This window comes from Triplophysa dalaica, chromosome 15 (assembly GCF_015846415.1).
Source record: "Triplophysa dalaica isolate WHDGS20190420 chromosome 15, ASM1584641v1, whole genome shotgun sequence".
Lineage (NCBI taxonomy): Eukaryota > Metazoa > Chordata > Actinopteri > Cypriniformes > Nemacheilidae > Triplophysa > Triplophysa dalaica.
In genome coordinates, this window is record NC_079556.1 from 8,858,692 (window position 1) to 8,981,743 (window position 123,052).

The following is a 123,052-nucleotide window of genomic DNA, read 5'->3' on the forward strand; positions in this document are numbered from 1 at the left end:
CACACTCAACAACACACAGATCTAAACAAGTGTGTGTGACCAGAAAAGTAAAAATACAGTAAATATGGGTAGTTTGCAAATATGCCGAACATGTGTGTTACATAGCAAACATTTAGAAAAAATACTGTTTAAGGAGAAGTTTACTTCAAAATGTGCCACCATTGACTCCCCATAGTAGGAATAAAAATTACTATGGAAAATGAATGGAGGCAAATTTTGAAGTCAACTATAATTTTTTATTCTATATTATTAATATAACTAATTATATTATAAAATATCATAAGAAAGAATTATCTTCATTGTAAAAAAAATCTAATTTTTTGCTGTCACACCATTATGCCTGCATTAGTAATGACTGAGGATCTTTATCAAATGCTGAGATAAAAAACAATCGAAAGAAATTGTCTGTTTAGCCTTCAGACGTATGTATGAATTATACATATTACTGCAGCAGGGGTAGGCCAACCAGCCAAATTGTGACTTAAGCCATACTCTCAATTATTTTTAGGTTAAATCCATTGATCTTCACCATTTTAGTAATCGCATCTGAATATATCGAAACACAGCTCTTATATCTTCTTCAAAAGCTTCTATGACATTTCTGTTTTTCTCCTACACTAAAACAAGTACATTGACAGTTCACACTGGCCCCAAGCACTCCTAGAGCAACCTGGTATTAAGTGTCTTTCCCTAAGGTACAATGGCATTAGGGGGAGTCCGTAACTTATCAGGACATTGATCACATCCTCAGGGTTTTAGCTACCAGCCTCGATCCCCTACATGTGTTTGAGATTTTCACTGGTTCAGGTGAACTCCGGTATAGTGAAAGGTCACACTCTCTAGACACTGCGTTTCCTTTTCTGATAGACAATATCTGATATTATTGGCTTCTGTGAGTTGTCACCAGCTGGAGGAATGTGTCAAGTTATCTCCCACATGGATAACAGTGGATCTGGAGAGGGTCAGCTTAGCCTGCAGTTACAAGCACCTCTTACAGTGCTGATACAGACACTGTCTGCCAATGTGTCTCGCATATCAATGAATGTGAATATGTGATTGGAATCTAATCTTATATCCATCCAATTAAATCCTTTGTCATTCTCAGCTAAGGTTTGCCTTTAACAGTGATTTTATAATTACTAAATGTAATGCTTGTCTTCTAAAAGGATTTAAGCAGTCAAAATAAATGTTCAGGGAAGGAAATAAAAAAACGTTGTTTTAGAATGATAGAATTGTAGTCAAACTAAAAATTTTATGATGCTTATCAATTTTGTTTTAGCTCAAAACCATATTCACACCATAAACTAATTTTATGTTAAAATAAAGTTTTAATTTGATTTAATCACTTTAAGAATATCCACATAAAAGGAACATTTTATTTTGAAAGCCATGTTAATTAGATTATATATGTATATGTATTAATTATATTTTTTTCTAAACTGTTTTTCATAAAATCTGCAAGGCACCGTTTATGACAGAGCGTCGAATGAAGCTAAATCAAAACATACATATATTCATTTAATTAAGGATGTAACTGCCCAAAATCTCAAACCCTGTCAAATCACATCATCCTAACATTGTTGTCACGTTGTCACAGCGTTTCACATATGCGAACCCATGCCGATGACTCCCAGCGTTCATGCGGACGTATATCATTGGCCCTGATCTCTGTCCATCATCTCAAACCCCGATTCGTTAAGTTAAGTGCTAGCCCCGCCTCCAAGGAACTCCGTTCTGATTAGCAAACCCTCGCTCACAGTCCGGCCCATTTACGCGCAGGCAGCCAATGATCTTCGGGTGGGTCGGGCACTTTCGGAGGATTCAGAGCAGGCGTGCACGGGTGGCAGTCTAGAGCGTGAACGCGAGTTCAGTACAGTGAACAGGACCCGACGAGTCCACATCGAGCGACTCTAGCGAAGGGAGAATAAGAAAGAGACTGAAGGGTTTGTGTTTCTTCCTCTCCTCGCTAAATCAACAGCTCCTTAAATCAGCCGTTATATCCGGAGAGGGTCGCCGCAGAGTGGAGGGGGCACGAGGGATTTGATCTGCACCGTTATTTTTTCTTTTGTGTTTTCTTTTTTTTCTTTTTCTCGTGGAAGGATTGTGAGGGTTTGCTTGTAAAGATGATGGTCGGGGAGATGGAGGTGAAGGAGAGACCGAGGCCGAGTCCCGACTATCTCATGCAGTTACTGAACGAGAAGAAGCTCATGACGAGTTTACCGAACCTGTGCGGCATCTTCACACACCTGGAAAGACTCCTGGACGAAGGTACTTGTGTGTTTCAACCTAAACCAAGAGTGTAACTTATGTGTTTGGGAACCATGCGTGTGGCGTTTCACAACTTTGTAAACTCTCAGTAACTCACATAACTGATTTAAGTTGGTCTTTAACTGTAAACGTCTTTTCGAAGGGTTTATTTGCAATAAATATACAGTCAGTGTAAGTTACATTTGTTAAAGTTTTTCTTCACCTAATGTGTCTTGGTCGCTAGCGCCGTTAGCAGTCTGCTAAACACCAACAACTTTTTTAAACCATCATATATGCTCGAATTCACCGTTTTATCGACACATTTTGTCGAAACAACTTTGAACAGACTCTGTTTTAATTTGTTTGAATAAACTGATATACAAACGAGCCGTTATGTGTAGTTTGAACGGTTTTGTAACTTTTTTGCGTTTGTGTGTGACGTTAGCAGGACCGAGTAACGTTAGCCGCACGCGCAAAAACTTAAAACTTGTATTTTTACTGTGAGCTTTTACACAAATGTCTATTTATTCATGTAATAAAACGTCGTATTTTTTATATGAATTACTGAACACAATGATATTTATCTGAACAATAAGCTGTTTGTTGGCAGATAAAGATTTTTGAGGCTTTTCCAGGGAAAAAGGGATTAGACAGACAAGAGGGGCAAAATGAAAACGGGCTCGCGGGAAAGCGTGAGGTTTGGTGGCGGGGTTCTCTCCCGTTACAGCGAGTGTATATCTGGTTCTTTTGTGCCAGGAGCCTGTGTAGTTTACTGTAAGAATTTGCCTGATCTGGGTGGGTTTAAATTCCTGCACACACGGTATTTGACTGTGCTACGGTTTCGTCAACCGCAAAAATAACCTAAAGTGTTGCGAGCACGCGGCTGTGTTTGTCCTGTAACAAAGAGAGACGAGCGGACACAAAATCTGCAGCAAAATAGTGCCTTTGTTTGCGTTGTTATTCTCTCGGCGTGTTGCAAAATCGCCCTGTGCGTCACCAGATAAACCAGTTAGGTTTGACTGATGACATCTCTACATACCAACACAGGCACAAATGGCACAATTTGGATTTTTTAGCATTGGTCTAGCCAACTCGCATGCTTGTTTATTTAAAAGGGATTAGAAACTTATGGGTCAAAATGACTATAATATTCGTATATTTCAAGTTCGTTTATGTTAAAGGGACACTTCACCACCCAAAAATGACTCTCTCCTGCTGAACAAGGAAGATGTTTAGAAGAAAATTATTCGTTTTAAGTTCTAGGACATCATTGACTTCCATAGTAGGAGCATTTGAAATGGTAGTCAAAGGTGCTCCAGAACTGTATGCTTTCCTAAATGCTTAAAGAAACAATTCTACTTTGGTAGTTTATGATGTCCAGAACTGAAAACTTTTGCTTTTTCCAAATATCTTTGTGTTCATTAGAACATGGATGTTTATGCAGGTTTCGAGGGCGAGTAAATGGTGACAGATTTTTTTTTACCATAAGGATAGTGAGCATCAGTTTTGTCAATCCATTTTGTCTATACCTGTTTGACGAGTTTTTGCAGTTTCGTCACTACATCCATGAATGGCCTGTTTTGATTAGAAGTCGTCGTCTTGGTCCCTTGGTAAATGGTTCAGTGAGAGATTTCTCATGAAGCTGTCTACTTTGACACCAAACAGTGAGGTCTTAGTTTGTCTTGGAGTAATACAGCTGACATGTGTTGTTTGATTCCCCTCTGTTTACCTGCACTTTGTTCCTCTTTCGCTGTAATCTGTTCTCCTCAATCCACTCAAAAATTAGCCGAGTTCAAAGACCTGAGGACGCCATGCTTCATTTTTACTCTTGATATTTTTAAAATCGTAAACGGATTTAAGATAGGTCTGAATCTCTGCTGTGCTCAGCTGAATTTGCATACTGACATGACTATGCAAATGCACAGTTCAGGATAATGTGGGCCAGTTGTGTATTTGTAATGGCAAATACTCTGACGTTATGCTTGGATGGGGTAAATTTGTCCGCTATCTTTTCTGACCTCTGCTTTGCAAGATCTGCTGTATTGAGAATTGGTCGACCAATATGGGGGTTTAAATGGCCGTAATGATTAGTGACAGAATTGCTAAAGATAAATGAAAACTGATAATGTACACTATCTATTGACAATGCGGTTTGTACAATTTGGAATCCATACTTGAGTAAATTATAATTTCTGTTCATTTCTGCTAGTTGTACACAGGTTTTTACCCATTGGTTTTGTAAAAAAACGCTCTCCATCCATGCTACCATAGCTGTGGGTATTGCACTGATTTGAGATCACTCTTCTACTTTTAGATCTGTGCTGTCACAGGTTAATAAGGGCAAGGTATGTTACAGGCCAACTGTAAAGTTCCACCGTGTTGTGTTGCTGTTTTAGGCAGAGATTGGAAAGTTAACACTGATTTTATTATCTTGGGTGATTTGTTAATCATTCGGTGTTTTGTTAATATTTCCAGTCATTCAATATGTAAATAAGCCCAAGACTTAGCTGATGCTTTGAGGTTCATGCATACACTTCTGTTGTGTGAAAAGTGTGTGGGGGGTTTGAACACTCTGTCAATTGGCTCCTTTTAAGAGTTCTTGTAACAGCTGCACAAATGCTCATAACTTCAATGGATCGTGTGTATTTGCAGCTGTTGTCATGGCAAACGAAAACCAACACCCTCAGCGTCACCCAACTTGATCCCCCCCGAAAGACAACTGCTCTCTCTCTCAATGTGCTGTTTTTGTGAGAGTGTGTGTGTCAGGCCGAGGAGAGAGCGACAGGTTTGCTGTGTGCCTGTGATCTTCAGAGGTGACCCTGCGGGTGTTTCGAGAGCTGTCTTTGATAAGTCAGTGGCAGCTGAGTCCAGTGCTGGAGCTTAAGGCAGGCAGATTCAGAAATGGACACAGGAATGGAGAGAAGTCAAGGTTAAAGATCTTGATTTCTCATTGTCACAGGATTGTGATTTATTGGGACATGATTTTGTTGTGTGGACCGTTTATATAATGTTTTACTTTATTACGTTTTTTTTTATCTTGAGTAGCTTTTTTCTCTTTACATTTATAAAGTATTATTTTAACTGTCCTTTTATTTTTCAATTAACTTGATACTGTACAGCTGGCCTATTGCAAAATAAACACACTAGGTTTGTTGCAGTATTGACCAGCAGACTGAATATTACCTGCTTGTTAAGTTTGAAGTTCACTGCTACTAGGTCTAAGCGCTTTATCAGGTACCAATGTGGAAAACAAACCATACTAATCTGCACTTGGTGTACTGTAAAAGTACTGAAAAGTCATGATTCTCACATTTATAACAACAAAATGTCTGATGACCAATAAAATATTGGTGTTAAGGATGCCATGAACCTGCAGACTAAAATGTACACCTCGTAAATGAATGGTGCTCTATTAAGATGGTAGTCTCCGTTAAAAACGCTCGGAGGACCTCATATTGGTGTTCCTTACATCACGACATAACAAGCGGTTACTTTTGTTTTAGCGCCAATTGTGAAAGATCTCTGCTTCAAATACGGTGGTTCAGAATCTACAGTCACTCCGCTAACTTCTGTTGTGATAAAAGTCTAGCAGTTTTCTCAGTGTTTGGGGTTGGTGTGAGGTTGGACCTAACCGCATCTAGTTTAATTACTTAGCTATATCCATTAGCTCAGGTACCTGGCTCGAGCCAGGATTCATTCTAGTGTGTGCAGAGATAATTTTATTCCCTCTATCTTTGTTTCTCTCTCTTTTTCTGTGTCCTGCTGGTCGGTGATAAATTGGATAGCAGGAAGAGGTTGACAGGGTTAGCACAGGGAATGGAGAAGTCTCGCTCATTTTCTCTCTCCGTATCCCTCTGGTGGCGTTATGGGGTGTGTGTGCGCATACTGACCCTTGGTTCGACCCTCGTGTGGCCCCTGATAAAGTCATGTCAGTATGCGTCACGGCTGTGCCCTGTTATCAGTGGTTGTCTCTCCCTCGAGCGCAGGGGTTCCTTATCAGACACTACCCTGCCAGCTCTGCTGTCCGCCTGATGCCACACAGACACTAAAACACGCCCTCCAACAACTTTTCCTCTCAAAGTGAAGGTTTTTTTTAAGTGGCTGCTAGGTTAATGAAACGGTTGCGACGTTTGTTCGTTCAGCATGGATGCACACTTTTTGTTAGGCCAGGTCAAAACAGCCGCTGTAGCTGGGAGTGCGATAGATGTAAGCTGATGCAATGTTTCAGAATAAGTCACGACTCCCCAAACACCATGACACACACTCACAGGCTCCCTGGAGGAGAACAGCGAGCCTTTCATGGGCCAGCTCACACAGGAAGAGGCTGATTCAGTGTTTTTGGAAGGGGTGGAGTGCTTTTCATATGTAACGAAATACAGCCTCTCAACAAAAAGCAAAGCATATCCAGAAGTTATGCTTTTATGGAGTGTGTGTGTGTGTGTGTGTGCGTGTGCGTGTGCGTGTGCGTGCGTGTGTACTTTGCTGTGTTTTAGTGTGGTAGGGAGAATCTGTCCAGGAACAAGCTAGTGTTTATCCTCTCTCTCTCTTTAGAGAGGGGGAAGGGCCTCACCCTTCACATTCCACAGCTGCCTGAAATATCTCCACACCCCTTCACACTCCTGTTTTTGTGCAGTTTTTTTTCTCCCTCTGTTTTCGCCATCAGCAGCCTGGAGACGCTGTGTGTTTCTTTGTTTCTATTTAACCGATTTCTTGATGTTTAGTAAAGCCTTACATTCCTCTCTCTAATTGAGTAACAGAGGCATTGTTTGGCTAAATCAGACAGCGGTATTCCTCCATGTGCTCATCAACACATTCATTAAGTGCTTGAATCCTGCTAATGTTTGTTATATCTCTTTAAATGCTGTAATTGGTTGTAATTATGATTATTCTTGTTTTTTTATTCTGGCTGGAAAATGGTTCTTGAATTGATCTGTGTAGACAGTGGTCTCTGCCGGAGGTGGTTTGGATTGACTGTCTCACCCTGTGATTTCAACGTTTGATTCGCCGATCTCAGCAGCAAGTGTAAAACCTGCAGCGTTGAACTTCGTTGTAAAAATGTGCGTTTCCAAACCAAACGTGTTTTTTTTTTCCTGTACGTTTTGAGCGTTAGTTAATAGAGGGCCAATCAGAGCGTACAGCTCGACAGGCCACATGGGAGCACACAGATGTCATTGTGTGATAAGTAGGTTATCTGTATCTGTCTTTTACCAACAGTAAGTGATAGCAGACTCATTCCATTCTGACGGTGTTATTCGTTTATAACACCTAGTTCCTGTTTCATCATAGTTCTCTCTTTCTTGTTAAAAACAGGAATGCATTTCATTTCTCTTCCTGTGAGCGGTCATTCAAACAGGATACAGTCTTGTACGCAGTCTATGTTTTCTTGTTAATTGTTTGACTTTACATATGTGTCAGCTCAATCTTTTTTGTGGTTAATTTTGCTTCAACTCTAACTCCAGGCCTACACGTAAACAAATTTTTGACTATAATTATTGTTGGCTCTTAGACAAATGAGAGAGCATTTGACATTTTGTAAGATAAAAGTGTCTGCTCCTGTTGAATAAATGTTACATGTAAATGTCAATTTTAAGTAGTTTTAATTGTAAAAATGTTTAGAGACCCCCTCTGTTCTGTTTCCGTCTGGCTCTTGGGTGCAAGTCCCTCATTCCTCTGAATTTGCATAAACAGTACCCTTTTGAATTTCAGAAAATATATTCAGGATGTTCAGGAATGAGACGGACATTCTGGAACAAGCCATTTATTGTTTGGAGCACAGCTGTTAAAAAGTATGAATTGTGTGTCAAGTAAACAAAGACTAAATAGACACTGAAGCCTTATGCTCACCTGTTGTAATTTTAACAGTCCGCTGCAGTGTGCTGTAAGTGTGTGTGTGAGAGAGAAAGAGCAAGGTTTTTGTTCTGCTTTGAACGTTTTATCGGTTTTCATCAATTCTGCTGTCACACCGCTCATAGCTTTGTTTGCTAGCTTTTTGTTAATCTGTTGCATTTGTGCTCGATTAGCTCTTAAATGTGTCAAAAACAAAAGAGCATTATGGGAGAGGAAGAGCGCTGGCTTTGTGGGAAGGGTTAGTTGTGTGTTAGTCAGGTCAGCAGCACAGCTCTGAACTGATTGATTGTGCGCACGGAGAGAGAGATGGCAGTGTCAAACTGAACGCGGTGGTGGAGAATGGGAGACCAAGAAAGACAGATAGTATGTGTTGTTATTGAGGTCAGCCAGCGTGCAGGGGGGTAGGTGGGGTGTCTGTGTGGTTTCACAGGGTGCCTGTGCTCGGACAATGAAGCATTATGTGCTAGTACACGCACACATGACATCATTGCCCTGGCAAACAGGACGTGAACCTCTGTTGGAGTTTCCTGAATGAGCCCTTTTTACACCACCAGTGTAAGCAACGAGCCAGCTGCTAATTGTATGAGGGTTTGTGTACACGCACACAATTTATAAGCCTTTAGCAAACCTCCAAACAAAACATTAATGGAGGCAGTAAATGCATTTATGGCTGATGTTTAGATAAGCGCGAATGGCAGTCGATTCGGTGTGCACACGTGATGGATAAGCCAGAAACATGCTCTACACAACTATCTAGATTGTCATGGTTGTTGTTCGTGTGCTGTCATGTTATTCATATTGAACATTCTTGCGTTACTGTGCTCCTGACAGTTTTGTCTTTAAGGGCACAATAGTGACCTCCAGATGTATGTATGCAGCTAGCTACAGTTGAAACAGTTTAATAAATTTTAATAAAATTGCTCTGCAGGTTTATCTTAACTGATAATTCACACAGATGGTTGTTGATTTAATTACCTTTGTTGTTACATTTTTCCCACAGCCTTATCAGAACAGACCTAGGACCCACATGTTAAACCACTTGCCCTCTGTTCTCCACTCCCATCTATGCACCAGAAAGCTGCATCATCTTTATTTTACTAAAGACTGTTGGTCGCATTTAAAATCTGTTGCCCTGTCGGTTTGCATTAGTCAAGAGTCACATGCACACGCTGGTTTTGCATGTTACACTTTTCTCCCCCTCCATCTTTTTGTTCTTGTCCTCAGGACAGTCGCTTGAAAGCTTGCAGCAGACAGAACTTATTGTGGCAGCTACTGAGTCACAACACTAACTCAGTGTTTCCTCATAGTGTTCCCTTTTTTGTCTGTGTGGACCTCTCTTAATATTACTCTTGTCCATCTAACAATGGAGAGATACAGTCAGCTTCCACCCCCCCGGTCTTACACACACACACCACATAGTAATGGTGTAAATATTTGTTTTTATTTTGATTGCCGTAGGCAGACAAATTTAAATTGCTGAACCTCCTGACAGTGCGGCGCTCTCATTGGCTTTTGGAAGCAAAGCTTCATTACAGAATGCAAACGAACAAGTTTTTAAGATCTCCGGATCTGCACATCTCCAGATCTGCATGACTGGAAAGTTGTGTGATGAATCGAGGTTTCACCTGGTGACATGGGCACAAGATAACAAAACGTTGCTTGTTTTTCAACTGCCATTCTGGAAAAAACACTTCCCTACTCATGTATGTCAGATAAGTTATTTATAAATTTCATAGGTGCACATAGTTTATGACTTGCTTGTTATAACTTATTGTTTGTTATAAGATTGTAGTGTGACATGTTTGCTTGTAGGCAGGTTATGTCTTAAGTTGGTTGCATCATCATTTGGCTGTACTGTGGAAAGAGCGAGGATTGCAGTTCCCCCTGCAGATCTTGGCTCTCGTGTGAGAACTATCACTATATCTCACTCTTTAATTTGTGTTTCTGTATAAAACTGGATTACAGTATCTTCATTGAAAAAAAAGTGGGATACGGTCTCCATCCTGTCGCACAGGGACACGCTCTGGCTTGCCTGGGAAGTTTCTGTTTGTTGTGGTGCCGTTACCCAGAGTTCTTTGCTGCCATTACTACTCCGGTGAAGGACGGCACTTTGTGTCGTCTGCCATCCTGTGTCCCCAGGCCTCTCTTATGAGATCAGTTATATAGTGAAACTAGCACCTTGAGATCACACATTCTCTCTCTCGTTCTCTCTCACCCTCTCGAGCGCTAGTGTAAATGGTCCTTGTCATTGGCTGCCCTCATTTCCTGCTAATTAAAAGCCGAGGAATGCAGTCCTGCCACTCCATCTCTCAAGCTGATAGAAACCAGAAAAAAGAAGACATGATAAAAAGTGGAAGAATGCAGATACACAGGCAGGTGGTTTCCTCTAGCAGTAACCTTTGATGACCACATCAGTGACTAAAGAGGGTTCACTTAACCACAGTTCTGTTGTTTTCTCACTGATAGTGTCGTTTATTTGTCATAGCATCAACTTATGTAGCGGTTTAAAACTGTTTTTAATAAATGACATTTTAAATAGAAAGGGGAAGACTTCTATCCTGTTTTTGTGCGTGTCGTTTTCCTTTGTAATTCTAAACAATTCCATGTCATCATGACTTGGGAGGATGGAGGAAGGGGATGATTGGTTATCTGCTCTTAGCACATTTACTGTCAGCTTCCTTCCTTCCTGGCTTCAGTTCTTCCTGTCATTGTTAAGCGTGTTCACTTCATTTATGATTGTGTATTTGTGACCAAGACATGTGAGAGCGTTCCTTGGGAATTAATAGATAACTAGAAACTGAAATGACTTGTACCCTGTCTGATGCTACTCATCTTGAACTCAGTGCGACAAGTTTATGCTGAAGTCACACAGTGTGGTTCTGGGCATAGCAGGAAGTCTGAGCACATAGTGGATGGTCTGTTAAAACATAGATGGCTTTTCCTTTCTGCACCAGTTTAACATCCTCCGTTAACATCCTGTTATTCCTTCATTCCACATCCTGCTGAAGCTCCTTTTAATGTGTGCACACATATGGATTTCATTCTAATAGACTTATGGCATGTCAAGTGAATTATCTTTACATTTGTTTGTATTACAGTTTATCTTATCCCTCTACTACAATCCATTTATTACAGAAACAACTATGGTGTATGTGTGAGAGGGAGGTTTCTCTGTTGATGTGTCTGGTTCAGTCAGTGTTGTTGCATTGCATGGTTCAACAGTAAAGAAGGCTTTGGGCCGTTGTGAGTTTTAGGCCAGTTAACAGAACATACTTATTGGGTTGGTGCCGTGTTATCACTAAATCTTGTTTGTTGATATGTTTAAATATGTGTTCAAATTTGTACCTTGTACTGAACATCTGTTATTGTTGATTCGGCTGATTTAATTGTGTCTTGCCTTGTTAAATGTTACATTGTAGCTTTGTGACTTCGATTTTTTGGTTTGTAATAACACCTGAAGTTTAAGTGCATTTTTTTTTCTAATGCCAAACCAAAACACCTCAAAACAAGCTTCAATTAAAATTCCTGCCAATTGGTGGTAACTACAAAAAATATTTTTTTAAATATTATGAAGTTTTTATTATATCATATAATACCATTATTGCAACTACTTTTTTCTTTGTATCTTTAACTACATGCTCATATATTTAGCTCATACTTTAATTATTAAACGCATCAAATAACAAGTTTAAAGCGATAATTACTCAACATCAAGTTGTTCCAAACCTTTGTAAATGTCTTTGTTCTGTTGAACACAAAAATATTTAGACCATTGACTACCAGAGTAGAAAAAATGTACATGTTTATCAAAGGTGGGCCAGATGTGTTTGTTTTTCTAAATTCTTCAAAGTATAATCTTTTATGTATGGTACTAATATGGTATCATTGGTCAATGATACCATATTAGAAATTTCAGTTGGTAACATTCTTCATAATATCTCTCTTTGGGTTTAACCAAACAAATACATTTATAATGGAATAACTTGAGGGTGAGTAAATGATGACAGAATTTACATTTTTGGGTGAAGGATCCCTTTAATCGCACAACACTGGTCAAGTTAAAGCTTAAAAGACCCAAAGATCTGAATACCTGTTACCAGCCTCTCCAGAAGACGGCGTGTTCTAGATTAAAGCATTCGTGAATAGTTGTGTTTCTACATAAATTGGATACTAGCCTAATTTACAGGATGTGGTTAGACCTGGCCATTTAAACCACTGCAGTGACTGTATTGTGTCTTCGTCCTCAATGATAACCCAAACCCACCCCTCCCCAACAGCTCTACTCTATAACCCGGCGCCATATCATCAAGTGTGACAAGCCTCACTGCTAAATTTAGCTCTTCATAATGGCTCTGCGGAAACCCGGACTGCAGCAGGACAATCTGGGAATGTGCAGGGGGATGAAGGAGAGATCAGAGTATGTGTTTGGTTAGGGATCAGGTTCATTCCCAGTACTGATGTTAGACTTCTAATCTTTTAATCCTCAGTGTTTCCGATATCATATATCCCGGCCTACAATAACAGGTGTTTGGTTTATCTCTGTGTCAGACATGACTGAGTTAACTTTCATAACCTGTTGGTAGTTTGTCTAAGTGGTGCTCTGTGTGAATATCCTCCACCCCGGAATGCCGTTTTTGCCGCTTCCTTGCTGACTGATGGTGCTGAAGATTCTAATACACTTGATGCATTTCCTCCTGACTGGTGAAGCTTTTGTGGCAGACGCTCTGCAAACTGTCTGTTTTCACTACGATCTCTGGCCTAAACTCAAATGTTCTTGTTTCCTCAGTGTGTCCCTGGGGCTTATCTGTTTGTGTGCGACAGAGAGTTTTGTACTGTGTCTCCTTTTTAACTTACTCTTCAATGAATGTGTTTGTGTGTCCATGTTACTTGCCAGTCTCTTTTGTCCAGTAAACATGTGGTGTACATTAAAAGGAGTTACATTCATGCTGCTTTCTCACCTATAGGAGGAAAGTTAAGTTCCTATTTGGTATACTAAATACTGGATGGATTACTGAATGATTTCAAGTTTAGTTTATTCTAGCTGTGTTTTATCTTAATATTCTTTCACGTATGCTTATGGAACGCTGCACTACTACTGCAACTACTAAATATTTCCAGCAAATAATGTTGCTTCAATGAAAAAGATAATTTAAGCTGAACTGCAAGGTTGCAATTAAATGTGATGGGCTGTTCCAGCACAATAAAACTGATTTTTTTTTGTTTAAATTGTTTAAAATGGGACAAATGCGCAATGTATCTGTAATGTCAGACAAGGGATGGGGCGATTAATCGTGCGATTCTTATGCTCCGTTTCTCAATGACTTGCGATTAAATCCCTCTACAACTAAATGGCGCTCTTGCGTAGAAACTCCAAATATGGGCCGTAGAAGTACGATTTACACGCATGAACTGCGTCTGAATTTGCTACCTTGTTCACTTATTCACTATTCCCTATATAGCTAATGCTAAATAGTCCACTATATCGGGAAGTGAATGAAAAGGAGTGAATAATTCGGACAATGACGTAATATATCCTGCGTCTGACAGTACTGTCGCGGACATTAGTCATAACGATTATATTACACCTGTGTGGCTTTTATGGATTGTTTTCTAAAATGGTAAAGTTCATTGTTACATTATTTGTCACGTTTATTATATTAGTTTTTAATAAAGAGATCTTGCTTTTTCAAATGTATTTTATAAACTACTCAATCTCCTACTGATCAAAGAGCTGTAGTTCACGGAAGAGCTGTGTATAAAACACAGAATCGAAGCCTTTGCGATTTCAGAATCGCCCAGGCATGTGTGAATTGCCACACATATCGTCCCCTCCCTACGTCAGACTTGGCTTTGAATGATTCTGAATCAGACTTAGACTTGTGAGTTGTCACTTTGATTTGGTCAATAGCACTAAATAAAACTTTAATTCAAAAACCAGAATTCTTAAAAAATAACTTCACAAAACATGAGACTTGATGAACCACAGGTGTCTTTCAGCAGATAGCATTGTTGTGGTTGGGTATCTAGTAACTCATTATCTTTGACTCGGTGCAAGGCAGCACCAGTGATGTGAACTGTGAATTAAGAGAGACAGAGTTGTCTTTGTTTGATGCTGTTGACTTTCTCACCTCTCAGAAACAAAATTCTCCTATTCTCTCCTGACAGGGGACTGAGGCGCTGCCCAAAATAATGAATTTTTATTTAGAAATGTTTTCTTTTAGCTCTGATATTTACAGAAGGCAGTCTGTGTAATTTGTGAATGTGTTTTTTTGGGAAGTTTCTTAGTCATTTCAAGAAAAGCAGTACGTTAAATACAAAATCAGTTACCCTGAGACCAGTCAGTGCCACTATTTGAACGTTAGTCATGCATTACTAGATTTTCTTTTGAGGTAAAATGTTTTTAATCTCACCTCTTGGGGACAGAGGTTTTGTGTTATGTGCCTATTCAGAGTCTGAATAGTGTTTTAACTTAATGATGTTTTGCCTTAATGGATGTTTACGGTTAAATTCCCTAAGTGTTCTGTGAAGCTGTTTTGAGTTTTCTTGTCACAAATACAAGGAAATTTCACAATCTCTTTCCTGCATGTTGTACCCTGCGTAAACAAGCTCCCATCACCTGATTTTGACAAGCTGTTGCATCTCTTTTAAAGTCTGCAGAAAATCTCTTTGCAAGAAGCGCATTAATGCTGCTAGGAAATATTCTCCCAGGCAAAACATGAAATATAGTGCTGAACTCACAAAATTCATGCACATAGCAAACATTTCAGAAAAGAGTTTTACCTGCTGGTCGTCAGCAGCAAAATACCCTGAAGTTGGTTTCGGAGGCAGACAATTTTACATTTTAGGAGAAGGTGTGGACATTTGATAAGACTGAGAAATGTACTCGCTCAACAAGAACCATAATTCAAAAGTACCCCTCCTTTCTCTGTTTGGAAGTTTTAAGAGTAGCATTGAATTGTCTGTTGAGGGGTCGAATACAGCAGCGAATGCATTAAACCGAAATCTTGAGGCTGCAGAAGCTAGCCGTGCTTTATGGTAGCTAAAGTGCATTGCTTCAAAGTGGAAAAACTTGTACATCAGCAGGCTTTCATATCAAGCACCTCTCTTTTATTTTAATCTTTAAGAGCTTTGAGCGCTCTCCATCCTTTTGTATAGCATCTACTACAGTATTGGTGAGAACCATTTCTTTAGACTGTTGCTTTTGGCTCCTTCATTCTCCTCCTCCATTTTTTCCTTTTAAATGGGATAAAATGTTAGAAGGCTCTTTGTAACCCTGTATGATATGGCTGTAGTCTTGTATGCTACGGCTTTTGTGTTTAAAAAGGCTGATGCTGAACTGTGTCAACCATTATTCTTCAGCGCTGGAATGCAGGGATCTGATTGGTCGATTGACTGCGCTGTTTATGTGCTATGCCCGATTGCAAGTAATTTCTGCCCCCTTTCATTCCAGATTAAAGTTATTACTGTAGATCTCTGTTTATTACCTCCTAGCAGCTAACTAGTTTGCAGACAGATGGGTGCTGATGTTTGCTAAAATGCTGAAAGCAGCAGGTTTTGCAGTGTTTTGTGTGTGTGTGTGTACGTTTCCCGGCCACTGTAACCCTTTCATTCTAATACCATATTCAAACCAGCATTCCAAGGACAGGTACCTCTGCACACCACTGATAGCATTTATAAATCAAAACGTTTTATGTATGGTTTTAGCTCATCTAGACTGCGGCGGTAAATGCTGCTTATATATTTGCAGACCGGGATGTTTTTTTGACAGTAGGGTGATGGCAGTGAATGTTCTGGAAAGTGATGGAGGATGTTCAAACAGCCTCTGATTCAGGGTCTCAAGGTATTTATCCTTGTTTACCTGCTCGTCGGCTTTGAAGATGGTTTTGCTTCTTAAAATGGGCTCTGTCCGTCTTGCTTGCCAATATTGTACATTGTGTTACATCAGCAACAGTAAAAACCCATTTCCATCTGCCTCCTGTTTCCTCTCACCACTTGTTACTCTGTTTGTATGGGGTGTGACATCAGGTATAGTTCATTTTTTTTCACAAAGCAACTTTTGCTGCATGACTGTTTTCCCTTAACAGATTAATGGCTTAAAGGTATTGTTCACCTAAAAAAAAAGAATTGTCAGTTATTTCCTCACCCCCAGATTGTTTTGCTAAACATAAAGCAAGATATTAGCTGCACGATTCTGGATAAATTGAGAATCACGATTAATTTGTTTCAAATAGATTTTTTTTTACGATTCTAAATGACGACTACAAGTAATACAATATTTACTTAAGTTTCTGACAATAAATAGTTTATATAGGTATGTAATATTTAGCACTTTACTTGAAGATTATTACATATTTCATGGTTACCCTGCCTTCGGTAACTATAATGAGATTTTTTTTTACAACAATTACCACAGGTAAACCTAAAGTGTAAGATTTCTGTAAAGTTTTTATTTAAATGCAAAAGTTTAATTTTCAAAAACGTATTGATACATTGAAAAAACTTATATATTAAATATTTCTACAGTAAAACAAATTCATAAGGTGACACTTGCTGTTAAATCTCTTTATCAATAAGATTAATCAATTTGCCTGTCATATACAGACTTGAAGGGATCTTTAAAGAAACACACAACTGATAAACATACCAGCACAATATTATCACATGTAAACCGTTAAAATAACCTGAAAACATGAAATGCTGGGCAACGTTATGAAAAAGTCTAATGTCATGATCCTGCCTCATCTTGTCGTGCTTTTCTAGTCTTGTGGTATGATCATGAAAGCCCCACGTATTATGTGTGGAAGCACATGGTCATTATTTGTTATGATGGCCATGTCCTCTGCTGTCTCATCTCTTGACCCCGCTCCCTCATTTCCTCATCTTGCTTCCCGCCAGTGTTTCATTCTCCACACCGGCCTAGTGTAATCATCCCTTGTTTGTTTGGCTATTTAATGCCCCTGTGTTTTCTTTCCTGTTCAATTCCTTATATGCATCTCATGTCCTTGTTTCCTGATCCTTGTTCCTGGCGTAATTTTCTAATGTCCTTGCCTTGTTTTGTCCCTTTGTGGGAAGTGGTCGGTGATCGGGTTCTGTCCTCACCAGCCATGACAGCTTAGTTTCTGTGTTCAGTGTAAATACAGTGATAAGTGCCACACACGCTTATGACTTGTTTTGTGATCTTTTAATGATTAATCGTGCAGCTCTAGAAGATCTTTGCAAGAATTACAGTGACCACACATATCTCTTCCCCCATTGACTCCCATAGTATTATTTTATGGCAGTAAATGGAAGAGGAGAACTGTTTACTGACATTCTTCCAAATATCTTCTTTTATAACAGTAGAAAGGAATTTAGGTTTTGGAAGAAACTGAGGGTGAGTAAAGGACCACAGAATTTTCATTTTTGGTTGAACAAAACCTTGCATTCTTATGTACTTACTAATGTATGTCTGACCTGTCATAGAAATTTATCAGGCCATACAATAACTTTTTACCAGTGTTGGATCTGCCTTAATCTTTGTTGTTTATCAGTTGGTTGTTTACTTTAGGATGTTATTTTGCTTTGTCTTTGACTACAAAACATTCAAGCTCCCAAGTTTAAATTGCACAGACAATTGTGTAAACTCTCTTGTGGTATATGTAGATGTTGCACTTCCAATTTTTTTTATTCTAATATTGTTTCTTGCATACCGCAATCCGGAAGCACATTTTTGTCCTTAAGAACTGAAACATCCTCATTAGCATTTACCCATCACACTGACCACAGATAAATAAGAACGCACAGAACTAGTAAGCACACAAAACCTGACACGGGAGTGATTTTGTCCTCATTCCTGCCTCACTTCTTAGTTGAGTTTAAATGGCGACCTTTATGCTGGCAAACAGGATCTACTAACCATTAGGATACCAGCAGCCTTTGCTTTGAAATTAGGGCTCATCTTTGAGTTTATTCCTGCTAATGGCCTGCGTTCGCGCTTGCGTGCTTGCTCCCGCTTTATGGTAATGTGGCATTTTGCTGCGCCTCTCTCGTTCAGCCAGAGGACAGAAACACTTTAGTTTCTATTTTTCTTTGGCTCTTTAAGTGCACACTAAAACACTGCTTTTAGGAGTGCGGGTGAGGATGTATGCGAGGCATAAGGCAGCTAAAATATTTCGAATGAAGTAATGTTTCAAAGCTATGCGAATGCCGCATATTCACGTTTACATAGTGTGCGTAGCCATGCATGTTAAAATGTAACGTGGCCGGGAAAGTGTAATGTGCGTTTTTGCCTATGAGATTCTTGTTCATGACCCACTTCTGGTTCAGTCGAGGATATTTAAATGATTTAATTCTCCCTAGCAGTCCAAGAATATTATACGTGCAGCAAGCTTACCCCAATGAACCAGAGAGAGATTTTCTACCTTAGAGTGGAAAAAGAGAAGGGAGGAGAGGTGAGGTTGCTCTCGGGTCAGCAGAGTAAAGATGGATTGCGTTTTGTTGATGTGGCTGAAATTGTTGCGGCAGATGTGTCACCTCCATTGGGGCTCTGTTTGTGAGAAGATACACTGGGCTAAAGGTTTCAGCCTTACATGGTTTATAAGCTGCTGTTGTTCGATCTGGGTGTTGCATCACCTCCCAATCCAACCCCGCAAATTCAATGTTGAGAGAGTCTTTCAGGGGCTGCTTGAATATGCAACAACGAATGTAGTTTTATAAACCAATGCTAGATATGCAACCTACTAAGCTTTAAAGCAACGCCCCTGCGTGTGACCGAAGAAATGTGTGATCACAAGGGGAGGCCCAGTAGAGGCTGTGAAATTTAAGAATGTTGCTGTTCCCCTCTTGACAATGGTAAAATTCAATTAGACTGTAGACTTGTTGGAATGCGAAGTGTGCGCAAGCAATCTTGTGATGCTGGAATGTGGGAATTTGAGAATCAAAAAATGTACCTTTCTTGTGCATTTTGTTTTCCGTCTCTTAACTGTAATTTTTTTTGTTTACCTGCAGAGATAACGAGAGTGAGGAAAGACATGTACAACGACTCTGCTAATGGTCTGGTGGACAAACACCCTCTGGAGTTACCAGAGCCTGTGGGACCCATCGTACACCTGCAGGAGAAGCTCTTCGTACCAGTCAAAGAGTACCCAGACGTGAGTCTTTCCCATGCACTAGGGCTGGGGGTTTATAATCTGACGATTATTTTATCGATTAGTCGACTAATTGGACGATTAATCTAATGATTATTTTTCTGCTGCTCGATTAATAAAAACCATAATGTATCTCAAATAAATACCAAAAAATCTTAATTTACTTTATTAAACAACAGTTTTGCACAAAAACATATTCTGCTTCACACGAAATAAAATTATTTTACTGTTATACAATATGAAAGACCAGCCCGTTTACTCTTTACTGTACCAACATAACTCTCTTGTTCAAATAATTCTTAAGTTGTAGCGCAAAAAAAACATTCGTGACAATTTAGACATTCTTGCGAGTGTTTAACACAATATAAAATTCCTGTTTTTGGATTTATTTTGCGTGCATTGCATCTCTTTCCCAAAATAGAACACAAAGGTTCTTTGCTTTGTCCTAGAAAACACAAAAGTAATGCATATTAGAACAACAGCCATGACTGGGGTATTTAAATCTACTATTAACCTCATTGTAGAGCTATGCTATGATTAGCATAAAGGCTAACCAATTAACCAACGTATCTTGGCTCTCTGTGCAGTTTGTTCGTGCTAGGTTAGTAGCTAACGTTCACGATAGTTAACGTCAGCTACTATAGATAGCTGTGTTCTCCAGCCGTAAGCTAGCTAGCATTCATGCCAAGATTAGATGATAACTAACGTTAGCTAAACACAGCTGTCTAGGCGGCAATAGCTACCTAGCACGAACAAACTGCACAGAGACCTAAGATAGAGCTCAAGCTATACAACATAAACATGTAATTAATATAGCCAACGTTAGTACTCAGTCGTTATTGTCTCCTTCACGAGTGACAATGGGGTGCCTCAGTTTCAGATGCTCCAACATTGCTGTTGTGCTCCCACGTGTGTTTGGCGAGCTGCTGCGAAGCGTCTGCGAAAAAATATAACGTGGACTAAATTCGATGTCATCGACGCGTCGCTACAGGCTTACTGTGTACACTTTTGTACATCCTCAACCTTTTTCTGTTAAAACCTTTCAAACTTTAAAAAAAGTATTTAAAAAAATAAAACTTGCACTGTGATTGGCTGTGGTCGATATATTTTGTGATTCACTAATAATAAATGTGTTAATGGATTCTATGTTTTAATGCACAGCTCTTCTGTGAACTATGGCTCTTTGACCAGTCGAAGTCCTGCTCGAGTCTTTTATAATGTGCATTTGCAAAAGCAGCAGTCTCACATAATCATTATAAATATACTATATCATGAAAAAACCTGAAAAGGTTTGAAGAACAGTTATAGAATATGACCACTGGCATTTCCTGGAACTGGATCGTTGCTCTTATGTGTCCCATTTTAATTTCTGCGCGGGAGTTTTATGATGGACAAAGTGAAAGGCTTTGAATGTGTTTGGATGTGAAATGACCTTCACAATTTAGAAATGGGACCAGCAGTATTAGTTTGTTTTTACAGTAGCAGATCTCTGCTGATAGCTAGGGACAATGCAGGACTTTCTGGAGACGTGTTCTTTTCTTTTGAGGAGAAGGAGATTTCCGCTAAAGTTGGGGATTTAGCTTTAAAAGCTTGTATTTGACGTTTGTCTCTTATTCACAAACACACACCCAGTTACATAGGGAACAATTTTACTGTCTAATTCTTCTGGGAGGGGTGGGGAGGAAAGAGAAAGGTGGCCAGCAGAGCATGAAATGCCTTTTCCCTCTGACAGCCCCGATAAAGACCACACCATCCGTCCCGATGGACAACCACACACACACTTGCACCTTAGGTTCCCTAAGATTCAAGTGGAGTTAATCATGATGGAGGCGACTGCTCTGCTTATCTTTATTTTTCCAGAATGTTACATTTATTTTAAGACTCGGAGCATTTGTGCCTTTAATCACACTTTTTGTTTACTGCGTTACAGGAGAAATGTAGTTCCCTTTATATGTAGGCCTGTTATGTTATAGTAATTTTACAATGGCAATACATAAGGCAATACATTATTCTTTGTTTTTTTAAAAAAACAAATCTAACTTTTCACGAAGTTTTTGTGAAGTTCTACAATTACTCTACAGTTATTATATACATAACATTTGTCTAGTTACAAACTAAACAGTGCTTTAAAATGATTGTGTACCATATATGATTTTTAAAGAAAACAACAGGCTTTGGGGTAGTGGGTCTATGTAAACGGGCTTGAAATGCGATTCAGGGCATGGGCTAGAGAACATCAGATCATTCTGCTGATATCTATATGAGCATCTGTTGCGGTCACGTTTTGAGCTCAGTTTTCCACCCACGCGTCAATTGAGTGCGGTCACGCACAGTTGAGTATCACATACAGCTTTCGTGTAATTTTCTGTCTGCTGGCTTTTAAGATTTTCTTGTTGTGTTCATTTGCTTTTATTCGTTGTTATGACAGGTTGACATTATCGCATTGATGGCAGAGTGAGTGAGTGCGAGCCACTTGCCAGACATTTTCGGATTTAAATACATATAATGCCATTTTCGAGAGCGGAAACTTTGGTGCATCCCTTCTGCTCGCTGCAATGTTGTTTGTGAATCTCTCTGGCTAACGCACGGGGGAAGGTCTGAACCCATTCAGAACTACGGGAGCCCAGGGGGGTGTCGGCGGATGTCAAAAAAAATCTATGTAAACTTCACATTCGAGTAAATCGATTTATCGCCCAGCCCCTTAGATGTCACTTTTTGGACCAAATTGTTTTTTTTCATTACCCTACAGTTTATTCTATGAGAAGATAATTAACTCATTAATATAAAATGTATCACACTTTGAATTTATAAATAGGTTTTTGACATATTGCTTTAAGTGATTGTTCTGCATATTTATAATATCCCTGCTGTCTTTCTGAAAACTAATATCTCAATATTTTGCTTTTTTATCATAATTATTAGTCACCCATTGTGTTTGTCCCTGGGTTTTGGTTAATATATAAACAATAAAAGTATTTAAAAGTCAGTATGTAGTCGTTTAAAAAGTACAGTGTTTTTCTATTTCCTGATAAACAGCAAATTTAGACTAAAATAGCTGTCCTTCTGAAACCTTGTATTATTATTTTCCAATAGATGTTACTCATTTAGCCAGATTTTAAGTCTGAAATCTTTGTTTTATAAGTCTACAAACCATCATGGATCAGTTTTGTTGTTCTATTTGTATAGAAATTTTAAAACAAAACCGAGCATTATTTTTTAGGGTAACTGTGACTGTAAATGGTCTTATTGTCCATGCTTGTAGTTTTTGTATAGATGTGTGCGAGTGTTCACGTGACCCTGTCTCCTCAGAATAGCATAAACCGCTACAGAAAACATGACCTGTATAGAATGAAGCCTACATCGCCATCACGCCATGGAAAATATGGAGTGACTGTTTGTGTATGAGCATGCCAAACACACGCATGCACACACACACACACACACACACACACACCAGTGTACATAGAATCCCCAACTGACCCCTGAAATCTGTTTCTCTTTCGCTGTGTTCCCTGGTAGTCTTGCTTCATTATTCTTCCCCTTGGTGGTTAGCATGAGTCACCATTTTTAAACACACATACACATTGCCATCATAATGTTCTAGACATGCAGGGAAGGGCTGCATAATTGCAGCTGTTAATAATATGTTTCTAAACAAGATTGAGATGAAATGGCTTTTGATAGTTTTTTTCAGAACTGTTGATTTTAAATAAAGTTTTTGGTTGCTTTTTGCATGGGAGAACTTTTATTGGTCTTGAAGAGTCGCTCACTCATATCGAACATTCTGTGGTTTGAAACCAGATCTACCTACAGTTCAAGCAGAGTGTTTGTTTTGAATTTGTAGCTTTAACAGTTATTCTATTCCTACTTCAGTAAGGTTTCAGTTAAGAAATCCTTTACTAGTAAGGAGGTAAAGAACACGCATATGGGCTCACCCAGGCCACTTGATCCAGACTAAACGTCCGCTCTGGTTTATTTTACTATGCTTGTAGCAGAAAGCAGATCCTTTCCTTGTCTTTTGTGGGTCTGTGAGGGCTAGTCTGTTAGTTTTTCCATATTTCCACATGCTCACCGGTACATTCTGTCTCGTCTTTTGCATACTTGTCTGTAACCCTCTACACCCCCCAAACAGACACAGGTTGGTCTTGATCCCAATATTTAGCTCAGAATGTTAATTTCATAAAAAGTTTTTATACCACCCTGATCCTGTTCACATTCCCTTTGCAATGAGCTTTGTGCATTTGTAAGTTTGTGCATGCATAAGTAGCCAATCAAAATAAACTAAATTCAGAATAAAAGTCTGTTGACCTTTGTCCTACAAGACATCTTTGAAAGTTCCTCAGTAGCGACCCTTTTCATCGTCTCCGTTCTAAAGTTTATTGATAGAATAGTGACTGGTTTAGCTCTTTCCTTATCGTATTACATCACCTGTTGTTAATGAGCTGCTTTCAGCTGTAGTGTGTGTGTGTGTGTGTGTGTGTGTGTGTGTGTGTGCGCGTGTGTGCACGCGCATGTTTGTGTATGCGTGATAGTTTAAAAATATAATGCTTGTTCATTTGAGTATCTGTGGCCTTGGGGCTTTGTGAATTTTTCAGATTCATTTAGCTGGATATGTATTGTAACTTAATTCCTGCGCCTCGCAAACACCTGTATGAATACATGCGAATGCAACCAGTCTTGGCATATTTATTTATTAGCTGGAAAATTATACAGAAACTTCAAAACTGCTCGAACTCTAATTAAACTCTTTGCATTCTCTGATGGGACAGGTCAGAGAATTAAGAAATAGTTATGAGTGGGAGCAACAGACAGAATAACCGAGGCTTTCTGTTAGCGTGGCTCACTTCACGCAACACGGCTGTTCGGCAGCAATCAGCTCGTTGAAGCAACAAGCTATTAATAGAGTCATCCTTGAGCTGAGGGTGGATGGGTCTTCTGTCTAATACTGGGAATGTTATTGAAGGTTTTTCATCGTCATTTTCTGCCCTGTCAGACAGCATAACCCTGCAGATGAGAGCAGGCTGGGCTTGTTGGGGGATGGAAAGCTGCCCTTTTTATTTATGTAAGGCTATATTGAAGATTGCTAGCTCAAAGATCAGACTCAAGCCTCCAGTTTTAATTTGCAGGTTATTACTGAGGCTTTTGAAGGCAAAGGACCCCCAATTTAGCCTCACAAATGACTTCCAACCGTTTCTGAAAGGCCTACTGATTCATCAGAGTCTTCACCGCCCGCCTGCACACAAGGACCCCTAGTCACCGCTTACCATTTTCGCAGGCTTACTGAGGACGCATGCTATTTCATTTCCCTGACGTTTACTCTTAATTGCCATTTGTGCGTGCAGATGTTTCGTGTTATTTTTTTTTCTTTTGTATGTGCGCTCTCTGAAGTGCCATTTAAAAAATTATATTGCCTTGGTACTCGTTCATAGCATTTTTAATGATGATTGTCTTGCAGAACTCCAAGCGAACGTTCCACAGCTTTGTTCTAGAATTGTCATAGAAGAAACCATGATAATTTCACACTTTAGATCTGTGCTTTTGCTTCAAAACCTAGTTACCTCTCTGTATAGTAGAGATAACAGAACAAAAAATTGTCTAGTCTAGGTCATTTAATTAGTATTTATGTAGATTAATTTAAGTTTATACAGTTTTTCTCATTTCACCTTAACAAACCGGTTGTTTCATATTTTTTTTTATTTAATTCCTGTATGTTCTTCTTGCATTGTATCGATTTAGTATTGGTATCGAAATACTTATCTTGGGTGTTGTATCGAAGTCAAAAATTGGGTTTTGCGACAACACTACATATATTTCAGAATTAAAATGGTTGGATGGAGTGTTTTCATAAATTGTTTAGAATTGCCTCCAGTGGTTGTTATTTAGTTTTAATATTTAACACACAGGTTTCCAAACACAGCCTCTGTTTGTGTGGCTAAATCATTTTAGAAACCGTAATTGTGGGCCTCCGCAGACAGTCTTGGCGGGTGGATGGGAAGCCAACAGCATCTTCAGGGATGCATGCAAAGTGTGTGTGTCCAGTGCAGACGGCTGACTCAGAGAGAGATTACATCCTCTCTGCCTCCACTGCCCTGTTTAGCATGCTTATGTTAATTCAGACACAAATTACATTTGGCTCGGATAGAAAGACCCAGAGTACAGTGAGTGGTTCATTCTCTGGTGTCGGGATCTGCTCGGTGTCAGAATACAGGTTTGAGTATGTGTGCGAGATCAGCCTTTTTGCTGATTTTTGTTCTCCCATTCTCATTTTTCCACAAATACTTTTTAATCTCATGCGAATCCACCTGATCTGCGGAGACCATCACGACCTTCAAAAACAGCAGGGAACCACTTCAGCGAGCACTTTATAACCATAACTGCACTTTCTATTTTAACAACAATCTAGTCTTTTGCGGGTTTCCTGAAGTTACTTTTCTGCATTACCTTTTGTTAAGCGCTCTGTATTATGCTTTTAATGCGACTAATATTGTTGGCTGTTGTATGATAAATTGCAGGTGCTTTTCTCATTTGTAAGTCGCTTAGGATAAAAGCGTCTGTTAAATGTAAATGAAAAAGCGTTGTCTTACAGTAACACTCGTCATCTGTTAAACCACCTGTTTACCACACCACTCCGGCACTCTTGTGGCTTTTGTTTGTTTGTATTTTGTTATAAAGTGTCAGGACTAAACGCTGGGAGCTTACAAAGATTGATTTTGCTCCTGGTGTTTAGAAAGGATTAAACAAGAGGGAAAGAGAGGTAACTAGATGAAAAAATATGATTTATATTAGGGATAACAGGCTTCCTCTCTCTCTCTCCCTTTCATCCATCCATCTCTCATTCTCTTTAGAGAGAGTAATTACTTTGCTCTCAAAGGACTCGTGTCATAATGTTTCAGATTGGATTTTCTGCCCTCCAAATTATTGCACACGCACACAAAGTAAGGGATGCAGAAGAGTGCAGCATACAAGTGTAATTTGGACCGGCTATGCTAGAGTTTGGGTGTTTAAATTGGACTGTTTTATCATGTGTAGTTTCAGATTAGATAATTTCAAATTTCTACGAATGACATTTCTTTAGTATATAAACATGTGGCTCTATGCATGCGTCATGTAGTTGTCATGCACATACACTAATAACTGATTTGAGTCTTTCTGAAAGATTTAGTGGAAAGAACATATCATTGATATGTGTGTTCATGTACGACCAGCAAGGACAAATGCAATAGAAAAAGGTTGTCATCTATTTTTTTTCGTAGTATTTTGTGCTACCCAAGTTCTTCCGCTATTATTCAGGCTGCACCCTCACAATTCAGTCAAAAATTATTTCTTTGGACGTACGTAGATTCAGTAGCAGCACAGAGCTTTCTCTGAATAGTTGTGCAGGAAACCGTAGCAAAGAATTTTAGCAAGTTGTTCCATCCGCATCAGGGAATGAATGCAGACATCTGGTTCTGTTAGTTCATTTAAAAGCAAACCGGTTCTGAACTAGAACCAATTCTTGGTTGGCAGGCCGGCTCAGATCCGCAGCTGGCCACAGAGATAAAAGTGTTTCTCAGCTCTGCCGCACCACATTAACAATAAACACAGGTTAATTAGTAATTAGCAAGGGCACCCAATAGGTTAAATCTCTCTCTCTTCGGTCTCTCACTGTGTCTCTCTCTCTGAATTTTAGAGTATATAGATTAATTGAATGATAAGGAGAAACTTGAGTTTCATTTTGTACTAAATGAATAATGAAACCAAACAGTTGCTACAGAGAGAGCAGCATAATTGTGGATTACAATGTTTTTCCTTAATGCCCTAATGTCTGTTCACCAAGGGATTGATTTACTTGATACAGAGAGGGAGAGATAGAGAGAGACACGGAAACAACAGGGCAGATCCAGAGAAGGAAAGAGTTGTATAGGGGTGACTGAGGTACGAAATGAGGTGCTGAATAGAGTCAGAAGGCTGCAGAGGTGATGGTGACGTGCTAACACTTGTTTACAGAACAACCTGAAAAATACAAAAAGGACAGAATACAGTGGTGAGAGTGAAAGAAGCATTTTCGGATGCTGTTCTTCACCACCTCAGTGACAGATGTGCTGACACTGTGGCAAGCTGATTATTTTGGTGTTTATGTGTGTGAGGAGTGTGTGTTGCGTCACTCCTTTGGGAGGTTGCAGTTGGATGCATTACCACAGATTTCCTCTTGCAGCTCACTGGATTAAGCTGTTCAGCACTGTACCAATTCCTTCCACATGTGCTTTCAGCTAGAACCTTGTTCAGCAGAACATTTCACGCAGTACAGTTCTCCAATCAGCAGACCATACGGAGTGGTCTTGGAACAGTGGTGTTTTCAATGTTTCGATAAATGCTTTCTTCGTTTTCCTATAACATGCACTGACAGCTATTGTTAAGAGCTCCAACATTTCAACTTTTGGCTAAACCAATGGGCTCGAGTTTATGGCAAGATGAACTGTTTTTGTAAACAATAGCAGCTTTGGAATCCTTTTTGGAAACACTCATTATATTGTAATGCTGCTGGTAGCATGAAAACTACACGCACTTTAACACGAAGAGTGCTTGCTCTCTTCGCTCTCCCTCGATTTCATTTGTCTTTCTGCCTTCAGCTGATAACAGGGTGTAAACCAAAGGCCCTTTAATGTCTCACTTTGTGTGCGTGTGCTCAGAATCAACACTGGATCTCTGTTTATTTCTGATACTGTAAATGTGGGACGCACCCAATGCTGTGACCACTCACTTAAAGGTCTCAACGTATTTTTATAGAGGATCTATTGACAGAAATATATGCATAACTTTGTCTTCGAGACCTTAAATAATGAAGCGTTATGTTTTTACTCCCTTTGAAGGAGCCACGGGTCCCCTTGCATGGAATTTGCGAAGTTGTTTCTACAGTAGCCCTAAACGGACAAACTGCTCTACAGAGCTCGTTTCGAAAACACGTTATCTGCTTCGAAAGGGTGGGTTGGAGTGAGCTGTTCATTGCAATTCACATTCCCATTGGCTCTGGAGAAAATAAGACCATGAAAATTGTAGCTCGTCTACATAAGCTTCATTATATAGAATCTCCAACCTTAGACAAGCTAAAGCACAGTGAACAAAGGGTATGAGAGAACAAAAGTGGGATGTTTTATTCGTAATGCTTCAAATCTGCTGCACCAGAGCATGTAAACTCTGACCTTCACAGTTTGTCGCAGTGTGACCTCTATCCTCCCCTACTTCTTTTCACGTCAGTCATTTTTTCTCCCCGATAAAAAACTTTTGATGACAGGCTTTTTATAATCCCAAATTTGTCTTTTCCTCTGTCATCTCCTCTGAAAACTTTTTTGAAGGACAGACGAGTGTTTGAGCTGTGGGCGGTTCTGACAGGTGAAAATGTTCAGCAGTGATGGGTTGTGACCTTATGTGTGGGGTGAAGTGATTGTGATTGGAGGAGAAGAGCAGGAAGGAGGGGCAGGAGGTGTAATGTTGCATTAGCGCTGTTACTCGTATGTCTCTGTCAGGTCTCTTGAGTGCGTCCCTGAACTGCTCAACTCTCTGCTTGCACACATTTAGGTTGTTCTGTTAAACATCCCTTCAGTTTAACACTGACACATTTACATGTACATGCACGCGTTCTCCAATACACTACATAGAGATTTTTCAGTTAAGCAGATATATGACAATGGTTTACTGTCACGTAGAGGTGGGCGGAATGGCCCAAAATCTATTATTATGGAATTATATATCTATTATTATATCTAGAGTTATTTTATTTCACAGTAAAAATATATTTCATGAAACAATCTCCCAATATAATTCTATATCTTATACCTAATTTTTCTTAGATTGATTTTACTAATCTATTACATTTCATCAAAATGCTCACCATAGTTAAAATGTAGGCAAGTTATAAAAATTTACTAAAGATATCAAATTAATGTTCTGATAATCTGATGTATTTTTTATATTTATCTTCTGGCTATATCCTAGTATGAAAATAGACAAACTATGGGAGGACAGTATATGACTGGAGTTAAACTGGTGTTCATGGGGTCTGTACTGTAGGTCTTTATCGCTCTTCACTCTCTATTAGATGAGCACTTTTAGTGTGTTGCGGCTCTTATCTTTAGGTTTGTTTTCTCGGAGGATTGTTTTTGCACTGCGATCTCTGGTGACTCCTCAAACGTGTCCATATATCGGAGGTGGAAGCACGTCACATCAAAGCGCTCACGCGGCAAGCGTCGTTAATTTCAATGCAAGCTTCACCTTGGCTCGCCTGAAGTTAAACTTTATTAAAACTATTAACAGCTTTACAATACAACCTGACTTCTGAAATACGTGTTGAGAATTAGCTTTTTTATATGCTGGCGCAGATCCCCACACAAGCACTGCGGGTGAGAGAAGCGCCGAACTGGAGCAATCACTACACTACAGACTTAAAGAAGGTCAAAAAAATGTTTGATATGTTCATTTGTTACGGGTGGATGAAATCATTAGTTTTTTTCAGAATAGCGCCCAAGTTGCAGAGTGCCAAGTTAACCACTCCTACTTATTTACATTCTACAGAATACACGGAATAGAACAATCTCTTACGTTTGACATTTTATTCCACAAGATGACAAAGGACAAAATGATCTGTTACCCTCCATCAAGACACCTTCATTATTTTACCAAAATCTGTCTTTAAAAAGCTTTGAGAAACTCATTTTCCAGCAACGTAGTGCCAAAACATGAACCCAAATCTGCCTCTGTTCTGCATGTTTCGGACAAAACAAAGTCCATCTATGCCAGAATAACAATGGGATGATGTTGTCATGTTAATTATTACTATAACGTAGTGTAGCTCGACTGATCTGATATAAATAAATTACATCGGTTAATTTAATTAATCTTACATCTGTAAATTTACAGATGGACCTATTTCTCAGCATGATGTGTACAAACTGGAAGTAGGGTAGATTCTTGTCCGGTCAGTGCTCTAGCTCCTTTCACTTCACATAACAGTTGCGGACACTAGAAGCAGTTAGGCATGTAAGGCTCCCTTTACGCTGATTTGTCTAACATGTAAATAAATCGCTCAATAAACAATGTTCTTGTAATGTTGTTTTCCCTATTTTTCACATCTCTCAGTAAACCATAAACAAATCAGACAACATATGCTACTGTTGGATTTGGTAAATTAAATGAATGCCTGAGAGAAAACAAGCGGAATGAATGAATGGCTATGGCAGCAGTGCAACAGGAAAACATTTTTCCATACTTCCGGTCTCTGTCGCCACTTGAAATAGGCGAATTGTTATGAATATACATTATTTTATGCAGTATTTTTTGATATCTGTTTTCATTTGTCTGGTGTGTCTCAATTTTCATTGCATTTGCCTTTGTGAGATCATGAAATGAACTCATGTATGTGGTTTGTGTGTTTAACATGCACCCTGAGCCCTGTTTTCATGTGGCTGACGTTTGTGCGGCATCAGCGTGGATTTTTCCAGGCTTTCTGTGGTTGATCTTTGCCCCTTTTATGTGTTGACTGTTACTAACAAACACGGGCCACCTGCCTGCCACGCTACAGGGAAAACATTTCTATCTTGCCGTCGTATAAAAATGATGGAATTGCTCTCTGATTCTCTCCAACTCGTATAGTTTCTCTCGTGCCTCCCTTCCTCCCTTTACAGGAAGTGAAATGGTGGCATCTCCTCCAGGCTGTAATTACAGTCTGGTTCCAGTATTCAAAGTGAGCAATTTCCCCCACCGCATCAGGCCGCTGCTCTCTGCCATGTCCAATCAACATCAACACGCACACAGAGGAGAATCCTCTCTCATCTGAATGGAGATTGTTCAGGTGTGCTTCTGAATAACAGAGCGATGGATGAAGTTTGGATGATGCTCTGAGAGAATCCGTTAACTGACCGTTCTGGTGTTGTCTGGTCCGTGGTGCTTCTGATGTATTTTTGCTTCAGTGTTTCAATACTGTCAGATTCGTTTAGGGACACTTGTGCACATGTGACGCATCGATGCCCCGGCAGTCTAACGATCAGGTCACTTGGAAGAGGAGTGACAATCTTATTGAAGTTGAGTGTAAACGTTCAAGTAACGATCATGTTATACTTCATGGACCTGGTCAATGCAAGCACCTCTCTGTCCGCCTTCAACTATTAAAGTGTAAAAAGAGTGCTGGATTGTTTTTATCATTTTTATTCTGAGCTGTGCCGTCAGAGGCAGCCTACAGCTGGGAGGATTATGGAGGTAAATAATGTGTTCTCTCAGACAAAGCCCAGGGACAAGGGCCACGATAAGGCCTCCTCTCTTAATTCACTCCTGTTGTCTTATTTACATTACATTCAGCCAGCTTTCTCCCTTCCCTGCCTCAGAGTGCGATAACGGAGAGAGAATTATAAAGGAAATAAAAGAATGTTGAGAAGAAATGCAAAAAAAGTAGGCTTTGCAGTGCTGCTTAAGATTCTGTTTGGCTGTTTTTTTTTCTACGTTCCTCATTGGCTCGTAACCTGCTGCTGGAGAAGTAAGTTATTAGCCGCTTGTCCAGTCAAGGTTTTTGCATCAGCCGAATGTTTTTTTTTTTTTTGGATTGCACTAGAGCGAGTGTTTCAGAATTAGGTTGATGTTCAACAAAAAAAACACTAAAACCAATTAATTCATTAATGCAAGGGAAATACTTTTCTTTTGTGTTTATTACGTTACAATATCATATAGTCATATAGTGCAGCTAATTTAATTGATCTGTGAGTTTTTTTTGTTCCAAATGTCATTCCACACAGACTTGATTCTCTCTTCTTCTTTTCTTCTTATAGCATCTCTGTTCCTTTTGTCTTGATGCCACATTATGACTAATCTGCCATGTCTCTCTGTGTTTGTGTGAAGTCAGCACAGCTGCAGAGACCGAACAACCTGGCAAACGCAATCGAATGATTACCTAAAATGAGAATTGTCATCGTTTACTCACCCTCCTGTTTTCCAAACCATGTTTTTAAGAATAATCTTGTAGTTGGTTTTCTAGTTTTGAGAGCATGTATGGCAGTTATGTGACTGGTCACTATATGCGTTCTATACATGAAAAGACCAACATTTTTTGTGTCCTGAAAAAAATATAAATTTGGGATTAGAGGTGTAATTGTATTCTGTCTCTTTCTATGTTTTATTTGTCTTTTCTCATGTAAAGCTGCTTGAAAAGAAAAATGCATTATAAACACCACTAAATAGAAAAATGAAATGAATGGAATAAATTATATTTATTTATGGAAAAAATATGTTCTGATGACTTAAACATTGCATACAATGCTAGAGCTATTCAATTCAAACTCATTATTGGATTAACTAGCACAATTTGAATTTATATAATGTGTAAATAATTTAATTGCCTTCATCGCTTTATTGCGTATGCTGTTGAAAAGACCGCAAATGTTTTCATGAAGCTATAACATTAAAAGCATATTTTAGGCACACTTAGTTAGTACATTTACCTATTCCATAGACATGACATGATGGATGAATACATTATTACAAACTTTTTCAGAGGATTAACTATTTGAACTTGTCTTCATAGTGAATGTAGCAGCAGTGCATACATAACATCCTTGACTTTATGAATAGTTTCTAACATCTCCCTCTCTGTTTTTTCAGTACAATTTTGTGGGGAGGATCCTTGGGCCTCGTGGACTTACAGCGAAGCAGCTGGAAGCGGAAACCGGCTGCAAGATCATGGTGAGAGGGCGGAGTTCCATGAGAGACAGAAAGAAGGTGAGATCCTGTTTATTTCTCATCATTTGTAGTACATTATGCTGATGTTTGCCCCTCATGAGCCAATTCACTCATTTGCCCCGTCAAGTTTTTGTAAATGCGCAAACAATTTTGGCTGGCAGGGATCCGGCTAGGGATCAGTTCTATTTCAGGCCCGCCTATAGTGCTGTAGGTGTCAGAGAGAACAAAAGCATACAGTAGACACACTGGGAGATAGAAGGACTCAGATCCTTTGTACTCTGAGATGAGGCCTGCTGTGCGACCAGCAGAGGAGCAACTAAAGCCCTGAATGATGGGAAATTATAGCTCCAGGTGACAGGTATGTAGCACAGGGACATTACAGCACTGCCCCGTCAGCTCCAGCAGAGGCTTTCTTGAGGGTCAGGAGAAAAGTCATTTGTACATCTAACTACTCGGCACTACAAGCTGTAAATTTTGTAGGAATGGTAGATTCTGTAGTAAGCAACCAAGCAGCTTTCAATTCTTAAGTCTTGCATAACCCACAGAGACTTATGTCAGGGAAAAAAACAGCTTTTTCCTCCAATTTTTGCTGCTGCACTGTCACCATCCCAGTGGAGCGGTTTTATCAGGAAATCCCTATCACTGTGCATTAGCATGCGCACACACACACACGTGCACCTGGGCCCCAGCTGTGCAATCCTCTGGAAGAGCTATGTGCATGAACTTGAGTCATGATGCAGAAACAAATTACTTTTAGAAATAGTTGATCCTTTATATTTTCTCCGTTGTGGTTGTCATCCGTTGGCCTTCTGAAAATAAAAAATGTGCTGTAAATGCTTTAAGTGTGCACTGCATTGTTGGTTATAATGTGAGCCAAGTAGTGTTGTACCATCTATATTTTGTTTTGGTCTAGCCATTCGATAGGGCTCACCAGCCGATTTTGAAATTGTAGTGCAAAACCTTTTTCCAGAAATGCTTTCTTTTATCCGTAAGGCATCACTACCGTGTAGATAAGGGTTGTGAGTCAGAGTTTTTGTGGCGAGAGCTATCATTAGCATAGGATAGAGCACCATTTCCAGCCAGTGTCGTTCTGCTTGTCTCATGGGAGACATCCACGCAGAAACCGTGGTTGTGAGTATAGTTGGATGTATCTAAAGTAACCCAACAGTTCAGAGCCGAGTGAGACAGGCCTGAGCTGAGGTGGTTGTTTATTAAGCGTCCATTAGCAGAGCCGTTTTTGTGCTCTCAATAATTCAGTCTGCCGCTGCCTGTGGGGACCCGGAGCGATGGAGACGGGAAAATGGAGGCAAAGGGAAAAGTGTTTTTGACCTTTAATCAGAGCAGATCCGAAGTGAGAGTCCGTTGAATGAAAGCATGGGTTGTTTAGCTCATTTGTGAGGATAGGGCAAGGTTGTTTAGAGTTTAAAGGATTGATTGTGTAGTTTATATTGTTATCGCCTGGTAGAGCATTATATAGTGTTTGCTCTCAAAGGTAACATCATGGATCACTAGAAGACACGTCTCAGGAGAGAACCCTTCGTTAGTCTTAAATCAGACAGACGTTTTATTTAGCAGCTCCCCAGCGGTGGTTTAACCCCTGTTACCCTCTCAAGAACTGCACACACATCGTATCGCACATCCTCAGGAGACTCTGCGTCCTCGCGCTTGTTGTGTGTGTGCGGTGCCGAAGCCGAGCTCAGTCGGATGTAATGGGAGAGGACAGGACAGACAAACTCCGGATAATAACCTGTCCCACTGTGTAGCCTCTTCCTCTGATCAAACGCTGTTCAAATTGAGGGCTCTCAGAAACCACAGTACAGATCAAATGTAACAGACGGCCACCCTCACCATTGCATCACAGAACCTCTCCAAGAGCTACACAACAGGCTTTCTAAAGCTTTCCTTTTTAGCTTTTACTCTTTGTTCTTGCTAAAATTGAGTTTTCTTTTTTGTTTCTTTACAAGCACAAATACTTTTATTATGGAAAATTGGAAATAAAATGTAAAATTGAAAGTACCTGAATAAATTGGGCTTTAGTGTTTAGAGCACCTATGTTTCAGGGACCAAGGATTCTTTAAAAGGGTTAGTTCACACAAAATGAACATTCTGTCATTATTTAACCATGCTCTTGTTGTTTCAGACCTGCACAACTATCTTTCTTCTGTATAACACAAAAGATATTTTGAGAAGTTTGTGACCGAGCAGCGCAAGCACCCATTCACTTCTATTGTATGGACACAAAACCAATTCAAGTGAATGGGTGCTAGTTAACAACATTCTTCAAAATATCTTCGTTTGTGCTCTGTGGAAGAAAGCAAGTCAAACAGGTTTGTAATGACATGAGGGTGAGTAAATGATGACAGAATTTTTACTCTTAGTGAACTTTCCCTTAAGACCCTCGTCGTCATTGCAGGCTTGGTGTTTTTTAGCATTGACCTCTAAGTCTATGCATCAGTTGGAATCCGGGTATTCTTTTCAAAGTCTTGGTATGTCAGTTTTGAATGTAATAAGAAGAACATAATGTGAGTGGATTTGTTTTCCGTATCTGTTCTGTGCGTGTGGAGATGGTGGTCTAGTGGGTTAAACCACTGAACTGGTAAAGTGTCCTTGAGCAAGACACTTTACTCCATGCTGCTCCGGGGGATTGTCCCTGTAATAAGTGCACTGTAAGTCGCTTTGGATAAAAGCGTCTGCCAAATGACTAAATGTAAATGTAAATGTAGAGCTTTTCTGGTTGTTTTTAAGAGTCTCATTCTGCGTTCCTGCCCCTGATGGTTAGAGTTTTTTCCAGTCAGTTTTTCATTCCTGATAAACAGGTGCCTGTAAACTACTCCACCCAGGACAACTGTTCAAGACTGCTGTCCTGGCTTCAGTCTGCTGTAGTTATATGAACAGTATTTATGGGCTGGTGGGATTATTTCCAGCCGGGCTTACTGCCAGCATGCCTGCAATGGAATCGTGGTAGCGCTTGGCCTACAGGCAATGGAGACTGTAGCTTTGAGATTAAGCCTCATTTGATTAAAACTTGAAATGTTTTGTTTAGCAAAACTTGGCATGTTATGTTATTACGTCTGGTGTATGTACAGTGTGATGATTGTTAAATCCAAAATGGTTCCCCTGTTCTGGGTTTAACAACCTCCAAACATTGTACCGTTAGATAGGTCACATTTGCTGACAGGCTGTTTTGGGGTTCTCGCTCTCTTTTTGTTTCTTTATAGATCTGTCATCACGTGTCTCGCGTTATGTGCGTGTTGCCTGGCCTTGGTTTCGTATGACAGTAAACAGAATCTTTGCCCTGTTCAAAGGCTTTTGGGTTGCTCTGCTTGCCTGGTGCTACATACTTCTCACCCACCCTTAGAGGACATGGAATGACCTTGCTCCCTAATAGGCATAAGAGGGTGGTTGGGTGTTTACAGTCCCTGCCTTTGCTCAGACCTGAAGGTCTTTGTCCTTGCATGGTTGGGACGGCCTTTTCCACTTTTGTTCACCTTGAGAATAAAAACAGTCGAGGTGGTCTAAGATTTCGCTTTACAGTTTGTAAAATTGCTGTGCATCATTGTCATTTCGAGGCATCTTCAAGGAAAACTTGTTACATAAAATAAAAAGGAGACTTTTTTCCCCCAGTTTTTATAGTGTACGAGATATGGTATCTGCATTTATTGTTTAATGAAATGCGTGCGACTGTGCTGTTGAACCACATGAACACTCACTAAGGCAAAGTTTCTGATTGGTCAGTGGGCAGGAAGTGGTATGAAATTTGTAAAGTGGCTTAAACACACGTATGTGTGATCATTGCTATGGCAACCCTATCCATGGGAATGCTGTAGAATGTTGTATAATAGACACTCGGCTGGATTTCAGTCTGTGTGTTAGTAGGCCTGTCAGGTGCTTTTCCGCTCTACTGATGTTTTAGCAAGCATGCCAATTGAGGTTTCGAACTGAAAATTGATCTGCAAGCATCATGGGAGACATGAGGCATTTAGGGCCGGGTCAAGTGCTCTTATACCGCTTACCTTGAAATCCTGCCTTTTGTATTACAGCTCGCTTCAGGCATTGGGGCCTGTGGGATAGTAACCGGATTACTTTTTTGCCTGTTTTGAGTAAGGAGAAGACACCCGCACATTTCATTTTTAAATATTTGGCACCATTAAACTACACACAATTGTTCCGTTAGATGGTATTGTTTACATGGACTGGTTTGTGATGGACCAAACAATGCATCTGGTGCCCCACATTACCTAACGTCCTACATAATTGCACTGTAAATGTTAATTAATCATCCAGTATTCCTGCCAAGCATCTGTTAGTCGTAGCAAAAATTAGGATAGGAACATGAGGATAGACATCTCAAACCTCCTTAAACGTCCTCAAAAGATGATTCATCCATTTGAGCAGGTACAAGATTGTGCAGGTAAGTGTTTCTTCAATGCAGACTATTTGATTTTTCTCACCCCTTCAATTGTCAGATCTTAAAAAAATTGCACAATGGGAGCTGTTGAATATTCTTTTTACTTTCATCCAGCTGGTTTAAAGTGCTTCATCTATGGAGAGCAGGATGAACTGTCAGGCTGCTGAGAGGTGTTGAAAGCTGGGGTGGTGGGTAATTGTTGGCTTTGAAAACGGCCCACCCTCAAGAGCGTAACGTTATTTTTTCGTTCAGTTTAGTACCTCCGACTGTTCAGGCAGCTCGACTCTAACATAATGGCTTTCTTTTGAGACTGCTGTTAACCCAGGCCAATCAAACGGTCATGCACACCAACTGCAAGGCCATTTTAAACGATCACCATGAGAATTGTGCTCATTGTCTCGCCCGTTCCGCTTCATATTTAAATATTTCAGACTCCACCGGCATCAGTGTGTTAAAACTGCATTGTGTCTTTTGCGAAGAAAATACATTTTAGTCTTTATCAGCGAGTACATCATTACTGGGCCATTCTTATGAATTTTAAGTCGATTTCGACAATTACCTTTTCAACACTGGGCTCATACAAGGTGCTTATATTTTGGCGCAAGTAAAGATTGACAGCTGTATTTTTTATTTCATTGTGCTATTCGTGTGATTTTGAATGTCAAATGACATGCGGTGCTTGGTCCGAAAAGTAACTTGGCATATATGCTTATTCTTGAAACTCATGATAAAATAAGCGTAAACAATGTGCTAAGTTAAAATATGAACTTTAAAATAATACTCAAGTCTTGAGTATGACAGAATTTTTATGATATGTCTGGCACAATGACACAGTGAAAGTGATGAGTAAGGTGCTGTCAGACTTTTAATATTCTATTTAATTTGAAAATGAAGTCTAATGCTGCATTAGTTAATTCCACATCAGTCATTACATGCATTTGGAGTGCTGGAAAGTCCTTGAATTCCAGAGTGCTGGAAGGTCCTTGAAAGTCATGGAATTTCAGTATAAAATGTCTGGACGAACCCTGTCAGTACTTTTATTACACAGCTTTTCTGTCGCTCAGTGCTTAGGAACTGGTCCTAGCAAGACCAAGGTCATGGGTTTGATCCAAGGGATTGCACATTCTTAGAAACAAATGTATAGCATAATGCAATAAGCCTGCCAAACGCATAAATGTAATGTAAATGTTAATTTATAATATGTAATTATTGATGGTTCAATACATCGTAGTACTGGGTTTTAAATCAATAATGATATTATAATTCAAGTCATTTTTTGAAGAAATGATTATCACTGCTTTTTTTGATGTTGAAGTGTTTAAGTTCTTAAAGTAGATGCAGATTTTCCGATTACCAGAGTTTTACACTCATTGCTCTAATAAAATTGCACGAGCCATCTAACTGACTTATTTTAAATATTACACTCTTATTCCCTTTGTGTGCTAATGTGCTGTAGCGTAATAGCTGCTGTGTAAAGAATCGTCATCTTGACTATCTGAGGAAATGCATACTGTCATCTACGACAAGAAAATGTGTCACTCTTTCGCACTCTCACACAGAGTCCAAGTTTGATGTCCTGTCACAACTGACATCTCTGTTTCTCTCTCTTTCTCAGGAAGAGCAGAACCGAGGGAAACCGAACTGGGAGCATCTAAATGAAGAACTGCATGTTCTGATCACAGTTGAGGACACACAGACACGTGCCGAGGTCAAGATGAGAAGAGCCGTAAAAGAGGTCGAGAAGCTACTGGTGCCTGCAGTAAGTTACATAGACATTTATACTTCCCAGACATGCTTCCTGATACAAACCTATGAGATCATCTTTGCAGTGTTGTCGGAGTCGTGAGCTTTTGAATTTAAGGCAACAGTCGGAGTGTAAAATCTGCCGACTCCCGCTTTCCTGCTCTGGGTTTGGCGCGGAAGGGCGCTTTCTGAATATGGGTTTTAATCCCACCTTTGACCCGTAGTCTCTGACTTCTGTTAGATTTGATATTTTTATCTCAGGCTCCCAGCAGAGAGCCAATGGCACTCCGCATCTGCTTCCCACGTATTTCCGCACCATTCCTCCTTGCTATTCTTCGCACCCCGCCAACCTCCGTTGGTTGCCGTAGGGCTGGGCCGGTGAAGTCAGGGTCTCTGGCTCCAGGCCGTTTGCCTGCAGTGAACAGAATGGATGGACAGCTGCAAGTGCCTGTTCCCCGTCAGGCAACATCATGGAGAGGCTTCGACCTGCTGAAACACGGCCAGAACCAGCGACTCCGCCCAGCTATGTGCCTTGCGCTTCACTTGAGAGCGGGACATAGAGTCCTTGGCATTTCACTGCTCAAGCTCTGCCTTCCCGTTTCTTCTTCAGTATGTTTTTGTTGTCATCTCTTTTTAGGCCAGAATAGTGCGGTTAAACCCCACATTTTGTCTCTTGTTTGGGGATTAGGTTTTTTATGCCTGTATCCCTTTTGTTCTGTTTGAGCGGAGAGGCCTTTAACCGTACATTCACATACTCATGGGTACGCATACGCACTAGTCAGAAAGAAAACAAACATACACGCCTGGCTGAGTGAGTGTGAGTCATTCTGTTCTGTGTGTATGTGGGTGGAAGATGAGTAAATGGATACATGCTCTCTCCAAATTCTCACTTTGACCTTATGTACCTCTGAGATCAAAGTCGTCCCCACAGTGTATATCCCTCAAACACTCACGCACGCCTTGCTCTAAGGGGCATGTTTTTGCAGTTTTCATTTATTTCATTGAGTTTCACAACATTGTTATATAATATATTTGTCACTTAAGGCTAAAATCTTTGTGATTTTGTAGCTTAGCGGCTGTATATTTGAATCCCTTATTAGTTCAAATGGCTCAAGAGCGAATGTTACTTTTGTCATACAGATAACACTTTTGTTAAGCATGTCATATTCCTGCTGCTGCGTGTGGAAAATTGACTCTAATGCCCTTTATCAAGCCAAGCTAATCTGGATTAAACGACAAACCGTCCATCTCCCTACCCGTGAAGTCTTAATGAAGGATATCTTCGGCTCATTTAGAGGCATGAAATTGTCTTATTAAATACATCATAAAACAGACGGGTCACAGTCTGTTCCCCCACAGCTCTCTTCATTTTGTCATTGTGAAAAAGGATTTGATTGGTTAGGGCAGGGAGAAGGGGGGCAGACGCATCTAAGAGCTCTGCCAGAGAGACTCTGCTTTATAAACATCTGCGATATTGATTTTTGCCTACCTTGAGAGGCAGCTTTCACATTACGGCATGAATCTGTAATCCTGACTCGGGCCCTGAAGAGTTGCCACAGCCGAACGGTTCCCGCTCGCGGAGCCCAAATTGAAATTTTCAGCCATGCTCATAGAATCAGTTCTACACACAGCATTTGAATGATCATCGGAGTCGGGAAGAGTGCAGGAACCGGTGCACACACACACTGGCTCGGAGGCCGGGATTGGAGGGGGGTGATTGAGAGATTCAGCTCAAAGGCCCTGTGAACTTTTCAACTCCCAGCGAGAGATATAGGAAGGGAGAGATGCTCGCAGAGAGATTTGAGTTAAAGGTGGGCTTGTAATGAAGGTAGTGGTGAGTGTCAACACAGTGAGAATTAAACTTCAAGGCAGACCAGGAGGAAGGTGTGTAAAGTCAGGAGAAGGCCTATTTAAGTTATGTCATGATAATGCTGTTTAGCAATGTACACAGTCCAGGCGGTGCAACATAAAATGACTGACACATTGTAGATATAACAACTGACCTAATCGTTAAACAATTTACACACAGTACAGCTTAATTAAACATTTTCTATATTTGGCCAATCATAGGCCCACAAATCCTCTCGCTTGTACTTTACTTTACTGTTTATAAGTGCCTGCAAACACATTGCCGTAGATTACAGAATTCCCTCAATCAGATTTGTAAAAGATTTACAAACGCATACAAGCTCACATTTCCGATTCAGAGCGTCACACCATGACCCACTGTTTTATTGCAGCTCTGCAAATGATTAGAAACATTAGAATCAAGTGGTTCGCTGAGTGGATGCAGGAGGCATATGAGGGATGATGAATCTTCCTGGGATGCCAGTAAAGACGTATCGTGTTTGGTGGGGTGGAGAACGGATCGCGTGCTTTAGGCTACGTAGCACTGGCTTTTTAAAGATAGTTAGCCATTTGTTTTGGGGTAAAGTGTAGTGTATATAGCTAGATGTGTGCAGGTAACAAAGGCGCCTAGGAAAGTTGTCATTTTTGCACTTTGTGACACAAACGAAGTTTGAATGTGCTTTTTTTAAAGATTTTTTATCCAAAATGTGCATGTACTATCTTTAAATTCCACTTTTAAACTAAACTTTAAGATGGTGTAGCATCACATTAGTTCATACCAAGGTGTCTTGAAGTCTTTTATACCTGATTAAGATTCTCAAAATGTATCCCAGTTTTTCCATAACTGTGTAAACTGTGGCAGAACTTTGCACAGCGTAATAGATTATAGCAACTGCGCCAACACTGAGCCTCTAATCTCCAGTAGATTCGATGACAAGCTCAGACGCCTGTAAACAGTGACGTTCCATAGTCTTGGGAGACTACGTATCAGATCCCTGTTAATTCAATTTACTGGTTTATACACTCACTCATTTGGAGATGATCAGAGAGAATAAAACAGCAGTATGTTTTTCCTCCTACGAGGTGATTAGCCTCTCAAATGTGTTAAAAACTTGACAAATTGGTTTTCTCATTAGGGGTGCTAAACCCAGTAGAGCTGACACCCGTGATGGTTGTTGCGATTTAGATGTTTAAAAGATGTCATTTGTGGTGTGGAAGTTGCCAAGAGAGAAGCTGTGCTGCAAGGTGACATTCGTTCATGTTTCCTTAAGGTTTATATATATGAGAGAGGAGTCTTGAGTCATGACTTATGATTGACAATAGCTGCATTGCAATGTGAGGTTGTGTTAATCCTATTGTCCTTACATTCTCAGAGGCCCCGTGAATGGCCTTCTGGGAAAGCCGAACACATCCACCCCAAATCCTCCTCCTGATAGGTGCACATTGTGAATGCTGGGCTATTTCCATGAATGCATACTTGAGCTCCCAGTTGGTATCTGTGCACTAGGGAATGATGGGAAATAGAACTTCACACCTATGACACCTCATTAAGAATCTAGGCCACTGTGTGTCCATTTCCTTTACCTCGGCTAATTAAAACGGTGTGTCAAAATATTTTTCTGGGTTATTTATGTGTCAGTGCGCTGGGCCGGCCGTTGACAGGAGTGAGCAAAGGTTTTAAATTATGACGGTGGACAAAGGCCTGCTTCTAAATACCCAATTTAAATTCAGTACGGGACCCCGAGTAGTTTCAATTGGCTGTATTGGCTGTATAGAACATGTTGTATCCTGAGTTTCTGTTTTTGTCAAGAGGCATTTCCTAGATTGTGGTGTATCAGTAGTAACACTTTTGCCTCCAGAGCTTAGTGGGTTTGGAGTTTTACGTGGGCGCGTATCGTAGCCAGAGCCCAACAGTCTGCCCATTTTCTTTGTTCATTCCTTTCTTAGAACTAGCTTTTTTCCCTGAGAACATTAGTTTTAACTCTGCTTGCGCTCGCAGGCAGAAATCGACTAAAGGACCAACTAGCTGCTCCCCGTGTCCTCCATGATGCTTCCCGTATCTTAAAAGGCCACAAAGGAAGAGGGAAGGGGGGTGAAAGAGAAGAGAAATGGGAAGCTGTGTTCACACAACGCTGGCAGCATCTCTCCATGAATGGGCTCGTCCTTGCCTGTAACAAAGTGACTGGGTTAGCAGTGTTTGCACTGTAGCCCGGAGCCCTGTTCCCTTCTCGACTGTTTTTCTCTCTCGTGCACACTCTCTCTCCCTCTCTTGGCATGTCTTTTATCCACTGTACTCCAATAACCATTTCACTCAGAGGCTCCGCTGAGCACAATGAGTCCCCAATCTGGAGCAGTTTCAAGCTTCTCAGAGTTGTCATAGATGCTTTGCATTTGTGATTTTTCCCAATTCAGAAAAGCACTTAATTTCACACTGTACACCTGGTTATAGACCTCTCACTCTTAGCCTCAGAGGAAGAGAGAAAGAGACAGATGGTGTATAATGTAAGACAGGCGTCCTGGTCTATGGGGCGTAACGTCCTAGTCAGCCAAATTCTTGCCGTCAGCTCGTGGGCCTTGTGTCTTGGTGAGTGCTGCCTGAACCAGCCTGATTTAGGCGGCCAGCTTATTATGATCAATACACACCTTTTCTTGAACAGGCATAATCACACTCGCCTCCTATCAGACCCATGTGACAAACCAGAGTACAATGCCATCTGGCTGCTTGCTTATTTCCGCTTGTGTACGCAAAGAATGCAAACCCATTTCACAAGCTTTCCTTGTGTAAAATCGTAATTTAGTGGTATGCTTTGCTTTGTTTTATAGAGGGCTCGATTTTAGTGTGCAGCTGCTTTCATTATTGACTTGGCTTCAGTGGAGCTGTATTGTAATGCATTGCGCAAGTTTCATAGGCCAAGATCATTGGCGACACAGGACGGGAAAAGAATCGCAGTGATAGCAACCACCTGTGACGACAGCCTCCTGAAATGCGTGCGAGTTGCCGAGGGGTCAGTGCAACCCGTCCGAGAGTGCTCTCGTGTCCTGTTTTCGGAGCATCTGTCGCATTCAATGAGGCTCAAACCCCAGCTGCAGGGTCTGAAGTGAAGGATCATGGGTAATGGGAACATCCTCAGCCGTGAGGTTGTAAAAGCCCATGCACTGGATTGGTGACGTGGCTGTGGAGACATCAGCTCTCATTGATGGTCCTGAATAAGTGTTGGTACAAATAGAACAAAGATTCAAGAAATGAAGTATTGTTGACATTCTTGTAGAAATTTTGAACCGTTAGTTTGAACCTCTGTCTTGCGTCTTTATCTTTGGGTCATTTTTGTGCCTCCTTGAATGCAAGACAAACCAAATTATTCTCTTGTAAACTAACCGTATGCTAGTTTTGAGTCTTTCTATGGCCATCAGGGATACTCCAGAGCCTTTGTTCTTCAAGTATTGGCAAACGAATTTTACATCTGATGGTGCTGATACTGTAGCCAATACTAGCAGTGCTTTTTAAGTTCTTAAAGCTCAATAGATGGGAGTTTTTTTCCTCTAAGCAGTGTCCAGACAAAGTCAGGTCTTATTTATGTTCTCCCTCTCTATCTTCCTCAAAGCAGCTGTCCTCTTTTAGTTTCTGTGGTCGTCTTGATTGGAGCCATGGTTTGCACCCCAGGCTTACCGACCACTAGAACCACAACAGGAAAGACTTCTCTTGGGGTCTCTATGCTAATCTGGCGTCGACTGGCAGCGGCTTCAAACGCTCCACTGGACTGGCTGTTCCTCACTGAACTGAATGGAAATGGCAGACCAGAATAGACTACGATTTACTGCGTGCCTATTTTCACCTGAGCACCTGCCATTTAAAAGCACAAATTCAAGTGACACTGTGCGAAATGAACCACGTCACACAGTGAAATGGGATTTGTCATTTAATTTTCAGTTTTCTGAAAGATTTTCCTGGCAAAACAAGTGTCACCACAGATGAGACCGTGGTTTCATAGAAATAAGACTGTCACAATATTTTATTCAGTTTTAAAGATCAAATTTCACATCTATTATTTTGGAGGCTTCGTGTTGGCTGCTTTACGGTTGAAAAAAATTTCAGCTAATGGCAATTGCCTTTCTGAGGTAGGAATGATAAACTGATGATGCTATTGGGAGTGTTTTATTTAACGGCTCTGTTTTTTAGTCTGTGCTAATAGAACATCTTTTTTTTGTGTGAAAATGATGCATAATTTACAGAGACGGGCATCTCTTTTGTGTGTTTTGGTTTAATACCACTTATCTCGGTAACCGAACAAGCTGTCTTTTTACTTGTTGTTCTCTCTGGGGTTTAAATTGCATTCACCTATGCCCCTTTTAAGTACTTCATTTGTGACCCTGAGGTCTGCTAATTGAGAAAATACATCAAAGAGCAGATTCTGGTTTGCATAGCAGGGTACAACAGCGTGATGTAACTAGAATAGGCACAGGTTTGTGACTTTGAATTCTTCCCAGTTAGGTCCCCCAGTTATGGACGTGATAAAGATGCAAATCTTTTTGCAACAAAGCAAATGAGGTGAAGCTTGTCATTTCGGTTTGCGTGACCTTTTTTGTTCTTTTCTTTTACGGCGCTCATTTAGATTCCCCAATTAGATGTACTGTACCAGCACTACTCCAGGGGTAGAACAGGTGGTCTTGACCCAGGGTGGGTGCCCTGTTGGATAGAGCTAAGTTCAGGAATGCCACCTCCCATCAGACCAGCCTTCTCTCTGTGGGTTTCGGTTTAATCTGCAAGCATTATAAGAGACTATTCTGTAAGAGCCTGAGGTGACAGTTCTAGATCTTCACAGTCCACCGATTGTCCTTGAGTGCTGGGAAGGTGACATGATTTTTTTTAAGCCACTTGTTTCACCTATCTGCCTCCACAAAATATATGAACATTCGCCCCAAGAGAATACGTGAGAAGGCAGAAGTACTGATATAGATTATTTAAGGGACTTTGTGTACAACCCTTTGTAAATGGTGATGCAGACATTTTTTTTTCTTTAGCAGTCACCTCTTCTTACTGTAGCTGGCAACAACAGAACAGCTTTTGGAGAAATGATGAAATTTACTCAAGTGTGCAGGAAATCAAGAATGATTCTTCATGGGAAGACATGACGCTGCTTCAATTTCCACTCCCTTCAACTCCCACACTCCTTTTTGGAGTTGGTAATGTTGTATGCCAAAAAGACTGAGCATGGGAGAGTAAATCTGTAATTTAAAGGGATTGCTCGGTAAGGTTAGGTCTGGTGATGTGAAATGTGGACCGGGACAGTTAAATTAGGTCTAAGCAGCCGTAAAGTCGGCTTCTCATTCGTTTGTTGAATTCTGTTTAATTGACCACAGGTGGGCATCTGTGATTCTTCAATATAATTTGATCTATGTCATACTGCAACATGTTTGCTATAAATTATGGTTGTTAGTGGAATGATTTACATAGCTTTGACTGTGACCAAAGCCATTGTTTTGCACCAAGCCAAATCTGCAAATATAAGGCATGTTTGACAAACACTAATTCATATTTATGGTGATTGTGTAACGGAGCGCTTTACTGGGTTTTACCTAAACACATTTAAATACCTAATTAAATAAAGCAGAGACAGATTATTCTGTTTAAATATGTCCTTTTTTCTAAACTTGCCCTGAAGCCAAATCACCTCATGATTATCATCCTAATTCAACATTTTGTAATAGTTTATTTGCATAGAACTCTTTGTTGTTATGTCTACAAGCTTCATGTTGCCAAAATACGACACTGCAGTATGTGTCTGGGAAATCAGAAACGAGTGTAGGAATTGAAGCGGTGTTGTGAGTGAGACAAACTACAACAGTAGGATAGTAGGTTTTACATCCCTTACCCTTATATAGATTGAAAGACCTGCTTAAAACAATCCTTGGTAAAATTTCTGAAGAGGTACTGTACACGAAGCACAAAGTCAACTGGCATATTAGAAAAGTCCCCCCCCTTCCCCAGGCACTATTTCCTGTAACAAGCTATCTGGATAAATAACATAACCCTCTTATTTTGCTGCCCACCTCCAGAGGTTATTCCAGCCCATGACTCCTCAGAAAACATTTGGCCGTAATCTCTTCTGGTGCCCATAAAAGACCCCCTGCAGACATCAGTCCAACTGCATTTCCTTTGAACAGGCCTCTAATCCTTTTACCTTTGGGAGAATTGCTGCAGACTGGAACGCTAGTGTTTGCACGGTAGCGTGGTCCTGGGGATGTTTTCACCGCCTTTGGCTTTCCAAACTCCCACTCCTGTTATATGGTGTCCGTGATAATTATCCGCTCATTCAGAGTTAGACGGGACAGGGACCACATGGATCAGCCCTGGCATCTGGAGAATCCTCTCGAACCAATCACATGGAGAGAGCTGGTAATGGTTTCCTTTCATCTCTTTGCACTGTTTTCCAGGGCAAAACTGGATTTTATAAGGGCGTATGTTTGCACAGGCTACGGTACAGTATACATCCTATCCTGTTATATACCATGTACATGATACAAAATGTAGTTTGCCTGTAAAGCATTTTACTCCTTTTTCAATCTTTTACTCACTTCAGGGCTCGATATTATCAAGTGGTTGGCTTGACTTTTGCCACTTAACTTGTCCAGGAGCAGTTTTATGTTGCAATTTGGCACAAATCGTCTCCATTACTATTCATTTATAATATCTCATTGGCAGTACACAGTGTCTCATGTTTGGAACACGAAGTCAGCAAAACACAAGACTACATCAAACACTTGCTGGCTTGTGTGTGCACTTGCAGTTACTTTCACATGCAATATGTTTTCCAGTTTTGCTCAAGCAAAACATATTTTCACGCAGCATGCATCTGCAAATTAGGCTCTGTGCTTTCTGCGTGCTAATGTATTGGCCCTGACCCATAGAGCAGTTTGGCTATGAGTGGAGAGACCTTGACTGTGCCGGCCAGCGCTCTTCATTTTGCGCATTCGCTTTGCAGCTGCTAACCTTGAGTACGTTGTAACCTCTGTAAGGCCTTTGGGGAGGCAGTGTTTTCAGATGGATTTTATGGGAAGTTCTTAGTCGAGAGATGGTCATATGATTGCAGCTTTCATTGGGATTTTCAGATTTATTTGTTCTGGGACTCTTTACCCCCTCAACAAGGTTAAGAGGTTGTCGAGTAGGCGAGACTGGGTTGCAGTCCTGATCTGACAGGCCGGGCGGCACACGGAGCACGCGGATCAGCTTTGACTCTCAAATCTCAGAATCTGATGCAAATCCGGCAGTATTTAAACCTCCAGATCAGCCTTCCCAAATCCTTTCAAGATATTCTCGGCTCGATTGGGTGGCATTAAAGGATCATAGCAGCAGAACAAAACATCGTCTGGCAGAGAGAGAAAAGCAACAGGGGAGGGAAAATTAGAAAGAGAGAGAGACTGAAAAGGGCGAGTCAACTTGAAGATTTTGTAATGAGAGTTGCACCAATAAAAAGCACGGATTGCTTTAATGTTTCCTCTGTTTTTCAGATTTTCTGTTTTGCTTTTTGTTTGTTCGCTCACTCTGATCTGTTTGCTCACAGACCGATCTAGTAAAATCCGTCTTAATCCCGTATGGATGCCTGTGTCCGATGCATGTCAACATCTGTGTGGCATTTTAAATACAGCTCTCGTACTCCGAACTGGCCTACATAGTGGTTATTTGTCGTTTAGCAGACGCTTTTTATCCAAAGAAGGGAGTTGCAGGACACAAACTGTGTCTAGCTCAATGGAAAGACTGCCGTTTTCTCAGATATCAGACTTGCAACCTTTTGCATTTTAGCCTGGAGATATAACTGTTAGGCTGCCAATATATTATGAGTAGTAAAATCAGGTGCACAGTGGGAATTCTTGTTTAAACTGTTCAATCACCTCAGATGAAACCCCATCTATTACTTTTATGTGGGGATTCGGGTTAATGTGCTGAGCTGAGCTGAGCTGCATGCCGTATTTTTAAGATGAGACTTTATTGATCACTGGAGGAAATTTTAAGTATTACGGCAGCCAGGATGGGACAGTAACTTTATACAGTCCTACAAGCATTTGACTAACGTTGCTATTTTCTTATCTACATCTGTTAGCATGTATTCCATCTGTGGCTTGCTGAAATCAAGCCGGGTTGAAGGGGAAAGGCAGAAGAAATGGGAGAGTGCCCTCTTTTTTTTAGCAGGCTTCTGACAGCATATTGAGGATATTGATGGCTTTGCTGTTGAGCCCCAAGGTTGCGGGATGCATTTCAGCAAAGGTTCCCAACAAAGTCCATTCATATCACAATCCAGGGACACACAGCCGTGCTTTCCTCTGCCAAACCTTCTGTTCTATCAACAGACTGCTTGAACGAAAAGATTAGGAGTCCGACACTGCACGTTTCTCAAGCTTGCAGGTTTAGTTCCACTCAGGCTGGCTGTCGGAGGGTTTGCAGGGCTTTACCTCAACACGGCGGATGGCAGAGGGGTGGTGTAACTGCTTGTCAGCTGCAGTAATCTGTCTTTGCATTTGTCTTGTCATCTGTTTTTGGATCATGAGTAGGGCTGTCAAACTATTAATCGTGATTAATCGCATCCAGAATAAAAGTTTGATTACGCAATACATGTCTGTGCATATTTTTTTATTATTCATAAACACATTCACATACATGCATTGGTAAATATAACTAAATACATGTAAATATTTCCTAAATATGTGTTTATAGTATACATACATAAATGTAAATGCACAGTAGGGATGCAACAAGATGGCTCACCCACGGTTTTCGGTTCTGTTCCGGCTTGGCACATTAAAGTGTATTTTCATTGTTCTATGCTTATGTGACAGACTATTTTACTGTTGTTCTCTTTATTTAACTTGACTTATTTTATTATCTTTAAGCAAAAATCAACTTGTACAGATTCCTGGTGTATTGAATAAATGTAAAGATTTCCACTGGCAGCTCACAGCAGTTTTTGGTTTACGGTTCTTCAACATGCCAGTAATATAAGATTCTTGGGTCCGCATTGAGTTGACGCGTTGTTACATTTTTGGAGACGTTCGCGTTGGGCTACGGCGTAGGGTACGCAGCTCTGCATAGGCTACGGCATAGGTCCTTCGCTCAACCATAAATTGGGCTTAACACTGCAAACACCAGCGCTCAATGGGAAAGGCCAAAGATAATATATTAACAAGGTGCGCCACTACGATTGCAATAAATTGGAAGAAATGCAATGCTAAATAGCTGCCTGGAGGCCACCCAGTGGCATGGCTTTCATATAACGGACTTTGGCATGGTGCTTTAGACGCTCTTTCTGCATGTGCTGGGTGAGAGCAACGTGAACGTGCTGCTTTTGTATGCAGTGTAAAAATACATTCTTGATGTGTCAAATTCGGACATTATCACTTTAGTACAACAAGCATACAATAAAGCCAGCCTGCGTCTGTTCGTCAGCATTATTCTCAACAGCACATTGCTTCTCGTGTTGCTGGCAGCCTCGCTTCATAGCCCGACCTCCACTCGCTATTAGATATTACTAGTGGGGATGCGTTTATCCATATCAGCGCACAGACATACAGACAAACACGGACAGAGCCAATTCAGAGTGAAAATAAGCGCATGGAAATAATTTAAACGCAAAACCGGAAAACCGCAATTCACTTACACGTATAGAACCGTGGAGGTTGTACCAAACGGTTCAATATTATATTGAGAATTGTGGCATCCCTAGTGCACATACATATATTCTGGGTGCGATTAATCGTTTGACAGCCTAATCATGAGCAGTTTTGAAACTTGTTAAATCTCGCGTGGCTCTGTGTACATAGTCAGTTTTTTTGCTGGACACGGATTCATGCTTGGGGTGCTTGACATGTTACACAGATATACATTAAGAAAAAACTGAGCTCGAGTGCTTAGCTTCTGTAAATGTTTTTGTTGTTGTGAATGTTCTGCTTCTGTGTGCGTAACATAGTGGACATACTCAGGAGCTCCGTAACATGCAGCCTGATGTCCCTCGTCCTCCCCTGTGGCCAAAAGGGGCCGCTTCACTCCGCTGGCCATACAAATAGATGCCATTGATTACATGTGATTCCTGCGGATAGAGCAGGATTATCGAGCGGCTCTACCTGATGTCTCACGTCCCGTGTTTTGGGAAAAGTTCTCTCTCCCGGTCTGCTTTTGTTAGTGAAATCAAAGTAAGGTTTCCTGTAAACCTCTCCCCTGTATGATGACACACAGCTCTTTGGAAATGCTAGCTGTCGTATCTCTCGCACTCTAACCAGCAAGCTCTCTCAAATTTATATTTCCTGAAATTTTAAGGAAGTCTCGTCAGTTATACTGTTTTTGTCACTTACATCCGAGCTGTATGCCGACATGATTGTATAATGGCACTGACAACCAAGTTTTGCTGCTTTGTGAATGTAGCTTCTCTGACTCATTCTCTTTCCTTGAATTTTCTTTACATATTTTACACACATCTTGAGGAACCCTCCGGCTTTAAAGAGACAGGGTATAACAGAAATAGGGTGTTATAAAAGGGTAGAAATATTTTTTTTAACATTGTGTTTGAGGACAGAGGCTCTGAGGAGCAATGTCCAGCCTTTAAAGGAAGCCTGTGTTCCACTAGCCTCTGTGACCCACTGGACCTGTGGGGAGTTACCCCTAGTGACCAGTGGCACCGCAGCCTCATTACATACCCTGCGGCTTGATCCACAAACAAAGGCCTTGTTCGTAGGATCAAAAAAATTGTCATCATCGGCTTTAAGGGGGAGCACTGAGATGTTATTTGGATTTAAGACTGAGCCATTCACCAAAGTCCTGTGTCAGCAGAAATTCGAGTTCGATAGTTTATGGTGTTTTTGGGCTTGTCGAGTCAGAGTTTATACCATGCTTCACTCTTCTTAAGGGGACGGATGGGCTGACTGCCCTATCAACACGCCGGCCACTATTTTTTACATTCTTAGAACTCTGCCTTATTCTGCTATTAAACAGCTGATACTCTTGATTTTTAGGTGACCGTGAAGAGTTATGCATCTTTTCTTCAGAAGTCTTCAGTTCAGTTTTTCATGTTTCAGTTTTTAATGCTTATGCTAAAAACTCAGATCTTTGGCGTTGTAGTAGTTGTATAAAGCAGCTGTTCCTAACACGATCTGAAATCGGCTGGACAGAATAAGAAAAGAAAAGGTGCGACAGAATTGCTGCTTACCCATGAAATCTGTTTCTATTCGGTTTTATTTGGTGTGTGTGTGTCTGTGTGTGTGTGTGTGTGTGTGTGTGTATATATGTATGTTTGTAGCAGTTTGATAGTGAGCCGGTCACACATAATTCACAGGACTAATCCCATGTAAACCCATGAAGGATAGCCATTTCACAAGAACACTGAAAACTCATCTGCCAGACACAGAACACGTGTAATAGACTGTTGACCAATGTTTTCTTTCCGTGCTGAATTAGATTAGACAGAGCTGTCTTTTGTTCGGTCTCCACATGAGCCGGTGTTATTGTAACAACCTCAGAGATGATCTTCATTGGATTTACACAAGCTCTTTGGAGGTGAATGAATGTTCGTACAAAATATGAGCTTTTCCAGGGAGATGTTTTTTTGTCTGTATTGAATTAGTGGTGTGCTCAGGAATGGATGAGTCATTCGTGTGGGGGCATCTGTAGCTTTAACACACGATTTTTGTTTCTCTGATTGAGGAAACTACTCAAGGTTCTCCTCAGCGTTGAGTCGTATGGGTGTTTTCGTTTGTACCAATCTAGAAGAACTTTATTTCTGCAGTCAGAGTCCTTTAAGGACAACTCTCCTGATAACGCTCAGATATGGTCTCTGTCACAGCAGTTGGCCTTAGATGTGTGTTTTCCTAAAGAAACGCTGAAACGTTATAAAAAGTTAAAGGTATTCCAGTTCTCCAGTGTTTCTGCTTTTTCTCGTTCTGCCCTGTCTCTTTTCACTCTGCTGTTGGAAAAATGAGTTTCTTTGCTTTTTTGCATTTAAGATGCGCTAAATTGAGATATCTTATGTTCTCTTTTTATTCCATAATATTAACGGTCAGCTTTATCTGTTCTGCTCCTGTTGGACTTTAGTTCTTAGTAAGAGATGTGATTTTATGTTCTTTACCATTTTTAACCACTTAATCCCTGCTGTTTTATCCTTAACTTGGTCTAGGTTTTGCATTTGCGTCAAATGGTAATAAAATGTGTTTCAACCACTACTTTAAATTGTGCATTGGTTAACATTTATGAGTGTACACTGATATTAACTTGGATAACCACTCCTCTGTTTTTTTTAATAAGGGGGAATCTGAATAATACTTTAAAAAAAATCAAGAAATGAAGTCATACATTTAGTGTAGCATCATTGCTGAAAATTCATGGCGTTTCTGCTGCTTTATTTATTATTTGGGGTACTAAAATTGAACCGTCCCCATTTTCTTGTGGGTGCTCTGAATGGTTTTGTAAGTAACAAAATGTTTCATTTTATTTTATTTTAGGCAGAGGGAGAAGATAATCTGAAGAAGATGCAGCTGATGGAGCTGGCTATTTTGAACGGAACATACAGAGACACCAACATCAAAACGCGTAAGGATGCACACATTTAAACAGAAGCTTAATATCTTATGCATACACTCCAGGAAAATACTTGAGCATCAACACACCACGACAGACACGACTAACTGTTAGGGATTCATGTAAATTTAGCTGCAATTGTGTTTTGTACAGTGACTACAGAGATTTGCTCGGGTGCTCACACATTCACACTCAATCACACCATGTATGGAGAGCGGTTACACACACACACAAAATACAAAATGTAAACCCATCATAATTCAACCGTTAGAGTTGTTAATCCACATGCGTGTACACATACATATGCAGTGCCATACAGAGAAACATTTTTACTGTGATGTCTTTTAAATAAGCTATTCAAATAATAAATTCATAGGTTCATCAGACATCAAATGCTTGTTAAATCTAGATAGAATCCCATTTACTGTAGACTCGTACAGACATCTCTCTCTCTCTCTCTCTCTCTTTCGCTCTCACTTAAAAGCTGTTTTTCATTGCAATGTATTCTTGGTGTTGCATACAGAGTCACTTGCTGCATGTTGTTGCTGCTGTGCATTTCTTTAAGTCATAAAATACATTTTGATAAACATGACTCCTCCCAATCCATACCCATTTATTTATTATTAAAACTTCGATATAGTTGTGTGAGTTTGGGCTTTTCAATAATGCTCTATAAAATAGACTGATATTTGTATTAATATATATAAGTGAATGTAAAAATGGATGGGAAGAGATATGTATGTATGTATGTATGTATGTATGTATACGTGTTTATGAATATGTGCATGATTATAGATATAACAGGGCATTTTCTTTGAGAAGCACATCTGTCGTGTTCTATGGTGCGCCTTATATATTTGTCATACTGTAGTTATTTCCTCAAAATCTGTGTCAAAGGTCCTGCTGGCATGTAGAGGTTTGCTCGAGCACTTGAAACACTGGTTCAATTCTAGAGCACCCATGGACTCGATGTGGAACCACAATATCTCCTATAAGAGATGAAAAGTGTCACATGAACATGGCTGAACTTTATTGAAAAAGAATTGGCACTATTGTTTAAACAATTTCTTCCTCTACATGCTGTTGGACGTTGAGTTCAGATGGGATTGTTTGATCATTTGCTGTTTGTTGTGCAATATAGGTGATTGGTTTGCCCTACTATTATCAATCATCAATATTTCCTTGTTTTAGTTTTGATTAAGTTTGTGTAATGATTTTGGTTGTGGGTTAGTTTGCTTTACAGTACAACTTTTTTTGTGGTCATTTGCCATCGCATGGACTAATTTCCTTTTTATTTGTTCCCCTACCCTCTTTTTTCCCTGTCTTTGTGTATTCCTGTTTTCTGCCTGTGCTTTTCTCACATATGCTGTCCAACTTTTCCTGGTTCTGAAAATTGTATACACGTTCCCTATCCTATCTCTCTCTCTCTTTCTTTCGGCTTTTTCACCTTCACCCGTCTTCTCTTGTTCCCGCTCTCTCTCTCCAAACCCACCTTCCCCTTCCTTCATCCTCTCTTCATTCCTTTCTCTCTTTCTGTCCTTCACTCTTTCTCTTTGTTTACGGCAGCCACCCTTGCATTTTCTCTTGCAGCCGCGGCAGCAGCCGCACAAGGTCAACGTCTGATTGCGGCCCCATCGGGTCAGGTCCTCCCCCAATCTGCCCTCAGGCCCCACACTCCAGGAGGGACCCCCATCATGAACATCCTTCGACCCACTCAGATGGCCAACCTTCTACCCAATGGTACCCCCACCCTAGTGCCCCCGTCACCTGACGCGGGCCTCATCTACACCACGCACTACGACTACCCTTATGCCTTGGCACCCACGTCTCTGCTGGAATATCCCATGGAGTCCAGCGGAGTCCTAGGTAAGCGGGCGTGGGGGCTTGGCGCTTCACCCTTTGGTGCTCTGCAAGAGGGTACAGCTGGGGTGTTTTACGGGGGCTTTTTGGATGGGGCATTTCCAGGCCCCGTTCAGGACTCAATGAAAGGTAAATATTTAATGACTAGCTCATGCAAGCTGGCTAGTTTACCCAGGTGATTAAATATGTAGCTTCATGAGCATCATAGGAATGTTCAGCTGCCAATGAGACGGGCTGGGGAAGGGACGACTTAACCCTGTCTTAAACAAGGGGCTTTCTTTTGATTTTTGTTTTTTGCTGCTGCGTAAGAAGTCTCTCCTCTCAGGATACACACACAGACACACACGCTCTCGTAGACAGTGGCGACACGCTTGCTCGCGCACAGATTTTTTTCCCTCCTCCCTGCCAGAGGCTTTGTCAGGCAGGCTACTGGTGGATCCCCTCGGATTTCTCCTGGCTTTTGAAATCATTTCTCTCTTCCCTGCTGTAGCAGGCCTTGGTACCAGTGCTGAGCTTCATATAGAGAGCGAAAGAGTCCATAGTCCCGTTGGGGATGTTCATTAAATTCTTCCACTATTCTCGCTGTCTCCAATTGTCTTATTTTTACCCTTGTGAACTTGCGTGCTTGACCTTATTCTTAGAAAATTACCCATACTCCCTTGCCTAGCGAGGCTTCTGCAAACACCCAAAGATAAGATGGTGTTTAAATAAAATTTTACATCATAAAGTCTTACGGACTTTGAACTTTGCATCATAACTTTGTAAACTTTATAATGAAAATAATGATGAATAGCATTGATCAGTTTCTCTCCCTTAGATAAAACCCTTCTGATTGATAGTAACTGAAGAAGACGCGTCCGGCTTGAATAGTTTCAGTCGCTGATTAGAGTTCAGATCACTGAATGCTGTTCAGTCGGGACCTTTGGTAGTTCTGACTGAACTGGGCTTACACCTTTAAACGTCAGCACTCACAAGCTTAGCAGCCTTTTATTTACTTACAGTATCGATCTAACATCAAACCACCCCCAGACCAGACCATGTTCTCTCGCTCTCTGTCTCTCGCTCTCTGGGCTTCTGTGCAATCAGAAGTGATTTGTTGGACATCTGCTGTTGCAGCTTGGCATGTGGGTGTACACACACACACACAAAAAGAGGGAAATGTCAGTACCACTTCAGAATATTGTTTTCTTACCGTCTTTTCTCTAATGTCATTATAGTAACTGTTGTGGTTTTTATACAGTGTGTTTTTTTTATTCATGGTAGGTGCTACATGTTAAAATATTTGAAATATTTTTACGGATATGCCAAATATTTAAACGTTATAACTAGGGCTGGGGGTAAACGATTATTTATGAAATGATTAATCAAACGATTATTTTCCCGATTAGTCGACTAATCTACGACTAATTGGACAATCAATCTAACGCTTATTTTTCTGTTGCTCGATTTGTAAAAACCATAATGTATCAAATAAATACCAAAAAATCTTAATAATATACTTTATTAAACAACAGTTATGCACAGCAAAAAATATTCTTCTTGACACAAAATAAAATAAATAAACATATTTTACTGTTATACAAAATGAAAGACCAGCCTGTTTACTCTTTACAGTACCAGTGGAGATGGTGGTCTAGTGGGTTAAACCACTGAACTGGCCACCACCAGTGTGTCCTTGAGCAAGACACTTTACTCCATGTTGCTCCAGGGGGATTGTCCCTGTAATAAGTGCACTGTAAATCGCTTTGGATAAAAGCGTCTGCCAAATGACTAAATGTAAATCCAGTACCAGCATAACTCTCTTATTCCTAAAGTTCCTAAAAATCTAAAGTTGCAGTGCAAAAAAAAAACACTGTGCAATGTTTAACACAATATAAAATTCCTGTTTTTGCAAAAATATGACGTGTCGCTACAGCCCTAGTTATAACATGTTGATCACTGTTGATTTGAACGTGTAGGTTCAAATCTGTGTTTTGGATAGGGAGTCAAATGGAAGGCAATCATCTTCTGGTTGTTTTATTAAATAATCATAAATCTGAAATATTTGTCCTGGAAACGTTCACATCTGTCTTAACCACTAATTTTGTTCCTGGTGTGAACAGGTCCATATTCCATTTCAATTTTCACAATGACATGTGTGGAGAAATTTTGTGGCACTTTTCACAGTTTAATTTGAACTTGTATGTTACTTGTAAGATCGGGGATAGTGGAAAACAGTACATGCATATTGACATTAGCATGCTTAGCACTTACATGTTCGTTTTCAGTTTAATTCTATGTTCCACACATCCCATTTTTTTTCTTTTTCCTGACGTGTTCTTGTGAATTGTGCATAAAGGGATGTATTCGAGTCGGGTTGAGGATATGTAACCTGGTGCTATCATACCATAATCACACAGTGTCAAACCATGATTAGAATTGATGCTGTTTTCAATGCGATATATCCTTTTCTCATAAGCTAAATCTTTTTTTATATCATGATTCCTTACCCACCCGTCTCAACATCTTGTGTGTCAAACCAATTACTGTGCAATTTTTGTATGTAATTTTTTTTAGTTTTGTTATGCTGAATGTGAATGTACATATTATATGAAAAATGTATACATTTAATTATAAAAGAGAATTCATGTCTGTTTTACAGCCAACCTGCACAAGAGTAGCCTCATTTTTTTTTAAACCAATGGTCCAAGTCCGATTCAATTATTGAAACGGTCAAGAATTTTGCTGTAGTTTCTGCTCTATAATTTTAACACAGAATTTGAGGCAGGCCATGCAGTTTGGCTGTTTCCCCACAAGCTTTATATTTGTGTTTTCCTGGGCTGACGCATCTAACCTTATGGACCTGTTGTAATCTAGGTGCAATGGCTACTAAAGTGCGGAGACATGATTCTCGGGTCCATCCTTACCAAAGGATAGTGACCACAGACAGAGGTTAGTTAGAAAAGATACTTCTACCTTTTTATTCTTTCCGTGTTGCTTTGTTTCTCTGAATAGGGGAATTTATGTAAGACACACTTGTATATGTTTAAGACCACACATCTTTACTGTGAAAATATGTTTACATACCAAACGCTTCCAAATACACTCAGGTTTACAAAAAATACACTTGTAATTGATGTAAATGGTTTTTATCAAAAGCATTGTATATTCATGTATTCTTGACTACATTGAAATCCCAAAATAGCTTTTTTGTTACTTTTAAATGATTTATTTTTTAAATGGCAGTGAATGGACTGGACTAATACTTTTTTATCTACCAAACCAATGGTTAAGCCAACTCTTTACCCGTATCAAACTTTGTTTTTATTAAAGTTTGTACTTTACCCCAAGCAAAATTTTATGGTCGTCTTGACCAACACTAATAAAAGGTACTCTTTAACACGAGAGTATTTTATATGAGAAGTATTTTTGATTCCTGTGTATACGTTTACTGAAAAATAAAACCAAATCAAAAGCGATATCAGGCGACTTATCTGTTTATTTGCATAACGTCGCACTAGCTATCTTATTCCCCTCACAACTAATGAAACCGTTGGTAACATGCATTTCGACTCGACACTAAAATATTACTAGTTTTTGTTTGTATGCGTTTTTCTTGTTTGTCTGTCTTACTTCTGCTTTTGTTTGTGGGAACATTGGGAATTTTTGTGCTTTAATTACATGTAGTAACGTTCTTATCGAAAACGTCATCTTGAAGTTAGTGTGTCATGATCATAACAGAGTTTCGTAGCTTGTGTTCGTCTCTTGCCCAATGGAATTAGGGGGTTAAACACAGAGATTGCATTCATTTTGCTGTTAAAATGATGTCATTCCGGTCTCTTCTTGCTGACTAATATCTTCTACCTTTTTTTTCCTTTTTGTTGTTTTCCTTTTTGTTCCTAACCACCTAGCCGCCACCGGCAACTAACAAATGACCTCTGAACTCTTCAACCAATGATGAGCCGCCCAAGCCTGCCTGCTGATCAGATTAACTGGTAATTGCCTTTTGCTAGCCTGGTGGACGCAGAGAGAGGCACCTGTCCAAGCAGTGATCCTAACACAAACCAACATAAAACACAACCCTCCATACCAACACGTTGTGTAGCTATAACAAGGATGATTCTCCTATTATTTTATATACAAGTTTGTGACCTTTAGTTTGTTTCTTTCTTTTTCTTTTTAAATCACAAATGATTGGGTGGATGATAACAGCGATGTTGCGTTACCCCAAAAAAATCTGCACTGAAGTTTAAAAGCAATAAAGAAGCGTCTTCTGCTAATTTAGCCCTTAAATGCATTTACACCTCCAGTACAAAAACGCAAACATGTTGACCCTGGTTTTATTAGTTATGATGCAAAATGGGGCATCAGGATGCAGATTATGTACACGTGTACCCCCACCCGTTTAATCTGTTGGTCGTAATGAATCAACAAAAGAAAAAGAAGGAAAGAAATCCACACTCACACCAACTTGTGAATTTCCTGACCTTCTCCGATGTTTGTGTGTGTTTTTCAGTTTGAGTTTATTTTTACTGTGCTGACACATTCTGGGTGTGCCTGATCAGCTGACCGAGAGCATGGCTAATATGACAGACTGCAAAAAGCTTTTTTTTTTTTTTTTTTTTCTTATGTTTCCATGTATCCTGTTAGTGTTTTTCAGTACTTGCAGATTTCTGTGCTGGTAATCGCAGTATTGGTGCCAGCTCAGGCAGGGCAATAGGTGTGATTTGGGGTGAAGTGTTTATGTAGTTGATTTAAATCTAGGATATTCAGGGTTGGACAGCTGGGATATGAACCGGAATCAGTTTACTGAACTATGCCATCCCAAAAACTCAACCCCCCACATACAGTGCCTGAACTTTCTAGAAATCTTTTCGAAAGAGCTGTGAGATAAAAGACAAAAAAAAGTATTACGTGTGCGCATTTAGCCAAAGGGTTTCCATTGAATTAATTTCTATAAACGATCTATCTAATCGCGGAGGGTTTTGTCATTTTAGTCTAGAGTTTGAAAAGGTTTGATGTCATGCCTGTATCTGTTTGATAGCGAATCAAAAATGAATGAAATTTCCCACAAGACGCTAATTTCCTTGAGGATGTGCAAAACCGATGAACACTAAGGAGAATGAATGGGGGAGGGACACGATCACTCTCACTATGTACACACTTTACATTTTTTGTCTGCATTATCATATATGTTATTTTATCGAACATTGATTGTCTGTTGCGGAGTTCTCTCCCCCGTCTCACCTTAGAAAAAAATGTTCCCATTCAGCTGAGCTGAAACGAAACGCAGGTGTTATTTTAAAGACCTTTTCTGATTTATTTCAACGCGTTTGCTCCAATCGCCCGCGTCGAATAGCCCATCCACAATGTGTCCCGCACACCCCCATCTAATGAGCCCACTGTCATTTCTGTCCACCCTCTCAAGAAAACATAGGATGTGAAAGCCATGTCTGCCTGTTCAAATTGCTTTATACATACATATATATATGAAATGTAGACAAATGTAGATACGTCATTGCATATTAAAATACAGAAAGATCAAAATTAGATACTTTTACAGGGTGCTGGAGAAGAAATATATATTTTTGCCAATTTTAGCTTTTTATACTTAACTTGCAGTTACAAAATATGAAACGTAATACAAAAAAAGATATATATAAAAGTTAGTAGAGTAGTTACCGCGAAAGGTGGTGAACAAACGTGTGACTTCGGATACTATTGGCCAGGGGAAAAAACGACCAAAATAGTCAAACCTTGGGATGTTGGTGGAATTGCATGATGTTGAAGGAAAAGCTTAATCTGAAAGAGTATATTTACGGACATAAGTGCCTTACCCGTGGTCGTTTCTTTTTCCGAGTGTTACGTTGTTCAATAATATCCAGCACCAACTAGGTTAGTGCAGAGCGCATGAGGGGTTCAGAAACAAAAGCTCCCCGGGAGTTAAACCACAAGGCTGTTGCAGTGTTGTGCCACTGAATCTATTCTATGCAAAGGAATAGCAGTCATTTGACCAGCTAACTATGTGCCATGATTTGTCTTCCCAATTTTTTTTTTCTTTTGTTTTCCTTTAACAACCATTTGAACAAAGTGTTTTATTTGTTGTTATTTTTAATGCATTATACTCTTATATTATGAAGACAAAATCAGTAATGCTGTCTATGAAATTGGTTACTGTGATTTTTGTCAAGAACAACTGCCAATCATGATGTGGAAAGTCTGCCAGGTGTTTGGATTTAAGAAACTAAATTAATTGGTCTTGAACATTGGGCTTTATCTGAAACCTCCCCTTGTTTCAAGATTTGCAAACTGGAAGCTACCGATCACTGTTTTTCTTAAAACATACATGTTCGCCAAAATGTACTCTCTTATGCCAAGGAGATATACAACTTTTGTGTTGAGAAAGGAACAGACGTACCATTTAGTTAACTTCCTGTTTTTTCCTGGACAGTTTATAGTCTTGAACTGATCTGAGAAGGGCAAATGTTATGAAAGTATTAATAGAAAGAGTGTTTGCTGCAAAGTTAAAAGCTACAGAAAGCCACTAAATCAGACACTAGAGACCAGACCTCCTCCAAACAGTTTTCAGTCATTGAAACAATCGGGAGTGTTTATCTCACCGTCAACAACAACAAACATGACATTGTATTTTGTTTCCTGTAACCCTGGCAGTCTCTAGTGTGGTCTTGTTCTTTAATTTTGTTACACACAAAGGTCAATGTTTCTTTTTCTCAGTGTTATACATACATTTTTAAGACTATTGAAATAATGAAATGCAATATTAGACAGGAGCAGAGGAGACTACAGAGAAATGGACAGTATTAAGAGAATTCCCTCTGCCATGTTACTATGTGCTGTTATTGTTTTAGAGTTGGGTTTTGAGTCTATCAGGTGTTGGGAGGAATCTTGTTCTCTTCTGCCTGCCTACTACATGTGTAATAATGTAAATTACAGCCATTGTTACAAGTTTCTAATGTATTTTTCTAACTTCATTTTCTATGTACGAGTCATTTTTTCGGATATGAAGCCCACTACATGATATTTTGTTTCCCATGTTCTCTCTCCTCCGGCCTCCGTCTCAGCCCACTCTTTACTCTATCTCTCATTGGGAGCATCGCCTTTCCTAGTTATTTTTTCTTGCTGATATCTTAGCTTGTTTAACTCATTAGCGACTTATTAGTTTTCTCTTGTCATAGGGATTTTTACATGCTTGCATTTAGTTTTTATGGTGTATGCTGTTATTTTTTCTTATTAACCTCCTTGGCATTTATTTTAATAAAACATTCTAGTAAGAATTTTACTAACTTTGCTGATATTATTTTGTGTTGTGTTGTTCTATAACCAATTTAATGAATCTACTACCTTGGTCTGGGTTCACGGACTAACACAATTAAATCTGGAGTGACCACCCTCACAGTTTTGCCAAACTCACAAACGCACATGTATATCAGAGGTCACAGACACACAATTCATGCACTCACATCTGTATACGCGTAAGCTCTGAGATGCACTCAATCATCTACCACGCAGTCTAACAGGAGAATGCACGAGGCAGTCCGTCCTTCACTCGCTGCTCCACTTTTCATCTGTGTCGCTGTAGAGATTTTCCCCAACACGTTCTGCCATGCCTTGTCTGCATCACTGTCCACGCAGCCTACTGGTGCTACTGGGGTTTCTTTTTTGTTTATTTCCGTCTTGAAGAAACCGCTGCTTTCCTTACAACTGGAAGTAATTGTAATTTATAACTGGGAGTGGTCTAAAGTTTATGCTAAAAGCACATGAAACTTTTTGTATTGCAAACCCTAAGAATAAATGGGAGCAATGTCTAAAACTGATAAATAAGCTTTTAGTGTATATTTTTTTATTTGATCTAAAAATGATGTCCAGCAATAACCTGCCTGTAGCTCAGAGCAGTTACTTCACTAAATTTTACCTTTCAGTCTAGTATGACACATCACGCTGCCATGTCAGTGTAATGTCTATCCGGCCGACATTCTTTAGTTTATCAGACTGAGACTCAGCACTTTCATTCAGCCGTCAGACTTTATCTGTAATGGGTCGTATAGATGCTTTTGAAGGTCGTTTGACCTGGAGAGGTGGCGGTTGTGAGATGGTGTCTGGAAGTGCTGCTGGCTGTTTGCTTTCAGAGCGTCGTCTTCGAAGTGGACGAAAGTACTAACAAACTACTTTGCCCTTGTAGGAACTGCTTGGGTCTTGTTGCCATGGAAACTAAAGGTAGTGTCCTCACTGTATGAGATGGTTTTATTGTTATTTATGGAGTATTTTCATCAAGAGGCTTTGCTTTGTAAACAGCCCAGGCACAATGTTTTGCTAATGTTATATTTTATTTATCCTCATTCTAAATTTGCAACCAATACAACTGGACATATTGCGTGTGTTTGTAGACCGTCTTTAACCCACTGGGATGGAAAACATGCATCATATGTTGACTGACTAAAGTCAAATTCCATCTTCGGTTTGAAGAGCAATAAACATAGCCTTATTATATTAATAAAGGGAAGGTGTAGCAATAAACAAATGGCCTCAGGTAATGTTTCCTATCATGTCATACAATTAAATCATAATTAGTGTTATAATGTATTTGGTTTTTAATGCACCTAAACATTGAGTCTAATTTTTGTATTTAAGATGCAATTTGGAAGATAACTGACAATTTGAAATGAATTTCTATGTGTAGATCTGATACTCTAGAGTGATCTATCTACCATACAGCAGTATGATTTAATTGTGGCCATTATGTAGCACACAGGGGTTTAAAGAAACCAAAATTAAATCATTTACCAAATATTTAGAAGGAAATACATTCTTTTTTTTATTTTATTGTTATCTAAAATGGGATTTATGATGTAGATCAAACAGTGCAGAAAATCTCATTATCAATTGTTGGTGGTTATTTTGTATATATAAAAATAAGGAAATGTATGTCATGTGAACATAATTTGTTATTCATGACAAAAATCATGAAAATGAGAATTGTAATGTGTGAAATAAACTGCAGTATTTTCAGTATTGTTCTGTCTGGTTGCTGTAAGATGTAGTTTACTCAGACAGACCTTTACCTCTCTGAACTCATCAGAACAAGCTTGATAATGTGGCCTTGCGCCCAGGTAAGTGATATTAAAGACTTATGCACAATTGAGACCGTATGGTCACTGAACGTAACCTGTAGGGCAGAAGGTGGTTTTATTAATACCTAGCCTAATATACTTTTGTTAAGTCTATTAAGCTAGCACACCTGTATCCCTCTTGAATTGACCTTACATCACTCTGACCTGCTGTAATAGAATGCTGTAAACGGGTTATAGCTCACATTCAGAACGTGTTTTAAACCATCTTTCTTATTTTGTTCAGTATGTCTCTCAATCCATTGAACCATGGCTTGGCTCCACCACCCACAGTGTCTCTCACTGACAGAGTTTTGGGGGTTTTAGCGTTTTATATAAAAGCGGAAGTCAGTTTTGGCCAGTAGAAGTTGAGAGATCAAAAGAGTGTTTGTAACTGGAGCAGCTGGCAGCTCTATCAAAGCGAGAAATAAAGAGGAAGAGGGGGGATGTCGCAAGTAACAAATGATCCCAGTTCCTGCAGAATAAATCAGGAGCATTCATCAGGACACAGCTGCGTGTGATGCTGAGCGAGTGTATTTCTGTGTGCGAGGAAGAGAGACGTTCTCTTGTATGTAGTTTTTGGCATCTTCTGCAGGTCGATGAATGCCGTCTTGTGCTTCGGGTCTAAACGACCAGCTGGTGTGGAAGAACATCATACAACTTTAAACCCTGTTTATTGAGAGTCAGTTTGCTTTTATTTGTATTTTCATCCAATGGTGATTTCATTGCATCCTTATCAAAGTCATTGTCAACACATCATACTCTACATGCACAGTAGGCAGTTACCTAATAGTCAGCCTGTTTCATCAAAAATAAAATGTGTGCTAATCAGTGTTGGGTGTTACTAGTTACCAAGTAATTTGTTAATGTAATTTAATTACTTTACCTTTAAAAGAAAAGTTAGTGATTTTTTTCTGTAATTTAATTAGTTACTTTTGATGTAATTAAACTAAATATTTGTGTTTGAATTGACATCAAAATTCTAAGACATCAAGTCTAACTTTAAAATCCGCCCTGTAATGTATAATTTTCACATTTGTAATACTTTGGTCAGTAAATAAGAGTACTTTATGTAGATTAATATTATTTATTTGAATGAATTAAATTAGCCGTTTCATGTCCATCCTTGAATCACTTAACTAATCAAGGCTGATATAGGATATATAAAGTAATTAGTAATAAGTTATAAAATACTTTTTGGATATGATAATTAGTAACTAGTCATTACTTTTTCAGAGTAACATACCCAACACTGGTGCTAATACATCATTGACCTTTTAGATCGCTTCATTCATTTTCCTGCACAGAAGAGAACAAATGTTTATATTTGAAACTGAGAATTTAAGGTCACAGACTAGATTGAGCTAAACATCACTTTATATGGGTTGATTTTTTTATATTTGTTAAACAATGATGTATCCAGGAGGCCCCACATATTCATAACTTTCTTTATGCTGCTCTACCAACCATATTAGGATACAACCAATAGAACTGTAGTCACTGCCCATAGACATTTTGGTTACACTAAAAAGTACATATTAATAAAATCATTATTGATTATTCAGTGGAGACTGGATGTAAATCCCCGACTTTAAATTCTTCCGCACCTCGTCTTCCATCTTCACTTTGTTTTGCTGTTGTGGCTGGCGGCCAGAGGTGCTCGTCGCTTTCGTGACGTGTTCGGTTCGGTTTGGGGACATCACGCAAGTTTCGTTGCTACGTAGGCCAACGTATTATAACCTTATCAAAGAATCTAATCAAATATGAAAACGTATATTCCAAAATATTTAAAATAGACTATAGGGGATTACACGCAACATACATGTTTTTTATTTTGTTTTTACTGACCCGCTCCGATAATAAAGTGACAATTTCTTTACCTGCCACAACCCACGGGTTATGAGATGACCCGCACATCACTAGTCCACAAGGGTTTAGCAACATGCATCTTATAGGTCTGAAGTGTCATCGGTTTACCAGATATCATAATGTAATATATAAATGAAAGGAAAGCATTGCAACTAAATGGTTTATATGTCTCAGACAGAAATAAAGAAATTAAATGTTTTTGTGTTTTGTGACTAACACATTCGGAAGGAAGGACGAAGCCACACACCAAGTAAGGTGAGCTGATGATTTAAAGGAGTAGTTCACTTTCAAAATAAATTTCATGATAATTTACTCACCCCCATGTCATCGAAGATGTTAAGTGGACTTCAATACACTCCAAATGGTTGAAGGTCAAAATTACATTTTCAGTGCAGCTTCAAGGGGCTTTAAACGATACCAGACGATAAGTGTCTTATCTAGACCTTCAACCGTTTGGAGTCCATTGAAGTCCACTATATGGAGAAAAATCCTGGAATGTTTTCAGCAAAACCTTATTTTTTTCCAAAAACATAAATATCTTGAATGACATGGGGGTGAGTAAACTACCATGAAAATTTATTTTGAAAGTGAACTGCTCCTTTAATACAGGAGGCAACAGACAAACAGATGACAGGTTATCCAACAGGTAACATTTACGGGTAAACAAACATCCACCGGCAGGTAATTCACAAGTAACATCCACAGGTACAAAAAAAGCTCTGCACTAGAAACACGCTTAATACAACTAGACTTGACATTAAACAAAGACAGTAGGCACGGAGAACGGAATGGCCAGTAGAAGGCGCTGATGCAGGGGCGTGGCTTCCAGCGGTGGAGTTGTTACATTGACTTAGTCCATATGTGTTACTTTTGAGGCCATGTAGGCCCATGCGTGAATGCTCCTAAACTCAAGAATACCCCTAAACATTCCAAATTAGTACAAACCTCATCCTGTGCTTTATAGAAATAAGTATTTCAAATCAGAAATCTCCAATCTCAATTCAATACAGTGCATGTCATTTAAGATACCTGTAAAATACCCCAAAAATATTACCATATTTTAAAGTTTCTTATGCAAAGACAATGAAAAAGTTCAACAAAAATGTTAGAGAAGAAAGCTGCACAGCAAAACAGTATCGTGTTACCTCTGCATAATTTAAGTGCGCATCAGTTGTAAGCATTCTTTCATTCTTATGTTTAATGTTCATGTGGGTGACATATTATGAGTATTGATGATAAGGTGATATTCATTTGTATTTGTATTGTTTTGTTTACTCCTCACTTTTACCATCTCTTAACCTTTACGACAGTCAAATTTTATTTTTTGTGCTGAGAATAAATGTTGAGAATGTTTGTAAGTAACCGCAATAAAATGAGAAATGCCCCTGAATCCTCAGATCAAGTGTACATGATAAATCATTCTCATTGTTAGTTTTTGATGGAGGTTTTCAAAGGCTGTGAAAAGCAGGACTGAGTGATTAGCTTAATCTGTTGTGGGAAAATGTAAATCAATAAACCGAAAATGTTCACGCATAGGGTGCCGTGAAATATGAACGCCTCGCTTGAAGTTACGACGCCTATGATGTGCTGAATGTTATTTTTCTGTCACAATGGTGTTAATTTTCCGAGGGAGGAAATGTTGTGATATGATTCGCTACAATTAACGCTACATCGACTTACTCTTTGTAGAGCAGACGGACAACGCATTAACATCTGTGCCTCTCGTTTTCTCTTTCTTGCTCTCTCCATCATTTCTGTCTGTGATAAATGACCATGTTGTCTCTGGTTGTGTGCTTCCTCTGTTCCTCTAATTAATCTGTTTGGTGGGTGTAAACATAAAACTCCATGCTCTTGTACTTTAGATTAATCTCTGTTGTCAAAAATACTCCTGCTCAGAGAGCGATGGAGGGAAAGATAAGTGTTCCTAGAGGCCAGACAAGGTCTCATATGTTGTCTGAGGGTCCGTTCCCAGTGGGCTCATTCTTATCTTTACAAAAGCTATAAAATGGTTTGGATGCCTTTGACACAATTCAGTTTTTGTGATTAACTTTGTTCTATAATTAAAATATTTGAGCGAATGTAACATTTGTGCTACACAGATTTAGTTTTCTTTTAAGAGTTGACTCGCTTTTTTATCTGTTAGCATCTTTAAATTAAAAAGGGCCAAACATGACTGCCTCAAATTTAATGGTTTTAATGCAAGAAGATATTGACCCAGGAACCAGTTACGAAGATCTTCTATCACCATGTGCCCTTCACCGACTCAACCTCCAAATTTCTGCAAAGGAAGCTTGTGTGCCTTTACTGTGCTGTTGAGTTAGATAAAAGCCCCCTAATAGCATTTATGAGGCACCCTACTCTTGCAAGTCTGTTGTTTAGCCTGCTGATATCGATGTGTGCATTTGTCCCCCATCCACCTCTCTCTCCGTCTCTCTCTTTCTGTTGTCTATCCTCCAAATTCTGTTGAGAAGCCTCTCTTTTCATCAAGGACCGAACCAGCTCGAATTGTTAATTTGATGTGACAGCCACATCTATTTCTCAGCCAGAATCACTGTAGCGCTTCGGTCCACATTACATGCAAGTCTCCACAGGTGAGCCGTGACCTACAGAAAGGAAACGGCCCGGTTAATCACAGGGTTTATGCCTCACATCCTCCTGGTGATGGAAATAAGCGAGACGGTGTGTAAAGATGATTGCAAAATAATTACACAGATAAAGGAATTTTCCCCACTTGATTTGATTTGAGGAGAGCTTTGTGACGACATCCCGATCTAGATTGAATTTGGAGGGCATTGTGACATCTGAATGCACACTGCACTTGGGAAGGATCTGGAACGTCAGTTGCTTTCAGCAGAGCTTGTGAAGCATGTTGCTGTTTTACGAGATCCCCAATTTGAATGAATTTGTAAGTGAACAATGTGAATAGGGAAACACTTTACAATGAGGTAGATTGGTAATATTAGTAAATGCATTAAGTAACATGCACGAACAATGAACAATTTTCTTTATTCTTCTTTGTTAATGTTACAATTATTAATACAGTTAAAGGTCCAGTGTATGGAATTTAGCGGCATCTAGCGGTGATGTCTCGAATTGCAACCATTGGCTCACTCCACCCCTCGTCCCTCCCATTTCAAAGCGTTGGCACGTTTTCGCTTCTTTGCCTAAAGAGATAATGTATTTACGAAACACGCTCTGTAGAGCAGTTTGTCCATTTAGGGCTTCTGTAGAAATTCCATTTGTGAATTCCATGTAAGGGGAACTGCATTGTATGTAGATAGAAATGGCTCATTCTAAGATAATAAAACAATGCTTCTTTATGTAAGGTCTTTATACACCTTTGAAGATATAATTATGTTTATTGTATTGCATTTCTGACAATAGATACTCCCAAAAATTACACACAGCACATTTAACAGTTATAACTTTTGATTTTAAAAACATATTAGTAAATGCTGAAATGAACATGAACTAAGACTAATATATGCTGATGAAGTATTGTTTATTGTTGTTGTACAATTGTACAAACGTTTAAAATCATTACGAAAAATAAAGCCCCACCCGTAAAACTAACATCACTGGAGTAAAAGTGATCATATTAAAAATACACCATGAGGTTTTGTTGGACATAAAACTAGGCATCCACAAATACTACTGCCTTTGTTTTCTCTTCATCTTGACCTTTTAAAACGTGCACAGAAACGTCTGTCCAGCTCCAGCAAACGGAGTCAGAATTTACAGGAGAGACAAGTCTCACCCAATCTGGCCTAAGGGAAGGCGTGTGTGTGTGAGTGTCCTATCATGGCCGTGTGTTGAAGGTAGGGGTTATTCTAGTCAAGCACTTGAGTCACTGAGGGGCTTGTCCATGTCTGTTCTTGTCAGATTCTCCGTCTCTCTCTCCTCCTCCCATTCACGTTTTCCTTCTTTCTTTCTTTCCTTCTATTTCTTTTCGCTTTGCTTTGTCTTTGTCTCTTTCCATCTTTTTGTTGTGCTCCAGTGGACCTGCAGGTTTTAATGGCTCGATGAAATGGTATAAAAGCAGCGGGTGCGTTGAGTCATTTTAGCCTGAGGTCTCAGACTGACTCTGTTTGTCTTTCAGTTTCAGCTGCCACGCTGCACTTCTCAACGTTCACTGCTCCGCTTAAATGCCAAAACACAGAGATAAAATGGTCATTGTTATTTTATTGTGCTCAGAATAGCCCGCGCCTGCTCCCTTATATCAATCGGCCAAATGAGGCACTAAGACAGGGGTGCAGCATGGCGGTAATAACAGAGTACATTCTGGATTTGGTGTCAAGCGCTTTTCTGTTACTGTAGCAGTTGCATTCACGTTCACCACAAAAATCACAAACAGCAACAATGAATAATAATAGATCATGAGAGGATTGTGTAATAAAGCAATTTTAAAAAGTGTAATAAATTGTTCTTGATGTGAAGTAGGCATCAGCAATAAAATGTAATGTAAAGACTGTAAATGTATTTAAAATTTTTTTAACTATTTAAACACTGACATGCTAATCTGGATGCTGATGCAATGCTGTTTATGGTTGCTAGGCAACATAACTTGGCACATTAATATAGAATGTGCGGTCACAGGTAGAGATTTATATTTATTTTTTTCAAAGCCTTTGAAGATGGCTCTTCCAAGCAGAATTCAGATTTGGAGCAATCTGCTTTATAAAAACACTTTCGAGGGAGAGACACACAGAAACAGACCTCAGAATTCACATAAAAGACAGAATCTCTCCCTCTCTCTCGCTTTACATCAACAAAGCCTTCATTTCCCAACTCAAAAGCGATCCACCAGAGCATGGCAGCAGAAAGAGAGATGAACTCCTGTCCTCATTCATTCTGCTCTGTTACCGCAATGGTCCGTGTCATGTTTGACTGGATCAGTTTGGGCCGAAGCAGACTGCAGTGATTTCAATTGAGCTGTGTGTGTGTCAACCCGGGAGCTGCTGTTCAGTGCGCTGCGAAAGACAGATTGTGCATTTTGGGTGAGAAATTAACCATTTTTCATTCAGAGATATCATGAGAGAGAAACGGAACTGTAAGGAGACATATATCATCGGATGAAAAAAGAATGAGAATTGTTCCATAGACACATTTGGTGAGGACATTTGCATTTGCTAGTATCACTGAGCGAGGCGTGTTTTAATGTGGAAGAGTCTTTTCTCTTCCCCTCATAAACCGAAAAGATATTCATGCAAATGACTTGTATTAGTGCATCTAAGCTTTGTGTGTCAATGCAATGAAAAGCTTCCCTGACTAGAGGACACTTTTGATGAACATTGGAAGTCTTGCCACAAACCCATTAGAAATTCTCCTGCTGGTTTAAATCCAATAATTTGTGCTCATCTTCTGCAGATCAGCAGTGGGTTTTCCTGCAGCTCCCTGCTGTTTCAGAGGCAGATTCATTATCTGTTGTTTGGACAGGGATTATGCTGATCAGGGCGGCTTAAGGCCTCAGATATAAAGACTCTTAATAAAATTTGTCAGTCGAGCTGAAATGCTGCATTATTTCATGCCACGCGAAAACAAACTCCCACGAAAACGCTGCACACTATTAAAATTGCAACTTGGATATAATATGTTCTGAATTTAGAGTTTCTGCGAGGAAAAAGTTACTCCGTAAAGTCTGATGCATGATGATGGAAGTTAATGAATGCTGTTTAATGATTTTAAACGTTCACTGTGTCTTTTTTTGAGGATCTATTGACAGAAATGCAATATAATCTACTGTATATTTATACATACCTATGTCTTCAGAGGTGTATAAAGAACTTACATAATGAAGTATGTTTTTATTACCTTAGAATGAACTATTTCTGTACATACGCTACACCGTGGATCCAATTACATGGAATTCGCCATGTTGTTTCTACAGTAGCCCTAAACGGACAAACTGCTCTTCAGAGCGTGTTTCGTAAATACTTTATCTCTTTTGGAAAAGAAAAGAAATGTGAGGTTAACTTAGTCCTGTGTCACCCACCGTAGTGCTTACAAAGGTAGCGGTGGAGTGAGCCAGGGGTTGCAATTCGCAACCTCACTACTAGTGTCGCTAAATTTTGTACACTGGACCTTTAAATGCAAATGCCTTGATAAGTAATGTCACTCTGACCAAATTCTGCATGTGTTATAGTACCAGTATTATTTTACAAAATATCTTAATTTTAAAACAAAACCTACAATAAAGAAAACCATTTTTAGGAACCTTTTAGATATTCAAATAACACTTGATATCTTACACGGTTTGTAATATCAGGTCAGCTTTATCTAACCGTAAACCTAATTCCAGCTCAGAGTTAATTATTTTTACAACTTTGTTGAACTTTTGCTTCAATTTCATATCCGACTTCATCATCGCAATTCATTTTATTCGGGAGTTTTCAATCATCTTACAATCATCCTCCTACTGCTAGAGTTCTGACTGGAATCACAAATACCAAGAAAGACAATATATTGAACTGGAAGTCAGGCTATTACAGGAGACATATCTTACTCATTAAGTGCTGAAAGCTGTTAACTGTGTTTTAAAAAATGTGTTCAATATCACCCTATTAACTTCCTCAAACGATTCTATATACAGCTGGCATGTCGCAAAATATTTTTATCCGCGTAAGAATATGTCTATATAGTGGGAAAATTTCTTCCTTCTCATTGATTTGGATATTTAGACATTTGTACATTTGGCTGAAGCATTTATCCGAAGTGACTTGCATGGTATTCAAGGTATATATTTGATCTGTATTGTGAAAACTAATGTGGTTTCTTCTTTCTTTTACTTCACAGTACTCATCCTTGCGTAAACTATCCTTAAGTGTCACCTAGTTTGGCCTTTTACGTTGTATGTTGTGCTATGCAAAATTGGTGCTGTAACTTCTGCTTAATTGTATTGCATAGCATTTCAATTAGTATCTGTTGTTTTTCGGTGAGCTTCACAAATCATTTCAGCAGAACTAAATTGTTACGATTCTTACAAATGCTAGATTTCACAGCTGATGGAAACGTGACCTACACAATTTATGTAAAAATCCATCTTTTTAACTATTTGTTTTTTTTTTAGCTCGGAGCACATGTTCCACAGAGAACTTTTGTCATATTGCTGACCACTTTTCATACTGCATTGTTAATGTGATACTGGAATTCAACACTGGTTTCCTGCCAGTACAGCACCAGAGGGAAATCTCATTTTTCACAGTATATTCTTTTTTTTCTCTTTCGCCTAGCTGAAGCATCAAGATACAAAACATGCACCGTGACACAGACACACATCGCTAGTAGTGCATTAATGTATCGTGCTTCCATCTGCAAGCTCTGGTGTGTTTTTACACTTTGGCTTTTTTTTCCATTTCGAAGCGTCTTCAGAGAGTCTTTCTGCCTTTGAGGCCGACTTTCACCCAGAACAACAGGACTCCAGCTAATTGCTGCCACTGCCCCGAGGCCGACAGAAAGAAAAAGAAAAGCGTATCGGTAAGAAATATCAATGGAGCAGGTGAAGAGAGCAAGCGAAAGAGAGAGCTGAAAAGAAACAGATTGTTTCTGCAAAAAATATTAATGAAAAGCGGGAATAGGAAAAGGGAGTGGGTGGGACATGATCAATACCGTGTCATGACACCATACTAAAGGAAAGAGTCAGTGCACAGTGCTGTAGCTCATACTCATGAGGGGGGTGAAAATGAGTTTTAGGCCTTTCTGAAAAAAAAACTACTTAAAATATACCCACTGTTCTTTAAATGGGTTTTGATTCATTTCAATATTTAGGTAATGGACTGGCAAAGCAGAGACTGAAATACACCTAATTAAATATTGATTGACAAAACAGCCTCTATAATGAAGTCATTGTTTTTCTTGTGGATGGGGAAAAGCTGCAACGGAAGTTAGTTAAGGGAACAGAACACCCAAACATGCTGTCATTTATTTGTAATTATTATGGTGTTTTGTAGATATAACACATATGCTTCTGAAGAATATTTGGGGAGCTCTTGCTGTGTGGTGCAATTCATTGTGACCAAAGGCCGCCAAGCTTCAAAAACACTGCAACTTATTCAACTTTTCTATGTGAAAGATTCATGTAAAAGAGAGAATCAGCTCTACCAGACCAATGTGGTTCATTTAGAGGCGGTTTTAAGGGTCCAGTGTGTAATTTTTTTGAGGATCTTTTGACAGAAATGCAATATAATATACATAACTATGTCTTTAGAGGTGTACAAAGATCTTACATTATGAAGTGTTATTACCTTAGAATGAGCTATTTCTATCTTCGTACACCCTTGTATGGAACACTCCGTGTTGTTTCTACAGTAGCCCTTAACGGACAAACTGCTCTACAGAGCACATTTCGTAAATACGTTATCTATTTCAGTAAAGATGCAAAAATATGACGACATCTTTGTTATTTGTCAGCCACCGTAGTGCTTCGAAATGGAGGGGTGAGTGGTGGAGTGAGCCGTTGGTTGCAATACACAACCTCACCACTAGATGTGGGTAAATATTATACACTGGAACCTAAAGGTTGAGCCTGACGGATTAGGAACAAGGCACCAGCTTCCTTTGATATTTTCAAGTACTTTAGGCTAGACACAAGTTTTACCGAAGATTGAGATTCTCACTGGGTATTGACTTAAATTGAGATAAATAAAAATATTACCTCAGGTGTTTCAAAATGCCGACTTCAAATTCCCCCTTGGATTTATTCACGAAAGACACTGTAATTAATGAAATTTATCTTAAGAGCATCTGTCCACCCTCACTCCCACATCAAAAGCTAAAAAAATCATGAGGTGTGACTGTGTGTGCGTGTCAGCTTCGAGCAGAACCCTATGACAGGTTCCTGACAGCGCTGGGACACAGCTACCATTTTGAATACATATTTATTTCAAGCTTTGTTGGTATGAAAGAAGAGAACACACAAACAAAATCAAACATGCCGAAGGTCCGGACCCGGCACCTTGGCAGGAAGGGAAGTGTTTGTGTGTGTTAGACTGCTGCTTACCGAGTTTGACACCAGGGCCGCTGTTGATGCCATTCTCTGTCAGCCATGTAGGTGCTGATGCATCCAGTGGCTTTTCTATGTGTGTGCGCACGTCTATTTCTGAATAATTCTCCCACTTCCTGTCTGTCAAATATATGTGTCTCCTATTACCTGTCTGTCAGACATAACTGTGGAGTGTAGAAATGGCCACCTGATTCACTGTCTGTGGCGGTCATCTTAAGATGTGTGTGTGTTTACCCGAACATTCTGAGTCAGCTAAGCCAACCACTGGGGCAACAGAAATATCCAGCTCCACTCCTCTGGTAGATCTGGTGACAGTATCCTGGTGCAGTTAAAGATGAATCACGGTCTCGTCCTGTTTAAAAATGATTTATGTCTGCGACGGCAGCCGCTCCCCGAGCTTTTGATTTCACATTCAAGAGGGAAAACTTTGTCCTCAATCAATAGTCAATTAATAATCTGCTCATCACATTTTCCAACTAGCCGACATCCATCATGAAAGCCTTAGACGACAGGTAAAGTTGATGACATGATGGAATGCCTCTGGCAGGCACCTCCTCATTGCGAAGAAGAGCAGAGGGGAGAGAACATCTGCTTCTGACCTTGCAGCTTGTGTTTGACTCATTTCTGTAAGCTGTTTGCTCACCAGATGAGGCTGAAGGCTTCTTGTATGTTTGTTTGCTTTGCTCCGAAAAATGTTTAGCACTTCCATCAGCGTGAATGAGCTTTAGCTGCTCTTGAAGAAAGAGTTTTGGAAGTAGGTTAGGGTGGTTTACTTCAGTTGGGGCGCAACAAACCATTTGACATGTGATGTAATCGTATCCTCTCTACTTAGCTAAAGAAAGATTTACCTATCAAAGCATGTAATGGTGTTTATTTACAGTAATAAGGTGCCAGTCCAAATGAAAAAATATATATATTGCAGTATACTTTATTAGTTATTATAGTAAACTGTAGTAAAATTCCCAGATGCCACAGTGTTTTTGAACTGTACCATAGGAAATATTATTGTATAATTCTGTATTCCCTGCAGTTTATCCATTTACTTTTGTAGTGTATAGTGTTCAGGAAACTCTGGAATTATTAATAATGACCAAAGAAAGAGAGTAACCCTGTTTAGTGTTTTGGTTGGCCATGCATCTCTTCAGTTACAAAATACGAGAGTAACTTTTCAGTTAATTTAAGTTAAGTAAAGGATTATAATATTGTCTTGTCATTTATTTGTGTTAAGCTACAAGCACAACAGCTATTGTTTGAACTAAACTTCATAATGTTCCGTACCGGGGTTCAATCTGGGTGATTGAAGGATTCAATCCAGAAGTTCAATGCCAGGTGAGATATTGTCTTAAACAGAATTAGTTTTTCAAGGACTACAGAGAACAGCTGGAATCGGACCACAGCCCTATACACTCCGGGTATATGATGTCACTATTCCTAGTTTTTGAAAAACCTCCCCCCAAAGGAATACTGCAAAAAAGGGGCATGGCCTGTCTAAGAGAAGAGGAAGAGCCGCTGGAGTAGAGTTCGGTTTTCAGAGATCGTAAACATTTGACTGACTTGCGCAATTAATTACTTTCACTTTCATCACAGTCCTACAGCTGGTAATAAGAATTAAGCTCCACACATTCTAAGATAACCAACGGTCAAATAAAAGCTTCCATGACTTTAACATCGGCTGTAAAAGCTGTTTGTGTAATACACTGATATTGTTTGTATCTGCGCATACCTCTAAAACACTTCTATGAAACGTCCTTTGAGGTCCAGCTTGCAAATGTCAATCTGCTTGTATTATTATCCGACTTCGGTCCAATATAAAAAGGCGAAACTAACGCTTCTGTTATTTGTGTTAATTAATATAACCGGTCTGACCCAATCAGTCTGGTGTCATGTCCCTCGCAATAATAAGAAAAAAATCGCAATCCCTAACAAAGATTGACGTTTTTCACTTGCACTAGCAGACCTACGATAAAACTTTGATTGATCCGCATGTTTTTAACTGATGTAGTGAAGTTGATGCAATTGTTACTTATTATTGCTAAAGCCAAAGCTAATGAATACACGTACACTAAGAGGGGTACCGACCAATCACAACAGCCTGAGAAGCGTAAGCTTGCTGACATGGTATGGGTGGGACATCTTAAGACACACACTCTAAGCGGGGAATCAATCACGTCAGACCTGTTCAGCTTTACCAATCAGAGCGTTTCGGAAGGAGGGATTTTATATTGACCGGAAGAAGTCCAGTCATTTTGTTAGAAGAGGGACAGCGGGGAACAATAGATTTGAAATATGTGAAATATAAAGGGTTTTTTTAAACTAGAAACATGAACATCCATTGTAAAACACCCAAAAAACATAATCAAAGCTTCAAAAACAGCAAAAGAATATCTCCTTTAAAAGTGCAACAAACAAATGTTTAGTATTTTGTAATGCATAGATTGTATCTTAATACCAATTTACACAACAGCTAGGCTAGACTCTAACTTAAACACACCCGATGCAACAACCCCTGTTAATGACCCAAGAGATTTGTGCTTGCATGCCTTAGTTAGAACGAATTCTTCCCTATCCTCTTCACAATTAGCTCTTCTAATGTCACTGAACTGCCAGCAATGCACAGTGCTTGAGCAGAGTGAACATGATGTGCGTGGACAACTACTGGACCATACAGAAACTCTCTATTCATAGTTATACAATACAGTATTCATTCTGTGCACACGCTTTCATCTGACAGACATTCTCCACAGTTCAAGAGTCTCCAAGCTTTTTGTGAAGTTAGCCCATGAAAGCGTGGTCTCTTTTGAGAAAAAGACACTCTATTTGTGAGAAATAAAGGAATTTTGGACCAGTGTGTTCACCCTCAGGCAAGTCGATATGACTAGAGCAAACAGCAACACTTTTGTCTTTCTGAATAGATTCTGTCAGATGAAGAAAATGTGCCTCCCAGCTCTTTAGACATGGCATGGACTATTAGAAAAATCATTTTTCGTGTGTTGCTTCAATGAGGATTTTACTAACTGGCCGCCAGCAGCTTTTTTTATCATCACTGAAGCTGATTATAATCAGACAGAAATTACATATTGGTAGAAAAAAGTTGATTATTTCTTCAAGTACAAAAAATAAAATTCTATCCTTTGGGCAGTAAGCCTGCTTTGAGTTAACCATAAAATGACCAAGTAAAATCCTTTATCAATTTCATTGACTCTGATTCAATTATTAAACCTCAGGACAAATTAATGAAAAATAAAATTCCATCACAGTGTCCGGTCTCCCATTGCATCTCTTTTGAGATTCTACAGAACGTGAGATCTTTGTGTTGGCTTGATCTGTGTTTATAGAAGAGGCATGTATAAATATGCAGAAATATGCACAAGAAGTGGTAAATTTCTTCCTCATTTTTGCTTTCTCTGACAAACTTGACAACGGTAAAAACACCTTGAGCTCTGTAGAATGAAACTGCTTACATCTGGTGTCTTCTAAACGTCCACACTGACACAAAACATGAAAAGAAACGCTGTCCTATTCACAGCTGTCAAACCCACAGCGGATTGTAATCTTGCTCCTATTGTCTGTCTGCCTGAATTTTCTTTATTGTCACCCTTCTCAACCCTGACGCGTTTGTAGCAAGTTCATTTCACATCAGAGCAGTTGTGCAGTGTCTCGCTGAAGTCTCGGCACCTCTGAGGTCCACCTCCTTGGGAACTCTCTTACTGCCCCCCCAGCAAGAAATGTGCTTCAAATAGCACGAGCCATCTTCATTCAAACCCTTCCTAATCTGATAGGGCAAGAAATAGAGAGAGAGAGGTGGGGGCAAACAAATATGACGTCACACGCTGAAGAGATCTGAACAAATGAGGTAAATGGCAGCAATCAGAGAAGACTTTTTTATTTTCCTCCTGCTATGAAAGCACCACTCTATAATTACCAGCACAGCGGAGGCACAGATAGGAACCTATGCTGTAATTTTACCCAATTTAGACAGCAGCCTGCCAGAAACCTGTAATTTCTTGTCTCTTTTGCTTTATGTTAATGCATCAGAGCACTTAGAGCAAATGGTTCAGATTCACACTGATTTCTTATGCTCACATATATATATAGACCATTTCGCAAAACGTAAACAACACCGGTCAGAAGCACCTTGTCACGATTCTGCCTCATCATGTCATGTCTTTCTTGGTCTTGTGGCAGAATCATGGCAGGATCCCTTGTTTGATGTGGAGAGAGGCATTTTTGTCCCTATTGGCGATCCTTAAGCTCTTTTCGGTCTTGTCTCCTTTCCCGCCCTCGTGACTCTATTATTGATTGTGAACTAGTTCATGTCCCGTACCTGTCCCCTCTTGATTTGCTTCCCTTTAAATAGCCCTCGTGTCTATTGTCCTGTGCTCGTTCATTTTATTCTTTACTCTACCTGTTCCTCATGCTCATGTTCCTGTTGGTGATTATTCCGTCTAGTCGTAGTAAGTGTTGAGTTTAGTTCATGTCTAGTGTTTAGTTAGTCTTCGTTTATGTTTGCCTGTATTTTATCCCCTGTGTTTATTGCTTTACACCCTAGTGGGTTTTTGTTTTGTGTCCTTTGTTATAAATAAATCCTTTTTGTTAACCCATGAAATTGCTGCCTGCAATTGGGTTCTTCCCCCACAATTCATGACACACATTCCTATTTCAGTTGATGTTCGTGGAGTTTACTTTATTAGCATTTCTGACCCTTCATTTCAATTTGCATATATTATCAGTCTTTAATAGTATTTGAAAATGATTAGTATATCCCACATCATAGTATGTGGAAATGAGTATCCATAAAGTTAACGGATGGTCTACTGTTATTGTGAAAGTTCGAAGTGTAGATCAATGCACACTGAAACCCCTGCACCGTGAGAGGGGGGAGTTTAGTTGCAGAGCACGGAATTAATTAATACAGGCAAGATGTGCAGATGAGTCAATAAATGAAACTATAAAGTAAACACTACATAACAAATATTAAATGAAAAAAAAAATTAATGGAAAAAGGACTTGTCTTTTGCTGTTTGAGTTTAAGGATCAAATGCAAAAATGTCACTTCCGTCACACATTAGTATGTCCCAGGGTGTGCATAATCATTTGTTATGCAATCAAAAGTACCTACACAGTAAAAATATCTAAAATTAAATTTTCTGTAAACTGGAGGAACTGAAATATACCGTAAAATAAACGGTTAAATGTTGTTTTCCCCACTTTTCTTGTAAATGTGTTGTCTTGATCTGTAATATTATAGTTTTTGACTGTATTTAAAAAAAACTGTAAAAAGAAGAAATCTTGTTAAAAAACAGATATAAAGAAATAAACTGTAAAAAAAAAAATTCCCTCTAAAATTACATTCCCTCTCCCAGTTTTCCTTTAAATATGTGAGGTCTTTTTCTGAATTTTTTTTTTTTTGACCGTATTAAAAAAATCTGCAAAAAAACAATTCTGTAAAATTATTGTTTTTTATGGTGTACTATTCAAACACAAAAACAGTACTTACTATTAGGGCAGAGTATAAGTAGGCAAACTAGGATGCAGGGGGCATTTATCAATTACAAGAACGCAAAGAAGGGACTTTTGTTCTTGCGGACACATCCGGGGAACTTTCCTGCATTCTCTATTCTTGTATTCTTGAGTATTTTAACTTGTTTTTGACGGTTATTGATGACTTAGAGCGAGAACACAAGGACACAAGACCGTTAAAGAACGCATATTAAGAAACGCCCAGGGTCTATGTGAGAAAAACTACTGTCATACACCCCCTGAAACGGATTTTGCGGTGAGTTGTCAAAACAAAAGTCCATATAACTTAAACAAATTGTAGTACGGTAGAATACTATATTATTTACTTTAGTAAATGAAAGCAAATGTGCCAAAATCATAAAAAAGTAATTAAATATAACTACACTTTAGAAAGAACAAACAAAAAATTTACGGTTTATAGAATGCTTTTTATATATATTTCATGTGGGCAAAATTTATGAACATTGTGTAGTAAAGTGACGGAATATACAGAATCCCTAATAAATAAAATGGAAACCTGTAATTTAGAAAATAACAACATTTTGAGATTTCACAGGGCTGTATAAATGTTATGCTTGTTGTATTTTGTTATAACATTTAAGCAGTGTAAAAAATCAGGAAGCTTTTCTGGACCGTGCTGTGCACGTCTTGGAAAATGTTTACTTTATACTGACACTATATATACTGAAGATCATTGAGGTTATTTTTTCTCCCTTAGCAGGTGCTGGATTGTCATGGCTAGAACATTACTGTAAAAAGGAAAGTTAAAAGGTCAGTTTTGTTTATGGCAGACTGTGACCTGGCAAGTAAAATAAGAATTGAATACTATTAATGGTATCACTCTCATGCGTCCATTTGTGTGTAGAGGGTACTGTAAAATATAAGATAGTGACTGTTTATTTGTAACTGGTATACTGCCACGTGTCAGAAACAAAACCAAAATTGTTTCACTTTGGAATCAGGGAGACAAACTGGTGCAGGTCTTGACCCACCAACCAAGGACTCAGAACCAATAAACTAGATTTTAGATGGCAAAAAGAAGTGCGGATACTCGTTTATAAAAGGCTGCTCTCACTGCAGCATGAGACCTTTGTACCCGCCGCCTCCCTCCACAGAATTCTCACCTGCATGAACACAGGAAGTCTTGGAGAAAGGACACCAGCAGGCGTGCAGACACAAAGCGTGGAAAACGCTTCACATTTCACCATTTTAACGTAATTCTAACGCGGTGGCCCGCTCATTAGGAGATGATAATTAATCTCTATTCACTTTTAATAAATTGGACAGGCAGCTAGCATTGATCCCCGGAGCCTCCAAGTCTCGATGTGGGGAAATTTAATACCCCCCAATGGAGAGCGCGAGAGGGAGAAAGAGAATGTTCGTGATTTGTTAGACAAGGTTGCAAAGAAAACCTGATCTAACCCCATTTTAAAATGTTCTCATTAATCAGAGCACAAATCCGGCGTGCTCGGGCTGCAGACGGTGTCACATTTTAAAGGACAACATTCCCTTCTGAGCAGAATTAGAGTTATTTCAGGTTCAAGAATGAATCGGATGCTTAGAGATTACAGCTCATTAAAGCAACCAAACCGTGCCTACGATATATGACATACTGAAGCGATTTTTATTTCATTTTTGGTGCTGGAGAAATCAGAGAATGATTAAGTAGCTAAGTTGATTACATATTGAGAAAGTAAAACTGTTGTTTGTGCATGTGTTGCATTATACGCAGTGTGCCTGGATCTGTTCGGAGCGACATACTACATTAACTCACTGAAGAAGATCAAGCACTCACAGTCGCATATTTTCATAAAATTTGGAATATCTTAATTTATATATAATTTAATGTGGGCAAAATATATAACCATTGTATAGTAAAGTAAGGGACTATACAGAATCCCTAATAAATAAAATGGAAACATGTAATTTGGAAAATAACAACATTTTGGAAAACATAAAAGAGATTTCAGAGGGCTTTATACATGTTATGCTGGTTGTATTTTGTAGTAACATTTTAGCAGTCTAAAAAAATCTGGAAGCGCTTCTGGACCGTGCTGTGTACAACTTGGAAAATGTATACTTTATACTGACACTATATATACTGAAGATCATGGAGGTTATTTTTTCTCCCTGAGCAGCCGCTGGATTGTCATGGCTAGAACATCACTGTATCTCTGATGTCTTCTGTGGGATTACAGATGAAGGATGTATGTGTGTTTGTGAGCATGTGTGAAGTTCTGCCTGCTGCATGCTTGGCTGTGTTGAAGATAAGCTGCTTTTCTTGATTGTGCTCAATCCTGCATTAATTTCCAAACTCCTGAGGGGGTGAACGGCAGGTCTGCAGTCTGTAAAAACACAGGTGACTTTACACTTTAAGCTCAAGACCAACTGGCCAGCCTCGCTGAACACATCTCTGCCACAAAAGTGTTTATGTGAGCCTGACTTGGTTTCTCAAACAGTCCACATTGAATTCACATTCACAGATATAATTGAAACAGATATCAGTTTGGATTCGCAGTTAAAAAATTACAGAAAATGTACTGGTATTTTAAGTTATAAATTTATAAATGTACACACACGTGGTCTGTATATTGAAAGACGTAATGGGTGACAAACAAAAAAGGAGGAAACCTGCGGTCATGAACACAAATTAAATTGGCCGTTACTCACTTACAGTTTCTGCATATCTCATGTTAATCTTGAGGATTTACAGAATAGTATCCTACCCTTCAAATATCAGTAGAGTCTTTAGTTTGAACACATTTATAAAAGACAGATAGAGCTGAACGATTATTTCCAAAAACATACGACGTGTGTGGGGGGATGGGGAGGCTAACTAAAGCATGTGCGCACTCATGGCAAACAAAACACAGACATATGACTCAGTTTCACTTGCAGCGTATGGTTCATGTACGGCATCTTTAAGCGCTGGGACCACACCATCTATCAGTTTCAAACGATCTCCGAATCCAGCGTAATATCCACCGTTTATTTAACATTCATCACCCAAATGCAGTGAACAAACAAACACAACTTCTTGATCTGCTCTCTCTGTCCTGCACACAGGTGAAAGTGATGTGTGATCATGCTCCTTCTCCCACTTTCCGTATTAGACACTTGGCCGTGCCTTTCAGGGAGAATTGTCCAATAAGGGACTAAGGAAAGTTGTTATGAAACAAATTTTCATGTTAAAAAAAAACTTTCCGAAACCTATACGAACGATGGGGGAGTGTATCAAGCACAGAAATACCATATCCTACGTAAAGAATCAATAGTTTTCATTCAATTTATTACAATTAATATACAACAAAATATTGATATATTCAAATTTGAAATGAATTGATATAAACCGTCTCGATTGTGAAGAAAAAGCAAATTGATTTGTTTTGTCTACGCTTTGATTTAGTTTGTATTGTGTTTGCCATGTGACGTGAAAAGTTGTTATCTGTATTTTTTGGGAGAATTCTCAATTCAGATTATCTCTCTCTTTACCAACTGTTCTGTAAAGATTTGTGACATTTTCATTTTTGTTCAAAAACAGAATTTTTACATTTTACATACCAAAAAAATATTTTACTTTTTACTGGAACCCCGGTAGGCAGAATTTTTACATAATTGTTTTATAATGTAAACCTCACTATCTGCTATAAAGAAGTGTTTTTTCAGCAATGTTAATATTTGTCTTTTACAACACAAACACAAGTTGTTTTCAAACATTAACAAACTGTTCCCTTTTCTGCATCTGTGACAGTTTTGAGTTCTATGTCACAAACATCAGCCACAGGATCAAGAGGCCACAGGCTCTTGTGTGTTTTGTAACCTCATTGATTTGTCCAAATGAACCACTGCCAAACAAGATGCCACCCATATGACCTCTGTCCTCTTTACAACTGCCAGTGGATTGGTTGTTGCCAAGCAACCAACAATAAAGTGATTCCGAGGCTGTTCCTCTGAAATAAGCAAAACAAAATGTAGTCAATTTTTGTCTTGGCAGAAAACAAGGAAGAACCCTGACTGTATGATCAAACCCTGACCTTAAGCAGAGGGTTTTACTACGTGCCACATACGTGGACAAACAAATATGATTCGAAATATTCTAGAAACTCATTTGTAACACAGTCAAACTTGGCATGAGAAAAGAAACAACAGAGTGATAAACACATCAGTAGTGGTTAAGATGAATTGCAGTACCTGGATGAGTGGTGTGGTATCAGTATAGTGGTTATTTATGAGGAATAACAGACTGAATATCTCGTCTTACTTATCAGAGTCAAGTCAACTTGATGTCCATGGAAAATCTGGGCCCTGAAGCAAAGCCATCAAGAACCATGCTATATAAACATTCTTTATCTGATTTATTTATAATAATTCATTTTTAATCATTAAAATGCTACAATGATTTCCATATGACCAACAGCAGCATTCATTGATATCAAATTCGGTAGGAGGAGAGTGATTCTGCAGAACATATCACATGACTCTTATCAAAGCTAAATTGTTGTTTTTGCAATAGTCAAAAGACAATAGTCACAATCATGTGTCGAACATGTGGTCTGTGTGAACTTCAGATCTAACAAACAGATGACTATGTGTGCGTGTGTTTGGTTGGGTTTTGTGCTGAATATTTCACAAAAATGCCAAAAAAAAGCTGTTACTGTACGGTTTCTTAATGTTTTTTTCTTGATGATAGATGTTGAAATGAGCCAGTTGCCTGACTCAGCGTGGACTGCTTAAGCTTCAACCGTCAAGAACAAATATGATCGGCTGCACCTGTGGAACTAAACATGCAGTGAGAAGATTAATCACCTTGCCGTTGTCAACATCTGCATGGAGCTCTTTCCTCATCAAACATATATGGGGTACAGCCAGGCTTGAAGGAAATGTGTCTTTTTTTGGTCTCAAAGCATAGGATTGACAAAACCATTATTGAATTGTTTGTGAAGAGAAATTCTTGAAGTTTTTTATTTTAATAAAAAAATGTTATCCTTTACTTTAAATTTGGAATAAGATGTCCATAGATCTATAATCAGATAACATTTTGACATTACTAGTGTCCTTCTGAAACCTTGTATCTCCATATTTGGTGATTTAAATTTTTAGTCAAAAATCATTATTATGAGTCACTCTTGTTTGTCATTGGGTTTTGGAAATATCTAACCAATAAAAAGTATTTTAAAGTGTTTGTTTACTTCGACAACACAGTATTAAATCGATTAAAAAGTACAATGTTTGTTTCCATTTCATAAATAACAGTGAATTTTGGCACAAGGTTTCAGAAGGAAGGCTATATAAAGGAAATAAAATCATGACAAAATCACCATTGGTAAATACTTTTTATATATTTATTTCTTACTAATTTATTAAGTTTCAATATTGAGCCATTCTTCTGATTTAACTTTTATGTTCCATTTCGTAGCTTCCAGTATTTATACGATTGTCTTTATTACCTTGCTGTTTTTTATTTAATGGTGTTTCTCTTTTTAGTACAGGCATATTTTAAGTGCATGTGTGTGGGATCACGTTGCACATATTTCAAAACAAATCTATTTCCTAATAATTATGTACAACAGTTTGTTTATAATACAGGTCATATGCCAAGTGAACAGTGTTTAAGTGTCGTTATCTGACTTTGTGTTTTGCATTTTCATGGGGGGACTTTTGCTACACGAACAAGGTGTTTTTATCCAAAATTCTGTAGTTTGCAGTTTACCATCAATTATATATATATCAGGATATTTTTTGTCAAAGATTTTGTCTTTTTAAATCTAAATATTTTATTTTTGTGTGTAATGACCAAATAGATCATGTTATTTTCGCAATATGGCAGACATTTTACTATTAAGACTATAATTTACAACATGTCAGTTGCGCAAACCACACATGGAAAGCCGAAGCATATATTTTACTCGTCCCATTCTAACCTTCGGTACATAAACACAGACACTTCGCTTCAGACCTTCTTTATCTCCAGCCCTGATGAAATGCGATGGGAGAGACGGGGGTCAGAGACAGATTTTATTTTATTAATCTATACTTCCTCTGTCAGAGCTGTAAATGCGGGTCTGTTGTCAGAGCAGAGAGTAGTTGACACTTCTGGTATTGTGTTTCTCTCAACGGGACAAAATCAGTCAATACCACTCGCCGAATATTACACAGTAAAACCCCCGTAGACAACCATTTATTATGGATTCTTTCTCTCTCATTTTGCCTCCAACCATCTCTATTGTCTCTATTGGATGTAGGTCTCTGTGATATTGATTGTGATGTCAGGAGTAGGACTCACTTAACGCCATTATTACCCACAATAATTGCACAGAGAGGCCATGGATCCTCCTAACTGAGTCGACTGAAGTTCTGCGATGAGTTGGGTTAAATGCGGCCAGTAACTTGATTGACATTTAGATCTGAACTTGAGATCTGAGAATCAACTTAAATTTGTGAGATTTGAACTTTACATTCTTGGAATGCATCTTTTTTGGCGCCCCTTTGTCTTAAGGGTGCTGCTGAGATGAACCTGATCTCAATTTCTCAAAACTGGCGAAAAAATGCTCTTCTACAACAAAATAATACCTTCAGTCTTGAATCTTTTCAATTTGAGGAAGGTGTTTTTGGTGCACATCTGGATATTAATGTTTTTTGAGAACAGCAGCAAGTTGTCTTCTAAACTGAGCCTTTTAAATGCTGCAGATTTTCCTAAAGTCTCCAGAGACAAAACGATACAGTGTTGATCACACTCTACCCAAACGAAATGCGCAAACACTAGAGCATACAGCTTATGATGTGTGAAGTATGGAATGTAGGCGGTTGCCATAGCAATGCAGACTCCTCCTGATGATTATTTACAAGTAATTGTTTTTGTTTTAGTTCATTTTTCAAAAAAAAAAACCCTGTTCATGCAACAGTGTTGTTGTAATTACATGCTTTAAAAAAAGCTTTTAGTTCTTGAAGAAAATAAGAAATGTGGATGTTTTGGAGTTCTGGAGGATGGTTCTGTGACTCACACTCTCAAGAGTATTGTATACTTTAAACTCTGTCTGGACTTAAATGAAAACAAGATGTCTGGAATGAAAATAGTGTTTTTACATTCAGAACTACCCTCAATTCTCCTAATTTTACCACCCAGCTAAAACAAGACGTCCGAAAGCATTTCATTCATGTGGCTTGTTGTGAGGTCATCATGGTAAATCTGGCTTGGACAGAAGAGTCACACCCACTGTATGGCATGATTTGAACGGTCAGACTTCAAAGCACACACAATGGAAATTAAAAACTAGAAATGAATTTTAACAGAGACACAACAGATGTCAGTTGAAACCAAAATTGCTTTATGTTGGTGTCAAAAAGCATTTAGGGTTATGGGTCATATTTGTTCTTTTTGTGTTTGTTGTATTGATTTTTTGTATCACACTCCATCCAAATACTAGCACTAAAGCGAGTTCACACAAAAAGAAAAATTCTGTCATCATTCATCGACCCTTATGTCGTTCAAACCCTGTATAACTAAAGAAGACATTTTCAGAAACGTCTCAGTGGTTTTGTGTCTCTACAGTGGAAGTCAATGGAGAGCTTTTTTCCAAATTTCTTCCTTTGTATTCTGCAGAAGTCCAACTATTTATGTTGTAAACTTAACCTTTTCAAAGTACTTTTGTCATTTCTGTCATAGTGTGAATACATCATTTGCAGGCACTTTGTTTCACTATTTGTTTAGTTTGATTATTGGTGTACTGTAAATGAGCCTTTTTGTGGTGTATGTGCCACTTCTGATGGAGCTTCTGTGTTTGTTTAAGCATGCGAGAGAGAGAAGTAAAAAAGTAATTTAAACCACTAAATGATTAACTTTTACTTAAGTTGTTTTAGGAGAAGCTCATTACATCTAAAACAGTAAACACATACAGCATTAGTTTATGACTTAAATCCTATTTACACACCATACCAGAAGCGTGCTGGTCATGAGCAGATGAACCTGTTGGAGATCTCTGTGTGCTTCTGAACAGAACAGAACACAAACTATTCACCATGTGTCTCTCTCCACACGCTGCTTCTCATCTCCTCTCTCTTTTCCACGCTCCCTTCTGCCCATTCCCACACTCCTTTCATCTGCCCCTCACACCTCTACTTCAACTCTCCCCATTCCTCCACTCTGCTCTCGAAGATTACACTCATCTCACATATGCAAACACTGGGAGGGGTTCTGGCCTGCTTCAACCTTCTTGTCCTACAATATCCTTTGGCCCCCTTACCTTTATTTTTCTGTATAAATTGTAAATTTTAAGTAATTTATTGACATGATTGTTCTACTACAACATTGCCAAAGCATTACACACAGGAAATAAATCAGTTTTTCTCAATTGCTAAAACACTAAACCCTATTGTCTGAACCAAATGCTTAGTTGCCTGAACCCACTGATTAAATCAATCCCTCTTTTGGCAAAAACATAAGCACTTTTCACCTGCTGAGACACAACTTGCCAACACATTTTCATTGTGATGCACCCGTGCTGCATAATGGTAAGCACAGGTGACAAAAGTCAAACACAATTGAAGCACAGGTGTCACCATTTGAACACAACAACTCAAAATAGATCACACTTGTGGCTAATGATGTGAGGGAACATATACAGTAAGCCAGTTCAGAGAGCACTGTTTTGTGAGGCCCTACAGTGGATAGAAATCTAAAAGGAAGAGTGTGTGTGAGAGGAGGTCGAGGAAGTCGAGGAAGTCGAGGAGGTCGAGGAGGTCGAGGTGGTCAAGGTGGTCAGCGAAGACAAAGAACAGTAATATCTGATGAAATCAGAGCTACTGTGATTGACCATGTTCTTGTCTATGGTATGAGCATGAGGGAGGCTGGAAAAATGGTACAACCAAACATCAGTAGATTCACTGTGTCCACCACAATCCGAAGATTTAGAGAAGAGAACAGGTAATAACCTTTTTTTTACATTATAGTACAGTATGTAAATGTTGACAGCAATTACTGCATGGCATACTATATACTGTGCCACAGTATACTGTAAGTAAATATATGTTTCAGTACATCACTGTATCAATGTACTGTAGTATTGTAATGAAGGGTTGGTCTAACTGATAGGCCTTGTATTCCATGTATATTGGCCCAGTACGGAGACATGATGCTGTGGCTGAGTAATGCACTTATTTGTATATTTTTGTACTTTATTTTTACATGGGCTTACTGTACACAAGGTTCAAAGGCATAAGATTTCTGTTTTGTTTTTTGTACGAGTGCTAAATGGACTGGTTTTTTTGTTTTGCAACATGCATTTAGCCTACAGTGAACAATAAACATTTATTTCTCCAGCCTCGTGTCCTGAGCATTATGTTTTCTATTTTTCTATGTAGTGTTTAGTGACTGTTCCGTAGTGTTTTTAATTTTGATTGACTCGGGGCACGATTTGACAACATAGTTCAGTTTTGAGCACAGATTGAACTGTTTTGAGGTGAAAGTATGGTTTTGCTAAAAGAGTCTGAGGTTTTGTGAATGTAGCTTGAAAATTGGGTTTTGTGTTCACAGTTTAGACAAAAGGAGAGCAGCTTTCAAGAAATGTGTCTTAGCAATCGAGAAAAACTGTAATAGTAAAAAAATAAACTATGGCGCCAGTAGGCTTATTGTGATAAAAGTAATGACATTCACAACTAAATAAAACCACGTACATATAAATTAAATGCAAAAAAGCAAATCTTGTTTAGTAACTTTTGCTTATATATTTACATATTTGAACTATACAATTTGGGGTTGTTTTACTAATAAAAAAGGGTTGTTAACTACCTTTTTGAGTCGCTTCAACCCAAAATGATGAGTTGTTTTAACCTGTTGTTGGGTCAAATATATTTATGCAAGCATTTTATATTATTTATATATATTATACAAATATATTTCCTTGGTTAATTTTACCCACCAGCTTTTTGACCCACTGGGTTGGGTGAATGTATCCTTATGTAGGCTGATGTAAAAGGTCCAATGTGTAATTTTGAGAGAATTGCAAAATAATATACAAAACTATGTCTTTAAGGCTGTTATGCAGCATTATGTGTTTATTACGTTTTTAAAATGAGCTATTTCTATCTTCATTCACCATGGGTCCTCTTACATGGAATTCTCCATGTTGTTTCTACAGTAGCACTCTACAGAGCATGTTTCGTCAATACGTTATTTGCTTCAGCAAAGAAGTGAAAACGTGAAAACGTCACAGTGCTGTGTCAGCCACCGTAGTGCTTCTGTGGGAGGAAGAGGGGTCTGACTGGGCCGTTGGTTGCAATTTGCAACCTCACCATTAGATGCCGCGAACCTTAGTACATTGGACATTTAAGTGACTTCAAATCAGGGTGAGGTAAGGAGATGGTTATGAACACGTTTTTTATGTATTTGCTCAAATGTCAACTTTGGTTAATTTTATTCAAAAACGTACAGATTGCAGCTTTTATAAATAAATCACAGTCCTCCTGAGTTTTCCCTCCCCCTGTTGTGATAGAACTGTGATGTGTCAGTGGTACCCAGCATGTCTTTGGCAGTACTTACAGTACTGACGATCTCTTTGGCCAGCAAACAGGAACAGGAAGGAATCCTGAGATGCTTCCAGACTATCCACTCAGAAGGAGCTTATCAGCACATCCTGTTTTCTTTCCATACCATTTTTCCTTATTACTGGCCTTTCTTTTTCGTTAATGTACTTTCACATTAAAGACCCTTGCTCCGTTTTTACTGTTATCGGATCACAGTTGGATGTTCTATCAAAACGAATGAAAATAGCATCTTATCTCGTGATTGGTTGTGTGTCTGTCCCTGAAGGTGTGAGAGTGAGGAAAAATTGAAAATCTATGTCTGAGAAAACAATAACTTTATCAAGAGCTTACATGCTGTCTGTACATGTCTGACAAGCTTTCTCACACACACACACGCACAAAGCTGTTTGGTAAGAGCCAATATCACAGCCCCTGAGATTAGCAGCCTCAACCGCAGGGAAAATTTGTGTTGCAATCGATAGGAATGTCATCTTCTACAATCCTTTATTTCTTTCTTCAGAGTGATTCAATTGGTCTCTGCACCTCTTCACCTTTTACTTCATGTATTCACAGTTAGAAATATTATTTGTTGTTTTTTGTTGGTTCTATTTAAAATGGTTGCTAGTTGAATGAATTTCAATGAATTTCTAGGTGAGTTGACAAAACTTTTAAGTTAAACTTGAATCAACTAAAATTTTTTAGTTGAATTAACTCCAAATTTTAAGAGAACCAGGTAAAACATTTTTTTTACATGCTTGTGAAGCTTTGGTTACGTAGTTTATGAGAGATTCTGCTCTAATAAATAAATAATAATGTGTTGTATTATGAATTTTTTATTATTATTTGTAATGATAATAATCCATCCATCCATTTTCTACCGCTTATCCGAACTACCTCGGGTCACGGGGAGCCTGCGCCTATCTCAGGAGTCATCGGGCATCAAGGCAGGATACACCCTGGATGGAGTGATGATAATAATAGTTTATGTAAATATAATATAGTGTACGATAATATATTGTTGTTGTTCCAAACCATACAAGCAGGAGGACAATTTATCTCTACATAGGAGCTTATGTTGTTGTAAATATTTGTTTTACCTTTTGTTTTTTAAGATTTAAACTAATTAAAAATGAATTACTATTAAATTATAGAAAATATTGTGGTTGCTGCTGCTGTAGCTGCTGATTTTGTGGAATGATCTAGCTGCTACAAGGGCAGCAGATTCTGTCGCAATCTTTAAGGACCGGCTGAAAACACATCTCTTCCGTCTGCATCTGACTGATCATTTCTGATTTCTAGATCTTTTCTTCAATATCTATTAAAAAAAAAACTAAATGTAAATGTAATGTTGTTGTTGACACTTTGTGTTATTCTGTACTTCTCACTAACTCAAACTGAAAGCAAATATTAGCCTGCTGCTGACTGCTACTTTGCAGTATAGAGTTTTTACTAAAATTGGAAACTTGTGAAATGAGTGTATAAACATTTGCCAGTCTGTACTGTATCCACTATATACATAAAGACATCGCTATCATGACTTTAAACTCACACATGCATTAAGCTTTCCTGTAGCTCAGTGGTAAGAGCATTGCATTAACAATGCAAGATTGTGGGTTCAATCCCAGGGGATTGCATATACTTAAGTATAAATGTATAGGATAATGCAATGTAAGTCGCTTTGGATAAAAGCGTCTGCCTAATGCATAAATGTAAATGTAGGTGTCAGTTTCACCGGCAAAAGATTTTCGCTAGCAAAATTTACAACTGAGTAGCATATTTCCGATCAACAATTATTCCTGATACAGTGCGTACTTTACCATAGCTTCAGTTAACTAAACTCAAATTGCAGTAATAAATTGCCTCACAAGTCCCATAGAATCGTCAGTTTTTATCAGTTGAAGGCGGAACTTTCTTCACAAGAACTGAGCGTTGCATTCTTCTGCATTCATTGTAATGCCAGTGGCACATCTTGTTAATACTAGATAATGGTTAAGGGGCAAGATAATATGGTATTTCCGAATTCAACCAGCATCTCTCTGTTTAACTACCTCCTGCCCACTTTTGCCCTTTCTCTCTCAGGCGACCGGTATCTGCCTGACTGCTTCTTTGTTGACTGCGTAATATGGCTCTCGGGTCTAAAATCCGGTTTTGGCACAGTGGTCGTGGTGCCATTTGTCTGGAGAGGTAAAGAACAGTCTGTACTTGTTACCTATAACTCTTGCCATTTGTCTCTATTTCACACTCTTTCCATCATACATTCAATAAAAGTCTGTCTCAGCTCTGTAGTGTTATAAAGCACTTCTCTGCTCTCAAAGACTAAAGTTCTCAAGATGTGTTGACTAAAATATTCTTGAATAATTGGTGTGCGACTCGGAGTGACTGAGCATCCTCAAAAGTCTGATTAAAAGTCATTTTAATTTTAAGAAAAAAAATTAAAGACTTCCATAAGATATGCAATTAAAGATCAAATGAAATTGCAACCTTTTTCTGGTTTGATCAATATTAAATGCTGTTTCAAGTTCATCCAGATTCTTACACAGACATCCACCGAATACTTCTCCCAGAAAAATTACGCTTTAAATAAGATAGATTTGGTTTCGCCCTGTCTGACCTGAGATGTATTTATTTAGAACACGATGAATAGAGTGTTCAGGTTGACTTGAAGTAATCAAGCAAGCATGGCAGTAGACGTGTAGGCAATCATGCCACCCGCTGTCTGTCCAATCTGGCCTCTCTTCTGCTGCAAGAAAGCATGAAATATTGATAAAGAGACTTAATGATACAGGGGAAGATAATCACAGAATCACTAAAGAACTAAAGCAGACAGCAGCATCACATCAAAGTCAGCACGGTGAAAAAAAAAAATTCAATGCTAATGTGAACTTTGTGTTTCTATGAAAAAGAAAAAATACGAGTATTTAATCCCATTCATTTTACAGGCAAATCTCTTCTTTTGAGAGTGGCTTTTTCATGCAGCAAGCTGTTTTTAAGCTCCCAGTTCACCAAAATAAATGCCGGTTGAGGTTAAATCATTGGGAAAATTGCTCTCGTGGCGGGAAGCGCTTTGCAAAATGTCATTTCCAGTCTATTTCAGAAGCGTATGCGTCACCTCTTTCCCCCTCTCTCTCTCACATTCAATCTCTCTTTCACTCTCTCACTTGCTTTTTCATTGGCATGTAAGTGTGTTTTCTAAACGTGTTTTAATTTGTGGTTGATTAGCATACATGCACTTGCATCATGGCCTCTGACCTCAGGTTAGTCGTGCATTGGGTAATGTGATTCTGCCTCCTGTTGGCACTCAACTGCTGCTGGGTTGCCAACACACACGCACACAGGGAGGATGTGCATGCACATTAAGCCACTTGTTTCTCTTCCTCTGTAGAATTGCTAACGGAGAACCATGGCACTGATTGGCTCATTTTTTCTCTTTTTGGCCCTTCGCCCTACAGAGCAGTAGTTCCGCCCATGGTCCGAAAACACTTCCATAGAAACCAAGCCTACATGGTTCTGTCTATGTGTATTTGAGAAAGAAAGTGCATGTTAAGTTTCTTATATAAAGCTCAAAGGCTGGAAAAAAGATTCAGAATCACGCTGGTGTCCCTGCTGATATGTCTAGCATTGACCTGGATGGATTTCCATTTTTCTTGTTAGGGAAGTTTTCCAGCATATAACGTGCGTGTCTTAGTTAATGTGATCAACAGACTTGCCTTTCTGTCTGTAATGAAGAAACTTTGCTGTGATGTGTGGCCTTGATCCAAAAATGTGTAAAAGCATATACAAATACATACTTCACAGAGCATATTTATGCCGCATTCACAAGCAATTAAATTAAAAACATCTGCTGTTTTAATGAACGTGAATGTGTAATTTTAGATCATGTGAATCATGCAGAGAAGTCAATTATGTTTTACATTCATAACATGTTCAGTAAAGGAAAGCTACAATATATATGTGTGCAAACTGAGTTTTGTTCTGTTTTAGAAACCTGACATAATAAATGATTTATGGGTACGTGAAGTCATGGTAAGCAGTCTTAGAAGAAGCATGTACAGTCATGTTAATGTCAGATGTCAGACTTATATTCCATGTCTTCTGAAACAATTCTTAATTTCCTCTGCACACTGTAAATAAAATTTTATGCTCATGAACAACACATGGTGTCTCATTCCCTTACGAATCTTCCGCAAAGTGACTTTCCAAAGAGAGTTTCTTTAAATTTCAGAGGCAAACAAACTCTCCTGAGGAGAAAACTAAATGTTGAATTTATTTCCTTGAGACAAACTGCTAATAAAACCCACTTATTCATTTCAAAAAGTGTGTAAACCAACATAAAACCACTCATGTGTTTACTTGAGTTTCTGGAGTCATTGGGCCTCGCCAGGCTTCATATTTTAAACTGGTTTCACTTGTCACGACTCCGAGAAGCCTCCTGGAATGCATCAGCCTCCATTATAAATGATAAAGTCAAATGTGAATAATGTATCGCTGTTTCTTTGCCATCTGTAAGAAGTGAAAAAGCGAGAGGCAAAAGAAAACCTGTGAGTGGTAAAGTTGATGGAAAAACTTGGTTTGAAATGCACAAAAGGCCTCAGTTTGAAGAGCAGATGGGGACGTGTTTTCTTCCTTGCACTGTTTCTCGGAAACACAATGGAAAACAAATAATATAAATGAGAATCAGAAGAAATGAAGTGAAACTGAAGTGTAGAAAGTGAGACACCTGCACACCTCACTGAACCTTTAGAATTTCTGCTCAGTTATTCGGTGTGAGTAATAGTTCTCAGGTGGTGGCAATATTGGCAAAGTTTAGATTGTGAGAAAGAGACGAGGCTGTTATATCCTGTTCTACAAGCTATAACATTACCAGTGAAAAAGTGTGAGCCAAAAATAATGCAAGCTTATTCTATTCACATTGTTATACTGTATGGTGGGAGTAATGCATTTATGTAACTAGCGTAAATTAGGGCAAGCATGGCAATATACAGAATTGAAAAATATATTTATTTTCATAAGTTTCTGTTATACAAGATCAATTAGATGTAGTGACTGGATCATTGAGAGGAAAGCCATAAACCCTCTCAGTCCCTTTTGTCCTGGTTTCTTGATTATTCATTAAAAGACCTTAGCAAAACCTGGCTCCAGTGGTCTGGTTTTAGGTTTTGAACTCTCACGGAGAGTGTGATAACCCTTTTGTTTCTCTCTAGGATATTTACGACTCATAGGATTCAAAGCATTAGTGATAAGTCTGTGTCTCATCTCTAACTTAACATCTGAGGCTAACCAGAGAAACTTCTCTGACAAATAGGAACTAATGTGATTTAAACTATCCTTTTCTGTAAATGTATCTAAATGTCTAGGTTGTGTGTTGCCGCTTGTGCCATTTTAGATACTCTGTAACTGTTAGATATACGAGTATATATTTGATTTAGGGTTCATTTGATGTATTCATACGTTGGGATGATGCAAACATGCAAGTTCAATGCCTTTCATGTTTCATATTTTACTACTCCGCTTTGAATTCCCTATATGATGATCTATGTTATAAAAACATAGCATGCATCATACTATGTCCATAACTAAGTTTAGGTATTAAATGCAAACTGACCATCCTGTCAAAGCTCTGCAAATGAGGCGCCATGAGAAACAAAAGAACTTTCTCTGACCAACTTATCACTTTCATGGCATTGGCGCGCAGACCATCTGGGGGCAGGGCAGGTATGCATTTAAAACACCATCAGCGATCCACTTCGGTTATACCTTTTTGGAATCAGGAATTGGAAGGGAAAGAAAGAAAGAAAGAAAGAAAGAGGATGCGGAGGACAATCCAACAGACACCCCAGCTTGGGGCTCCCCTCTGGGGAGTCCGATTAGGCCATGGAACTTCGGACTCAGAACCTAAACTCAGTGTCTCAACAGGACTGCATTCTGAAACCATTCAAGATTTCCATCCACGCGCATATGGATATTGGTCCAACACCGAGATTGCAAGTATCCGTTTTCTAAAAGTAGAGTAGCTGCGTAAATAGCGTGCCTCTTTGTTAAAGATGATTTTATTGGTTTTCAGACATGTTTGACCTGCCTCGCGGCCATGCCCTCCCTCTCTCTCTCTCTCTCTCTCTCTCTCTGCGCTTCCTAGCTTGTTTGTGTTTCATGTCTTATGAATTTGTTTGTGTTTATGCGATCGTCATTTATGTTACCATGTAGAGTAGAGTTTAATAAAAACCATAAAGGCATTTGTGATGGATTCTCTGTGTTCACGCTCACAAACAGGTCACTTAAACTGTGTTTCGATCTATGCTGCCTCTGCTCTTCATTCTGTTCGGTAAACTCACGTTACTTATGGTCATGAGATAACGTTAGTGTAAAAATCATCAACGCATTTGCTGGACGAATACATATAGGATTTTTATCACTATACTGCTAATCAGAATCGTAAAATATGTATGTGTAATGACGATTATTATACGTATTTTCCTTTGAGCTAAACTAATTCCTTGACTGAAATTGACGTTTTAAATAACTCATTTCATGTATGTGATCTTGATAGATCTTGTGGAGAATCTTATTTGGTGAGTTAAACTCATCCTTATTTTAACATGCAGCTAAAATCGCTACATAGACTTAAAGGGATACTTCACCCAAGAATGAAAATTCTGTCATCATTTACTCACCTTCGAGTTGCTCCAACTAAATGTGTATACATTTATTTGTTCTGATGAACACAGAGAAGGATTTGGGGAATAATCCTTATGACAAAACACATATTGACTACCATAGTATGAGAAAAACAATCGTAGTCAAAAGTGCCCCAGAACTGTTTGCTGTCCTACATTCTTCAAAATGTCTTCTTTTACGTTCAACAGAACAAAAAAGTTGTAAAGTAATTTTTCCTACTATGGTAGTCAATGGGTGTTGAGATCTGTTTGATTAAATGCATTATTCCAAATATCTTTCTCTCTGTTCAACAGAATTTCGATTTTGGGTGAAGTATCAGTTTAAAGGTGCATTTTGTAAAAATTTTGCAGTATAACCACTAAGGTAGTATTATATATTTGGTCCAGCTCGATACACACAATATCTCAGATGTTTTCAACTACTTGTAAATCGTGAGAAAATTACCATTCGAAACAATGACATGTGCTGTGCAGTCGGCTGTCAATGGCGTCATATCTGCAAACCCCTTTGTTACCGCCAGTACTGATGTAGAAACCGACCATAGTGTTGTGGACAAATGCAGAAGTAGTGACTAGCGTCTAGCAAGCCACTGACTTGTTTCGAGCAGACACTTATTTATGGACCAAAATTATTCACAATTATTAAACTTGTCTTTACCTCATCAGCCATCTTGATTTCTCATTGCCGTCTGATTGATGGCCAACAGCGGTGGAGTTGAAGACAACAGATCACATCATCCCACACTCCTTCAGCGTCATCAAGCTACGGCATTGTTGTTGTTTTGATGGTGTGCCCTCTCGGGGTGGATTTTACAAACTTATACACATTAATTCTGTGAAAAAAACAATATTTCTCCCAAATGTCAAATATTGTTTCTATTTGCATTTATTTGTAGAAATAGTGTAAAATTGTTCACAAATATATTTTTACTGCTATAACCTTGATTTTATCAGTCTTTCACATTGCCTTTGAAAGACTTTATGTCTATCCAGAGGCTCGATTTTACTGAAATTCAACAGACACATGATCACAATACATCTAGAAAGGCTGATTAAATTAAAATTTGGATTGATCTCTAAAATTTTTCCACAGCTGTATATTTCCAGTTTTCATTCTTCTTCTTCCAATTCTATAGGACTGTCGTAAAATTGTGCTGACACATCATGCAGCTGAATTTTTGGCCTATTTATGGTCCTAGAATCCCAAAACATTACATCTGACACTATCTGAATTATCAGCCATGTGTTTGTACTGTGACACAGGTGAAAAGCATTCAATGTACTTTTTTATTTGTTTTTACACAAATCAGCGGTGTAATTTTATCCACATGCTAGATTCACTCTATGGAGCTTTATGTTTAGTGTATCTGATATTGAGTTTGTGCTCTTCTTTTAGCAGTGGAAATAAGATCCATGTGGTTGGCTGACCATGGCATTTCATGAGAGAATTATGGAATTTGTAAGGCCGCGAGTCTTTTGAAATCTTGCTGCTATGCTTTCTACTGTCTAGATGAGGAATCTCACATTCACTTAACAGACACTTTGACCTTTAACTTGGTCTCCAGTAAAGCCGGCTTTCAGTGTTTGTTTCAGATCAACTCAAGCTTACGTTTGATCTGGGCTAGGGATGCTACTGTACTTTTAAACTCACTCTGAACTAACGTCAAGCTGCTGTTTTGGAAAAGGAATTGTCTAAAAGGCAAGCTATTAATGAAAATGAGCTGAGTACATTGAAGGACATTAGCTTTATAACTAAGATTATTTGCAGTTTATAATTTACTGGCAAAAAACAATAATGATCTATTAAAAGCGGTTAGTATAGCATTAATGTGAAAATATTGGATCTGAATGAACTAATTCACTGAAATAAATCAGATTAACTGTTTATGTTTAGGAACATTTTGGAGTTTTTTGTCATACTGTATATTAGGTAGTAAAAGGTAGTGATAGCTTCATACGGGAAATGTTTCACTTTGAAAACAGCAGAACTTTGTACAGAAAAGCAAGTTACATTGCATTATTAATTGTAATATACAAACAATATGATGCGACACAGAAAAAATCTGACAAATACTGTATGGCAGAAGAAAGATGCTTAACAAACTGTAAAAAATATACCGTGTCTGTTCCCAACCCCACGATCATCTCCAGCCCAAATCAAACAGACAAATGTCTCTGTGGCTTCTTTAGACTCTTTGCTACTCGCTGTAGTGTGAGGAATTTAGATATTCGCTGAGAGATGAAAAAAATGCTTTGATCTGTGTGTGCGTGCATATTTTACATGTGGGTGTGCAGGGACCTAAATGAACACATTTCAAGCACTTACTTCAGACTTAACCAAAAGGAAAATATAAAGATTGAAGTATTTTTTTATATGTTTTTAGATGTAATACACATTGCATTTGTTAAAAATGCAAATGCAGACTAAACACATGTTAGGGATTACAGTAATCACAACAAAAGTCCAAACTCTCTATATTTTAAGACACACATTAATAAGATAGAGGACTGTAACTGTTTCATTATATTCATACACCTTCTTCATTCTGTAGTCACCCTGATAGCACATCCGGCACCCCAGACCAGATGCTTTACAATTACCCACAATTCCCTTGGAATTGATTCTGTCTCACTCCGTCTTCAGCTAAAGTCAAGCAGATCCAACTCTGCAACACAAACATACACGTATACCGCAGGGCAGGACCTGATGTGACCCATTCCATCTGTTATAGCTTGAGATGACAGGTGTCAGAGGAACCCTCTCGGGTTAGGCACCTGAAGGCTTTATTTCCTAAACTTCACTCCGCTTTAAACTTCTTACAAAGCATTTTGGAAGGTTTAATTCTCCAGGTTCCCTGAGAAATAAAAGCAGATGACTTTAGGGCACTTCTGAATGAGATCAAATGATCTCTCTTGTTGTAGTCAGTTTTCCTGTTTATCGTTTGGAGAGATTAAATATCATCCACATGATTCTCACAACACTTTACAAATGACAAAAAATAACAGGATGCATTTTGAAATCATGTAATATAATATTATTATAATATCATACTATGACATCATTTAAGAGTACTTCAGCTAAAAAGGGCAAATGGGCAACTAGAATCAGAAATCCTGACAGCTGTTATGATGAGAGAATGAGAGAGAGTAATGTGATAGAGACAGGAAAAAGACTGAAGGAACTTAATTACATACTCAATAATGAAGAGAAGCAGAAGTGAGGGATGGCAGTGCAGCAGAGGAGAGAAGGAAGGATACAAGTAGACTGTTTTTTTCTCCACAGAAAGGCCTTGGACTTTAGCAAAATGTTTTCAGTAATAGTTTTGTGCCTTGGAGCATTGTAAATTTTAATGACTGATAAAAAACCAATTATCAGTGGTCGCATTTTAATACATGAACCAGCCAAGTGACCTTTTCAGAGAGAACCGGGAAAATGGCCCTCCAGCAAAATTGTTGTTTTCCCCCTCAGTCTCTACCTCTCTGTGAAAATAAATACATTTGCAGATACCCACTCTCTTTATTCTTTTATTTTCTCAGGTTGACATCTATTGTAAATAGACACGTATTGTAAATTCATTCAGTATAATAGCTGAATCTTTAATATCAAATTTAATTCAAGAATACACATCTTGTGTTCTTTTAGGGTAAATCCTAATGAAGAAATAGTTTTCTCATTTTGATTTATTTTATGAATTAAAACAAATTCAATTATTCCATTTTGTCTAATTACAGTATATCAGTATACAGTAGCATGTGGTGTAAGACATAAAAAGAATCCTTCAATCTTTGATTTGTTTATAAGAAAAGATATCTTAAAAGCTGCTTTGTAAATAGTTGTAAATAAAGTTGTAAATCTTAGTGTTGTGTTAACGAATAATGTATATTCAAATATATAATAATAATACAGACAGACAGTAACCTCAATAATGGCTATGTGCTTGGTATGAAGGTGTTTTCTTCCTAACGGTGACATGTAATGTGAAATGAGCAAAACAGAAGGCGGGGCTTGATTTCCTTCTTCTGGATTTGGTTGGATTGTTGGAAGCCTGGCCATTGGACAGTCAATGCAGTCCTCTCTTCGGGCCAAGACATGAGATCATTTAGGGATTGTTTACGATTTTGATTAATTTTAATGTTATGCAGAATAAATCATTTATAATACTGCAGTGTTCTGTACCACATAAGCATTGACAGTTTTGATTCCATGGTGACTTTAGAGTTTGCAGAACTCAGAATGTGATATAAGGTTTATATGGTAGGTTTTTATATTTTTTCGTCACTACAAAAAGAATTCAGAATGCTTTTGCGCTCAGTTTTTCCATGAAATTTCCTGATGGAGTCTTTCTCCTTCCCTCGTCCATCTCTCATCAGCTCTTTTAACTTAACCCTTAGAAGGTTTCGATTACATTTTTGTCCCTGAAATTTCACTTCGATCTATTTAACATGAAGGCCACATCTTCGCTTTCCATGCGGCTCTTTCCAGTCTGACAAAAGAATGCCTTCAGATCTGAAACACGATGGAATTGCTTCAAGTGTGACGTTGTGCTGCTCAGTTTCAGACAGGCAAGCGAGATGTGAGACAGGTGAATAGAGACAGTTGGAGACACAGACAGGTGTAGAAAGAATCACTTTAAAAGAGGATTCTGAAGCTCAATCCTTTTCTTATCTGGGAATAAACCCCCCAAAAACACAGTAATCCTTTTTTGCAAAGAAATGTCTTCCTATATTTTATTTATTGCATCAAAACAAACAGACACACTGAATAGAATCTTTTTATACTTGTAGCAATGCTTAAATCTCTTTTTATCTAAAATGATTTCTTTGTAAGAAAAATCAGTCAAGTACAGTCTGTGTAACAACAACAGTTTTATGAGTTTGGCACAGAATATCGATAAAGAAAAGACTCCAACATTGCCATAACAAAAACACCCCAATGAGACTCCAGATTTTTTAGATAAAAGCCTTATTAAAAACCAGAGAGAGAAAAGCATGCTGTCCACCAAATATGGCATTTCCTTTCCATATCCTCCTAATGAGCTGTCATAAATATGACAAATTGCGCTGGGAACAATGGAATCTCTCATATCTCAGCTGAGAGGTCTTTTGTTCACCCCCAGTTGCTTTTGGGAGTCCTCCAGTCCGTCAGCCTTTTGTCAGCTTTAAAGAGGAAGGCCTGATTAGACACGCCAGGGATGTGAAATTTCTCTAATGAAAAGACTATAGTGTGATATTGTCTTGCTACAGCACCAGAGCGGATATTGCAGCTTTCTTTCCCACAAAAGCTCAATGGCTAAAGTCAGGCCAGAATCTTTTATCAATGGAAAAAATATAAATTGTTTATCAAGTTCAATCAAGTTCAATAACGTCAAGCCGACGATGTTAACATATTGGACTGTACGGCCCCAGAAGAGAAACTGATGTCTACTTCCGCTCACAGAACTCCTTGGACATTATTGAGCTGGTAATCTCAATTGTATCTCTGTACTATTTTTGAAGAGAAACATTTTTTGAAATATAGAAGGGGTGTGTTCTGGTTCGCTTCAAAAGGTTCTTCGATGCCATATAAGAACCTTTAGTTCCATAAAGAACCTTTAACATCTGAAGAACAAAATGTTCTTTGTGGCAAATACAAGTTCTTCAGATTATAAGGAAAGAGATGGTTCTTGAAAGAACCTTTGACTGAATAGTTCTTGTGGATCCAAAAATGGTTCTTCTATGACATCGCTGTGAAGAACCTTTTAAGCACCTTTATTGATAAGAGTGTATGCTAGAGTTTAGTTTTAGACTTTTAGTTTAAGAGACCAAGCAGCGATCCAAAATGTTTATACGTCATGTGTGGTTTTTGTTGGGGCTTGTTTTCCCGAAAGTATGAATGGAATGGAATCTGTTTGTGTGAAATGGAAAACCCGAAGTGGTATCATACCAAGATGAAAAGCTGGAGGGGGAATGCCTGTCTTATGGCAATCTTGTGTGATATTGCTTAATGAAACTTGCAATAATTGTTGTCAAGACCGGCTACATGATCTAAATGACCACTGCATTGCATATTTAAAGTGGTTTAAAATGATAATCTAACTTATATAAAGTGTCCATCCCTTTCAGCTTTGTCATTAATTACGCCCTTAAATATTGAGCATCTGCTGTTGTTTTATTTGCCCATTCAGAAACCTGCAGTCACATACAGAACATCGGCTTCTGTCAGACATGCGCACTTTGCTGTCATCTTTGAGCCCCTCTGAACCTCCGTCCTGTCTAACGGAGTCCGTGTAAGAAACTAAAAATGACTAATGACTCTTACACCGGCTGTCGCCTGCTGGATGTAAGGCAGGAGTTATCGGGGCGGTGTGCAGCCGCGAGGCAGGGAAGGGAAGGGCTTTATCCTTGAGCAGACGCATTCTCTGACATTGGCAGTTTCTTGGTGTTGGTGCGGCTTAAGGGCACTTTTACGTTTGCCATAAAATATGACTTTGTCAGAGCCCCATTTGTTTTCTGGTCGTTTCCCCTGTGAGGGAGGTGAGCCCTAAACTATGGTGATATAGTGACTCCCGCACCCCCCAGATTTCTGTTTTATGGGGCCATTAAGAAGTTCCAACCCACTTCAATTTCTTAAAGTGCTCAATAACTTAGCATGCCGCTTGTGTTGCTCGCTTGAAGTTTCAGCTTTGAAAGTTTTTGGGAAGACATTTTGACAATACATAATGAGGATGAAGGCCGGTGCTTATACACAAACAAACAGACACACGCACACACACACACACACACACACACACAAACACAAACACACAAAATAGGAAATGGTTGGTGGCACCTGTCACCTCACATTAGACACAAAAAGCAGACAGACATTTGATTTAGATGGTTGGCTTTGTCCCACAATTCCAATTTTTCTTTTTTTTCTTTCATTCGGTCTTGTCTGAAACAGCTGGATATGAAAACAAAGATGATTAGCCAGAGAGCCATTTTATAAATGAGATAATTGTTGTAACTTGTTGAATAGCAATATTCTGGTAATGTTCTGAAAAATGGCACCGCAGAGAAAAAAAACAACCTCATTCTGTTATCACACTCATAATAACTCAGTGAACAGTTAGCACGACTGAAAGATGTGAACAAGTGACAAATCAATCAAGCAACGCAAATTAAAATCATTAAACCACCTGTCTTCTTTTCAAGAATGCATTTTTCTCAAGCCTTATTTGAGGCTAGCCTGCAATGTTTTTCTAATACTTGAACTGTAATTTAAAAATCATAAATTATTATTTCACAGCATGTACTGTAAATTACAATTTGAATGAAATAGGTTAAAGTAGTTTGACTGAAAATAGTGTCTTTTAAACTTAATTGTTTTTTGTGTTTCGTTGTGCATGAAGAGCTGGAATCGTTTATGGTTACAGGGATTGAATAAAATGTTGAAATTGAACAAAAAGTGGAATGCATATAACACATTTGTTTGCTGGACATTTCCTTTGTTAAAATGAAATATTGGAAGGTAAGATAGTGTAATTCGTCCGTAGTATTGATTAAAAAGAAAAAAAAATCAAATTGTATTTATTTTGTTTGTCAAAATTATTTTTATTAACATTTCTTAACTTAACTGTTTCAGTGGTAGTAAATAATATCTATTTTATCCAAGGTTAACTTGAATTTGGTTGAAGTTTGTCAAGAGACTGGTACAGGAAACATTTGTTTAGTCTTAGTTCTCCAAAATCTTGTTCTTCTGCAGCCTGTTGATTGATTTAGTTGTTATCTTCAGTCTGAAGAGAAGGTTTTAGCTTTCTGAGGGTGATAAAGTCAAACGCAAACAAAACAAACAAGAGTATCTGGTGATATTCTGTTAAGAATATAAAATTATCCCAAATAACTTAATTCATCGTTGTATGTGTTAATCTGGTAATGAAGTCACAGATTTTGTCTTTGTGAACAATAAGATTCATGAGTGGGCCCTGCTTACATCATTGCCTTACCTCAAGCAGCTGTGCAGGGTCATTGATTAAGATAAATTAATTTATGGATTTGATTGAACTGCAGTTGTTTACACCAGTTGTTTGTACGTACGAAGGCTGTTGCAGGCACTGCAGAAGGTTTTGGTTGGAAGATTTGGCACCTCAGCACAGCTGCTTTGTTCTGCTGGATTTGGGTGGCGACACTAGTAGTGGCAATCACTGGAAAGAAAAAAGCTCCCATCCCACTGGCAGTCGCCCAGTCTAGGAAGGTATTGTTTTCCGTAATTGTTCCGGAAAAAGACAGAGCCAAGACAAGGAAGCTAACAAGCTGTCTGTGGAATCCTTAATTTAAGAGCTTAGTGATAAAAACAGATTTCAATTTTATTATGTTCCCTCCCTTTCTGCCTCCTCCATACTCTCTGTGCCTCTCTCTCCTTCCCGGTTCCTCCGCTGCAGTGTAATGTATGCAGCGAGAAGGTCATGGTGTTGTGATTCGGGTATGAGTTGGGTGCGGTGAGAAACACAGTTACACCACGTCATGCTAATACAATGACCAGCAGTCCAAATACAAAAGAGACCAACAGCGGCAATATATTTCATAATTCCTATAGTTGATGAGAACATTTATCATCATTTCTAATACAATGTGACTAAGAGAGGGGGGAAATAAGAAAAATCCAATGATGTAAGAAAGACATGAAAAAAGAGTAAGTTGGCAAAATGTGAAAAATCTGAATCCATAGTAATCAGAAATGCATAATGCATAACTACACTGTCAAAAAAATACATACTTTTTCTGTAATTTTTTTACTTATACTTTTCATATAAAATGTAAAAAAATTGCCGAAGTTAAATAATTTTCATGTATTTTTTAAAAAAAAGACTTCCAAACCGGGAAGCCAGTTTTTCAGGGAAAAGTTATGATTTTACAGTTCACCAGTTACCGTGTATTGTTATTTAAGTGATATATTATATTGTTAGGATTTCACTGCGCTTTCATATGCAGTGAATATTTCATAGCATGGAGATGGTGGTCTAGTGGGTTAAACCACTGAACTGGTAAATCAAAGGTTGCTGGTTCGATCCCAGCATCCACCACCAGTGTGTCCTTGAGCAAGACACTTTACTCCATGTTGCTCCAGGGGGATTGTCCCTGTAATAAGTGCATTGTAAGTCGCTTTGGATAAAAGCGTCTGCCAAATGACTAAATGTAGCTATTTTTATTAATTATGCAATAAGAAAAAAACATGATTTGTGTTCTTTTGTTAGTGGTTAAAATAGAAAAACACATATTTAATTCTATTTGTTTTTGACGATTGATTTGACCTGTAGTGTATGTTTGGCAAATGCAAATTTACATTATAAAATGTACTACTACTGTTTATCACTACTACAGCTTAAATCAACAACAGAATTATACATTTTTTACGGTGTAACTTATTGCATATTGTAGCGTTTTTAGCTGCTTGTTAAATTACGGATGAGTTTACTCATCAAATAAGATTCTCCACCAGATCTATCAAGATCAAACATATATGAAATGAGTTGTTAAAATGTCAAATTCAGTCAAGGAATTAGTTTAGCTCAAAGGCAAATATGTATAATAATCGTCATTACACATACATATTTTACAATTCTGATTAGCAGTATAGTGATACAAATCCTATATGTATTCGTCCAGCAAATGCATCAATGATTTATACACTAACGTTATCTCATGACCATAAGTAACGTGACTTTACCAAACAAAATTTAAGAGCAGAGGTAGCATAGATCGAAACACAGTTTAAGTGACCAAGTTTGTGAGCGTGAACAAAGAGAACCCATCACAAATGCCTTTATGGGTTTTTATTAAACTCTACTCTACATGGTAAACAAAATGAAGACAAACAAATACATGAAACACAAATGCGCTAGGATGCGCAGAGAGAGAGAGAGAGAGAGAGAGAGAGAGAGAGAGAGTGAGAGGGCATGGCCGCGAGGCCGGTAAAACATGTCTGAAAACCATTAAAATCATCTTTAACAAAGAGGCACGATCTTAACGCAGCTAATCTATATTTAGAAACGGATACTTGCAATATTGTTGTTGGACCAATATCTGTATGCGCGTTGATGGAAATCTTGAATGGTTTCAGAATGCAGTCCTGTTGAAACACTGAGTTTGGGTTCTGAGTCCAGAGTTCCATGGCCTAAACGGACTCCCCAGAGGGGAGTCCCTTGGAGTGTCTTCTCGTCCTCTTTCTTTTCCTTTTGTGATTCCAAAAGGTCCAACCAAAAAAACATGGTTCGGTGATGCTGTTTTAAATGCATACCTGCCCTGCCCCCAGATGGTCTGCGGGCCAATGCCATGAAAGTGAAAAGGGGGCCTAAGAAAGATCCTTTGTTTCTCATGGCACCTCATTTGCATAGCTCTGACAGTTTGGTCAGTTTGCGTTTAATACCTAAACTTAGTTATGCGCATAGTATGATGTGTGCTATGTTTTTATAACATAGCTCATCATATAGGGAATTCAAAGATGTGTAGTTACATATGAAACATGCAAGGCATTGAACTGTGAACGTATGAATACGTCAAATGAACCCTGAATCAAAACTTGCATATCTAACAAATACAGAGTATATAAAATAGCACGAGCGACAACACACAACCTAGACATTTAGATACATTTACAGAGAAGAATAGTTTAAATCAAATAAGTTCCTATTTGTCAGAGAAGTTTCTCTGCTTGGTCTCATGTCTTAAGTAAGAGATGAGACAGAGACTTATCAACAATGCTTTGAAGCGAAGGAGTCGTAAATATCCAACAGAGGAACCAAATGGTTATAACACTCTCTGTGAGAGTTCAACCTAAAACCAGACCCCATGGAGCTAGGTTTCCTTTGGTCTTTGAAGATGTTATCTTAATACCTAGACAAAAGGGAGTGAGAGGTTGAATGGCTTGATCCAGACACTACAATATAAATAAATCAGATGCATTCCACAGGTACATTCTAGAAATTTGGTCATCATTGCATGAGCAATCTGTTCGTACTGTAGCTAAGCAACAATAAACCCAATTTTTGACGAAAAAGCCAACCTGAAATCTTCAAGTAGCCTTAAAATTGAAACACGGTAAATACTGACCATAAGGAAGAATGTTACTTCACTGTGCTGTAGGTCATAAGGATTGACATTTCTAGAGTGTGATCATTCCCGGCTGGTCCATCAGGAATACACTAATGATTACAGCAGAGGAATATGAGGTTTGCAGATGGATCAGAAATTAATATGTATGCCCACATTTGCACACACAGCTTACATCTTTCTTTGGGAAGCGTGTGAGAGCATGCACACATGAGCCCTGCTGGCCTTTAGAAGTAACATAAACTGATGGTGAGGATTAGGTGAGGATGAGACTCTTTGTTTAACCCTTGACCTCAGAGATCATTTTGCCTTTCGGGCTTCACCCTGGATAGTTCAAAGGGTCTGACCTTGTTCAAATACATAGCTACGTGTTGTTTAAAAATACTGATCTGATTTTTGATATAGTGACTTGATTTGTCGGTTTTTGTGGCGCTTCGGTAGAAATGAGCAAGTTGTACAATATCTACTGTATGTTTTCTTGCTTTGTTTAATTTCTGTGAAATAATCAGTACTTCTGTCTTGTCTTGTTTTGTCTTAACAAATCTCTTCATTGTTTGAGTTTGACACACAATCATCAAGTTTTTCACTTTTCTGTTATTGTGCTGTCAGATTTAGTCACCCCAAACAAACTTTACATGTCAGTCAGATGGTTTCGTAGGAGGTTCCTGGCCAGAAAGAACTGTAGTTTAGACCAAACTCAAAATTCCAACTCTGCAAAACCAGACTTCAAAAAATTGCATGTAAAATGTATACTGATTGCAACTGTTTTTATTAGAATGTTATGATTGAGAAAATACTTTTATCGTAATCTGCCCGTTCGCATACCAACTGCATAAACATAGAAGCAATCTAGTATTAAAATGCGATATGAAAATCTCGGTAACACATTATTTTACGTTGTCTTTGTTAAACATGTTATATGTATTTACAATAGTATTTACTATAAATTGTGCATAAGTACATGTAACTAACCCTAAACCGAACCCTAATCCTAATGCTATAGTAAGTACATAGTACTCAGTACTTTAACGTATAATTACACTGTAACATGGGCATTGTAAAATAAAGTTTAGTCAAAATTTCATAATGAGATTAATTGTGTGGAAATCTCTTGTTTTGTAGAAGCGGAAGACTATTCGATCTGAATTTCCATAATTTTTCAATCCACAAATAACATTCTTATGTTTTGTTCCATAAGAAGATCCTATTCTCTTTATTCACTAAATAATAAAATCAAGCAAACAATATCTCAAAACTTCACTGTAAAAAAAATCTGTAAAAACAACAGATAAAAAGACTTCCCGTAAAATATGTCTTTTTAAATTTGCAGCCCTTTTTTGTAGTTACACGTTTTTACAGTATTTAAGCACAGAGCTCCTTTTGCACAGAGCTTCCATTTCCTTGTTGCATTATGAGAATTTAGAAACTGTGAACATATTCATACAACATGTTTTCATGTTTAGTTGAAATTGGTATAACCAGAAGCTGGCCCTGTATTTGACTATTGTGATTAAATACTCCTTGCTGTTATGTGGCCTTGGCCAGGGTGTGATGTAGGCGGAAAGTTCAGACGGTATAGAAACTAATTTCATGCAGGTTTGCCAATTAACATTGTCTTAGTAATGATTGCCTTAGCTATGAAGATCTGAAAATAGTGATGCTTGCTATTGTACGATACATTTTCTGTGTAGATTTGTCATGATCTATTAATTTAGTTGTTTAAAAGGGGTCATATGGCGTGAAGACATGTTTTTTTGTGTCTATGGTGTGTTATAAGTTCCCCATGCATGTATAAGACACATAAAATTGCAAAAATGAAAGTGTCCGAACAAGAAATGCATTCTTTCTAAAAGCTAATGATCACCCAGACCTGCCTGAAACGCCTTGTGTAACCACAACCCTACAAAACTACATCAGTACGCGGCATTATTTGACTAAGACCACCCAAATGTACGCAAGTAAGGTGGGCGTAACTGTCAGTACAATTGCTTCGGAACCAGATGTTCCAAATATGGTCAGATGCGTTGCATTTCCGTCACACGCTTACAGTATTCGACCAATCACTACGCACTGGGTAACTGGCCAATCATGTTCACCTCGCTTTTCAGAGCGATGAGCTTTGTAAAAAATCTGTGCATTTCAGAGAGGCAGGGCAAAGAGAAGATACAAACATGCACGGTATGTTGAAAATACAGCGTTTTTTAACCTCAAATCGTGTACATCTATAACAAGCGATAATATTTGTTTTAGCCATGATATATGACCTCTTTAAACTTTTCCTATCATCCAAGTCACATTTTAAGCCCACAGTCCAGTAGCCAGCAGTTTATGTGTATTGCACACAATCTGATAAATACTTTTGTGATATGTCAGTGTTTTTTTTTTATATTTTGAAAAAGGTAAAAAGTTTTGCTGTCAGTGAGCCTGCCCTCATTTGCACTTTCACAGCTTTGACACTGTGTGACATCACTTACACCACACTTGACAAACTATTAAAAAAAACAATCTTCGCTTGTCATTTACTTCCCACGATTGTTTTGTTGTCAGTGCGAGTCACTCACATGGAAGGATTTTCTATGAACGAGGGTTAAAATGATGAGGAGCCACATAATAGGACAGCGTGTAAAAAGACATTAAAACAAGCAGTAATTAATATATTTGTGCATTCCACTTTCTGTAGGCTGTAACTATTCACTCGCTCAACAAACCATTCACACACTCGAGACCCTCAGACCCTGCATGTAATTACCTATCCATCCATTCCTACCATTCCTAATTACTGCCATTCATTCTTTATCAATAAGAGTTACTGGTAAGTAACTACTCCCAACATGTACACCCACACAAAGAACTACACTTACCCGCGCAGCGCTTGTAGAAGGCAGGTGCCAGAGAGATGCAAATTAACACACTTTCACAGCTCATCAAAGCCCACAACTAACAGCAATAAAGTTATTTGAGCTAAACCCGCAAAGCACATCTAATGCTCATTAAGATTCATTTAAATAAATACAGTTTGCTGTCTAAATTGTGTTAGTCAAAGTGTGACCACAAAGAACACATTTATTTGCTTAATTAGGTCATCTTTAATATGTATTGATTTATTAATTTATATATTCTATATATATATATATTTAATATGTATAATAACTCATATGATGTTATATGGTATCACTCCATAATATTATTAAGTTGAAGCAATTCTGTGCATTTTAGTCATTGTCTAGTCCCGTGTTTGATCATTTTGTTTACTGTCAAATTACATCATCACTTCGACTTTTTTCGTTTTATATCCTTTCACTATTCTTTTTTTTCCCTGTTTCCACTTCAAGCACCAGAAATCCTATTGTCTCCCATAGCAACGGGCTAATGAGGGCTCGCCGTGGCAGTGGTGTCACCGCCAGCTGCCTGTCACCACTATCGCCATAGCGGTCGGTTGCCCCATCCTCCACAACTACCAATCAGATAGAGTGTGGCCCTGATCGATTGGGCTGTGCCTCAGGCTGACGTTTCCCACTGCTCTTCGAGATAAATGAGAGAGACGGACAGCCCGAGTCCAATAAAACAACAGCACTTTTAGTGGTCAATCCATGCAGAATATCTTTGGCACATGATTTATGCGAGGCAAGATTAATTCGATCAAGATTAAGTGGATTGTTTGTTAGTGTACGAGCCAACCAGACATGTGTGAGGTCATAATTGCTGGAACAATTAATGTGTTTTCACCTTGTATTTAGCTCACTGTATTCTCTCATTTTTTAAATCTAATCCTGCAGCGTGTTTGGTTGTAATTGGTATACACAGAAACTGGCCCTGTATCAAACTCTTGTTTTGACTATTGTGATTGAATACTCCTTTCTATTATGTGGCCTTGGACGGGGTGTGATGTAGGCGGAAAGTTCAGACGGTATAGAAACTAATTTCATGCAGGTTTGCGAAGTAACTTTGTCTTAGTATTGATTGCCTTAACTAACACTATGACTGAGGGTCTGCGACACATCAGTTGAATGTGGTCTAGGAGATATACATTATCAGTCAGAAAGGGAGTTTTTCAAATGAAGAAAGATGCCGCAAACTGGAATTGTATTCAGGATCTTAAAGGGATAGAAAAAAAATGTATTTCATCATAATTAATGCCTTTCTACCCTGTATGACAAATTTTCTTCTGCAAATGACATTTTAAAAAACTGCTGCCAATCAAATATATTTAACTTAATTGATACAAAACCAGTAATTTCTCAAAATATCTTCCTTTTTGTTCAACATAAGAAGAAAAGTCATACATGTCTTGAAAAATATAAGGGTAAATAAATAATGACAGAATTTTTATTTGGTGTGAACCACCTCTTTAAATAGACTGTATTGTGGTCAGAGAAAGTAATTTTTCTCCATAAATATTGAGCCAAATGGGGATCCAGCGAAATGCAAAATACATTCTATATTTCCCGCCAATTGCTTGGCCATCACATGTATTTTTCATAAAAACAAAGCTATTTATTAAACATTGTAAGTGTATGGTAACTTCATAATCCTTTTCAGTGGCAACAAATTTTGCCACTGTTAAGCTTGGTATATAAGCATGTTATCATGACATAAGTAATTGTTATGACATCACCTGACATCATCAAAGGAATGTTGAGACAATATTAAAGTGATCGTTCACCCAAATATTTTAATAAAAGTTGGTAATATAAAAGCTGGACTACCCATACTTCAACATGGACACCAATACCAATGCAAAGCGAATGGGTACAGCCGCTGTTCAGTTACCAACATTCTTCAAAATATTTTCTTTTGTGTTCTGAAACGACGAGGGGGTGAGTACATGATGACTGAATTTTCATTTTTGGGTGAACTATCACTTTATCCTAAATGTCTCGGTAAATCACTTTTCTATGTCCTAAAGCAAATCCAGATGCAAACCTCCAGTGTATGGTAATAAAATACACTGTATATTGTTTAAAAATGTGTCAATAGGACATAATTAATAATAAATGTAAGATTATGCAACATATCATTTATCATGTGTGCTCTTTACATTAAAAACATGTAACATTCTACTGCTATTAACAAAATTGCTATGTATTAATTATGTATTTATAAGACTCCTATTCATTTACAGTGTCAGCTGCCCATCAGTAATCATTTCTCTAATAAAAGCAGTGTGTGAGTTTAAATAATGTGTTTGAATGAGGATTACTGAGCTATTGATATAAATGAGGGTACCTGAGGTATCAGTTTGTATTTTGTGTGTAACCACATCTGACAGAATAATCAAAACAACAGAAAACATCTGCCAAAGTAAAAAAGCAAAGTACATAAAAATGAGATCTCAGAAATAAATCACTTTGTGCAGTGTTGATGACAGATCAGAAGTTAAGCTCAAACCAATCTCACCCTTATTCACTGTTTTTACATCGGTTGTAACATTTGATGCAGTTCTCTGTAACATTCTCCGGTCAATACAATGCCATTATGCTCCATAGAAATCCATATTTATCGCTTTTGAAAAGATTCAACTACCTCTGATATGGCAGTTTGTTCTTCATAATAGATGTATTTGGAGCATTTGTGAATTTTTGTGCATCAATACAGTCGAGTTCATATCGGAACGTCAAGATTCTCTGCCTCTCCTACAACTTTCATTCAGTGCACTCTAATGGCATGTTATATAATGACTACAGTGTGTTTAACATTGGCACTGTCTCACACAGAGGTGACGAGAAAATGGTAAGATCTCTATCTGTTGTGTACTTCACTGTCAAAGTACATTTTGTTCAATGGAAAGAAGGGTTTTCTGGTGGAAGTGTGTACTTCTGTCAAGGATATGCTCTTTGAGAATGACGGATTTTGACAGGAGATGAACTCGTGGGACTTTCAGCATGAGGCGCTTTTCTCTGTGTATGGGGGTGTGGTGTGTGTAAAACTTTGTTTGTTATTTGTTATGTTTTTGTGCATGGGTCTTATGGGTGGCTCATATGCCATTATTTTGCAGTGTTTAAGACTGTTGTAAAATAACTACAAACGCATAACTGGTGTAGCGCATTATTCGACTGCAAACTACAAAATTTCATATAAACACTGTGGACGGTGATGCATTACAAGTAACTCAATATCAGATTAACTTTCAAAAGTAACAAAAAAAAGATTCATTTGACATAAATTTTACACTTTTAACTGTAATTTTAAATACAAATTCTAAACTATATTTATGTATAGCAAGTAGTGCAAATGGCCTATTATTGTTCTGTTTAATTTAATCTAAGTAGACACAGATGAGCTGTCGGTTAGAACACATCTTTCTCTTGTACGTTCTCGAATTGCTTCGTGAGACAGGTGGTTTCACCTAAGACCTCCGAACTCGACACAAAGTCATCCATCACCACGGCAATGGTGCCTGTCACTACCTGGGAAGCGAGGGACTGCCGGGGCAGATGGGCAGGGAGACAGCTCAACTGGCCTTCCAGCATCAGGTGCTGTGGGAATGAGGGAGAGCATTTTTACACGGATTTTAAAAAGAAAAAACACATTATTTGAGATATTTGTGACCGGCAACTCCATCAAGAGACAAACCAAGCTTCCAATAAAAGTGTTTTTGAATCTATCTTTCTGCACATGGCTATTCACCCACAAAACAAACACTCTAAACAGGATTCAAATATACTTTGTGAAAAGGATTTGGACGTTAGTCACTGGACTGTGGAGTTTGGACATGGAAATGTTTTAGCAGTAAGCAGTTCTTTTTCTGTGCTGTGAGACAGTATAACTGCTCAAATTTAGCTTAAAGGGATAGTTCACCCAAAAATGAGAATTCTGTCATCATTTACTCACCTTCTGGTCATCTCTAACCTGTATGACTTTCTCTCCCAAAACACAGATAGACAGAAGATATTTTGAAGAAAGTCGGTAACCAAACAGCACTCCCCCCCATTCAGGTATGGACACAAAACCAATGCAAGTGAATGGAGGCCAGTTAACAACATTCTTCAGAATATCTTCTTTTGTATCCTGCGGAAGAAAAAAAGTTGTACAAGTTTGAAATGACAAGAGGGTCAGTAAATGATGACTTGATATATTTGGGTGAACTATTCCTTTATGCCAGCCTAGGATGATTTGCTGATCTATGGTTGTGGGGACTGCTAACCAGCCTGATCTAAACCAGCTTATGTTGTTAGAGTTTCCATTGATTTACTAGAGACCTTTGAAGGGTGAATAACTCATCAAACTGTCACACAGATTGTCTACTACCCACTACACGACACACTGTTGAGACAATGGAACGACTGTTTGGAATAAATTGCATCACAATGGCATAAAGAGAAGCACAGGAGATCCTTTGTTCTATAAGCAATCAAGTTGTCCAATCTATCGCTCCACTAAATATGGAATTGGAAAGATGAGGGCGAGTTGTCATGCTCAAATACATACTTTAGAAGTAAACAGGGTAGATGTATTTTTCAAAGTCAAATTCACTATAGTCAAACACATTAGGTCACCCAAAAATGAAAATGCTGTCATCATTTACTGACCCTCTTGTCATTTTAAAACGGGATGACTTTCTTTCTTCTGCAGAACACAAAATATATTTTTTAAAGAATCCTGTTAACCGAAAAGCGGCGGCACCTATTCACTTCTATTGTATGGATGGACACAAAACCAATGCAAATGAATGTGTACCGTGGTTGTTTAACATCCCTCAAAATATCTTCTTTTGTGTTCAGCAGAAGGAAGAGACTCATACAGGTTTGAAATGATGAGAGCGTGTGCAAATGCTGACAGCATTCTCATTTTTGGGTGAAGTGTCCCTTTACACTATAAGAGTGTCTTAGTTAAACCTCTTCTCAGGTTCTTACACAACAAAGCATTAATTACAGGACAACAATCACATCGGTTTCTTACGTCAACGTCTTGACACTGCCATACTTAGCAACAGTTTTTTAGTATGATAGATTTATGGTTATAATTAAACATTCCCTATAGCCACACTAATTGTCTCTTGTTAAAGGGAACTCATGGTATAATGAGATGTATGGCTTAATACGTTGTAATAACCTTACACTATTAGCATTTGTCGTTAGAAACACATCAAATATTTTAATTTTTTAAATAAAACTAAATGTAATAATCATTTTAACCTAAGGAGGCCGTCATGTTTTTTTTCCGATTACGTAAAATGGTTGCACGCACAGGTAGCCTGCGTTCTTCAATAAATGTAAGGTACTGAAGGATAAAAGTAAATACATAAATATTGTTAAATAATAAATTTGTATTTTCACACATTTTAATATTGTTGGTCAGAAACAATACAAACATTTATGTTAATAACCAAAATCATTGCGAATTTAACATATACACATGGTTTTAGCCATTATAAAATTCCTTTTATCCCGATTTTGACTTCTTTATGATGTTGATTTATCATCTGAAGGGGGCTAATATTCACGTGTGCTCTAATACAGAATAAATAACCAAACCGCAAGCATCTTATGTTCATCAGTACATTCTCATAATGTATAAAATATTCAATATAATGGATGATGATGTCTTAAATAGTCTTAACTGTCTTAAGGCGGTAGTTTAAAGCTGTGATTTAATGCATGTTTACCTTGAACAGAAGCTCCTGAACGCATTCTTCTTTTATGGCAGGCTGGCTTGTGTCAATAGGACATACCGCCACCCACTGTCCCTGTGTATTTATATATCAGATATTATGTTTGACGTCTCATATTTTACTTCAAAATATGGAATATTTTAAATATATGCTTCGCTATGGCATGAAGAGAACGTGTTAAGTTTGCGGTCACGGATTTTGACGCAAAAAAGGTGTCCTCCCAGTAAAACATTTTTTTCAAAGTTTGTGAATACTGTGACAGTTACACTGTTTTCAATGCCATTGTTAATGTAATAAGCCATACATCTCTCTATACCCAAGGTTCCTTTTAACAATGCTCCTGATAACCTATTATAAACACAAGCTAGCTGTCTCTGACCCTACTGTAGGTATATTCACAGTTACAGTAAAAGAGACACTGTGTGTTTTATGTTTCAATGTGTTTTTTTACAAATGCTGCATAGGTGTAAATATAAAGGACACTTCCTGTATTCACCAACCAAAAACCAGGATTCATTTCTAACTCAATCAGGAGATACAATCTGTTAAACAGACAAGATAATGGTAGTCCAAGGGCAGGTGAGTTATCTATTGTTGTCTTTCATTGTCCTACTGCTGTCAGGAAAAGCCATTATGGAGAATGCACAGCCAGAGACATGTACACAATAGAACAGGGAGAATAAATATGAATTGGCTTAATTGAGGAAATTTAATAGAGGAAGTGATTGTGTGAGAGCGAAAGTTTGAGCGTTATTTGTCACTGTTCCTCTGGATTGCATCTTTTGATCGAACAGGTTCCATTGATGCAGAAATGAGGCTCGCAACACTTGACTTCAGCCCACTTTGAAGAAGAGTTGGAAAAAGGGCAATGAACAAATACAAGAATGATGGCCAAGAAAGTGGCTTGAACTGACTGTTCTTATTAAGCACAGAAAGACATGCCGGGATCAGATCTCATCCCCCATTTACTGCGATAGTAGGGAAAATAAATACTAAAGGAGTCAAAGGGGGATGAGATCTGTTTGGTTACTTAGATTTTTTCAAATATTTTCCTTTGTGTTTAATTGAACAAAGACATGTATACAGGGTTGGAACAACCTGAGGTTGAGTAAACTATTAAATAATTATCATTTGGGGGTGAACTGTCCCTTAAAGAATGGCCTCAGTGTTTTGTGTTGTTTTTATGTGTCTGTTGAAGCAGATTACATGTACAGTAATAGCATTTTGAAATATATAACTGCCTGTATACAGTGAATACTGCATATGCATCAGGATTGATTTTTGTTTGAAATTATGCTACAGTGTAAAAAGCGTGTGAGTTCCTTTTATTCAACCGGTTTATCTCTTACAATTTGAACGCTAATGTTGAAAATGATGGCCGTAATTTTGCAAAATGTCAAATTTCGATTCTGTGTGGAGGTTGAATAGTCTTTGAAATCCTGGCTGTAATATAATGGAACAATTTAGTCATTAGTTTAATGAAGGCCTAATGGGTTCGTTTTTCTTTCGGTTCAGTGTGGGTGCGGTTGGCTGTCTGCTCCTCTACAACCTCACTTCTGTCAGGTTCACTACCGTCAAAAATGATTGAGAATTAGCATATAGTTTAGATTGGTGATATGGTTCTCTTCTGGGCTAAACTCCCTGACCATCCATGCAGCCAGCATGAATAAAAGCAGGGAGAGAAGTGAAAACCCCCTTAGGGTAAACAGAACAAGCAGATGTCATTAGTTCTTAAAGACATTTAAGTGTAACACATAATTAAAATGTAGTTGAGACTTATAAAAAGGAATAACAGCAGTCGAGTCTCGATTGTAAATGTGATGTGGAGCTGGGGATGGAGGGGGGTAATTTGCTCCTGGGTAACGCCATAAGCTGCTATTAGCTGAAAGAATTTTAAAAAGGAAGCTGTGATTGTGTAATATTTCTATAGATTTCCAGTTTTTTCATTTTCTTATTTTGCTCTGTATAAAAGTGTGCAGTATAAAAAATGTATCTTTAAAAAGTGTCCTGCTTACAACCGTATTGTGAATTAAATGGTTCATGGAATGACTGTAATACACACAACATCACAGGAGTAATAGAATACCATTGTTTTTGTTTCAAGGTTAATATCATGCATAATTAAAATTCCAATTATCTGGCTGGAGGGTTATTCCGAGCTATCTCATGAATATCAAACCGTACCGACAGCAGACAGTGTTTGTGCGGTTATTTTCCAAGACTGAAGTGAGCCCACGTTCAGTTTGCTCTCCATTTAAAGGGCAAGGTGTTCTGAACCTGAGAAAAAGTCTGGTGACAGGTGCAAAAATAACTGGAGCTCTACAGAGAGATGGAATACGTATCGGATCTCAGACAGTGACAGCGAGTGCAGCGAACTGACCTTTGAATTTAAGTTTTATGAACTGATTAAGTGCGTTAGGACTTGATTCAGTCTGCTGCTATGATTGGCTGTTTCTCTGCCTGTATTTCTTTCTCTAGCTTTCTATGCTCAGGCTGTTTGAGAAAAACGCATGAAGAGAACATTCTGTAATGTATGTCTCGCATTTACCCGAAAGACATCACCGTATATGGATTACAGGTGTGCAGAACAGAGAAAGAAAGGGAGAGAGGGGGGAAGGAGGTAGGGAGTAATTGGGAGCCACTTAAACTTAGTGGAGGCTGATGATGAAAGCAAATCTAGACTGACAAGTCTGTGGCTGGCTCAGAGTACCAAATTCTTTGAACACACAATAGAATCCTGATTGAGACTGAGAGAGAGAATTGGGGGAAAAGAGAGAGATGAAGATTGTGCTGAGAGAGAGAGGGAGAGAGAGAGAGAGAGAGAGAGAGAGAGGTGTTTAGGACAAGGCTTTCAGTGAAGTGAAGCTGTAATTAAGTGAGCAGTTCCTTCAGCAGAGAGATGCTAATTCTTGTCTCGCGGTTTGCTGCTGATTAGTCATCCAAAGAAAGCGAGGTAAAATCTACCTGCATCCGCGTGAATGTTTACTTCATTTTAAAAGTGAGGGTGAAGCGATGTGCTTTACACATGTGTGTAGATGTGTGTGTAGTTCTGCTTTTAAAACACACCAAACATACACCTGAGAGTAAAAAAATAATAGTGTTCTTTCATAAATGAGAGAATCTCAGCAGTTAACCCTTATGGGCTATTTGTGCAAAACATCCAGTGTTCTGTAAGGAGCTTTGGTTACATTCACAAAATGGCATTTTACTAGTCCATACATTATTGTATCACAGTAAGAAGAAGATAAATATAAACATAATCTATAAATATCTATGTCATTATCGAATACAGTGTACACCACAAAAGCAGACCACTTTGCCATGTGAACACTGGTCCAGAAGGTTTCATTTTTCTTTGTTTTTAATTCTTACATATGCTTAAATCTTAATGATACACGTTTAACATTTTGATTTGGTTTTAAATGTTCTGTTGGTTGTATTTTGTTCAAATGCATGTGCAGTGGTAAAAAACACTGAAACAGGAAGTTTTGTGGACCAGCATTGGGCGTTTGCGGAAGTGGTCTTTAAAAATAAATGGGCCGTTCGGATGATGGAGGGATGCTAGAATAGTGATATAACAGCTGTTTATGCATTCACAAATGTATTTATTCACACAAGATTTAAAATAACTACTGTAGATGTTTTTTGTTAGGTATGCAATGTATTCTACTTAATACATTGTATTAAATGTATTCATTTAGCAGAAGCTTTTATCCAAAGCGACTTTCAAATGAGCATTTAACATTTCACCAATGAGCTATCAAAACCAAGAAGGACATAAGTTAAAGATAATACAACTATACTGTAGATGTAAATCAAATGCTTTTGTATAGAAATTATAAAATGTTATAATATTTAAAGGTAATTTTATATTAAAACAGATTTCAGTCTAGAAGCATTTAAGTAGTCAAGATAGATGTACATTTACATTTATCCATTATTTCGTCATAGGGTTCAATATACACAAAGCTTTGAAACAATGAAAAGTCAAAGGGTTTTTAAGGATCAGTAAGGTGTATATAAAAAGGTGTGTCTGCAGTTATTTAAATGGTTCCTTAAAGGAAAAATGTGGAGATTTTAGCGGCATCTAGCGATGAGGTTGTGAATTGCAACCAACGGCCCACTCAGCCCCTCCCTTTCAAAACACTACAGAGGCTGGCACAGCAGCAAGATGTTGTCAAGTTTTGCTTATTTGTTGAAGGAGACAACATATTTAGGCTACGAAACACGCTCAGTAGAGCAGTTTGTCCGTTAAAGGCTCCTGAAGAAACAACATGACGAATTCCATGCTAGGGGAGCCACCTTGTACGTAGATAGAAATCGCTTATTCTAAGGTAATAAAAACATAATGCTTCATTATGTTAGGTCTTTATACATTTCTGAAGACATTGTTATGTATATTATATTGCATTTCTATCAATGGATCCCTACACTATTTACTTTAAAATGACCTTATTGTTGGACCTGACCATTTAGTTTAATTGCATAGTCACCGATCAAATTCTCTTACTGATTACATTTTTTTGTAAAAGACATTGTTAAACTACTAAACAGTATTATACTTGTGTTATGTCTTTGCCCTCTAGGCCTGGCAACCTATTTAGATGATGGCAGGGGTATACTCTCCCCTCAAGTACCATCTGGCCCATAGCAGAGTCAGAGTAACCCCGCTGACCCATGTAAACACACACACACACAAATGGGAACACACATACAAATGTACACAAGTGTATACACAGATCCACCAACATCCACCAGCAGGTAGGAGCGGTTCTGGGCCATCTGCTTTTCCCTTCATCGAGCAAATCTCCAGAGATTTATCTTTCCTCATCTTCATAGTTAAACCAACACATAACTGCACAATGTTATGTAAAAATTCGTTCAAAAAATATTTCCATCATCATGTTAGTTGCATGAGATTTTGACCTTTGGAGCAGTAAAGCTCTTCCTCTCTTACACTGGCTCGCCATCCATCCAGTTCCTCTGTCTATGGCTTAAGCCCTGCAGCTCAGGCCCGCACTTCAGTGGATTCTTATAATTGAGTTTTTAAGTAATTATAGCAGACCTAATGTATCTTAAAGGGCCTTTAAATTAAGAGTAACGATTATTTACGCTCACTTTACACAGGCTTGCGGCACATGCACTTCAAAAGCCTACAGTCTGTGCTTGAGGTTTAGTCTGAAGAAGATGAAGCGGGTCTTTTTTAACCATCATTTATTAAGTTAGATATCAAGCAAAACAGCAGAATGAAGAAATGTGTTATGAAAGAAGTGACTTTTCAATTGGTCTTTGCAAACCTCAGAGCATCGTTTAAAAAACTATGACCAAACTGCACAGCTCAAGAAAAGGTACGGTAAATATTTC

General features: G+C 38.6%; 1 protein-coding gene across 7 annotated transcripts; it reads left to right on the top strand.

The window, feature by feature from the left end:
- The first annotated feature begins 1,835 nt into the window (after positions 1–1,835).
- On the top strand, positions 1,836–95,754 carry qkia (QKI, KH domain containing, RNA binding a). 7 transcript variants are annotated; one of them, XR_008909108.1, is made up of 9 exons: positions 1,837–2,268; positions 19,081–19,223; positions 32,841–32,957; positions 38,942–39,085; positions 53,395–53,482; positions 55,037–55,459; positions 58,187–58,261; positions 59,221–59,304; positions 85,512–95,754. XR_008909108.1 is itself a non-coding variant. In XM_056767714.1 (8 exons), the coding sequence occupies exons 1-8, from the start codon at positions 2,124–2,126 to the stop codon at positions 85,553–85,555; spliced, it is 1,179 nt and encodes a 392-aa protein (XP_056623692.1). In that variant the 5' UTR covers positions 1,836–2,123; the 3' UTR covers positions 85,556–95,754. The 7 variants fall into 7 exon arrangements, 6 of the variants coding, with proteins under 6 accessions (XP_056623692.1, XP_056623693.1, XP_056623696.1 ...); XM_056767714.1 differs by lacking the exon at positions 59,221–59,304 and having other exon boundaries at positions 1,836–2,268; XM_056767715.1 differs by lacking the exon at positions 59,221–59,304 and having other exon boundaries at positions 1,836–2,268; positions 55,061–55,459.
- Positions 95,755–123,052: the final 27,298 nt, after the last annotated feature.

Excerpts from the sequence above, each read along its gene's own strand:
- qkia (XM_056767714.1), top strand. The coding sequence starts at position 2,124 with ATGATGGTCGGGGAGATGGAGGTGAAGGAGAGACCGAGGCCGAGTCCC. Across the intron at positions 19,224-32,840 it reads CAGTCAAAGAGTACCCAGAC|TACAATTTTGTGGGGAGGAT; the intron begins GTGAGTCTTTCC and ends CTGTTTTTTCAG. Across the intron at positions 53,483-55,036 it reads AGACACCAACATCAAAACGC|CCACCCTTGCATTTTCTCTT; the intron begins GTAAGGATGCAC and ends TGTTTACGGCAG.